Source organism: Ambystoma mexicanum, chromosome 9, assembly GCF_040938575.1.
Source record: "Ambystoma mexicanum isolate Mex_15411 chromosome 9, UKY_AmexF1_1, whole genome shotgun sequence".
Taxonomy (NCBI): Eukaryota; Metazoa; Chordata; class Amphibia; order Caudata; family Ambystomatidae; genus Ambystoma; species Ambystoma mexicanum.
This window is the reverse complement of record NC_090931.1, coordinates 284332892-284477070: the sequence shown is the minus strand read 5'-3', so window position 1 is coordinate 284477070 and position 144179 is coordinate 284332892. Positions and strand designations below refer to the sequence as shown.

Below are 144179 nucleotides of genomic sequence, written 5' to 3'. Positions count from 1 at the left end.
CTTTAAAAGATAGTTCTTTCCAGCTTTCCGGTCTATGAAAACACAGGCATATAGAAGTAAGTAGGAGAGTTTTGCATTCCTGTTTTTTGGGAAACGTTTCAACATGCACAGTACCCGGGTTCTATTGTGAGCCTGGGCAAGTGTTAAAAGCCAGAGCACTGCTGAGACAAGCAGCAAGGTGTGTCATGACATTGTGGTAGCAGTCCTTTAACACTCACAGTTCATTGCATAGGAACCCTGAGCTGTGCAGCGACTGCATACATGCCAACCCTCACGATTTAGGCGACAGACTTCCGATTTTTCAGTGAAAAATATTGCTGTTATTAACATTCTCCCACCTAAAATAATTATTTCCCCAATGCATTCCGATAGGAAAATTGTCTCCCGATTTCTCTGACAAAATCTCCCTCCCAGGTGTGTCAGAATGTTCGCATGTATGCGACTGCACACCCAGACAACACATTATCAGAAGATCAAATGATTACTCTTTCTGAGTGCCAGACTTCCAACGTGTCCTTGTATGTGTCCACAGATCCATAGCGGCTCTTCCAACCCATTTCTTCTCCAACTACATCCACCTTTCACACAGTCTATCCTTGACCGGGCCACACCTCGCCTCTCAACTTGACAATGTCGAATTACTATTCAGGAGTTTGCCCCTCTTGAATAATTTAAAAGGGAATCTCTGGTCAAAAAGCCACCAGAATATAACTGGTTGCCTGTCGAACATTTATAGCCCAACACGTAACTAAACCCTGTGTGTTGTTAACCTATTGACCCGCTAAATAACTTTATATAGTCAATCACCCCATTGCCGGTCTAATGCTTTCAGAGATTGCTATATCTTCAAGGTTCGCAGTGGCATTTTACACTGATGTCAAGCCTTCCTTTCAGTGTGTACCCCACCTGGATGTTTGATTCTCCCAAATCTTAACACAACAGTTAGCACATCGGGCGGGACTGACAGTGATGTCTGCCTATTTTATAGATTTGGACCAAAGATCTTCATTGTTCGGGAAACTACCTTTGTCAAGCTCATTGGGAATCGTCAATGTAGTATACCATGTCTGTTAGTAGCCTCAGAAGGCAGTTTCCCCATTTTTAAATGGCCGCTAAATTAATAAAAAGGTCTTCTGGGATTTAAGGTTCAACTTCCAGATTAGTAGTTCCTGGTGTGATGCAATGCTGGTTGTTTACTGGTTGGCTGGCTCTGTACGACGATGAGGGAGACTCCAAGGAGGCTGCAAGGGGATATTGGTTTCCTAGTAACTGCTTAACTGACAGGCAACTGAGCCAATAGCTGTAGGATTGGGGACAGGACAGCGAAGCAGGAGTTGTCTGTGAAGAGACTGTGTGAAGAAAGGAAAAGGAAAGACTGTTTTCAGGGGAGTGGTGTGGTAAATGGAGTCCCTGACAGAGGTGCGAGCACTTAGGAGAATCCATGCATATAATGACCAGAAAACTGTTCTCATGGGTGGGTAAGATATATTTTATTTATATCGCGTTCATACACATGTGTTTCAGAGCGTGACCAAGCAAAGGGAGGGGAACAGGTGAGAACAAAATACAATCTTGCTAGGCCCAGTGACATTAAGAACATGCAAGTGCATAGAAAAGGGAAGAGGAGATAACAGAATAAATAATAAGTGGGATAAATAAATAAGTGCAGACAAAAAGCACTAGGGTCATCATGCCTTACTATGGAGAGCCATAAACATGGTTTTCCTCCCTCACCCATCAAGGGAAAGATTTGTGCTTTGGAGGAGAGTTGGTTCCTAGTCACCTGCATTGAAAAAAAGTGTGCGACTACATGTACCAGAATCCCTAGAGAATTTAATGAGAATTAACTGGACACACCTGAAAAGAAAAAGAAACACAGCCTCACTGATGATTGATAGAGTCAAGAAAACGTTTGAAGAAGACTAACTGTTGCTTTAGCAGGTAAATCTGACTGGGAATCAGAGTGTGCCCCTCATCTCCATTTCTTCTTACAGACAAAAGGGTAGTGCAGCCATACACGTGGCAAGTGCATGATTAGTCAGGGTTTATCTGATAAGTGCAGAGGAAGAGTGGGGGACTATATGGGTACAGATCCAGATCCCACTTCCAAGGGTGGCCAGAAGCAATGCAGGAGGGAGGCAGGGTGCGCCGGTACCTGGGCCCGAAGGACAGAGGGTGGCAGGTGCATGGTGCCGAGAGAAACAGATCAGCAGGGGAGAGGGGGGGCCAAAGGCAGGAGCGAAGAGGAAGGTCTTGCGGTGCTTCCGGATCTGGAGATGGTTCTCCTCAAGTCTCAGGGTGGCCGTGAGGCTGTTTCAAAGGGAGGCCCCCAGCACGTTTCTTTGAAAAAAGCCTGACCCTGAGGGAATTACACATAGAGGAGCGAAGGGCTCGAGAAGAGAGGTATTTACAGAGGTATAGTTGAAGATATTACGGTCCCAGGCCTCAGAAAGCCTTGTGGACAATGCAGAGTGTTTTAAATTTAATCCTTGCATTCACTGGGAGCCAATGATGGGATTTCAGAGCTGGAGAGATACGATCCCTTGAGGCCAAGGACAAGTCTTGCAGTCCTGTTCTGGATTAGTTGTAAAGGGTGGAGAGTGGAGGCAGGTAGATTTAGAAAGAGGCTGTTACAATAGTCCAGCCTGGAGAGAACCAGGGCTTGGGAGACTGTGAGCTTCTGGGGAAGGAGAGGAAAGGCAGAGTACCTCTAAGGAGGTGCAGTACGGAGTTTGACTTTTTTAGAGACGTCAGAGATGTGTGCGGAGAAGGAAAGTGTGCAGTCAAGTATGACCCTGAGGTTCTTAGCCACTCAAGTAGGGGTGGGAGGAGGGCCAAGGGAGGCCGGCCAGAGAGTGAGGGGAAAGGATGGCGAAGGTGTACCGATGAGGAGGATCTCCGTTTTGTTGGCATTTAGACAAAGATTGTTGGCAGCACACCAATTTTGAATGGCAGAAAGGCAATCAGAGATGAGGGAAGGCGATGCGGTGGCTGAAGAAGCCTGAAAATGAGTTGGGTGTCGTCTGCATAGCACTGGAGGTTTGAGCAGAAAATGGAAATGCAGTAGGCGAGAGTTGCCAGATATTGGTTGAAAAGCCAGGGCGAGAGGTTAGACCCCTGGGGGACACCACAGGTAGAGCGGGCGATAGTAGATAGGAAGGACCCAATGGTTACTTGGGAGAGTCGATCAGAGAGGAAAGAGGTCAGCCAAGCCAGAGCCTGATCGGTGATACCCAGCTTGTCACGGAGACGGTTGAGCAGGATGGGATGGTTGATCGTGTCGAAAGCAGAGGAGAGATCAAGAAGGATGTAAAGACAGTAGTCCCTGGAAAGGGGTACCTCATGTATGTGTGCATGGATGATGCACCCAGGAAGGAATTTCAACATCATTATGTATTGATGGCTGACTGATTAGTAGGACATGTGCTATAAACATTCCAATATGAATTGGTGGTGAAAGGCAGTAGGACATGGCAGAAATACAGTAACCAATGTAAGTCCAGTTCCTCCGAAATGACTGGAGTATTATGGTAAATTGAAGAATAGGAAAAGCGTGTGGCAGCAGGTCACTAAGTTCAAGGTGTTCCCTTGTGAGTGTGCTGCCCCTCAGGCCTTATGTATTGACACTCACATAAGTTTAATCAGCCCCTCAACCCAACTGGTGATGGTTAGGATTAATTCTTGTTGGCATGGGAGGTCCCAGGATAAAGGTAAGGAAAGTGAGCTATTGGCAGCCTTATCGATATGGGCGGCCACTGCTTTGTTTGAAGGAAGTGGTATGCCGGGTTGGGCTAAATTCTGAAAATTGTGATTTCAAGGTGTTAAGGGTCAGGTCAGTGTGTGATCTAATTATATCATCATTAAGGTAAAGGACTCACATCCTTAGAGTACCTTACCATTATTCTATCACTGCACTATTATTGTATGGATCCATCATTTATGCTTAAGTGAGTTGCCAGCATTAGGTCTAAATGTTCATCGGTGGAAAATATATGTGAAAGAAATTAGATATCATACACACAGACTTGGAGGTCTTTATTAGGTTGTGAGGAGTTCCTAGTTTATTGAAGCCATCAATCAGGGTCTTCTAGCCCTTGAAGGCACTTTTAAATGATATCAACATGTGTGGAGGACAGGTTCTGAGCATCAGGGGGACTGGATCAGTTCTCACCCGTAACCCCAATCTCCTTTAGTTATCAGGTAGCAGCAACATAAGGGGTATGCTTCAGTACGGCGTATGTTGACATCCTTGAGATTAGAGCACCAGGAAATGTTTACCATTCACAATCAATAATATGCTGTGTTTGAAAAAAGCAAGAAAAAACCTGCAAAGTGATAGTCGCATAACATACTTTAGCTACAAAAACACACATGCACAGCACCACCTATCAGCCATCTCTGGAAGTTCACCTCCCGAGCAGAGCCACACAACAATGCACCATGGGTATGCAAGTTAGCTAAAAAGCTTGATGTGTGCCCTGTATGAGGAAATTGGCATTATACTACTTTATAGCTATCTAAAGCAACCCAAGACTGACCGCTTTCAAGGATGCAACAACCAACCACATACACTGTTTATTTTTGTTGGGGATCATCAGTGTCATGTAGATTGACCTTCTTGAGAATGGATCAATAGGGCATGTTTACCATTCACCAACAAAGCTATGGTGGGTTTTTTTAAAAAAAGAAAGAAAATACCCCTTTTACCTGCAATGCCTAATAAAAAGGGCAATTTCAGCTAAAAAACCACACATATACAACATCGCCTAGTAGCCATCACTGGCAGTTCACCCCCACACGCAATGCCCAATTCGTCAGTATAGTGGCAGTGAACATTCTTGTTTGGGTTGCGATGTAGTAGGCAGGACAGGCGTTTTCCATTCAACAGGATGATGTACGCCTACCAACACCTTTAGTTACGTAAAAAGCGTCACTTTTCTTCACCAGTCCACCAAAAGCAATAGTCACCAGCAGGGCTAATCACAACATGCAACACTGAATAAAAAACTCTACACCACCCTCCAAGTAAACCACAAAACCAACACAACTACCACAGTGATCACACATACCCCCTACTCAACGCCTCATTCAAATTATCTCTGGTAAAGGCAACAAAGCGCAGGATCTTATCTGCTGCCTTAGTAATGATCTGCTCTTGTGTGTGTTGCTTGGGGCCTGAGTTGGTCAATTAACCTCAATCGTAAAACAAAAAGAAAGACTCTTTCCTAAGGTCCAGCACATCCTTGTTCACTCTTTGTGGGGCTGACTCCACTACAGAAACTCTCCAAGTAGACAGCACTCCACTTGGCTCCTGCTGTCCGTGGTTCGCGCACAGCTTATCTATTTCCTGAGCTTCAGCCATGTCCAGGACATTTTACCGCAAATGTATCTCGAGGGCAGACCCTCCACAGCCTCTCCCATTCCTCCCTACCTTTATTACCCTAACCCAGCCACCCACAAACATTTGCGGTAAAATGTGGTAGAAAAAATGTGACTAATTCTCTCTCGATGGAATCTTTGCATCCCAAACACTTTGCCCTTAATGACTGTCCTCTGGCTTCCTGCACATACAGGGCACTTTTTAGACATAGCAGACAGACCACCACCACAGTTCCCATAGAAGGGCTGCCTCTCACTGAGACAGTTCCTTGCATCATGACCTCTCCTGTACTTTGCACAGTATTTCAACCCTCAGCAAATACCAGCTGTACGCCCATATTTCTGACATTCGAAACAACGCAACGGCGGAGGAACATATCTTTCAAAACCAAGACGCAAATGTTACAGCAGCTCCTTGGACTTCAAGGTCCTTAACAATGCAGTGGATAATACTTCCCCCTCATACGCGGCTTTCTTACTCCAATCACATTGTCGCGTTTAAGTTGATCCATCAATATTTTCAAATCTGTACTCAAAGAAACCAACCGAACCGGTATCCAGTGTTTATAACCAAAACAAATTACAACAAGCCTTTTAAACGACACCTACATAACGAAAAAATATAGAATTCTAAAGTAAAAGTATATATGGGGGTGGGTTAAGGGACTAAAAGGGGCAGGGGTTGTAGGGTGGAGGGTAGAAAGGCAGTAGAAATGGGGGCTTGGGTGGGGCCGCCAAATTAAAAAAAAAAAAAATTCGACTTGATCGTTATTTAGGTGTCATTTTTAAAGTATGTTATTATTTTGGGTGTTGTTGTAAAGACATGGAACCAAAGGAACCCACCTTGGGGGAAAAAAAGCAAGAAAAAAACCTTTTTCCTGCAAAGTGATACTTGAATAGGCATGTCAGCCTAAAAGTCAGACATTCACAGCGTCATCTAGTAGCCATCAGCGGAAGTTCGCCCCTGGATCAGAGGCATCCAAGGCATGTGTTAGTAAGCCCTCTTTTGAAACTCTCCACCCTTTGCTTTGCAATTATATTTTGAGAGCTTGTGTGATTCCGAGGGAGCTCACCCTTACCTACATCAAAAGAAAAAGAAGGTGAAGGAACCCCGAAGACTTCGTAATAAGAAGGATTCCGAAGCCCTTGACAGCTCTGTGGAAGACACAGGTGAGGAGGAATATCGGGAGGGATTTGGAAATCTTGACAGTGCCACACACAATGTTGGAAAGGCAGAAGGAGCACCAAGGGGCCATTTTAGTCCCCCAGATTTCCCATTTGAAACAATAAAAATGGACTTTATAGAGTTACCTCCTTGTCAGAAGTAAAAGTATGTTTTGGTAATTGTCTATATGTTCAGTAAAAGGGTAGAGGCCTTTCCTTTGAGAGATAACACTGCATGGAGTACAGCCAAATCCCTTGTTATGGAATATATTCCAAGATATGGTCTGCCCCGCTCAACATGGAGCGATAATGGGGTTCATTCTGTGAATAAAACAATGGACCTGGTATGTCAGGCATTGGGCATAAGGAAATGTTTAATGCAATATATCATCCCCAGGCGGCAGGTTTAGTGGAACGCTGTAATGCCACGCTTAATACATTATCCAAAATGTGCGCGACTAGCAACTGAAGCTGGGTGAACGCCTTGCCTTTAACTTTATTCTCTCTGAGAACTATTTCACATTCTGGAGTGGGTTTACCCTCCTATGAGGTTGTTATGGGCCACCCAGCCAATGTGTGGGGCTTGCCTCACCCAAAGAAACTGTCCAATTTGCCCTATGCTATGCTGATTGACTATTGTAAGGAGTTTATTGAAGCATTGTCCATTATTCATAAACAGGTCAAGGACTGCCTACCCCAGCCCCTGGAGGGGCCAGGACACTATTTTGACTAGACACTAGATTTTCAATAAGGACTCAACGCACTTCTGATCTGCAACCCAGGTGCAAAGGGCCGGTGCAGGTGCTCCAGGCAACACAAACAGCAGTCAAGTGTGACAGACATAGAAACTGGATTCATGCTACCCCTCATGCCACACAAACAGCCTAAGGACTGTGTTGGGAAAAAGGAACTTGGATTGCTTTATCCAGCTACAGTGTGCCCCAAAGACATTGTACGACCAACAGTGGGGCCACACTATAGTCTGAGACCAAGAAAACTCCAATGAAAGCGTCAATGAAAAATTGATTATTTGGGAAAACTCTCCGGAGAGAGCAGCTACCCCGGTGGTCAAGACCTCCAACTTTAAAGGACTATCAGGGGGTGAGGTATTTTGGACACCGCAAAAATATATTTGCTGTCTCCACGGATATAGTGACCATGCCTCTCCATTCTTTTTTTTCATAACAAAAGACAATTGCCCTACAAAAATGAAGTATTACGCACTGACAGAACATGGTATCGCTCGAGATTGTGCCTTTTTTCTTGTTTTTTGGATCCTGCTTGGTGCTTTTGTATTATGCGATATGTATTTACCCCTTCCGGATAAAACCTACACCCGTACCCTTTCCTAAAGTTACTATGGTAACTTTAACCCCCCCAACCCGCGAGATCAGCATTATCATTAATTAATTTGCAGAAATGTGTTTGTTACACTTATGCTTCATCATACACACAAGATGATTCAATGCAGCAATTGCGATGTATACTTAGTTTCCTGCCGTTGTAGAGGAAGGACTCCCGCTGCAACAGTTGCCCCTCACGTTCTTTGCTTCATGTTATGCTTTACATGTGGCTATATTACGTATAGAAACTAGAACTATATTTAACGGAATAGCCCAGCGAATAGCTAATATCTGCTATGCCTCCCATTCTTCCTCCTCCTCTTTGTATGCTCAATTACAACAGCAGGTGCTGTGCAAAGGAGCATTTGAATTTGTCATTCTCCCAAATGCTACTTTCCCTTTGTCAGATGTGTTTACTCCTTTTTTCTCCTGGGTTGGCCTCATGACTGCAGCAGCCCTAGTTCTACTTACTACACAGCTATTGGATAACCCTCATTTATTTTCCATCACTTCCCTGCATCTCTGGGCCACCACCATAATAGGGGCAATTTGCATTAAGAACCATGTTCCTAGGATAGAGCACCAACTGCAACATGACATTCACCATTGTCAGAGACAACACAGATGTTCCCTTTTATGTTGGCGCCTCAGTGCATTTAATTTGTGGGATTAACGCTTATACTTTGCTACCTTCACATTGGAGTGGACGTTGCCATTTAGGCTTTGTATATCCAGCTGTATCTATTAGACCCTCTGTTGTGGACAATCCTACCAGGCATCGCAAAACTTATTCAGGACGATACTGGTGCACAGGTATTTGGCGATCTGATTGAAGCAATTATCCCCCAGTATGGCCCTTCAATAAAATCTAGGGATATCCGCTGCCTGGCTAGATTGTTAGAAGCAACCATTAATGACAACACTGAAATATTAAGTAATATCACTGTAGAATTATAGGCGGTACGCCTTGTGGCTCTGTAACATAGGTTTGTTTTAGATATACTTGCCGAAAAGAGGTGTATGCAAATTTCTAGGGGCAGATTCCTGTGTTCAGTGCCCGACACCTCCACTTCTGTTTGTGAAACAATAAATAAATTGCAGGGTATTGCTGAACAGGTCCACATGCCTACTGGCACATGGGATCTTACAAGCTCCTTTTGGTCCATCATCAGCTCTTTTGGCTGGAAAATTGGTGTGTTCCTAAGGATTGTCCTCTTATTTTTCTAAGGGGCCTATTTTCTTCTACATTGTCTGTTTGTTGTCAGGCATTTGCCTAGTTGCTTAAACCTCCTGTTTCATCTGTACTGGTTAGAAATGCATTAATAATGCAAGATGTAGCAATACAAGAAATAATGGTGTCCAGTCATTTTATCACGAACATTACAAAGTGGTACATAACAGAGCGGAACAGAATAGCGAAAAACACTGAACAGATTAAATTAATATATAAAGGGTAGTGGGGTGAGGGGTTAAAATGGGTTGGGTTGGCGCTATAAGGGTGGAAAATCAGGGGGTTGGTGGGGAGCCCCCTCCCCAAATTAATAAAATGTACCAAATGTAATTGTGGTCAGTAAAATCACATATAACCGAAATAATGGCTATTGACATTAGTACCTGGTCTCTTTTCTCTTCCCAACCTGTATATCAGAACTCACACTTAAGATACCACATATAGTAGAACTGATGTTCAAAGAGCCGCTTGTGGAAATATACTTTAAATCAACACCAGTTCTATTTCCCTTTTCTTTGTCAAAATGTCACACAACAGTTTTGCTGTGGTCCGCAACCAGCATTCCAAACAATCTGTGTGTGTGTTGCAGGCACTGCTCTCAATCTAGGAAATGGCTTACAGTGAAAATAGCATGCACAAATACCAGCAGGTGGTGACCCTCCCCCTGTGACCTCAGGCTGAGGATAGAAAAGGAACACATGTTGAGCCTCCTCCTGCATGTCTATTTATTATTCATTAGAATTACTCACCAAACTTGATGTGATCCCTGCCAGCGAGTTACCTCATGGACCCTGTGTTATTTACGCGTCATGCTAACGCAGCTGAAAAAACAGTATATAAAGAGCAAAAGATTTTAAGTCATAAAGCACTAGTGACACATATGTTGTTGCCTCTCTCCACTCGAGTGCTTGGTTGATGCCCAATACATTTATGTATGAGACTATCTTATTTTGTGGACTATCTTTGTCTCATTCTTGGTTTATATTCCAGGCAGGAGAACCGAGGGGCTCACTGCTTTGCTCTAATTTGCCCCTTTTAGCAACGCCACTGGCAGCAATCTGCCAAACACATTGGGTTAAGTATGTTTATATATGCTGAAGAAGCTTATTGTCCACCGCATCTGTTAGTCGTATTATAAAAATTCTGGTTTTATATAGCCCCAAACCAGCATGCCAATAAATAGCAACTTCAGGGTTCTCAAGATTCCATAATGTCTTTTTTAGTTTGTATTTTGGATAGTTGGGTCCAAAGACAGGTGTGCCTCCTCCCAATCAAGCAACAGGAGATGCAGAGCATAATTGGAATGCACAAAGTGAAGGAAGCCTCCGACATGGCCTCTTGCATGGCGAAGAGGATCTGCCCCCTCTAAAGAAGGGTGCTTAGTAGACTTCTAAAGGGCTCATGGTACTGCTTCTAAGGTGTAAGGGGACCAGATGTGTTTGGCACCTGATCATTACATTCACATGGCTCTTAAGTGAACCTAAACTGGAAAGACTGGTCCTCATCTGAACAACAACCACTTACAAATGGTTTATACTGGATCCATTTGATGAGGTGGGTGTTTGGCCTCCTTCAGCACTACCATGGAGACACAAAGGGGAGATTCCAGTTCCAGCTAGGAACTAGTTATTGGTGTCGGGTGCTGATTACTGGTTGACATTTCTATGCAACTAGTAGCCTTGATTATGGGCAAAATCTGGGGAGAGGGTTTAACAAGGGATGGAGGGTAAAATCGATTAAAGTGCTATGTGTGGTGTAAAGACTGGCTCGATTCCCCAAATAGAACCAACGTGGCCCCTGATGGCTTTGCATAAAATCCTAGAGCATTTGGGGTGAACATAAGGACGACCACAGATTTCTATATTTGTCAAATATATCTCACAGTGAGTCAAGCATGAAACTCTTCTGCACACTGGGCTTAGTGCTCATTTAATTTGTCATACCACTTACCCAAACAATAAAATGCCATGAACCATACTCTAATAGAAGCCTCTGTTTTTGGATGTGATGATTTGACTGTTCTGCTCCAGCAGAGAGCTTCTGATTGAAATCTTTTCAGAGCATGAGAATAGATTGATGGTTTCTCAAATTCTTTTTTTTTTAAAAACTCTTTTTTTATTCGTGGTCACAGAGAGAACTGCATTGCCATTCCAACTCGCAAATCAATAATTCAACAATACATTATGTGTTTCATACATACAATGAATATTACAAGGATTCTTCGTCATTCGAAATCATGCTGCATAAATATCCCCTGAGCGGGCCCCATATGTCTTTTGGTCTACATGTTGTTGGTCGTGTCAGTACATATTGTTCTTCTGTTTCATTGATATATGTTAATTCTCAAAGAAATTGTTCCATGCTGGGTGGCCCCTTGTCTTTCCATTTCAGTAATATGCATTTTTTGGCCACCGCACATGAAATGTTAAACAGTCTTCTAACCTTCTCTGAGCACTTTCCAATATCACCAAACAAGTATTTCTGCAGAGTCAACACAGGGGGGTTCTTTGCTATCTCTTCCAGCATTGCAGCCACCTCACTCCAAAATGTGGCTACCACCGGGCACTCCCAATACATATGGCGGGCTCCGGCGCGTGGCGCATTGCACTTGGGGCAGGCATTCGAGCTTTCAGATGCAAATTTAGCAATTTCTGCCGGCGTGTTATGTAGCCTATTTAGGATTTTAAATTGAATTAGCCGAAGCCCAGCGTTGAGCGAAATGTTCTTGGTAAGGGAGCAGTACCTGGCCCATTTCCCATCTTCTATGGATATCTGTAGGTCCCTTTCCCATTTTTCTTTGATACGATTTACCGTAGGGGTATTAGCCTGTACTGCCTCATACAGCCTGGAGATTCCCAGGCCCCCTTCAGCAGTTATTAACTGTGTGCATGGGTGTGGGGGGGTTTGTGGGGGGCCATCTCTTTTGAAACGCAGCTCTCATGCGGTAATATTGCAGTGTTTTTAGCGGCCCCCCTCCCAGTGCTTGCACCAGCTCCTCCAAGGTTGCAAACCTCCCATCAATGAACATATCGCCCAATTTCATCTCATGATGTGGATCCCAGGATTCGTGTATGCTGCTGTCATGAGGGGGCGAGATGCCTGGGAAATTCCAGAGGGGGATTTCTGGGTTATAGGGCGTCTTGAGTTTAAGTTTCCTGCATATGGCCTGCCATGCCCTGACAGTGCAACTCACCGGGTTATAGTCACAGATATCCCTGTGTTGTGAATGTGTGGTGTATTCCTCTATCCATGTATGGGGTGTTCTGGATGTGACATTGTACCAATACTTTGCAAGTTGAGCCTGGGAAACGTAATAGTAAAGCTCGAAGTCGGGGGCAGCCAATCCACCTGAGGCGTATGGCTCCATCATTTTCTCCCACCCTATCCTTGCTGTTTTTCCATTCCAAAGGAATGTCACCGCCATGGAACGAAGCCTGGCGAAGAAGGACCTACCCGGCCATATGGGGATGTTGACAAAAAGGTAGAGTAACTTGGGCAAGACGACCATCTTGAGGACGGCCACTCTGCCATAGAGTGAGATAGGGAGGTGCCCCCACATCTGTAATTTCGTTTGCAATACGTTTTCATGATTGTCTGCATATAGTGTGTTCTTTTCTCTGGATACAAGGACTCCTAAGTATCTGATGTGTTGTTACGACCACTAAAGACCTTGCGTATCGTCGGGGCATTTGGTAGTGGGTGTGAGTGGGAATATTTCTGATTTAGCCATGTTAACAGTGTACTCTGAATATTCTGCAAATTCCTGTATTTCAGCCATGATGGGTACCAGGTTTATTTCCGGTTGCCGGACATATAATAACGTGTCATCAGCGTATAATGATATCAGCTGAGTAAAACCCTTTCATGCTAATCCCCCTGTCTGAGTGTCGCAGCCGTACCGCAGCCATCATCGGTTCTATAGTTAATGCGAATAATAGGGGGGGAAAAAGGGCAGCCCTACCTAGTGCCCCTACCTAGCAGGAAGAATTCAGAAATGGATCTGTTGGTCAACACCTGTGCCCCTGGGTCCGTATACAATAGTTTAACATATCTGATAAAATTGGGGCCCACCCCAAATGCCTTCAGTACGGCAAGGAGATATATCCATGACACTGAGTCAAAGGCCTTTTCGGCATCTAGGGATATGGCCACCGCATTCCTGCCTGGGTCTATTTGTGCCATTATGCCGAAGAGCCTGCAGAGATTTAGGGATGTGGATCTTGTGGGAATAAACCCGTTCTGATCGGGGTGTACTAGTGTGGGGACTACAGGCAAGAGACGATTAGCCAGCACCTTTGCGAAAATCTTGGCGCCTGTAGGAGGAGACATCCTGTGGTGGTCGACACGGCTTAGGCAGTACTGTAATTAAAGCCTCTCATAGTGGGGGGTAGTATGCCACTTCCTAGGGATTCTTCCCACACTTGCATTAGTACTGGGACCAGTTCCGTGTGGAACTCTTTATAAAATTCGGCCCCCAGCCCATCTGACCCTGGTGCTTTACCTGATGATAGAGCTTTGATTGCTTCCGTTATTTCTTCCGTCGTTACTGGCTGGTCCATTCGCAATCGCTCTTCTTCGGGGAGTTTTGGGAGGACGAGAGCCTCAAGATGATTCAATTTCTGTTTGTGACTTCTTGTCCTTATTTGTATACAGGTTTTTCTAAAATTCAGCAAATTCCCCATTAATATCTTTGTCTTTCAGGAGTACTTCCCCTTGTGTAGTTTGTATACTGGCAATATGGCGGGCCGTTTATCGTGTTTAAATAAATTAGACAACGTTCTGCCCGCCTTGTTGCCCTCCCCATACCTGCGCGCCCGCATGGGGGCCGTAATGTAGCATACTTCTCTGATGGCCAGCTTATCAAACTCCTGAAGATTAGTGTGTATGTCAGCCAGTATTTCACTATTCTGCGTACGGGTGTATTTTTTTCCAGTGTATCCAGTTTGTTTTCTACGGTCATTAGTTCAGCCCGGATCCCTTTCAACATACCAACTGATTTGGACATCAGAACCCCTCTGACCCACACTTTGAAGGATTCCCATACTGTGGAGTACCTCTCTACCGATCCCATATTATTGGTAAAAAATTCCGCTATTTCAGCATGAAGAGGTTCCGCCACCCCAGGGTCAGCAAGGATCTCACCTGGCATTCTCCACTTTTTTAAAGGGCTCGGACCGTCCTGGAGTGTCAACTCCAGCGTCACTGGGGAATGGTCAGAAAGTGTGCAGGGAAGAATCTCGCATGTTTTCATTGCTGTGGATACTAGCCAATAATCGATTCTAGACTCGGAGTCGTGAACTGATGAGTAATATGTGTATTTTCTGTTGCCCGGGTGTGTTTCCTGCCAGGCATCTACCAATAACAGTTGCGAGAGAATGTGATTCAACGCTAGGGCTGTCTTGCTCGGATTTCTGATGGTTTTCGAGGACCTATCAAGTACCGGATCTAGAGCAACATTAAAGTCACCCCACCCCCCCAGATCACATTGGAAATATCGAGTGAGGTGATTACCTGATAAACATCCATGTAGAAAGTAGGGTCATCTATGTTGGGACCGTATGTGTTAACCAAAGCAATTGATGGCCCGCCAACTTTCCCCAAACCATGACATATCTACCAGCTTGGTCAACCCTATGGCCCTCCAATCCGAATCCCAGACTTGGATGTATAATAGTAATCAATCCCCTGAATTGTGAAGAGTATTCAGTATGGAACCTTAAATTCCCCCATTTAGGAAGGATATGTAGGTTGCTCGTTCCCGTTGCGTGGGTTTCTTGTAGCATTAGGATGTTGGGGCCATGCCTAGTGACATAGTTACCAATTTTTCTGACCTTCATCCGGTTATTCACTCCTCGTACGTTCCACGTTAAGTTTTATCTTTCGCCCATCACCCATGAGTCGGACAAGGAAATCATGACTCTATTTCGTCCATTAGAGCAATAACATCTATGCGATTCGGTCAGCATCAGTCTCCAAGTAACCACATTTTTAACATTAACCCAACAATCAACCTTCATAAACCGTCCAACGAACCTCAATACTTTGTGGTGGGAGCAATCCGTTCCGTTGTCTCGCAAGTGGCCAGCACCACTACAAGGCCACCAACTCCCGTCCCCTCTCCCCTGCCTCCCACCCACATCATCACCCACAACTTGATGATATACCCCCCATTAACTGATGGAGCATTCCAGGAGTGGACATGTTGCTCCACATGACTGCCAATTTGGCCCCAACACTCCAGTAATAATCTTAGATGGAGCCGCCCAGTTTGAATTCCAGGTGGCACAGCGGCCTTACAAATATGCGAACATCGAGTGTGTCCTAATCCTCTGGCCTTGGCCTGTTATTTTGTGCCGGTCCTCTGGGAGGAAGAGGTATAGAAGTCTCAATGTACTGTGTGGCCTCGGCCGGGGACTCAAAGAAGTGCGCCCTTCCTGCGTGCTGGATTCTCATCTTGGCCGGAAACCTCAAGGTGTATGAAATTTGGCGTTCTCTGAGGATTCTTTTTACCAGTTCATAGGATCTTCTACTAGCTTGAACCCCGGCGGAGAAATCCGGGTATATATGTATACGGTTCCCTTCGTATTGAAGTGTTCCAGCCTCCTTCACCATCTGTAGGATTGTGTCGCTGTCCCTATAATTGAGGAGTCTTGCAATTATCGTGCGCGGCGGCACACCTGGTTTAGCGGCCGGGGTCAAAGTGCGATGCGCTCTCTCAACTAGGAAATGCTCTGAGAACGCCTCCGTCCCAAATATGGATTTAAGTAGTGCTTCGAGCTGCTTCTCCATTTGGCCCTTACCGAATGATGCTGTCACTTCCACTACCCGGATGTTTCGCCTCGATCGCGATTCCAGGTCCTCGCACTTATTTTGCATTTCTGACATGGCCTTCTTGAGCTGGGTGATGTCTCGGCTATGGTGTGCTATGACATCTTCTTTAGTGCTTATTCTGCTCTCCGTTTCCGTGACACGTGCACTCTCTTTCTCGACCCTTGCCTTAAGACAGCCTATAGTGGAAACTATGTCGTCTAGTTTTATGTTCACTGCACGGAAACCATTTTGTACTATTGATGTTAGCCGGTCCTCCTGCTCCTCGCCCTCCATGCCCAGGACCTCTTTAGCGTTGGTGTGTACATCTACAGGGGTAGTCTGCATTTGGCCACCTGTGTAAGCATCCAATTGGCCTTTTTTCTTGTTGCTGGGAGTCTTGCCTTCCTTCCCAGTTTTCTGTGGTTCGCTCAAGATGTTCTCGGATAATATGCTGCTCTTTAGTCTTATTCTTCCCCCCTTCCTTCCCCTGTAATACAAGTTGTGGGGTGCTCCGCAATCTCGTGGAGGGAGCTTGAAGAAGGTTCCAGGGAATCAGGGGGTGTCCACCGCCAGTGGACTGTGTTCTCCCACGTATTATGTAGAAAGGATACGAATGTGGAGTAGCTTAGTAGCGTTATCATCCAGGAGTTTCCACGGAGCTTCCTGCGCACTGATTACACTGGACGGACAATATGGGCTCTTTACAGGTTTGAGTCCGGGGCTTGCTTACAATCAGCTGCCCATCAGAGCACTTGAGAAATGAAGGCCGCGTGTGCACAGTAGGGTGAGTAGGCCCGAAGACCCACGCAGTAGCCGTCAGAGTTGTAAGGGGGAGGAGGCCACGCCAGCCGCGGTAAATAGATAGTTTCCTGATGGGCTCTCACCCCTCCTTGGCCCACATATTCAGTTACAGGCGGATATCGCCACTCCACGTAGTGCTGCGATGCGGCGCCGCTGCACACTCTATGGGGGGAAATCTTGGGGCCTGGTGTGAAAGGATTTCCAGGATGGGTGCCTCAGGCAAAGCTCGATACAGCTTGTCCCCAATGAATTCGGGCAAGTCGCTGCCACGAGGGTTCAAGGCGGGCGTCCACAATCCGTAGTTTGATGTCTGTTGGGATCAGGAGATATGCAATCCTAATTATGCCGGGACCAACAGAAGTGTTGGACCGAACCCGATCGCCCGTTAAACAGTGGGGGGCTAGGGGGAGCCCAGGTAGGCTTCAAGAATAAATGTCTGGGTAGATGGGCTCCTTCCCCCCCACCGCCGTTCCCCCCGACCTCCTTACTTGTAAGAGAGTGTGTTGTTTCCCGGTCGGGTCCAAGCGCACTGCGGCGGTGTGCCGGCCACACACGATCCCCACGCTGGGGCTCCAAAAAAACACAGGGCGGCACCAAGCCCAGCTGCAGGCAGGCGCCCAGACTGCCGATGCATCTCCGCCTCCTCGGTCCGTATGGGTCCCACGTCCCAGTCTCCAGCTACGCGTGAGGGCTCAGGCTCTGCCCCTCCGCGGCCTCACGCCTCCTCGAATCCACGGCCGCTGGTGGTTTCCCCACAGAGCCCTCAGGCGGATCGCGCCTGCAACATGGGCCGGCCCAGGCTCGGACGGGCAGAACTTCGGCTCACACGAACGCTGCTTCCCAGGATTTTTAGGAGTTGCGGTCGGGTGCTCAGGCCATCTGTGCCTTGATTTATAGCACTTCAGGCGGCTCCTAACAGGATGTCTGGTCTCAGGATTTCTAGCTGGAGCAGGAGCTCACAAATCAGGTGGCCATCTTTGCTGTGTGCAACAGCGCCCCCTTTGATGGTTTCTCAAATTCTAAACTAGCATAAATCACCTGCAGCAAGCTTTCAGGTACATGACATGCAGGGTTACGTGGGATATGGCTAGCCAGGCCGAGCCCCGGCAGTCTCCAAAAACTGTCCCTGAGCCGGTGCGTTCCTGGGGTTCCCTCATTGCCCCACGAGTAAGCACCCAGCCCAATTTTACCTCAGGGGTTTGGGTGTCAGCACACACTGGTGAAGTACAGTAGGAAGTGAGAATTTTACATTCTGTAAAAGAAACAAGTGCAGGAAAGCAGACTCAAACTAGAGAACAGCCAACACCTCACTGTCAAAGGCTAATCATGCCGCAGTACACATTATCTCAAATGTGTATGTTTTCTTGGGTAGAGGGTGTAGGGTGCGCAACTATTTTTTTAAACCGAGAATTCATCAAAGAACGCCCAATTGATTGTTTTCAGATATACGACCGAACATGTACAATTTAATGGACTTCAGTCGTTTCGTCCAACTAATTTAAACTACCATGGGCGTCTTGGCACTATGTTATTGTAGATCACTGTTTGCCCCTTTTAAATTAGCATCTTTAAAAAATACTCTATCATTAATCCGCTGCGACTTAAAATGAGCCAGTGTGGCGTCACAGCATATTAAACCATCATTCCATTTATCACTGCTGTCCTTGTTGCATGGAATCATATTTGAATCCCACATTTACATTAATTGATTCATTCTTTAATGTTATTTACGTCTGTAACAATTTAAATCATCTGATTACTTAACATGCTTTAATCACCAACCTGCTCAACTACCTTTACATTTTTTTTAAACTGTAATGAGGAGAAATATGGTTAATGCAGCATCCTACCAGCAGCAACTAATTTAAATCGCTTCACCGCCTTTTGCAAGTGATACCGAATTATACCAGCCCCGCTTGCCGATAGGAAATGGCTGAGCTCCACGTTTCTTGCCTGCATTTTCCATGGCGTGATATGAGTTACGGGCTGCACAGACTAGACCGGCCTGTGGGCAAGAGCAGGGGAAATGGGGAAGCCCCTATGTTGGAAACTGAAAGCAGCCTCAAGATTTTCAGAATTGCAAAAATGTGTTTATATTGCTCCCTCCAAAATCCCCCCCCATGCCCTGTGGAAAAAAACAGATTGATAATTAGGAGTGACAAGTTTGTTTGGGTAATAGCGGGGAAAAGATTCTTTTAGAAAAGGGGCAAGCATGTATGGGGAAGAAGGAACACAAACAGGGAACTGAACACATAACTCGAAGAAAACAAACTTTGTTGGGTAAAAGGAGAGAAGAGTTTTTTTTACTTATATTCGAAGAAAACAACACACACTCTTAGACCTCTTAGAGCCCTGTTGCTGGCCAGCAAATGCACATTTATAGCAACCGCATTTAGTTGAAGGTGCCTTCCTAGGCAAGGCATAAAATAAGCGGTGTTGCATAGCAATTTGCTATGCAATTCTGTAGGTTTGCTAATCAAAAGGACTCTTGTGTAGCAAAGTTAGCTATTTAAGATGCCCTCTTCAATGAAAACACAGCTCGCCCTGCATTCCTATCTTACCCTCATTACCTTTTCACCCTCTTTTCTCTGTTCACTTCAAGTGCTTATGCAGAGAAGGTGCAGCAGTAATCGTCTCCTCCACTCGTGAGTGACAAAAAAATGTATGGGAGTGCTAGGCAGGAATTTTTTTCTTTTTCAAATAATTGCAATACAGAAGTAAACAGGATGATACTTTTATTAAGCTTTCTATATCCGGTCTGGCAAAAAGATGTGTCAACTTTATATATGTTTTAAAGATAGTTAAGCAATTCCAGTCCTAATATTTAAGATGTTACATAATGCATAAGTACAGTATTGATACTGTTAAACACTGCATCATCTGCATGCTTTATAGTAATGGTTAGGTTAGTGTATCTAAATGTCATAGTGTCAACTATATTTCATTTTGTTGGGAAAGATGCACCATATTGACGAATGAACACTTTTGAAAATACACATGATCACATAATCAAATGCTTTTGATGACAAACCTTGTTCTGTAACCTGCAGGTTGCATACATCTTGCAACTGGTGCTCAACCCATGAGCGAACCCATACTCCTTGATAGTCTATATTATCACCATGTTGTTTTATACCAGGTACTCTGAAAGTGAGAAAACCACAAACTACAATATTCCACCTAGTTTTCCCAGTTCTCCATCTACTACGCAATCCACTCTGCTTAGTCTCTTTCTTGCCTCTTCCATAATGAATACACAAAGCGAACTAGATGCTTATGCAAAGTAGTGATAAGTAGTTCCAATATCAAACACTGTAATTGGCCTCCAGAGCCTTGCTTTGCTTTATGCTTATGATTGTATTATTTGATTGGATTATATATTACCACCTGTGGGAAACAACTGGCCAAACTGTTTTTTTTAAAAACATATCTTTATTATTTTTAGTGAACAGCGTACAACCAACTTTGTACCAACATTTCACCCCAAACTCCCCCTCCCCCCACCCCCCGGGAACACATGATATTTAATTCGGAGGGATTATTCTATGCGTTGAAAACGTCCGTAACCTTAATATTGTGGGGGCACCATTGTTCCATAAAGTCCGACTGTAGGTGTTCCGTGACACTACCCCATTCTTTGACGAACCTGTCCTTTGTGCCTTGGATTGTGTGGGTGACTTTTTCCATTGCTAACTGTGCCCAGACTTTTTGGAGCCATGTAAATACTAGCGGTGTTTCCCTCTTTTTCCAATTCTGTGCTATTGTTGTCCATGCCGCTATGAGGAGTCCCACAAAGCTTCTCCGTTGTGCTTTCGTGTATCTTTTTGTAGTGTCGTCTCTCATTCCGCACATCCATACACCGTCACTTATTTGCTCCACATCTGGGAACATTTTGCCCATTTCTCCCTTAACTTCTTCCCAGAACGGCACTATTCCTTTACAGTCCCACCAGATGTGTTTCCACGTCCCCACCTCTCCGCATTCCCTCCAACAGAGGTTAGACGTATTTGGGAACATGGAGTGCAGTCTCTCTGGCGTGTAGTGCCACTGAGTCACTATTTTAGTCCACATTTCTCTCATCTGTACCGATCTTGTCAATTTGGGGATCTGGGCCCATATGTCCTCCCACTGGTTTCTCGTTAGTTCCATTCCCAGCGTTCTGTCCCATTTGCTCATGTATGACCATTTGATCTCTTCATCTTGCTTATTTATAAAGGTGTATAGTGTCGAGATCCATTTCTTTGCCCCTGAGTTGGATGTTATGTAATTCTCAAATGGGGTTAGGGTTCTCGTTGCCGCCTTCGCGATTTCGGGGGATTTTAACCAGTGCTTTAGTTGTTGATACCTGTATCTGTTCCTTGTGTTTCTATTTGGGAGTGTGAGGCATGATTCGTATGGTCTAATTTCTTTGTTGTAAAACATTTCCCCAATTTTCGTTATGCCCGCCTCCTCCCAATCGTCAGGTGTACCCTGCTCCATCCCTGGCGGGAATTGCGGGTTCCTCCATATGGGGGTGAATGGGCCTAGTGTGGTGGACATTGCGCCTTTTCGTGTTTGGGTGTCCCAAGCCTCCATGGTCGTGCTCAGTATTTCGCTGATCCCTATGTTAGAAACAGCATAGACATCCCGTTTCCAGAGTAGTTCCACTAGTGGGGTTCTAGCCACCGCCCTATCTTGAGCTGCCCATAGTTGTTGTGGGTCTTCTCCCAGCCACTCCCGAAGCACCCTTAGTTGGGCCGCTTGGTAATATTTTTGAAAATGGGGAAGTGCCATCCCTCCCTCCCTTGTTGTCGATGTTAAGACTGCCCTGGACAGTCTTGGAGTTTTCCCCTTCCATACAAAGGTTGAGATCACCCTCAGGAGTGATCTGAAAAATGAGCGGGGAATCCCTACCGGTAGGGCTTGGAAGTAGTAAAGGAGCTTTGGGAGAATGGTCATCTTTACCGCCTGAATCCTACCCCACCATGAGATCAGCAGGGGATTCCATTTACCTATGTCACTTCGAACGCTAGATAGTAGCTGCGGGTAGTTTTTGCAGTATAGCTGTTCCACCTTATGTGTAAGGGTGATTCCTAGGTATTTAATACCCCCCTCTGCTATTTTGAGGTTGAGTGCCCTTGCTTCTCTTTTAATCTCTTCCCCGTCACCTGCTAGTATTAGTATTTCTGACTTGTTTCTATTGATTTTTAGCCCCGAGATGGCCCTGAAAATTTCTAGCTCTCCCACTGCTGCAGTCGGCGTGCGGTCCGGCTCTTCTAGTACCAGCAGCAAATCGTCCGCATATGCGGTTACCTTATGTTGCGTGCCTGCCATCTCGATCCCCTTAATTTGCGTGGCTTCCCTGATTTTCATCAGTAGGGGCTCTAGGAAAATGGCGTATAATAGTGGAGATAGTGGACACCCCTGTTTTGTTCCCCGTGAAATGTTTACCCTTTCGGTTACCTCCCCATTGATGGCCACTCTGCAGGTTGGGGTGTTGTAGTTCGCTCTTATTCTAGCTGTAAAGTGTTCCCCAAATCCCATACATTGTAGTGTCTTAAATAACATGGACCATTCAACTCGGTCGAATGCTTTTTCGGCATCAAGTGCCAAGAGAATTGCTGGGGTTTGCTTTACTCCTATCTTTTCCACTACGTGGATGATCCTTCTAAGGTTGTCATGTGTTTGTCTTCCTGGGATGAAGCCTGATTGATCTAAATGAATTAACTTTTAGAGAAGCGGGGACAGCCTAGCTGCTAATATCTTCGTATATATTTTGGCATCTATATTAATCAGTGAAATTGGTCTATATGAAGCTGGGCATGATGGGTCCTTCCCTGGTTTGTGAAAAACCAGGACCTTTGCTTCGTTCATTGTGGGGGTCACATTGCCGCATTCTTTGAAGGAGTTTAAGAGTCTGGTTAGAACCGGGGTTAGCTGATCCGCGTATTTTTTATAAAATGGGGCTGTGAAGCCGTCCGGGCCTGGGGCTTTATTCTTTGGGAGTTAATTTATTGCTTTTCTAACCTCATCTTCCCTTATGGGATCTTCTAAGGCTTGCCTGTCTGCCGTTGTGATTTGCTGGAATGTGAGGGATGCCAGATATGTGTCTTGTGCGTCTGGTTCCGGGTGGTCCGTGTTATACAGTTTCTGGTAGTATTCTCTGAAGACTTCCCCTATGTCTTGTGTACTTGTCAGGCGTTCCCCTTTTGTGTCTGTGATATTTTTAATTGTTATGTCTTTCTGTTTGGCGCGGAGTTGTCTCGCTAGTAACCTATCTGCTTTGTTTGCTTTTATGTAATATCTTTGTCTTAGGTACAGGGGGCTCTTTTCCGCTCCCTTTGTGCGTAGCATCTCTAGTTGGCCCTGAGTGTGTTTGAGAGTCCTCCTAAGTTCCCTTGTGGGTTGTGTCAGTATTTTCCCTTGCAGCTCCGAAATTGATCTTTCCAGTTCTTTTTCCCACGCATACCTCTGTTTTTCCCTCGTTATTTTCAGTGCAATTAGTTTTCCTCGGATCACTGCTTTAAACGCCTCCCATACTGTGGAGACTGATACTTCCCCTGTGTCATTTTCGGTGAAGTATTCTTCTATCGTTTCCCTTATGGTCTCCCCCATTACCGTGTCCTGGATTATGTCTTCCGGCAATCTCCACCTCCAGTTTTCCCCTGTAGTTTCAAGTCGAGCCACAAGGGTGCGTGGTCCGAGAGTGCAATTGTCCCCTTTTCTACCTCCTGGATTTTGCCCATGAGGCTAACAGAAGCCCACAAGTAGTCGATTCGTGACATAGAGCTGTGCACATGTGAGAAGTATGTGAACCCGCTTTGGTCCCCCCTAGGTTCCCTCCAAACATCGCCCAGGGCCAGCTGGTCCATTTGTTGCTTGAGCCGTTTTGAAGGTGCCCCATGGCTATATGTCCCTCCGGCACTTCTGTCCCTCTGTGGGTCCCAAGCTATATTCAGATCTCCACCCAAGATCACCTCCCCCCTTGCAAAGGATTCTAGTTTGTCCAGGGTGTCTCTTAGAAAGCCGTCCTGTCCCACATCGGGCGCATATACTGACGCAAGGGTGATCCTCTGTCCCTCCAGCACCGCATTGACAAACGCATACCTTCCCTCCTTATCTGTGAGGGAGTCCTCCAAAATGGCGTCCCTTCCGGTCTTCATTGCAATGAGGACCCCCGCCCTTTTTTCCGTGGCATTCGCCTGGGCCCATATTGTATATCCCCTTACCCGTGCCTTTAGTTTGTCTTTTTTCCTGATATGTGTTTCTTGGAGGAGGAGGAGGTCCACCCCTTCCCTTTTAAGCAATTTCTCCAGTTTCACCCTTTTTGTTGGATGGTTCATCCCCCTTATGTTATAGGTCACTATGCGTATCTTTCCCATTTATTAAGGCACAAGTTCAAAGTACGTGCAATCCCTTCCTTCGGTGTTGCCCTCTGACTGTGGTCCTGGTCCCTCCTTACCAGCCCTCTGAACTCCCCCCCCCCAACTGGTAACAATAACAAAACCAAACTTGTTGCCCCCGAGTAGGGCAAGGGTTCCTACTGATGCCTGGGCGTTGCGCCCGAAGCTCCCTGCCCTCCTTCCTCTCGGGGGAGATGTGCATGGGGGATCCTAAACCCCACATTACTGTCTTATCTTACCCGATTCCAAGCCGGATGATCCATCCCGGACCGCCTGCTCCGGTTCCAGCGCGGCTGTTTGTGTTCTCTCCAGCACGATGTCGCACGGTTGACCTCATCTCTCTCTGTAATTTATCCTCCTTTCATACTTGCTTCCTACGGCCTTCTCTTCCCAGGGCCGGCCTTTTTTGCTTGGTCTTTTCCTAACCTTGCGGTCTTCTCCTGTGTTCTCCGCTGGCTGCTTTTTGATCCCCTTCCTCCATTTCACCCTGAAGACCCATTATGCTGAGGCCCTCTTCCCAAGTGGTTGCCCTCCTCTGTTGCCCTTCCCATGTAAACGTCAGCCCGAATGGGAATGTCCATTTGTATCGGATTTCTTTCGCCCGTAGGGCCTTGACTAGTGGGGCCATCGCTCTTCTCTTTTGCAGTGTAGTTAGTGCCAAATCTTGGTACAGTTGAATTTCTTGGCCATTCATTCTTATGTGGACCAATTCTCTGGCTTTCCTCAGGATTTGTTCTTTTTGCGGGTAGGAAGAAAGCGCCACCAGAACGTCCCTTGGCCTCTCCCCAGGTGCTCCTGATCTTTTAGGGCCGACCCGCTGGGCTCTGTCGACTCCGATTGTATCCGGCTCTGCTGCATCCAGGATGTCTCTAAACACCTCCTTAACTGCCGACATCAAGTCTCTGTCCAGTACTGTTTACGCCATATTTTTGATGCGAATGTTGGAGCGCCTGGAACGATTCTCCAAATCCTCACACTGTATCTCAAGGTTATGGGTGAGTCTCACCAGACGCTCCTGGATTTCGCTAGCCTGCTGCGTTTCTTCATCAATCCCTTGGACTGTTCTTTCCAATGTGTCGGTTCTTTCCTCCAGTTTCGCCACGTCGACCCGTAGGTCTTGGACCGCCTGTTTCATGTCATTTTTCATCGTCGTGAACTCTTCCTGTACTGTGGACATGAACTTTTCCTGGAGTTCGTGGAACCATGTTCGCATGTCCTCCTTAGAGGGTGAATGCTGGGGGTTCGCCTGTGCCATTCCCCCAGCCTGTTGGTTGTCCTGTGGCTTCCCTTTGGCTTGTTGCGCTGCGTCCGTGGACCACAGTTGAAGGATGTTTGCTTCTTGCCTCGTGGGTTGTGGGATCTGTTGGGCTACTGTGTTTTTGTTTTTTGCTCTTGACATGGTACGGTTGTATCCTGGAGTTCTCAGGGGCCGCTGTGTTTCCCTCTTGAGCTTTGTGCTTTGCCCCCCTTGCGTCCGCGGGGCTGTCCTCTTGGGTCTCCTGTGGGGTCTGATTGGTGTAGTCTGTTAGAGGGGATTATTTCCTTTTCCCAGTCGGATTTTCTTGTCTAGGGCTCTGTAGGGAAGCTCCCACCAGACCGTTCCCCCCGCCGGGCCCCCCGGTCTCTCTGTGTTTGTGTCCGTTGCCCTTCTTATTGTGCACCGTTGGGCGTCTTGTTGCCGCCTTCAAAGACGTATCCCTTGCTCCGCCACCCTTGGCTCAGCCCACCATGCATTTGGAAGCGCTTCTTTCTGGCGGCGTATGGGGGGGGCGTCGGGGGTGTCCTCTTTGTTTGGGATATGGGTTTCGTCTTTTCCCCGCCGCGCCCCTCGACGCTCTCCCCGTCGTTGGGCGGTCCGGTGCCGCGACCGCCTCTGGATCTCCGCAGCTGGGGGGCCGGCACGGCGGGCCCTCAATGTAGGCGGGGCTGGGGGCCGGGATGACCCTAGTCGCTGCGTAAGCGAGCCGGTCCCCCCTGGGGGGTCGCGTGTCCCTGCTTGGCTCCCGTGGGGGGGGGGGGGGGAGGGTCCGCCCCCACTTCTCCGCCGCCGGGGCTCCGCCGCAGCAGTAGTTCTTGTTCCCGCTCCGCACCGGGGAGCCTCTGGGTCCGAGGCGGGAAACGCTCGACGGGGGAGGGCGGTCGCCGCGGAGTGGCGTACCCTGCTCTCCTGGCGCCCCACCGCAGTGCACCCGGTGCCTCGGGTCTGCGGGTAACTCCGGGGGGGGGGGGGGAGTATCTGCTCTCTGGCGCTCCGGATTAGCTTCGATTTGTGCTGTTTTTCGGCGGCCCGGGGCGAGCGCGGCTTAGTCGCGACTCGTCTCCACGGCGGCCATCTTGGAATCCGCCAAACTGTTTTTAAAGCCTTTTTGATCATATCTATTTATTTGTGTCCATCCATGCAGCTAACCTTTTAAATTTTACAGACTCATCTATGGCTCGGAAAGTCTTTTCGCCCACTCGCATAGTCGAGTAGATTTTATGAAGGGTGAGTAACATTTACAAGAGAAGTTTGAAACTTTTATTTAACATCTTCTTTGTTTGCAGTAAATATCAAATACGTTTCCCTGTGCATGGCTGGCCTCTGGGAGGCAAAAGTGTGCCAAACATAAAGTGGGTTTGTAGTAACATGCACCACTTGACAGAAATCACATTTTAAATTTGTTGTCCTCCATTCCTATGGGTCGAGTGCTGAATAGGTAAACTAAGTCACCCGACCTGTAGGTCTAGCTGAAATTTAAAGAATTGGCAAGGCCTGACTCCTCTCACTAATATTTCAGCGGTATGCATAACTGCTATATTGTTGCTCATGTCATGGGTACAAATAATGTCTTGTGACATTAACAATATCAGTACAAAATTGCTAATCAAATGTGTGTTTGCTAATCAAAAAACATTTAAATAGCAAACTCTGCTAATCAATTTTTGAAAACTAATTTATACCTTGCTAGGAAATATGTGCGTACTAGCAGCCCTTCTTTGCAGGGGGTAAATAGCTACAGATTATAATGGGACATGTGGACGGCAGGGGAACTGAAATCCTCAATGACCACTTCAGAGCTATTAAGCACACTGGGCCTTGGTAATTTATTTTCTGAATCAACGTGATTTATTCTGACTGCTTATATGCAGTCAGGAAAGGATTAATTTATAGACAGCAGTTTAGAAACTGAACCAGAGAGAGTTTTACCGTATACAGTTATGATGACCACCTGAGCAGTGCTGTGTGACCCAAAATGCATGTTTGCAGGTTCATGTGATGTATTTCTAGGGGCAGGTGGCCCTTGCCTAAGCCAACTGCTAATTATTTAGGTTACGGGCAGCAGTTTGGCCAAGTCCCTTTCCAACCCCACCCTCAATTTATTATCACAAGTAAAGCACTGCTGACACTCGAACAGATAAACCCTGTTGGATGCTTACTGTGGGGTACAGTGTTGAGTCACACCTGCGTCCCTCCACAGGAACATGTTCCTTTTTTTGCAGAGCACAGCCCCACTGCCTCAGTGTCGCCAAATATTCCGCCTCGGCTCTACAAAACCCTGTGACACTCCTGGTTGCCGGGAAATCCATTCTCATTACTTGTTAGTGCCATCAATACATTCCTTATTTCAGGACTCCCCTTTAGAAAGACCCACGTTCCCAAGCCCCTTCAAAGACTTCAGCCATCCTGAAATCCCTCTTTCTGCACAGATTCCCAATCCTCCAAAAGTAAGTTGCTCTATGGCACATCCAGCTTACACGTAAACAGGGAAACAGCTGTGTCCCTCTCGGCATTGAGCCAATTTTTATGCACAAGCGTCAGTTCACAAGTATGAGATTAGATCCAGCGCCTGCAGTTCTGTTCACAAAACATTGTCGGCTGGCCTGTAGCATAAAGAAACATGGATTTACACAGTACTTTCGGACTTATAACTCCAGAAATCTGGAGCCAGAGGTTTCCATCTGCATAGATGTTGCTCGTCTTAAGATGCACCAATCAGCCAAGCAGAGCCTCTAAATCTCTGCCCACTTCCCAGTCTCTCGTACATACTGAAGAAGGAACCTGCACTGTTTATCCTGAAACGCTTTTTTCATAAGGAGCAAATTGAACAGCCCCTGCACTACTACGCCAATGTCATACATCCTGGCTTTAAGCAATTCCCTCTGCAGACCATACTATACACAGTCCAACATATAGTTAGCCACCATCTCCAGGCAACTGCAAGCGTCAAAATCTGCAGCGGCAACTCTACCCATCATAAACCTCCACCCTGACAGAACCGCATGACCCAATCTGTGGCAATTCAAGATTGTCACATCACTCCGTGCCAACTCTACACCACACAAACCACTGAACCTGCACCTTCCTGTGCACTGCATACAACTGCCTCTCCTTCCTGCTCAAATCCCAACGACTTTGCTACACTCTCTTAATGCTGCCTCACACCACGATCTACCTGCACCTCAGCCACAGTCAAGGGGACCTCTACATCCACCACCCCACTTTTTGTGGCCTCGTATGATGCCCTGTCCACCAATGTGTTACCCAAAACCCCACAATGACTGGGAACCCAAGCCAACTCGACCACCGTTCCCCCCACAATACAAGTCTCCAACCGATGTCTTATAATCACTACTATATCCCCCTATCACCATTCCAATCCTTGATAGCTAACAACGCACTCGACTCGACAAACACCACCATCCTAGCCAACTGATTCTCCATAACCCTTTTATAGGCATGCAGCCAATTAGCAGCCAGGCACTTCTTCACAGGGTGCCACACACCGAGTGGTTTACATGTCAACCAATATTTAGCACTCAGTTCTTCCCTTCTCAAATCCAAAGGCACCATCCCTGCCAGCACCTGCACAGCTTCAGTAGGTGACGACATAACCGTGCCCGTCACAATCCTCAATACCCTCACCTGGACATAACAAGCAGAGACTGTAACTATTCTGTAGTTGAACCCCAAACTCCAACACACTCCTGACCATACATACATATAACATTCTCACACTCTGCAGTCTTCCTCCCCACAACAGGTTAAGCCTCCTTTTACACTTCACCACCATCCTCGCCACCTGTAACCAGAAACATACTGAGATACCAAAATTCTGTCACTCACGCCAACACATCCCCTCTCAACTTGAGATCCAAACTGACACAGATATATCTGCTGTTAAACATACAAACTGCTTTGGAGAGCGACGACGTAAACCCCCATGTCCGACACCAGACTTCCATAACATCCAAAGTCTTCTGCAATTTCCTGTGAATCAGTCGGTCCAGCTTGCTTCCCACTCATAACACCCCATCATCTGCATAGAACCCAACCTTACCATCCACGCTCCTGTATCTTCTCTATAAGACCATCCTCCACAACATTAAACAGGATAGGGCTGACAACACTGCCCTGAGGCGTCCCCTTCTCCATCAGAAACTCCTGGGATAACGCACGCTTCCCTAACTCACACTTGAAATATCCTATTCTCCAGAAAACCCTTAACCCAAGAAAACAATTTCCCTTCACACCTTTCGCCCGCAGCATATAGAGAAACCCCCCACTCTCCAAACCATATTGTATGGCTTCTCCAGGTCTACAAAAATTGCACCCACCATGTCCCGGCAAGACCAGGCCTCCTCAATGTCCATCGCCAAAGCAACCACAGCGTCCCTTACAAACCTACGTTTGCGAAACCCATGCTGAAACATACTCAGCTGTTGCTCCGCCTCCAAAAAGTGCACCGAGTGAACACACACCATTTTCTCCATAATTGTACACAAATCGGATGTCAAAGCTCTGGGCCCCACAAGAGCCAGCCGGCTTCCACAATTTTAGTATTGGTAGGATGACAGCCCTCTTCCACTCACTGGGCAGCATACCATCATCCCACACCATATTGAACAGCTGCAACACCACCACCAAACAGACATCCGGCAAATGTAAATATACATAGCGCACCCGATCCTCACCGGGACTGGAATCCCTACTCCCCCCTCAAAGCGTCCCGCAACTCACTCTAGTAAAGGACATGTCCATACAGGGTGTCCAACCTTCCACATTGTCCAACACGCACCGATTAGTAGACATGAAATCGGACATCGCCTGTCTAGCTTCCAGGGAATAATTATAAGTACTGTGTATACCTGCAAAATGCGCACCCAATGCTTCTGCTTTACTACCGTCATCCACCAAGTCACTCACCAATACAGTAATAAATGGAATATGAAATCCACCACTCGCCTGACCCATCATGCGCCGAAACCTCACCCCCACCTGCGACATACACATGTCACCAGAAAGCAATATTCCCTCTTATGAAACCGGATCACCCGCACTAGCGCCATGGCCTTTTTATAAGCCACAATTTTAGATCACATGGCCTTTTGCTGTTTCCTCTTCCTATCCAGACAGCCACTGAGCAGTCCGATGTCCACCACGGAACCTCTGGTTTCCTAAAGAGTTTACCACGTACTGGAGCCATTCCCACCACAACACTCAGAAAAATGCCACCCAGTGCCAAATTCAACTCATTGCGTGCCACCCACTGCTAAGCCACCCATCAACCTTCTACATCCCTCCCCAAACTTCACCCAATCCACGTTTCTAGTTTTACAGCCCTGTGAGGCAGAACTCGTCAGCTCCACCATCCTGACATTAAACTCCAAAGAGATAGACCCATGGTTGCTCCCCATCTGGCCTCAACTTCTACTCACACTTCGAGACGAAAGAAGCTGACACCCTGGTCAAATCAACGCAACACCCCATACCAGTATGTATATCAATCCTTGTGTATTCTGGAGAGTTCAGAAACATGAGCCTGCAGTCTTCAGCCAACCCCTCAAGCTTAACCCCATTCACGTCAGTCACAGGACTGTTCCAAAGTGTATTTTGACAAGCGAAGTCACCACAGAGAATATACCTGCCTCCACTCCCCAGGGCATGCTGCAATGCCCCTACATGGGTTATAAAAGTTCAACACAACTAACATACCATCAACAATTTCACACCCATGATCTCCAACCCCCATCAAAGTCAAGTACAGAACATTGTATACCATTATTTACCAAAATACTGAGCCCCCCTACCTACCGCTCTATCCTTCCTATTGAGCACATACCCTGGAAAGCAGAAGTTGAGACCATCTCTCAGCCAAGTCTCCTGCACTCACAATATCAACATCACCCTCCCTCAGCAACTCCTTCAGCTCCTGACCTTTCCCCAAAAGACACCTCGCATTCCATTGCCACAATCTCAAACCCCTGAACTGTCATGGGAGATGTCACTGCCACTCATTAACCTATGAACATCCCGATCTATGATATTCCCAATCTTCAAATACATTTTTGAGGCCCTCACTCCCACCCGCAATCTGTCATGTTTTGATTGACACTCAGCTGTCATATTGATGGTCACAATTTATTTAGTTTTTATAGCACGCTACACGTCCATTGGCTGCAGAGCGCACTCAAATGGACAGAGAAGTTGAGTCAGGCAGGATGAAAGTGCACATAACAGAGAGATAGATCTAATCCAGAGAGTTGAAGAAAAGATTCTTGATCGCGTTCTTAAAAATGGTCAGTGATGCAGATGATTTAATGAGGGGCAAAGAATTCCATTCCAGGGGTGCCCTGACTTCAAATCAAGTACCTCCAAAGTCTCCAAGCAGTAGCAAGGTTGGGTTAAGAGGTGGGAATTACTGGAAGGCAATTTCTCGAAGGCTTTAAGCTAGAGAATTTTTCCAGATATGAGTGTGGCTGAATGTAGACATTTAAAGGCAAGAGACAGTCTTATATCTCACTCTCTTCCCGACAGGCAACCAATGAAGTTCTTTCCTAAAATCGGAAACATGGTCACCCATAACCAGATCAAAGACAGCTCTGAAGGCACCATTCTGTGTAGTCTGCAGACGCTTTATTGGCTTTGGAGATGCCAGTAAGCAGGCTGTCACAATAATCCAGACAGGAGTTGATTTGTGTTGTGGCAAGAAGAGAGCGATTTTTTATATTAAGATAGGGACTCATCTGATAGAGGAGTTTGATAACCAGTCTGCAAGAAGAGCCAACATTGGAAACATGCTTTCTCATGAATAACTCAAGAGTGACACCCAAAGTTTTTACAGTTTCAGTGACTGGGATTATATTATTCATGACGGTAAACTGAGAATATTTAGCTATCCGAGTGAAATATGATAAGCTGAGTTGTACTGTTATTCAGGACCAGTGAGTCGTAGGCCATCCAGTTCTGTATCTCTTGGTAAATATTATTCACAGTTTTAGAGTCAGTCTCACAGATGCCAGTCAATTGAAAAAGGACCTGGGTGCCATCAGCATATTTAGCACAAGGGACACACATGCTGTCAAGAACATCCAGAAGTGGGTTAATGTAAATGCTAAATAGAATAGGAGACAGGCAACCACAAGAACAAAGAAAAGGCGGGGCTTCACATTTCGTAGCTGTCACCCTGGATGTTTTAGGGCCTAGGAAGGAGGTGATCCAGTTGTCAACTGACGATGTTAAGTAATCTTTTGTGTAACAAGTCATGATCGATCATGTCAAAAGCTGCAGAGAGGTAAAGCAGCATAAGTAATGCAGTGTGACCTGCCTCAACGATCCCAGTAATATTAGACTTGAGGTTCAGTAGGCAATAATAAAAGCACAGCAAGTCTTCCAGGTTGATAGTGACCCACTCACCGATCACCCCCTCTATCCCCCAAAGCCTGTCTCTTCCCCACCTGCCTCACCAATACTGCAGGGCAACCTGTCACATCCACCCGCTCCTCCTGCACCCTCTTAACTTAAGCAGCATAGCTGATGTATGGCTAACCTTCATATTCACAACCTTGCAAGCCTCTACTTGTTAAGCACAAACCCTAAAGGATGCCATGTCGTCACCACCAGATAGAACACTTTGTTGTACCCTCCGAAATGCAATCTTTAGTGTCATGGGGACCACAAAACCACCTCCCTACAAGATCGCACCACATGTCCATACTCTTGACATTTATAACACTGAGGAGGGGCCGGAACATTCAGCTTAACCCTGAAGTGCTGATACCACAAATTCACATACTCGGGCACTTTACTTCCCCAAAACCGTATAGATACAGTCACAAGTAACACCACCATCAGGATTTTTCCTACCCAACCGCCACACTACCAAAATCCCCGATTCCTGCAAGGAATTCACAATATCCTTATCATGCACACAGAGAGGTATATACATTATATGCTTACACCTATAACCACCCTATTCTGACAGAAACGGGGCCACCCAAATCCAGAGCTTTATTTCTGGATTCCTCACCGACCCCGTTAACCAACAATCTCCCTTCACTGATAATCTGAACAGAGTGCACCACACCAATCCCCTTCCGTACCTACTCCAAAATAACAAAAGGGCTAATTCCACCAAGATCCTTATCTGGCTTTGCCGATTTAATAACCACCTACCAACCCAGTCCTGCATGTACTCCACCCCAGGCTCACACCTACCAACACAGTTCTGCCAACCACCACAATACCCACTGTCCTAAACCCTTCTATCCACTGGGGATCTACTACGGATCAGTACCTCACGTGAGTCTCCTTTCAACTCTACCCTCCTCATCCCACCAACATCATGCGACCACCACCCTCACCCAAATAACCTTTTCCGCCATCACCCTTCAGCCCCCCCCCCCTCCCCTCAATTTGCTTCGCATAGTAGCCTTCTCTGAAGCGTCCTCCCCTCATACTTATGACGGCGGCAGAACACCTACGCCATAGGAACTGAATAACAACTGACAGAGAGGGAGCCCGCCAAGCGGCCACGGCTGACACTGTCACTGTTAGCTTCCCAACTGAGCTCACAACCGATCACCCCGTGTGCAAAATCGCCAGCGGCCGTTACAGCTGTCTCCGTCTATCTGCAATCCGGTGGCGAGCCTCCAACCGAAGCACTATAGTCATGCAGCTACTCAGTTCTGCAAGCCCATGCTTCGCATCCTCCACCTGTCTAACACAGAGGCCAGGCCAGGTCAGTCACAAGTAACAGCCGCTTTCCGACGTCCATTAGACGAAACGTCAAGAGAAAGTCACATGACTGACTGATACTGCTGGGTCCCTTCCTTTAATAGGAACTCGTTCTTACCCTTGCCCATCTGCTCTCCTGACACCATGGCTGGCAGTAGACTGGAGAAGTTGGGCACCGTCTTCAGCAGGTAGGCAAAAGGTGGAATTTGTGACACGATATCTTTTGTGAAGTGACCGCCTGCAGATTACCGTAGGAATTGCTTCGCTTCAAAATCCTTCATTCTCCCGAATGCTAGAAGTCATCGGCATATCTCTATCGTTTCCCTAATAACAGCACCCAGGCAACTAATATTAATTACAATTCCAACCCTAATTCTAATCTCAAGAACTGCCCTCCTAGGCACGCACGTGCCCTAAAATGTAGGCAATTATTTTCTTTGTTACTGGTCCTCCCTTGAATGATCTAGCACTTGTCCAGTTACATCATCACCGCGATCCGATTTTTAGAAAAAAATAGAACTCGTGTTATACTATGCTTTAAAAAAAGTTACTCTTAATACGGTGTTTTATTCAAAGTTTTTATTTGGCAGTAGTGACAAACAACACATTTGGAATTGAAAACAAAAACAGACCAGAGCAATATCCAAAATCTTAAATAAAAGATATGGGGCCTGATTCATGGAACGTTTTCCTATGGGATTGCACCATTATAAAACACTTCATAAATCAGGGCCGTGGTGTTTTCATCCCTACCTACATGGCATTCCTACAACATGGATAACAGTTCAATATACATTTTTAATATGATTTAAAAATACAGAATTTGTGCACATTATGCATCAACCCACCCACCATCCCCTCTTCTGACAGTCGCTCAAAGTCTGGGTACAGTTTTTAATGCCATGTCTGTACTTTGCAAAAAAGGCAGATAAATGCATTGTATAGCCAACAGTATCTCAAAATTGTCTGGTTTGATTTTTGTCACACGGCTAGTTAGGCCTTAGTCTGAAGTAGTGTATGCACTGAACAATCCTGCAACTGGATCAGCCAAATTGGCTATATATACTTTGTTAAGACCAAAAGCAGGTATTGTTGTTGAAGGCAAAGTAAATGAAAAATATACCGCAAAACGCTTAAAATCATCTGCAGTCCCTGACACTCAATCCCTTCCCCTGTTCAGACATGCACACTAGGAACAAAACGAAATGATAAACGTTCCACAAACCAACTGAAGCACCCAATGCACAAACTTTTGCACGCACATATATAAACCAGAGTTGTTGGAACCTTAACTCTTCCTCACAAATTACTAATAAATAAGTAACATCAGCACATAGGTCACAACATACGCCAACAACACCACCGTGAGCCTGACACATTCACGACTAGTCGTTCCACTCAGCACCACCACCCCCCCGCACACAAGACCCTTTTCGACCAATGCCATCACCCTCCCACCTCCGTGCCACCTGCTCGCACCATAGCTCCCACGACCAGACAAACATGCCCTCACTTCAGCGGATTGCAGCATGCAATCTGTTGTTTTCTTGTGCTACCATCATTCCCACTCTTCCACCCACACATTTCCTCCCCCGTCCTCCCCACCACTACCGCCTTCCTCTTCTCCAAGGCATCACAAACTCCCAACACTGACATACTCATTGTGTTCAAATACCATCAAAGACACCCCACTCCTGTACCTGCCCCCCACCTAATTGCCACACCTCCCATTCCTAGGAACTAATTTTCCTTCTGCTGCCGACTTCCACCACCCCCACTGCACCCAAAAACCCACCTACTTCCTGCCTCCAGCTACCTCCACACCTCCCTTAACGTTTCATCATGCAGCTTTCTCTCACACAACCACCAAATGTACACCTACCATGCCTCAACTCACTCAGCCTCACCCGTCTACGCAACTGCACTTTCCCTGTAATGTCCGTTCTGTTCCCTTATCCCCCTCCTTACTCCCGTATCCTTGGACTACAGATGGACTACAGCAAAAAGACAGACTGTCTCATTGCACCACATCACCTCCCATTGCACCACTTATACCTCAGCCCTCTCTCACCACCAATTCTCCTCTTCTTAATTCCACTACCTCCCAACCTTCTGAACGCACTACCAGCCTTTGCACCCATGCCACAGACCTCCAGGTCCTTATTGAAGAAAAAAACCTGGACATCCTAGCAACGTTGCTGCATAACACGGCTGCCCCTGCCCTCTCCCTTGAAATCCCCAATGGATTACTGAGAAATTAACGAATGTGAGAAATTACTGAATGTTTTTATTTTAACTTAATGCGGCGGAGGCCCTCACAGCCCCTCCTCTTCTCCCTACCTTAACTATTACCCTTACCCCACCCCACACCTATATTTTACTAAAATGTCCCCAAAATTCGAAATTAATCCAAAGAATTCGGTCATTTCTCACATTCGTTATTTTGTAGTCTATCATTTCTTTGATTCCACCCCCAATGGCTATACCATCCTAATATCAGACCGGCTCAACAAACCCAAGTGGTGGAGTAGCTCTCATTTTTAAATCTACCTCGCCCTTCAGAGAACTTCCATCATCCACGACGCAAGGATACAAACTCCTTACTACTAAACTCTCTTAACCCACAAACCACTCTCATCCTCATTCTCCTCTACAGACACCCCAACAATATTAGCTCTCCTGAATCCGATATTCCCCTTCTCTTGACCCTTTTAATTCAACCCACCACTAAACTCATCTTGCTCTGGGATTTCAACCTCGGTTTCAATGACCCTGCTAACAATAAGTCCACCACCCTTAGCACCATCCTTTGAGAAATGAACCTTTGTCAAATGGTTACTGCACCTACCCACACTAAAGGCTACATTCATTGGATTGTCAACCTTAACGCCAATCTCACCATCTCTGCCATCAACTCTATCCCTTGGTCTGACCATTCCATAATCGAATATATAATTTTGCACAACCACATCCCCCTCTCCCCGTAGCCTTACCACCACCCCATCCCCATAACTGCTCACAACACTCGTAAACTCACCAACGCATACTAGCACCCACCATCCTAAGTTTACTTGCATCTCAATCCAACCAAAGCGACCCATAATCCATCATTCACAGTGTTAACTCCACCTTACTAAAAGCACTGGCCCTACATGCTCTTATAAAAACTGCCATCCATTAAAAAAGGCACACAGTAGCAATAAATGGTTCTCTGATGAATGACTCTTTTTTCCCCTGCGGCTACCACATGGGTAAAGTCTTTTCTGATTGATCGCTCATCAAGAGTTTTCATTGGTGATAAAGGCACTGATCCCATCCCTGTCCCCTTTGATATACCACAGGGCTCATGCATATGTCCCACACGTTCCAATATTTACACTAAATCCCTGTTCGACCACTTAGACAACCTTGGCATCCCTTGTTACAAATTTCACAGGGAACCACTCCAAAGACTCTATAAACCATGCCTACAGCATTATCCACAACTGGATGGCTAATCACCATCTCTGCCTCAATGATGACAAAATGGATCTGCTTATCCTTAGATTCCCCTCACCGACTGAAGAACCTTCATCCTGCATTTTCATCATTTACCATAGATGGCCACCCGGTCTTGAGCCATGTAAACGCCCTCAGGGTTTTCCTGGATGCTGAATTGAACATGCATAAACACGTCAACCCGCTTGCATCCTCCACCGCTTATACTACTAAACTTATTAAGCATAACAGTCATATCTCCAGACAACTGTCTAAAGCTCGCCAGGGCTAACATAGGTAGCAAATTTGATGATGCAACACCTTACTCATTGGCACCCTTTCCAAGAATCTCTCAAAACTACAGCTGCTACAAAACAATGTGCTCCGAGCTGCCTGGGGCTTAAGACGCACCCATCACATTTCACATGCCAGACTTGATGCCCACTGGCTTGAATTTAATTCAAAATCCTGTCGATTGTGCACTGGTGCATCCACCATGCTGCTCCCGCCTACCTTAACCACCTCCTCTCGGGAAAGTCTAGCACTCGCTGGTTACATTCTTCTTCCTCCTCCATTTCTCTTCTCACCCCCAGATTCAACAAGAAGCGAGCTAGCAGGTCCAGCTTCGTGGTGTACACTCCCTCCCCTCATCATAGATGAAGTCTAACTTTCAGAAAACGCCTAAAAACATGGATGTTTTTTAGATCGCCACCATCCGCTCTTCCTGCTTTGGTCTCTTCTCTTTACCATGACTATGTACTAACGCTGTGATACCTTTTGGGTCTCGGGGCTGGTAAAAATGTAATACATAAACATACAACCCATTCCAAAATACATAAAATTAACCATTTTCAATATTTAGGCATAATAAACACCTTATATTATGCAAACTCAAAACATACATCCATAGTTACTAAAATAACTACCTCATAACAGCAAATACGCTGATCTACATCTTGAAACTACATTTTGTAACAGACAACTAATATTCATAAGCAAAGTATAAACAAACACATGCATAACCATACAAACAAGATGTTAACCCCAGTAAAGAAGTGGTTACAACAACCTCCGTTGAGACAGTTGACAACACCGCAGCAGGGTTCCATGTGTTAATATCCCCATGAAAATATTGTGATACAAAAATATCGCCATATTTTTGCAGCGATATTGTCCCATGGACCCTGCAGGGGACACCCCCGCAACCCCAGCATTATTTTAAAATGTGCGGGGGAAACCCCCGCAACTCCCGCTCCCACAAATTATCCCCCTCAAAAATATCGCCTATGGCGAGACAAAACGGCTGTATGTACAGCGATATTTTTGGTGGGGATATTTTGTAGGTGTAGTATAAATGAGGAACAACTATGTTATAAATAATAAGGGATTTATTAATACACTCAAGTCTTATGAATATGTATATAAGAGTGGATATGAAAGGAGTCTCTGAAGGAGGATGCTTCAGTCTCTCCAATGGCAGCCTCAGTGTCTCCTCCACCATTCCACGTTCTCCTTCCAGAAACCCTGTAGGTTCCACACCAGTGCAGCAGCAGATGTTGCCATGCTACACATCCCTCTTCTTTCTAGAAACATCTTCACTCTCCATAGTCCATTAAGTTCTTTGGTCTTTGATACTTTCTCCCAAACCTTGATACAGAAGTTTGATTCCCAGTTGGTGCATATATTGAATTTACTGTTAAGGAACATTTTTGGCTCACTCTATTTTCATCAACCTCAATTTTGTCAACACTCCCACCATTAGCTTTACCATTCATTCCCATAATTATCTCATTGTTCCATACCCTTCGGTCACTGTTCTTACAGCATGTTTAAACACCTCAATAACTTGGATAGGATCTGACCACTTAATGCCTTTCACTCTCAAAGCTTCTGGTAGATTTACTCTCACAAAACATCCTACTTACAATTTCTTGTTACACCTAAATCTTCTCTTGTCATGCCATGCTTTATTACTATTTTGTCTCTGTCTAATCATATTCACCGCATTACTGGTTATTACTCCCATATTTAGCACTTCAGTCATCCATCCAGGGCATAGCTTAGTGGTTGCTTTTCTACACCTGCTTAATTCAAATGGTGATATACCCGTAGTACTGTGTGGAGTAAACCTGTGTGCTATAAACACCTTTCTGACTGCTTATTTCCAACTCATTCCATTGGCCCATGCCCATCTAATAGCATCTTTGAGAATTCTGTTGTATCTTTCTACTACACCATTAGTTTGTGGGTGATAAACCACACTAGTTATATATGCTTAATTGATTTCTTTTAAAAAACTCTTCCATCTCCCTGGAAATAAATTGGGGCCCATTGTCTGATAAAATAACCTCTGGATAACCTTCACGACCACATAACTCTTCCATGAAATTGATAATATTCTTGGTCATGACACCCGGCATCATTTTTACTTCTGCCCACCTTGTTAATATATCAATCATTACCACACAAAATGTTTGACTTCCTTCACTTCATACTGGACCCATTATATCAATACCTACTTTCATCCATGGTCTACTTGGTATATCAGTCATAACCCTGGGGTACTCATTACTCACACAATTATTGTCTGACTTATTACAAAGGATACAGTCTCTTACGCTCCTTCCGATTTCTGCATCGCATCCTGGCCACCAATAAGTATTCCTTATTCTACTCTTCGTTTTGGAAATGCCTTGGTGCCCTTCATGTCCCAGTTCAATTATTTTCTTCCTGATGTCTTCTGGTGGAATTAGTCTGTCTCCTCTAAGTAAATATCCATCTTGTACACTTAGATCATCTCTGACACTCCATAATCCTTGTACTTCTGCCTCTTTAATTTTATTGATGGGGAATATGTTTACTGTTGATATTTTCTATCATAAACCTCATTTTCGTGTCTTTATTCATCCCTTCCAACCATTCATCTTTGGCAATAGCTGTGTCCTGCAATATACATATAATTTCTTGTTGACTTTCTTCACTTTCACTTTCCTCTTGAACATTCGTAAGCCTAGATAGGCAGTCTGCAGCATAATTCCTTACTCCCGGGATGTATTTAACCACTACATTGAATTCTTGCATTCTATGAACCCATCTCCTTATTCTTGCCGACACCTTATCCAATCCTTTATTCATGAATAGTTCTACAAGTGGTTTGTGATCCGTGTGTATCTCAAATTGTGTTCCCCCACACAAAACTCCTGAATTTGTTTACTGCCCATAAAATAGCTAAGGCCTCCTTTTCAATCGTTGCATATGTCTTTTCTGCTCCCTTTAACAACCGTGAAGCAAACGCAGTTATTTTCTCTTCTCCATCATGCAGTTGTGCTAAAACTGCACCTAGACCTACGTTACTGGTGTCCCTTGTAATCATTGTACGTCGTCCTCTTACGCAGTTTTTCAGTGCTGGCGCAGTTGTCAAGGCATTCTTTATGTAATTGAATTCTTTCTCACAATTTTCATTCCATTCATATTTCACATTCATCTTGGTGAGATCCCTTAGTACGGCTGTGTGATCAGCAAATTACCTAACATATTTAGAATAGTATTCAGCCATTCCTAGAAATTTTCTCAGTTGTTATTTATTGCTGGGGGTTGCCATAGTATTGATTGCAGACATCAAATCTGGTTTTGGTGCAATCCCTTCTTCTGATATAACATGGCCTAGATATTCAATTGTTGTCCGGTCAAAGTTTCGACTCAAAAGGGTCGAATGACAAACGGGTCGGGTCAATTTGACCGAAAACAAAAGGATCACATTTTTTTTTGCTTTAGTATATGTAAAAAAAGGTGTTTTTACACCAAAAACTGGGCTTTGGGGGGGAGACTCCCACTGCCCCAAAAAAATGCAACCCTTTTTTTGGGTCGAATTGGCTCGACCCTTTTGTCATTCGACCCTTTTGAGTCGAAACTTTGACCTATAACCTATTCAATTTGCTTCCTATGTATTTTTGACTTTTCCTTGCTTAATGTCATACCCATTTTGTGCAATTTCCTCAATGCTTTTTCCAGTCTACTATCATGCTCAGATTGATCCTTGGCATATATAAGAATGTCATCCTGAAAGAAGACTATACCTTCATCACCATCAAAAATGTGATGCATGGTCTTCTGAAACACAGAAGCTGCTGATATAAGATCAAACGTCATTCTCCTATATCGATATAAACCCTCCGGGGTTATGAACGCAGTCAAATGCCTTGAGTCCTTATGCAACAGAATTTGATGATATGCCGAAGTGAGATCTAGGGTCTAAAATACTCTTGCTGACCCCATAGTTGATAATAACTCTTGAATGTTGGGTAGTGGGTGTCTTTCAGGAATGATGTATTTGTTCAGTTCTCTAAGATCAATACATACTCTAACTTTTCCTGAGCTCTTCCTCACTACTACCAATGGTGACACTCATTCTGCAGCATCAATTCTTTCAATTATGCCTTGCTCCTCCAGTTTCATCAATTCTTTCTTAAGTTCTTCTCTCATGGCTAGAGGAACATTCCTCAGCTTCTGTGTGACTGGTTTGCAATTTTCTTTGAGTTGTATTCTGTGTGTAATACCTTTCACACATCCTATGCCATCCTTGAATACCTCCTTCTGTATTGTTTCTGCAGTCATTTCATCTGATTCAATTGCATAAACAGATTCTTCCGCACTTGCGTTCAATCTAACCTTGGTGTGTCCAGCTGAGTAAAGGTGAGGCTCCCTTTTTTGATACATACACTTTCCCATTGGTGGTTCTATCCTTGAACGCCAACTTTGCCTCAAACCACAATAATGTCTATTTTCACACCACCATAAGCACTGGGATTTATGTCCGGTTCATTTAACCATTTCGGACCAATCTTTTTCCATATTTCTTCCGGCAATAGTGTATTTCGCCCCCGAATCCGTCATCATCTTTACTGGAGATCCATTTATCCTGATGATGGTCTTGGGACTTTCCAATTCAGTTTTATTTGCACCATCACTAACAACAAAAACACATTCTTCCTCTTCATCTTCTTCTGCACCACCAATCCAATTCATGCTTCCTTTATCTGTCCTACAGCATTTGGCCAGATGACCCTTTCCGTTGCAGTTCTTGCAGATTATATGGATAGCTGGACATTCAGGACTGTTAGCCCAGTGCATGGGACTGTCACATCTAAAACACATTTGAATTCTTCCTCTACCTCTCTGGCTCATTTGAGGTCGATGACTATTAATGAAACGCCCTCGGTTATATCCTGCATATCCAAACCCACTGCTCTTCACATCACCACTGTACTTATACGTAATTTGCATCTTGGGTTCTTCTCTCCGTTTCATCACAGAACTTTGACTGTTCCCATTATCAGCTTTCGTCACTTGAATTGCATTGATACTAGTATCTGGTTTCACAGACATACTTTTTACTCTATCTTCCAAAGTCTTTACACACTTTTCCATATGTTCAACATCCTTGGCGATGCGTAGTACCACATCCAAATCGGGGTCATCTTCGGCCCACAGTCTTTCCCTAATCTTGGCACTATTACACTCTAGCATGAATTGATCTCTGAGTCTCATCTAGTTGTGGTCCAAATGTGCAGTTCTTTGCAAGTTTCCTCAAAGCAGTTATATATTGTTCCACACTTTCCCCGTTTTCTTGTGATCTCTTGCCAAACTTATATCTTTCCAATATTGTGCTTAACTTTTTTTCATAGTGTTTATTTAATTTGGCAATACATTTCTCATATTCATTCATATCACCATCTTCTGGTAAATCCGGTAAATCCTCATACTTTTCCTGCCCTGCTGGTCCCAAACAATGGAGCAACAATGACTTCTTCCTCTCCACACTGTAATTTGTTTCACAAACCACTGATGCGTAATGTTCAAAGGATTTTAACCACCTTTTCCATGGCAAGTTTGGTTCTTCAGCTTCAAGCAAAAACATGGCTGGTGGTGGAACTGTGTGCATTGTCATGTTTCTGGCAACAGGTTGATCACCTGCCCCTCTGTTGTCAATGATTACTGCAGACACAACTTGTATTGACAATGGATAGTTCCTTTTATGACGACAAAATGATTCCTTATATAGGATTGTATATTGCTTGTACAATATCTCAGGGTTGGTATTAGAATAAATTTCACACTCTATTCCACTTTTTTTTTTACAGGTACTGGGACGAGTAGGAGCGGGAGCAGATCAGTTGATCTTTATTATCTCCTCAGAATTTATATATATATTTTTTATTTGGATGCCGCGTACAATTACACGCACATCAATTGGTTGCAATCTTTCACTGTCTTGTGAGGCGCATTTGCATACTTTTGATTAAATATGTGGTCCCAAACCGATTGGCAGCGCTGCTATGGCGACCGTTGTATTCGCAATGGCCTTGTTTTGCCCTTGCCACGGTTACCCACCCAAAATAGCTGCATGCATATAACGCACATAACGACGTCGCAGGTCCTTTTTTTCAAAGCGTTTAGTTTCCCTTTGCAATGCGAGCCCGCGATAAGCTCGAGGCAGTGTTTACTTTCAATACGCGGTTCAAGGGGTTCACGCGTATTATTAACGGCAGCCGTGAGTAACCGTTAGAGCATCAATACACATGGCGGGTGCCCAGTTTTACTTAAACTTGCTTGTGCAGGCACAAATAAATGGGTGCCCTTATGAATCATGCACACCAACAGGGTTCCTTGCCGCTCACCTGTAACCTTTGATTTCTTTGCCAGCCGTTCTGCTGATCAGGTGACTGCTGAGTTAAACTGTCTGCAGACGGACTTCCTCGTCACCAAGTGTAGTATAAATAAGTAACAACTATGTTATAAATAATAAGGGATTTATTAATACACTTAAGTCTTATGAATATGTATATAAGAGGGGATATGAAAGGAGTCTCTGAAGGAGGATGCTTCAATCTCTCCAACTGGCAGCCTCAGTGTCTCCTCCACCATTCCACGTTCTCCTTCCAGAATCCCTGTAGATTCCACACCAGTGCAGCAGCAGATGTTGCCATGCTACAGTAGAGATACCCTCAGCAGGAGGGGACACCTCTCGCAGGCATAACTATATTTCTTTTTATCTGTTCCCTAGAAACGAACAACAAAACACCAACTAAAAATGAGGCAACAAACATTATCATCATGATAAGAAGTGTGGTAATGGGTGCGACTCTTTGTAAGCCATTAAGATGCCACAAAGCAATTAAACAAATAGTACAAGGTTGGGGGCAACGATTAATCGGACCAACGGAGCCACCCGAAAGGCCTCTTGAAAGGTAACAGCACAACATTTTTTAAGCGAGGTCTGGTTATGTCAGCGCTCTCCCTATTATTAGGTAGATGCAAGATATATTCATTCAATCACTAATCCATTTGTTTAGTACAAATTGTATTTAATAAGAGTAAAAGACAGCCGACATGTGTTTCGACCAACACCTGGTCGTCTTCAAGGCTGTTAGTTAACATTTCATACAGTAAAAGACAAAATATGAGTCACATTGCCAAATATAATAAATTGTTAACACATGTAATATTCAGACAAATTGAAACGAAGATAGCATAATGTCACAAAACAGTTGTCATGATTACATGGTATTGTAAAAACCATTAAGTGTTTGAAGAATTACATACCCCAGTGATGGTAAAATGAGGAGGTTGCCAAATACAAGGCGGGGAAAAACAAGAACAAGACATAATGTTGCAAGATCGATTTCGAAATTACGGCGAAATGTATTGTCCCTTGAACTACTTTGAAATATGCACCATCCATTTTGTTACCAGGCAAACGTTATCAAGGCAGGCTGCGAGCACACCTTGTTTTTTTTGGCACAAACCTCCTTTTTATTTCCCCTCATTCCATAGCCATAGTTTTCTTTTTTACTTGGCGACATAGCCCCTTAAACACCTCACTGCCCATAAGACTTTAAAAGCAACTATTGGAGTTGCAGTCCTGGGGAAGGGCGTCTGTTTCTGTGATTTTCATGGAAGAGGGGTTGATGTGAGTTATCCAAAGACACTCTCATCCTCGAGGGAACTTGTATTGATCTATTTAATAGGCATGCTACACCTTGTTTCTTTCTTTATGGTTGTCATATAAAATAATAAGAAAAGGTTTTGAACCATCATTCGGTGTAAGCATATTTGTGAGTTGCAGATTTACGGTGCCTTTCCCACCGGTTATTTGTAGAGTCCCAACATGCTTCAAGTGGAGGCATGCCATACACTCGCCTTGGGGTTTCTGATATACAAAAGGATTCAAATGGTATGTCACTATTGGTATTCCCTCTCCTGAACAGATGCAGCTCCTTATCACAACCCACTCACAAATTAGGAACTAAAGAAGAACCAAGAGTTGCAAAAACACAAACCACCATTCATACATTCCACCAATCCAATATAACATATTTGTTACTACACAAAAAAAGGTTGCCTACAAATGTTGGGCTTGCCAATGTACTAGGTCCCTAATCGGAACAACGCCCCACACACTATACAGCCGTACGCCACTACTTCACAACACCCAGTTGACTATTTATGCAAGCTGCCTAAGATTTAAAGTAAGTGTTGCAAAGTCGTGGTGTAGTGCGAGTTAAGATTCAATTTATATTGTGTGAAACTTTGTTTAGATTAGAGAATTAGTACATTTGGGCTGAGTGTTGGTGTCTTAACGCAGGCATGCTCAACCTTTGTAGACTTGACCAACTAGGTAGTAACCAGAACAGATTGGATATTTTTATAGGTAGAAAGCTTTTATTAAAATAAACAAAAGGTTCCACTGATTCCTCCTCCTCCTTTAAAACAATAAATTCAATAATACTCATATTCACGTTCATTCTGTGCGTATGGCGTGTTCTTGTTTTGTCATTTGTGTCCTTTTATTCCGCACAGAATGTGTCTGAGCGTGTTGGTCCTGTCCCACCCTATAGAGTTTGTGTATATACGTTTGTTCCACGTACGTTGATATCGGAGTTGAGATGAAGGGACGGGTGGGTGACTTGGTGTGCACGCACGCACGCACGCACACACACACACACCACTTGTGATTGTGACAGAGACATACCACGCATGTACGATATTTGCGCACACCTTTTTTTTCTTGAGAAGTGGGTGCATTCCGTGTCAGTAGGGTTTCATGTTATATTAAAAGCAGGGCTCAAGTCAAGGGTACACGCGGGTGGTCGGTGTCCACCCACTTTTTTCAGAGGGCAGACGCCGCCTCCCTGTGTATTCTAGAGGCTGTGTATAAAATTAGACACATTGACTGTCTTTTTTGAATTTATGAATTGACACCGTCCTTTTGAATCTAACCGCAGTCGCCAAGTTCCCAGGCCATGCACTTCACCATTACACCACATAAGCTGATGAAAATAGCACAATTTAAAAGTCACGTGTCACATTTCGGGACTGCATGTACCAGGGCAAACATTCTTCTTTATTCTTGGAGTTTAAAACATGCACACCTTTTATTGTTTTGAAACGATGTTTTCTTTGTTTTGTGTGTGTGTGTTGATTATTCTTCCTGTGCAATGTGTATGGTAATGTAAAGCCAACTGAATGAAATAAGCATATTTAACCCTGATATGCTAATTTCTGGTGATGTCACATCCCATTGTCTGTTATTGAGTCCCCTCAATTTTATTTTTATTTTTCTTAGGACTTGACCCGGGTTAAAAGGCTTTTTTACTGCACCATTTTACCCCCATAGTTGTCTCATAGTGTGTACATGCGTTCATTCTGTGCTTGTAATTCCTTTTGTGTTGCTTGTAGTTTTCAATGCTTATGATGGCTCATTTATTTCAGGTGGTAGCTTTGTTTGGTCATTGCCTCTGTTTTGCACGGGCATGCCTCCTGATGGACGAGGTAAAAAAAACGTGTTTTCATTTTCTTAATTTGATTCAATTGTAGCCATCAGCATACATCACTGAGCCCGGTATTGTAGGCGATTTAAGCTAATTGATTAGTACAAGCTCTGGTCTATTTCCCACCCCCATTTTTGCAGTCTCCATCTGGTTCGTACAAGAATAAATGTAACAATGTGGTCTATATCACTATTCCAAGCCCTGGTTTTACATTAATACTCTTTGAGCTTCATTGAGTGTTAAATTCAGTGTGGTCCATAGCACTATATTGCACATACTAGGTCATACCTCGTTTTTCGGCCCACAAGTGTCCGTCCTATCGTTCATATAAAAATGCCAACCTTGTGCTTTTATAAAGCTGCTTCCCTCCATTGGTATTTTTGGGTATTCCCGGCACTGCCTGTCCTGTGGTTATCACGTCTAAAGTCCCACCTGCTGTTCTCCATTCTTCCATAGTGCGGTAATTACTCTACTGATAGGTCTTTTTATTTCCTCCTCATTAAGTTGGGGGGGGGGGGGTCCACTTCATTCATCTTCTCAACTGTGCTAGGCTTCTTGAAATTGGATGGCATTGCAGTGCATATCTAAGTGCATATCTAAGGACACCCACCAGTTGCCATGCTTTTCCCTGCTCTGCCAGGAAGATCACTTCTAATTATACATACTCATTTGAGGAGGGGAGTCAGGGATGAGTTGATGGAGTTGCTGTTAATAACTTTAGCCATTCACAAATGAACCATAAGAAACAATAGGGCACCATATGACTCAATTTCACTGGTGCACATTTTTCTAGTCCTGCATTTTCATTGAAGAAACACTATTCTCTGAGATGTTTTAAACATAACTTCAATTGATCAAATTACATTTGAGCATCTGATAGAGCAAGAGTTTGCATATGGAAGGCCCGGGACTGAAGAAATGGTTTCCTGGTGATTGTAAGTCATCTGGCCACCTCAACACCCAGGCCAGCACGTCACCACTCTCCTCCCCGGTACAGCTGTACCCCTCCTCTGTATCCTACCCCCGCTATATCTGTCATGTTGTTACCACTGAAAAGCATTCCGTTATGCATCTGTATTGGTGTATGCCTCTGTAAAGCGCTCCGTTGCTTCTTGAAGCTAGGTCCGTGCTCAATAAATAAAAAATGAAAAAAGAATGAACCTTGGATGATCCTCAAATTGATCCGCTCAATCGGCTCCTTGTGCTACTCCAAATTTCCAGTTACTTACATTTTATGCAAAGTGATGTGCTTGGGTAAGAATTTAGGGCCCAACATGTTACCTGTAACCAATAGTAAATACAGAAAAATCTGGGGACAATGAACCAAACCATCTATCCCCGAGCTCAGTTACACAGAGTGTCCGTCTTGCTTTTTAATAGAGTAGGCACCCCAAAAAGCGTGCATGTTAAAATTTCTTCGGTACAGGGAGGGCACAGGCTTGTTTGTGTTTGACCTCTTACTTTTTATATACGGGACGTATTATATGTTGTTTTATTTTTCTCTTTAATTGTATTCTCTGTCCACATCACATAATCCACTGTGTTTTTGCAATATGCCCTCGCTGCATTGTAAAATCCATAGTCCATGCGATTATAGAATTTAACCTATTAAATTGTATTCTTTGGGAACTTTTTAGGACATTGTTAATTGTTGGCTCGCGTCACTTTTCATGAACCTCAATTGTATAGCGAGTTAAATAGGAAAAAAAGAGGCTAAACATCCACTGAGATGATGTATACCTAGTGGGGTGTTGGTAAGCGCCTGTGAAGGGTCCGAGCGAAGTGAGGGCCTTTACTTGGAGCTACTGAACTGTTGTGGCTGGCCAGCCCAGCCATGGGGTAATTATTGCCATTAGAACCACAGCATAACATTCGGCGTGAAAATGAAGGTTTATGAACTGCTCGCTCCACGAGCCGAACACGCTAGAAGCACGAAGTGCTCCACGAAAAACTGGCTGAAAGATGGGCAATATGAAAATAAAGAAACGTTATTTAAATTCAGAAAGAGCCCTCTTTCCAGTTGCATGGCAAGCTGGGTGCCGGGCAGAATTGGGGCAGCAGAGGAGGGTGACAGAGGTCGGGTATGTTTTCATTTAATATAAAAAAAAGTGTGGGAGGTCAGCCGGGGTGCGAGCAGCTGTCTAACTGCTCAAAATGCAAGCTTTACTGGGAGATGCAGCCCGCGATCCGAGCAATGCAATTAGTTGGTCTAATCTGTGATTGTGGGAATAATTCTAGAGTCGTTCCTTGTGGATTTCAGCCGGTAAAATAGTTTGGCGGGTTGAGCTGCGATCTGAGCGTGATCTGCAGGTCGCAGGTTCGAATCCTGGCAAGGCCAACTCAGCCTTTCATCCTTCCGAGGTCGTTAAATGAGTACCAATTTCGTTTGGGTGATATTGTATGTAAATATGTGCTCTGTAAAGCACTTTGGATTAAGGCGCTATATAAGTAACACATCAGTATTATGAGTATCATGCTGGAATCAAAGCAGATACTGGGGTGAGGAAAATGTCGACTATAAAGGGGAAAAGGCGTCTCTTCTAATTTTGCTACTTTTATACAAGCTGTCAAGTGCCTTTTAATGCCGAACTCAGTCTTTTCTTCTTTTTAATCTTTCAGGGTGCGTGATCTAATGCGAGCGGGAGTGATGAAGCCCTCCCAGAAGCCAGTCTGGTATGATGTGTATGCTGCATTCCCCCCAAAGAAAGAACCTTTGTATCCGGAACCCAAGAAGGAAGACATTGGTAAAGTAGAAGATAACATAATGCCAATTTTCTATGAAGAAGATCTCATCAGAGCGTAAGTTTTAACTTTTTTGTAATGCCAATTGTCTTCTGCATTCTTCATTACAAGCACACGTGTCCAATCTATGTCTGCGGGCTTTGGCACATGACAAATAAATAGATTTATGTATTTATTTTAAGGGGTTAACCACGTTGATAATATCTTCAGATTACCAAATAAATATATATTTAGAGCAAGCCCTGCATAAGAATATGAATCTCTCCTCTGCACTGTTTTCACCAATATCTTAGTACATGCAACAGGGGAAAAAGATTTTGAGGTGCCAGTGTATTGTGATGGGCACAGCATAAATATTGGCTAACATAACGTGCCTGGAACTGTTAGATTAAGTTGGATTTTTCCAATGCCTGTCTTTTGATGCTACTGCCTATGACTCCCTTCTATACTTTTCATTTGAGGAGAGCATGGCAGACGTGTCCACTGGCAACTATAGGGTAATTATGAGGGTAGTTCAACCGTTTGATTTAGAAAGAGGTTTACAAAAAAAAAACAATTTGTAAACTAAAGTCGTTGCCCAGGTACTGTGGGCAGGGTTAGGGATCTTTCTTTTTCTTCCATTTTCATTTAGGAGTTCCCCTTTTTAAATCCAGTCAAAATGTGTAACTTTCAACCAGAATGCAGGAAATCGATCAACAGATACTTATCTTAATTTAAAAGGCACACACATTAAAGTTGCTGCCCCGAAAGGTATCAGAGAAAAGCAAATGATTGTCCAGCTGTTTTGACTGAATTTAGCAGGGCACAGGGATGATGAGCGGCTAGGCAAATTGAGTGGCTCAGAGCCGAGGAAGTATAAAGGACTGGCGAGTGGCAGTTGGAAATGTACACAACCACTATTGCTACAACGGAGGATCAACTGGAGCGCCTGGAGCAAAACAGGTTAGTTGGGTGTTCCAGCTGAGGAATGGCAGGAAAACTAGGGGCTTTGAGGACGGCATGGTTTCTTAATCTAAATGAGGTGTGTGAGGGGTCCCAAATGAAAGCCAGACACAAATTGTCATGTTTTTGATTAAAGACTTTTATTTAAATGATAATGGGTTGGGAAAATGTTTTCTGACCCTATGCTAAAGAAGAGTTTCCCTACCTTAAAACCAAAAACTAGTATCAGTCTGTGTCAGAATGCCAATAACTGAAAAGGCTTCCTTGTTATGTTATATTACTTGGCATTTATATAGCGCCTTGTGTCCAAAACGTCCTATACTGACCCTAACACTAATATAAACAAAATAAAGTGTGCAAGGAAATGTTTCAACCTGATATTGGCAAAAATGTTTTCACAACTGATGATCAGAATAACTCCAACTAAAATGTTCTCCAAGGTGAAAGACCTTGGACCCAGAGGGTGGTTCCCTTCCCAGGGTTCTGAGATGGATGGCTATGTCTCTTTTACTAACCGTTCCTTTTGTCTCTCCTGGATTCACAATGTTCCTGTGTCAGGGATGGCACTCTATTAAGAGTGGCACAGGACACCCAGAAAGGGTTTGGGTGGTTGTGCCAAATAAAGTGGACAGACAAGAACACACACAGCGGAAAGGAAAGAGAACGAAGAGTAGGCAAGAGTAGCAAGGGAAAGATACAGAATGAATACCCTCTTGGGGTGTATGCAGATATAGGAAAAGAGTATTCCACGAACCTTGGAAATACTCTAGCCTTCTGCACAGTTTGCTATAACAGAGGCCCACTCTGTTTGCTCATGACTTGGAACAGCAGTTATGGGTGTCTGTAATGTAGAAACGAGACAAGGGAAGGGGCAGAGGTTGACTGATGGGAACCAACAGTCAAGCTCTGTACAAAAGGGTCTACAAACAGTACAAGAGAAGATACTACAGACAAATCCAGGGAAGGAGGTGATAGCAAACTAGCAGAAGGAAATGAAGGGAAAGTCGTGTAACAGGATAGGATAGCAGAGAACAGTAAGGAACAAGGTTGAGAGCTCAGAGGAGCAGGAAAGCAATGAGTAAGCCCACAGGAGCGGGACTGTAAGGTAGAAAGCCCAGAGGACAAGGGCTGAGGCTGGAAGGCAGCAGAGCGTGATCAGCTGCAATGTAGAGAGCCCGCAGGGCAAGGGCGGAGGCTGGAAGGCAGCAGAGCGTGATCGGCTGCAATGTGGAGAGCCCGGCAGGGCAAGGGCGGAGGCTGGAAGGCAGCAGAGCGTGATCGGCTGCAATGTGGAGAGCCCGGCAGGGCAAGGGCGGAGGCTGTAAGGCAGCAGAGCGTGATCGGCTGCAATGTGGAGAGCCCGGCAGGGCAAGGGCGGAGGCTGGAAGGCAGCAGAGCGTGATCAGCTGCAGTGTGGAGAGCCCGGCAGGGCAAGGGCGAAGGCTGGAAGGCAGCAGAGCGTGATCGGCTGCAATGTGGAGAGCCCGGCAGGGCAAGGGCAGAGGCTGTAAGGCAGCAGAGCGTGATCGGCTGCAATGTGGAGAGCCCGGCAGGGCAAGGGCGGAGGCTGGAAGGCAGCAGAGCGTGATCAGCTGCAGCGTGGGGAGCCCAGAGGAGCAGGGCTGTGAGGCAGGGAGCCTGGAAGGCTATGGCTGGAGGCAGCAGGGTGGAGCAAGCAACAAGGCAGGGTCCCAGCAGGAGTGAAGGTAAACAGCATACAAGATCCGTAGGAAGACGCAAAAGGTGGAGGAAGGACTCTCAGATGCAAGAGGCTGAGCCACTGCAGGCAGCAGCCTTTATACTGCCTAGCCCAGCACAGAGGCAGGCTAATTGGTTGCACCTGGCTAAGCACACCTGCAGGCAATCGGCCACCTCCCTTTCTGTTCCTGGGCTGGTGGAAGCAGGGCAAGTCTCTAGGGCTTCTGGGGGGTGTAGTTCCTTTGATAACCAATAGGAACAGCCAGGAATCGATGCTTGTAGCCAGGCGCATTATGGTATGCGTAGTTTGTTGGAAATAATAATAAAGCACCAAAGTCTCGCAAATGGGAAATAAAGTTCCCAAAGTAAATATAGATGGATCCAAGAGTCTGTTGTAAGTAAATGATAAATATATAGTCCAAATTGAGCGTAAATGGATGCGCCCATGGCGCAGGCATGACAGTATGCCCCTCTCCAGGCCCCTCTCCAGGCTCCCTGAAGACCGACCTATAGGAAGAATGTCTGTCATACCGTAAAAGAATCTTACTCCAAAAAGGCACATCATGAAGCACCAGAAACGGGTTGCAAGGTGAGAGTCTTGAATGGCTGTAGAGAGTATCAAGGCTGTAGCAACTGGGTGTGTGGGTGTCATGAGAGAGCCAGCGGGCAGGTACGCACCTAAGACTGGTAGAGTAGAGTCTGGCAGTCTTGGTGCTATAGATACACCAGCAGGAACAACTGGGGCAGTAATCTTGACATGGAAATTGCGACAGTTCGCATGGTGGATGTAGGATCAGGAAGAGAAGGTGCTGCGGGATCAGATTGAGTAGCAGAGGATTCTGCTGCAGCGAGCACAGCTGCGAAGGAAGTAGAAATCTGGGCATCGGGAGCATCAGAATTAGCAGTAGCTTCAGGAATCGCAGTAGCTATAGCAACCTCAAGATTTGCAGCAGAGACTTGAGGAGTCTCAAATGTGGCAGGGAGTTTAGGAACCAGAGCAGCAGGAAGATCATGAATTGCAGTTGGAAGTTTGGGTGCTGTAGCAGCTACAGAGAGTTCATGTGTTGCAACTACTGGCAGATCGGGTACCACAACCACTGGCGATTCAGGGGGTATCGAAGAAACTGAAGATGTTGATTGCTCAAGAGTGTTGTCTGATAGCACAGCCACACTTTGGCAAGCCCCTCTTGCCACTTCAGCATGCTCGGTGTGAACTGCGCCAGTCTCTTCAGCTGCCATTGTCATTTCAGAAGAGGTTGTAAGTGTGAGTACTGGACAATAGGCAAGGGTGAGGGCGGAACCATCCTTTGACTCAGAGGGATTTCCAATCAGAAGACCACCCTTGTTTTGTGGTGTAATGGCTGTGTGCGTGATTTGACCCACCGGAGGAGTTAATTCTTTTCTGTTAGTACAACAACCTGAGTTTCTGTGGCTGGAAGGTGAAAGAGCTGTGTCAGTCTTTAGAAGGGATACATATTCTATATTTAGGTCTTCCATCTGCTTGGTATAAGTCTGTATACCTTTCTGTATGGCAATTCCAGGCCTTATCATGTCGATCTCTAAAGATAAGATGTCAGGTGTTGGACATAGTGTCAGATAGTCTGGTGACTTGTGTCCCTTCATAAGATTCTTATAATACAAATAAACAAAGTCATCATAGAGGTCTTCGGTCTTTCTTTTAAGGCGTAGGAGTTGTTCGTGTAGCAGGTAAGTATCATTAGTTTGATCTAAAGCTTCAGAAGCTGGTGTGGCAGAGAAATCGGTTGTAGCAATGGGAAGACTGACCTTAGGGTTATTGTGGTTAGTAGATACAGTGGAAGCATTAAGACAACCAATGGTAAGTATAGGTCTTTTGTACCCAGGACCAGATGCACAAACCTCAGTATAATGACTGCCTTGTCCTGTCAAATAAGGGTTTCCAGCATTCTGGGGAGCTTGCCAAGCCGATCTTGCGCATATCACTCTGGCAACAGCGTATTCTGGTTTAGAGTCTCCCACAATGAGTGCTATATCCTTGGCTGTTGCGGTGTTAGAAGGCTTGTCAGAAGATGCAGGAGTGTTTTTCACTGTTTGGTTTAACAAGATCTGTAAGAATTCATTATCTTGCTGTAGCTCTGCAACAGATAAGGACTGCGGGTCATAGTCGCAAATGTCATAATAATTGTACATGGAAGAAGGGTCAGCTAGCCAGTGAGTATAGTACCGTGCTTGTAAATCTTTGTTTACTGAGGCGAGACTGTCCTTTAGACTAAGGTTCTTGTTTGCTGTCTTTAGGGAAACCATAGGTTTATGCAAAGGTTTCTTAACCCGAAAGGAAAGCATCTTTGTTCTGTGTGTGCCTTTCCGGCCTATGGAACAAGACATTTTTGGCTCTTGCATTCTGTCAGGGATGGCACTCTATTAAGAGTGGCACAGGACACCCAGAAAGGGTTTGGGTGGTTGTGCCAAATAAAGTGGACAGACAAGAACACACACAGCGGAAAGGAAAGCTAACGAAGAGTAGGCAAGAGTAGCAAGGGAAAGATACAGAATGAATACTCTCTTGGGGTGTATGCAGATATAGGAAAAGAGTATTCCACGAACCTTGGAAATACTCTAGCCTTCTGCACAGTTTGCTATAACAGAGGCCCACGCTGTTTGCTCATGACTTGGAACAGCAGCTATGGGTGTCTGTAATGTAGAAACAAGACAAGGGAAGGGGCAGAGGTTGACTGATGGGAACCAACAGTCAAGCTCTGTACAAAAGGGTCTACAAACAGTACAAGAGAAGATACTACAGACAAATCCAGGGAAGGAGGTGATAGCAAACTAGCAGAAGGAAATGAAGGGAAAGTCGTGTAACAGGATAGGATAGCAGAGAACAGTAAGGAACAAGGTTGAGAGCTCAGAGGAGCAGGAAAACAATGAGTAAGCCCACAGGAGTGGGACTGTAAGGTAGAAAGCCCAGAGGACAAGGGCTGAGGCTGGAAGGCAGCAGAGCGTGATCGGCTGCAATGTAGAGAGCCCGCAGGGCAAGGGCGGAGGCTGGAAGGCAGCAGAGCGTGATCGGCTGCAATGTGGAGAGCCCGGCAGGGCAAGGGCGAGGCTGGAAGGCAGCAGAGCGTGATTGGCTGCAATGTGGAGAGCCCGGCAGGGCAAGGGCGAGGCTGGAAGGCAGCAGAGCGTGATCGGCTGCAATGTGGAGAGCCCGGCAGGGCAAGGGCGGAGGCTGGAAGGCAGCAGAGCGTGATCGGCTGCAATGTGGAGAGCCCGGCGGGGCAAGGGCGAGGCTGGAAGGCAGCAGAGCGTGATCGGCTGCAATGTGGAGAGTCCGGCAGGGCAAGGGCGGAGGCTGGAAGGCAGCAGAGCGTGATCAGCTGCAGCGTGGGGAGCCCAGAGGAGCAGGGCTGTGATGCAGGGAGCCTGGAAGGCTATGGCTGGAGGCAGCAGGGTGGAGCAAGCAACAAGGCAGGGTCCCAGCAGGAGTGAAGGTAAACGGCATACAAGATCCGTAGGAAGCCGCAAAAGGTGGAGGAAGGACTCTCAGATGCAAGAGGCTGAGCCACTGCAGGCAGCAGCCTTTATACTACCTAGCCCAGCACAGAGGCAGGCTAATTGGCTGCACCTGGCTAAGCACAGCTGCAGGCAATCGGCCACCTCCCTTTCTGTTCCTGGGCTGGTGGAAGCAGGGCAAGTCTCTAGGGCTTCTGGGGGGTGTACTTCCTTTGATAACCAATAGGAACAGCCAGGAATCGATGCTTGTAGCCAGGTGCATTATGGTATGCGTAGTTTTTTGGAAATAATAATAAAGCACCAAAGTCTCGCAAATGGGAAATAAAGTTCCCAAAGTAAATATAGATGGATCCAAGAGTCTGTTGTAAGTAAATGATAAATATATAGTCCAAATTGAGCGTAAATGGATGCGCCCATGGCGCAGGCATGACATCCTGTTAGGCAGCAAGTTCTTCTGCAACAGTTTTCCTTGAACACAAGCCTCTTTCTTGCAACTCTCCTGGTATACTCCCCAGCCACGACTCTTTGTGCAATTGCATCTGCCTGGTCTACTCTCCTACCAGGACGTCTCTTGTGGTTTCACTTGCCCCGTAATCTCCCCTTTCCAGGACTACTTGTGCATTTCAATTGCCTGATATCTTTTCCCTTTCCGGATTTGTTATGCGTTTCACTGTTCCTCTGTAGCACCAAAACTGCATATACTGCTTTTGGTTCGGTATATCTTTCTGTGGAAATATTTGTTCAAGCTTTGCCCCCACTCTTGCATCTCATGCTTCCATATCTCATTGGGGTTTGAATCTGTACTTTGCATTTTCTGCATTCAAACCAGCTTCTTGTAATTTCTGTATTAGCAGTCTCATTTCATTCAAATTGTTCTGAGCGCTGTCGCCGGAACGACCCCCAGGGACCCCACTTGCTTCAGGTTCATCCTCCGGTTCTCTACAGCTTCTCCTGTCCTGCTCGCGCTTCAGCAGGGTGGGTCTGTCCTGCTCGTGCTTCAGCAGGGTGGGTCTGATGCTTGCTTCCCACTCTGGATCATGCAGACATTCTTCCGGCTTCCTTTGTGGCTCAGCGGTCACACGCCTGCTTCCTTTCAGGTCCTGGTCTGGAGAACGCTGTCTCTTCGAGCTGCTAAGCACCCAGGAACTCTCTCGTTCCCAGTGTCTCCATGGCTCTTCCTGCTCGCACACTGTGATTCTCCTTCGGCCTCGTCATAATCCTCTTTGGTGCCACACCGGTACGTGTCTCTCACGTTCCGAAGCCTCTGTATATAAGCCGACGTCTTCTCTGCACTGCCACTCACATTTGTGCTGTTGCCACCTTTTAAATGTCCCTAGTACCAGTGATTCAGAAAAACAACGCTTGTTCACATTAAGCTTTGAGCTCTTGCTACCTTGGACCAACTCTTCATCCTCCTCGTCTCAGTACTGCAGTTATTATTGGAGATGGAGTTCATGGATGTCATCGGACATGTAGCATTTTGATAGTTTTTCTCAGTGGCTTTACACGAGAGAACACTTTCACAAAAGGTATATCGGGAGCAAAAAGGGCTTTGTGTGTCTAGACCATAAATGGGGTTTTGACTTAAAGAATTAGGGGAAGAAGTTTCTTTACTCCTTCTACAAGGGGGAACAAACAATTAACAATAGGCCATTAAGGTTTTGGGCACTAGAGGATCTTCCTCATGGGAAAGGGGGGGGGAATACTGCGTCTCGTCCAATCAAGTCATGACATCTCCCCGGTAGCTGTCTCCTCCCATTTGATCCTCCCTCATATAAGCGCCCCCAGGGTCCGGATGAGGTAGCGACTGCCGCCCCCTGGCCATATGGGAGGAGGTCACTGTCGGCGGGGAGACCGTAATGACTCCATTGGATTCATCACAAGTGGGATTTACCTGACGGACACCAGAAAAATATGTCTCAGTGATGTTGCTTTGGTAGTGTTTTGTGTCGGCTACATGGGGCAAGTTAGTGTTTCGGGATATTGGATTAAGAAATCCTGCTAGCATATAATTTACAGTGACTTCACGCATTCCAAGAATACTATCAGACAGTTGCTGGCAGACCGTGCCAGCACAATGTGATCTAGTTGTTACATTTTGGTCTTTGAACCCTGGAGAGCAGTATTATCATCCTAGCTCCCTCACGTAACCAAATCCTTGATACTACAGCAAACACATTATCTTCGCGTGCAGCAATTTCCTTATCTGTTAAAATAACCAGGGTACCCAACTGGCAGCTTTACCAGTGCAGCAAATAAAGGACAAATAGCCTGATCTTTACAAGAAAACATGGTCTCTCTTTCTCACCTATGTGTATCCCTCACTATAGGAAAAATAACCTCATAAATACTAATAACTGTATACCAAGGACACAGACAAACTAACCTTCATCTCTTCCTAACTCTGGTATGTATGGTGGGACCGAGTCTCATGTTATCTGTCTGCAGAGGGATGATTCCATAAGTGGTTCATGGCAGTGTTGCACCCAGTTAGTATGGCAGACCATCTCTGCTTAAATGCGAAGGAGGCTCCATCAGCTGACTGTTTCCCATTGATAACTTGATGCTTTCTTTCTCTGCTTCAAGCCTACTGAGTATGCCTTTTAAAGTGGAGGAGTTCCACAAACATCCAAAGCCCCCCTGGACCTGAAGAGCTAATCTGAAGCACAAAATCAGTCAGAAAACGGGGTGAACCCATGCATAAAACCGCAGCCGTTTGGTTATTTCTCAATATATCAACTTGTAAATAATTGTGTGGCACACAATGCAAACGTGACAAGTCTTTAATTGCAGACACAGGCATTTTTCCTTGTCCAGTGCATTTCGGATTTTACAGTCCGTCAGGGACATATATGAAATATTAACTAGTGTGACAAGTAGGTTACATATTTAAATTGATAATTGTTTATGTATCAAAATCAAATATAACCTAAATCAAAATCAATAAAATTCATACCTTCTCAATGTTGTTAGTATCTTGATAATACTCCAGAAATGTGTGCATCAGATTATCTCCTCATGTGCTTGAACCAAATATTATCATCAGAAAAAATGTATTGAATTGATTAGAATTGAGGTGGTGCCCGCTTTACTCCGTTATATATGGCAGTGTTTATGAAACCCGTGGAGGCGCACTAATAATGTTGTTTGGGGAAATCACCAACATTGCAAATAGAAATGCAGACACTTTGGGCTTTACTGCTGAAGAAGCAGATACAATCCTAAACTTAATTAAGGACACCCATACAATTGGTTTAGAAAATGACCAACAAAACAAATCCAGAAATTGAAATGATTAATCAAAACGGAAATGAATCGCAAATTACACGCAGTGACACTGGGGGTCATTACCTTTGAGCCGATCCGGAATCTTACCAGCACCTTTTCCGAACCGGCTCACTCTGTTTGCCAGTAGGGCTGTGAACTGCCTGACCTGCGGTAGTTCAGGCCCCTACCGGCAGATAAATCACTGAAGCACCGGCACTGTTAACAACGGTGCCGGTACTCCAGTGATCCCATTCCCATGGAGTCCTATTCATGGGGAATGGGAACGTACTGTTCTGCCACCGCCTGTAATTTCCCAGTAATACCGGGATATCGGGTGGCGGAAATGGCAACCTCTTAATGTAGCCCACTGACTAGTTACTATCAAGCTCAGAGAATTCCTAGAGGTCTTCACATCCCTTTTTGAAGCTCACTTTATGTAAAGAAAATAAAGAATTTAGATGTAAATGGATGCTAAATGCATGCTCCTTTGATCTTATTTTGTTAACTGTACAAGAACATTCCAAAAATCTGGATAATTTACATATTGAGATAGAAGAATTACAGAGATTTATTGAAAACATTCCAGTAGGGCCTGGAAGCCGATAGGTTCTCATCTTAGCTCACACTCTCACCACTGTCTCAACTAGTTCCCGAACCTCTTCTTGGCCCACTCAATCTTGCTCCTCTCACCTGTACAATGCTCACTCAAACCTTCAGGATTTTTGCTGAGCCTGGCATCTGACCCCCTGATATCGTCTGGCGTTCCACCAGATGCTCATTTCTCCCTTCCCTATTCCCAGACAACTGGTAGGTTTGTGTTTTATTTTGTCCTCTGGTGCTCTATGCTGACCTTTTATCAGGCTTTTATTTTCCCCCTTCTCTTTGCCAACTCTCTCTTTGCCCCTTCCCTACTCTACAATATCCCCCAGATCCCCTGCCTTGGTTCTTCTAACTCCTTTGAATACTTTCCCTCTGGTGTTCTCCTGCTTCACTACCTACTCCTACACCTTCAGCTCCTCCAGTCTGATGCATTTCCTCCTTCTGCATGTGAGGAGCCAGGAATGAGATGCAGACACAAGGGGGTTCATGAGTTTGGCCATAAACCTTTATTGAAACACAAAAGGGTTTGGAAAATACCTCTGTGTTCCTACTCAAAGAGGTATTTCCCTACATAACCTAAAACTAAGGGTCTGTCAATTCTCAAGATGACCGTCCTGTGTGCAAAGTGCTATTCTGGACCTCACATTCTAACAAAATGAACTCCCGATGTGAAAAGGGCAATGCCTTTGGCCTTGAGTGGTGTATAAATGTTCAAAAAGGAAATGCGTAACTTTGAAGTTCCAGAAGGGTAGAGTTCTTTGTTCCAGAGAGTGGCTCCCATCCCCTGGAATTCTCTTCACCCGTTTTTCTACTTTCAAGAATATCAGTTCCTTAGCTTTCTCTTGATCAACAACACAATTGGTGCACAAAACAACCTGGCTGTTAGTCTGTATCCTTGTAGGATGCCTGGTGTACCTTCCTGCTAGGTTTTCTCTCTTCTCTGGTATATTTTAACTCTGCTTTTTGCAATTCCTGCTGCATCCTTACCACGACTTCCTTAGCTGATGCATTTTACACACTGCTCAACTTGTCCTTGCTTGGTATGCTTCGTTACCAGGACTTTCTTATATGAATACTTTTGCAGCTTACATCTAGTTGGTATGCTCTCCTACTAGGGCTTTTCTCTATGAGCACACTTGCAACTTGCATCTGCCTGGTATACTCTCCCGCCAGGGGTTTCTTCATATGTGCACACTTACGGACTTAATAGCCTCTTATATCTTTTCTGTTCCCTCTTGACTCTGCCTTGTATAATATCCTGCCAGGGGCTTTCCTTATATGTATGCACCATACACTCACAAACTTGACAGTCTCTTAAATTTCCTTTGTCCTCTCTCTTTTAAGTAATATTCAGTTGCTTCTTCTTTCTCAGACGCTTCATTCAATGTTATTTGCTTTCGGGAGGATTGCCAATACACCCCGTTCTCCCCACTTCCGTTGGGTGGACTCGCTGGCTCTTGATGGCGTGTATAAGCTTTCCCACGACAAGGCTGCAGCTCTTTGTTCCGTTCCTTCTTGCTGCCTCTGCCTTGCAGCTTCAGTGCCTTTCGTGGTTCCCGCTCTTCTGTTCGGCGCCTCTCTGGGCTCCGGTGTTGAGGCGGCTGCTTTTCAGCATCTGCAAATGCTCTGAAGCTTCTCGTCTGCTTCTTTTGTCCTCGCAGCATCCCGTGCCTTACAGTCATCTCCCCTCAGTTCCTTCGGTGAGCCGGTTGACTCCACACACCTCGCACCAAACCCGCAGTCCATTCTTCGACACTGAAAGGACTACAGGTCTGGAACCAGTGTCTCTCAGCTGTAGCGGTACCGGTTTCAACTTCCCTCTTTCAGCTTTATTCCCCCAGTGAGGGAGCCTCCAACTTCTCTCTGGCACACTGTGGTTCCTGGTGTTCCCCCAGCAGTCCCCAGTTCCCGGCCAGCTGTTGGGATGCAAGGGTTCCCCCCCTTCATATCTCAGGGATAGCATTCCAAGGCCCCTTCCTCTGCTACAAACGAATCCTGCAGCTAGGCCTTCCAGGCAGGGCCTCTCTCATACTTCCTGAGCCTTTTCTTGCTTCTATTCTGGCTCTGGCCAATAGGATTTTGGGAAAGACTAAACTACTGGATGTCGTTCTTACATGTAAACCTCATTCTTTCATTCTCCTCCCTCTTCACAGTACTGATCTTGTGACTCCCTTTTGAGTCATTGGGAATATTCCTCATCACATAACTGGCTGGAGACAAGGGATCCAATTGTGTCTTCTTCAAAAGCGGCATCACCATTGCGTGTGTCAGTGAGGCAAGAATTAATCCACTCGTGAAAGAATGGTGAAGAGCAGCGGTGAGAGTGCAGTGGACTCGATTGGAAGAGTTTGAAGAAGAGACAGTGGAATCGGATCAGAAGTCATGCATGGTTGAGGCGATTTCTTTGTCGGAATAAACGCAGAAGCGGGATAGAGAGAATCGAGAGTGTCGGAGATAGCAGTAGAGAAAGCAGATCTCACAGAGGAGTTCATGTAAGGATGAAAGATAAGAGGAAATAGTTAAACACAAGTGTTAAAGTTACATAGATCCCGAGGAAGAAATGTGGGATGGAGGTATAGAAGGAGATGACGTTATTGGAGGGATAATAGAGAAGGATAGAAGTTCATGGTCTGAAGAGACAAAAGGAGAAGCAGAGACCAATGTCAGTGACAGGGAGGATTTAACAATTTGATCTAAACAGGAACCAGATGTATGAGGATGAGGAGAAGGTATAGGGAAAATGTAGGAGTCAAGAGGAGATAAGAGAGGAACAGAAGAGTGGGTAGGTGAAAGATGGAGGTTAAAGTCGCTAAGTATAGAAGAAATGGGGTGTTGAAAGGGCGAAGGAAGGACAGAAGGGCATTGAGATCATTATCTACTCCTGCAAGGGTGTAGCTTTGCCGGAACTCAATGCGTCTTTTACTCGTGATTGTGGTGGGCTGAGTGTTGCTTTTTTCCATCTGCCTGCTTGCTCACTGTCATTGCTGTAATAGTTATATGTGCTTAAGACTACTGAAACAACTTGAATTCCCTGCTGTTTTGCAGCACTGCTAGCCTGATTACCTCTTCTGTTCCTCTCTCCCTCCCACCCCTTCCCCAACCCCTGATTGGGCATTACTGCCCCACTTTAGCAAGCACTACAGGGAGGGAATACAGAGCTAATGGTCTTTGGCTCTCCCCAAGCAAGAGCAAACTTGACCCAGCCTATACGACATTTAAAATCAAAAGCTCTACGGTGAAGGTCTCAGACAAAGTAAAAACCCTTGGTGTCATTTACAGGCCTCCCTAGGAGCAGATGCGCATGTTGCATATCTTAAACAAACCTGCCAATACCATCAAAAACTGTTAAGACAAATCACACCTCACCTAAGTCAGCAAAATAGTTCCATCAATGCTAGAGCCATAATACCATCCAGGCCAGATTATGGGAATTCCCCTACGCTAGGGGTCAGCAATAAATGCATAAAAAAGTGCCAAATCGTCCAAAACAACACCATAAGGACAATCCCTGGCAAATCAAAAAGAGAACGTATCGCCAAGGAAAGAAAAGCCCTTCATTGGCTATCCATTGAAGATCGAATTACATTCAAGTGAATGGGCCTCATTACGAGTCCGGCGGTAACCGTGCCGGAAACACCGGCAGGTTAACGCCGGACTCGTATTACCATTCTGCCTCCGTGATTCCCAGAATTACCGGGGCATTACGACCCCGGTGACCTGGGAATTCCAGAGGCGGAATTGTGTGAAGCCCCATAGGACTCCATGGGGATGGGGACAATGGACACACCAGTTCCATCTATGACGGAGCTGGTGTTTCCATGTCTGCCTGCAGGTGGGTGGTGTTAAACCCGCCAGGTCAGACCTGGCTTAAGTGACACCTCCCGCCTGCAGGACTCTCAATCAGCCGGTCTGGAAAGAACAGTGGCGGCAGTTTTACCACCACCGTCCTTTCTGGACCGGCAGGGTCGTAATGAGGCCCAATGTCTTTGATCCACCACTGTTCAACGGAACTGCCCTGGAATACCTCAAAAAGCAAATCAGCCCTTACGTACCTGGTCGGAAATTAAGGTCCGAAAACAAAGGGCTAATTCAAACTGGGCATACAAAAAAAGCAAACGGACTGGGACGGGCGTTCCCTAGTAGAGCTACTGCCAAATGGAACAAACTCCCACCCCACCTCAGACTCAAACATAACTACCTTAAATTCAGAAAAAACCTGAAAACTGCACTCTTCAAATGAGCAAAATAACATCTAGACTCTCTCCCATTGATTGACCGACTATACTTATTATGTCCTGTTTCCCTTGCTGTTGTCCTTGTTTCTTTGTCAGCGCCCTGATGCCTGCGGGCTGCAGCGCGCTACAAATATATACATAAAAAATAAATACAGGGCAGCCCCACTGCCCATTGCAGCCCCCTGAGGCAAAGGGCATCGCCCACAGTTAGAGCTCCAGAGGGTGTTAGCCGGTGGGAGCATTCAGCGCAGCCATCAACCAACATTGACTGAAAAGGTAAGAAAGGTGCGAGCAAGGGGAACAGCTATTAATGCTTCCTATTTAACTGTCCCTCTTCTCTTATTACCTGTATTATTTAATTCTACAATCTCCTACACTTGTAGTTGTTTCTTATCCTTATCTGGCATTGGAGAATTGTCATATTTGGCCTGTGGACTCTTCCCTACTTTTTCTAGAAAAGTCTATCTAGTGTCTTCCCCTTTGTCCTGATAACTCGCTTCTAGGTGTCGTGCTTCCGCTGATTGATGTTACCTAGGACTTCTCCCTCCGTTGACACTTAATTCTAGTTCTCATTGGTGTGATCAGTGTTGCAGATAGGATTTTACTCCCTATTTTGAGATTTGAAGAGTAAATCCAAATTCAAGAGAGTAAAAAATGAGCATTCACCTTTGCAAGAGAGTAAAAGGTGTTGGCCATCTATCCAATGTGTGCATAAAATTAAACGTTTTGAAAATACTAAACACAATATAGTTGTATTTCATGTTATCTGTCTTCAAATAATTTATTAGAGTTGTGGAAAATGCTCTCTTGTGCAATAACTTGTAGGCGTGTGCTATCCAGACGCATCTTCAAGACATTGGGACATAGGGGGCATCATTATGAGTCTGGCGGTAGCCGTGCCAGTAAATACCGGCACTGCTGCTGCCGGAGTTATTTTTTTTTCCGGAGCCCGGCAATGGGGACCTACCGGGGCATTACAGCCCTGGTGGTCCCGGTAATTCCCTATTGCCGGGCGCTGGGAAAAAATTACTCCCCATTCGAGTCCCATTGGACTCTATGGGAATGGGAAGGACGGATGGACCGCACCATTCATAAATGGCGCCGGTGCATCTTTCATGGTGTGCAAACAGGTGACTTATCGCTCGTAGACCTCCGAGTGTGCCGGTCTTGTAATGAGGCCCAGGGTCTCTTAAGAATTTACTATAGCTACAGAACTATATACCAACTAGTTGGGTATTCATAAATAAAGTCCCTTTCTCTACCAGCATCACTACTATGTCTTTCCCCTCTGACAGTTGCTGCCTATTTACTTATGTTTCATGGCCTCTTCCTCATGTTTGGCTCTGCCCTTCCTGTTGCTACTTTCTTTTTCCCTGTCTCCCAATTTGTAGCTCTACCTCTTGCTATTTTGTGTTTCCATGCTTGTTGCTGTGGTCGCTTGCTCTGTATCACTCTGCATATCATGTCTCTGAATACTATTACTGCTGTTTCTCTCCTCTGTCTTGCTGACTCTATTGCTGTAACTCCAGTTCCTGTCGCTAGTATTAATTCCTCTGTTTTTTCTCACATTGTATTACTCCGGCTCTCCCTCCTTTCCATTGATTTCTCTGTTCTGTCTGCCCCAACTGCAGTCCTTTGTTGTCCTGTGTCTCCGAGGTTCGTCACGGCTCAGTTTAGTTTGAAAATTAGTGTGTGGTTCCTTTTAAATGTATGCAAACTTGCTTTTGGAAGTTAGGCTGGAAATTGCAGATTTAGAGTTTCCTATAAGCAGATGCTGAATGTTTCTATGCAAATGCTTTACCTGCACTGAATGCCAAGTGCGGGAGCACTGATGAGATGTAGGAGTTCTGAACCATCAAACATTTACCCTCCGGAAAGCTGAGTCAGTTCTGCTACAATTCAAACCTTTTATCTTCATCTTAAACACATATCACTGCATGCAGATGCATGAGCTCACTGAGCTATTGACAGGTTTGGAACTCGTAGGTGAAACACTGATCTGTGTGGCAGGTTTATCAACCAACTGAACTAAGTTTCCTGATAGGCTTAGTCGGGGAACTAAACGGTCTGAAAGGCTTGTATGGGTAGGGCATTGGCAGTCCCATGCATGGCTTACCTGACATAACTGGCTCGTCCCAAGCTCCATCCCTCTTTCAATGAACTATCCTACACATGAAGCAGATGATTTATAGAGGTACTAGAGATTTGGCAATGTCACACAATAGTCAGACATGGGAGAATCAGAAGTTCGGAAAAGAACAATACCGAGAGCAGGATGGCTTGAACCCTACCAAAGCAATGGCATTTTTCCTCACACTGTCCACCAGTGTGCATATTGACACCTCAGCAGAATGGAGCGGATAGCTAGAGACTTGTTTCTCTTCAGTGCTTTAACTACATATGGAAACTGCAAACACGTGTTGGTACTGCATCATTACAATGTCACTGTTGAAAAATGTGGGTTCTGTTCCAAAACGTAGCAGTCCTGCTAAGGAATCTGGTTATGATGCCACTAAATGTGCTTTAGCCCTAATGTGAATAGTCCATTGTCCCATATGGAAGCTCTGCTGAGCAGCCAGGGTGCTGTGCTTAAATATATAGCAGAGCTGTTAAGAAGTACTAGTACAGTGAAAGCTACTAAAAATATATACAGAAGTGTTGACCTGGTTTGATTAAAAAAAAAAATAGCTAGTCCTGATGGGGGAAGCGTTGCTACTGTCCCATTAAAATATATAAGGGCTCATCAAAGAATTGCTGGTCTTTTTTTCTTGTTTTTATTTTTTCCCCTCCCTATCTGTATGAATTATACCTGCTGAGGGGGACTGTGGGGTAGTACAAGTAATATTCAGACCACTCGTCCAGCCATTCCTTGCTTGCTCTGCTGTGACTAACAAGTGAATGAGTCTTCATGTATACACTTGCACACAGACACACACATGCAAACACTTTTAAAACTATACTAAACAGGTCTACTAATTTAACATAAAGCCTTTCGTAATGAGAAATGCCAAACAGCTCCTTGCTCAGAGGCTCTCATAAAACTAAAACACATCAAAAACCTCAAGCCATTAAATGCCACTGATGTGCTTGTGAGATAGAGAAAAGCTATTATGGAAATGCCTATGCAAATAACTAGTAAACTTGAAAAAAGCATACTTCAGCACAGCAGCCTCTATTAAAATCAATGAAAACAGTGGCGATGAACACAAAAAGGCAACCCTTGCTAGAACACACTTTTACGTGGTACTACGCAAATCTTCAAAATCAGACTCCATAAGAATGCCAATTTTAATGGAACTTCCTAAAGTGTCAAAGCAATTTGCAATGCACATTAATGATGCAACATTTTGAAATATCATTGTAACACAGAAAATCAAATCATTTGAACAAAGTGAAACGCACACTAATTTATTTCCAAGTGTTCCACTTTACAGACTCTATTCGCTAGTTGAAATAACCAACACTGGAAAGTGTTTAAATAAACAGATCATGACTCAACCAGTTGGATGTCAGCAGTGAACTCATTTATGGGGTGCTGCCAAAAATAGCCTTGTAGCCTCGTAATGGATACAAATAGGAAAAAGAAAGGTGCCATATTTATAAGAATTAAGTGTGTAAAAAGGCTAGATACACATCTTATCTGGGTGTGGTTGTAGTTGGTCGCATGCTCTGCCTTTCCTCCCTTTCTTCCCCCCCTTCCTCCTCTCTGAACTCTCCCTCAATGGTGCTCTCTATCTCCCCTATCTTCTCCAATTGCTATTCTAGCACCTATCCTATCTCTCTGACAAGTCTGGAATGGAAAGGGTTGAATCTCCTGGTCTCCAATCCAGGCCTACCCATTGCTGACACCTATGTCAATGTTTCTTCCAGACAGACTCTCATTGACATCCTCTTAGCCGTTCCTTTGCCGGACCTATGGATTCCCCTTATGGTCTCTGTGCTCTCCCCTTTCTCTTCCTCTCTCATTAATGGTGACACCCTTCCTATCCTCTAGGGTTATCATTAATGTCTACTTAAATGGCACTGTCATGGTCCAAGGCTCTCAGCCCAACTTCCTCCTTCTTGATAGGCGTCTTCTGTCTCTCATCAACACCCCCCCTCCCCCAAAATCCCCTCTCCTGCCTCTCCTCCTCCTGCCAGCCCTCTGGCCCCTCTGCCACCCCGACAGGTGTAACATACTCCTGTAACCCTCCTCGGGAAAACCTTAAAGTGGCAACCTGCTCCACTTAGCTACTCTCGCTCTGCCGTCAAACACTCGTCTGACATCTGCCACCTCCTTGAAGACCTCAACCTAAACGTCCTCACTCTCACCAAGATGTGGTTCAATGCCAGCTCTGTCACATGTTTTGACACTCTCCTCCCTGAGGGATTCAAGATCCTCTCTAAACCCAGGTCTGACCGGCCTGGGCGCGGAGTTGCTCTGACCTTCCCTGAGTGGGTCCCTGCTACTATCATACCTACTCGGGCCTACTTCTCTTTCAAATGCATTGTCTGCAGACTTGGTGCCTCTCCTGGCCTCTCTCTGCCTCTGGCCACCATCTACAGGCCCCTTGGCCAGGTCTTCTACTTCCTCTCTGAATGGGCTGACCTCACCTCTTCTCTCCTTGCCTCCTCCTCCAAGCTTCTCTTCCTCAGAGACTTCAATATCCACCTCAACTATCCTGATGTGGCATCTGGGCTCTCCCGCAGCCTATGTGACTCTTTCCCTCTCCATCCTTCCCTCCAGTCCGACGCACTCAGCCGAACACACATTGGATGCTCTATCTCTTGAGACATCCCCTTCTCCAACCCGCTCATTACTCCTCTTTCCTGATCTGACCATGCTCTCCTTTCCTCTCACCTGGACCTCCTGGGTCCCCCGGCTAAACCCCCACCCACACTGCCAGCCTCCTTCTCTGTCATTTGACCTATGAAGCGAGTGTCAGTTGCCGCTTTTGCTGCCACCTTCACCTCCACCCTCCACTCTTACTACTGACTCTCTCACTCTGACACAGCCCTTACTAACTCTAAACTCTCCATCTCCAACACGCTGGATAACCTTGCCCCTGTCACGAGGATCCGCATGAAACATGCCTCCAAGTGCAATTCCTGGTTTGACTTTGACCTGGCCGTTCTAAAACGCAAGTGCAGTGCAGCTGAGTGGAAGTGGTAGGCCTCAAGCACATCCTCTGACAAACTGGCCTGCTGCCTGATCCAAAGGCAATACAGACTCTCCATCCGCTCTAAGAAGAGGGCCTATATATCCAAGCCTGCACATCTGCGACCACTAACAACACGGCTGAACTTGTCAAAATCTGCAAGAAACTCGCTAACCCTACTGCAGTCTCCAACTCTCCTCTGATTTCCCTGGCACTCTGCACTTCTCTGGCCTCTCACTTCATTTCTAAAACTCAGGACATCTTGTCCTCACTCTCCTCTACTTCTCATCCGCTTTCAGGCCTCCCTTGGCCACCTCAACTCTCTTACTCTTCTCTTTTTCTCCCATAACACCTGATGAGGTGTCTAGACAAGTCTTCTCCAGGAAGGTCTCATCCAAACAGGTGCTCCCCTGCTCCTCCAGAACTATCATGGACAACATTGTCTCCCTTGCTCCAGCCTTGGCCGATTTCTGCAATCACTCCTTTGCCACTGGATCCTTCCCCTAACTCCTCAATTATTCCCTTGTGCAACCACTCATCAAAAAGCCGCCTTCTGACCCTTCCGGTCTGCCAACTTACCAACCTATCTCCATTACCCCTTTCCTGGGCAAACTCTTGGAGAAGCTGGCCATCTCACAGCTTATCCACCACACGGAATCTGTTGGCTGTCTCCACGACCACCAGTATGGCTTCAGAGCTGCCAGAGGCACGGAAACTGCTCTCCTGAACACGTGTGAAGACCTGCTCTCTAATCTCGATTTCAGCTCTCCTTCTGTTCTCATCCTTCTTGACCTTTCCTCTCCCTTTTGATTGGTCAATCATGCCACCTTGATAAATCGGCTGTGTGATACTCTTGGCATCACAGACCTGGCTCTGGTCTTGTTGACCTCCTTCCTCTCGGCCCGACCTTCCCAGGTTCAATTGGGCCCTTTTGTCTCCACCATCTCACTTCACCTGCGGAGTCCCTCAGGGCTTTCTCTTCTCACCTTGGCTATTCAAAATCTTACCTTACTTCGCACTTAGCTTGTGGAACTTCCTTCCCCTGCACTCTGCTTTCCCCCTGCTCTGGCCTCCCCTGGCACTCGCCTTTCCTCACGGGCCCTTCCGCCCTGACCGGCACACCCCCTCCCACTGACCTCCCCAACCCACCCCCCTGAATGTCACAAGGCCTAGTAAGATCGTTTTGTTTTGTCCTCCCTGTTCACCCACCCTCTTGTCTTGTTGCACCTTGAAACACATTATAAATATGCAATAAATAAAATAAAGAAGAAGGTGAGAGGGCGGGGAAGGTGGTAGTGGTAGGGGATAGATCAAATGAAAGGAAATAGGTTTCGAAAAGAGAGAATACTTATTCTGGAATGTAGAGCACTTTGGGATATTAACCAGAGAAGGAGAGAGGAAACATGAAGATTGGTACAGGATGCCAATGTCGCCGCCCCATGCAGCAAGCGGAGGTGGCGGGGTGGTGAGAAAAAGCTGGGGTTGAAGTGGTCCAGGCATCTGGTGTGAAAGGATTACTAGAAGATAACCAGGTGTCTGTGATCCAAAGAAAGTGTAACTTTAGATGAAAGAAAGTATCAAGAGCGGAATGGGCCTTATTTCAGATGGAGCACGGTTAACGTGAGTAGGATGATCAGAGACAGGAGGTGTCCAGTTATAATTTTGAATGCAAAAATGTCGGAAAAAAAGTCAACAAAAAAATTCTAATTTTTTTTTTATTTGTATGTTTTTTTAGGGTCTAGCTAGTAAAAATAAACAGGGGTTTTTGGGGGGAACCCCCCAATAAAAAAAAACATTCAAAATGGGTTTTTTTCCGTCATTTTTTTTTTTTCGACATTTTTGCAGTCGTCATTTTCACTATAAACCGAGACAGGAGGATAGATTAGATTAAGCGCTTTGCGATGTGAGAAAGGATGAGAGGTATCACACAAAGGGATGCGAAGAGATCTAACTAATAAGCAACACTGTAATAGACAATGTCGAGTAAGTAATACGGAAGAGAGATCCGATAATCAGCGCCAGGATGGAAGAAAGATAATAAAGATCCTGCAGAGAGGAGAGTGTAGGCGCAGGCAGAGGCAGAAGTCGAGGGATGTGTCCAGTTTGGAATGGTGCAGAGGAAGCAGCAAGGATGTATTCGATAAGATAACATAATAGTAAGAGAAAGGAGTAGCTAGAGCCAGTAGTAGAGGACAGAAAGGACCGCTGCAGATAGCAAGGGACTTTACCAGACTTCGCCCCAAAGTGATGAAATGGTCTTCCAGGGGGTGGCGGGTGGGTCGGGGGCATGTCCTACTACGCTGGCGACAAACAGGATGGCAAAGTCCACCGAGGCAGAAGCAGCTGCAGCTGGGGCGATGAAAGGGCCAGGCACAGAGTATTCTGACCGCACAGGAGAGGCAGACGGAGAGCAGATGGTAGATTGCTCGTGTGTAGTGTCTCAGGGCTATGGACGTCCAGTACAGGGCCTCCCTGAGGGTGCGCCACACAGTCTCTGCAGACAGCAAGTGACTTTGCCAGAATTCGCCCAGATCATCGACCTGGAAGCGATGGAATGGTCTTTCAGGGGGTGGAGGGCGGGTCAGGTGGCCTGCCCAACTATGATGGCAACAAACAAGGATGGCAAAGTCTGCGGTAGCAGCTGGGGTGATGAAGCTAATCAGCGTTGAGGATTCCGCCAGCACAAGAGAGGCAGACAGAGCACAGATGGTAGGTTGGTCGTGTGCAGAGTGGTGTCTCCTGGGTCTGGAAGTCCAGTACAAAGCCTTTCTGGGGGTGCGACGCACTGTCCCTGCAGACAGAAAGGGAGTTTGCCAGACTTTGCAGAGATTGCCTAGGCTACAAGGGTCTCATGTTTTCAGGTGTATTCAAGACCATTGTCGGTGTGTTTTGCAGTGCGGACTGGAGCTGGAAGTCCGGCACTTTTGCAGTATACTGCTGTCCTGTTGCCGCATCTGTCATAGATAAACTCTTCAGTGCCTTTTCAATGGAGTGTGAAAATCCTGTAGTGGGTGGTGGGGTGTGGTCCCCTGAGTTGCCCCCTATCTAACCTTAAGGGCCATGGAAGAAACACACTTGTCACACTTGCCTTTTTGAGCAAATAGCATTTTGAAAGCTAGACTAATCATGTAAGAGATTTTTTGATAGGTTATTATTCAGAGATGGAGAGTTCCATCCCACTCCTAGTTTCAAAATACCCCTACGAGAAATGATTAGGGGACACATGGCACCATGGGGGTTGCTGTCTCCTTTGAAGTAAATCAAAGAGCATTTTGGGAACTGGAGGATGACCACAGATAATTATGTTTGACAAATATGCCTATGATAAAAGGATCGCATGCTTGAATCACTAAATACAGTGTACAATGGGATTGTTGCTTATTTCATTTTTCACAACCCTGGGCCTACCATTAAAGTGATTTTACCAATGAACCGTATATATTCAATCAGACATCCTCCAAATTTGGATGTAAGGATAAAATGGCTGCATCGCCTGTCGCTACATATGCAGCTGCCTGTCCTGCCCTGTTTCTAGTTTCAAACTTTGCAGAGCTTTAGGAGAGGAGGGGCTGAGAGAGGAAGCTGCATGTCGGGGTAAGGATGGCTATGTGTCTGTCCAGTCCCCAATGTACAGCCATGCTTGGAAAATGAGATATGTTAGGATAATGTCATGAAGACTGAGGTCTGGCTGAATTGTTTTCAGAAAAAAAGACTAAAGTAGCTCTAGCATGCCAGAAGCAGTGACCTGATACTAGCAGAAGGTCAACCGGCTTTGATTGGTTGATCTGTGTGTACTCTTCCATGAAAGAGACCATCTGAGAAGGTGGGCGGGGGGCAGTAAGATGAAGCCCACTATTGCTCTCTGCAGTGGCTAGCGACTTCCTCATGCCGTTTCTGAATGGCTCAAGTTTTCTGCAGCCATCACACCCCAACCCACCCTACATTCAACAACCAAAGCGTGTGTGGGAGGGTGGGTTTATGTGAAGGACTAGGAGGGCTGGAAGGGTCACTGTTGTTCAACCTCGCCACTCAGCCAGGTGTCTACTGAGGCCAACCTGAATTATGAGATAAGTAGGCATGTGTGTTGGGATCTGTTTCTGTGGCCAGCAGAGTGCGAATAGAGCGGTTGCTTGGGATTAGAAAGTTGAGGTTATTTGACCTAAGTTGCCTTCATTAATGAATCTGTTTTATTTAACATACTTAAGATAAAAACCCACTTCAGTTCTGCAACTGGGATATACAATTTTCAGCACTTCGTTTGCCATAATGCACCATTGCTCTCCTGGAAGCCCCAAAATAAGAAGTTGCACGTTTTGACCTTTCTGAGACATTGACACTGACTATACTATTCAGCACCAAAGTACATTTCCTACATTGTATTGTACTGTCCTCTGTATTGCCTTGAACATATATGTGAACTTTTCAGCATCACTGAGCGGGAATATCTGGCTCATTTCTAAAACCTCTAGGAGGAAACCTTTATAGTTAATTTCAGCACATACACTGCTTTATGATGAGGCCTTTATTTAATTTCACTTTCGTCTTCCACTTACTTGTACCGTTCCACATCTGCCCACCCTCCGTATTATCAATATGGCCTAAGTTGGGAAAATCACCTAGTTCTTTTGAAAGACCCATGAGGGACCTTTGGAGAGAAGCTAAGTAGGTAAGTTAATTTAGCGATAACACCTGGCAGGGGGCCAGATCGAGCTCGGGTATGACCATGGGCCCCGTCGCTGTCATCACCCGATCCGGCACGTCGGTTCGGGTGTTATTGCAATTAGCACCCTGGGTTTTCAGTTCGAAAATCCTAGGTGCTGACAGCGATGTATTGTGTTTGAATTAATGGAACACGCTTGCAGCGCCCTGTTCGTTCAAACAGCATAGCTGAAATGGCCACCATGGAGATTGAAGCGGGAGGCTCCATGCAGAGCCCCTCTTCCATTTCCACAGCGTCACAGGATGCTGCAGTGGCTGCAGCGCAGGCAGTGGCGCAGCTGCCAAAGGAATCGGGTAAGTAGGGTGGGGTGGGAAGGGATCTAAACCAGAGGAAGGGGAGGGGAAAAACGGCAGGGCGGGTGGGTGTAATTCAGGCAACGATCCAAGCAACCTGATTGGCTGGCTCCCCCACCCTGGGGGCCAATTCAAAAGTGTGTATGCGTGTGCGTGAGACCGACCGTCCTCCATCAAATCTGAGGAGTGCATACTTTACATTTAATCATCTTGCGCGCAATATATGTTTAGTGACATTTAGTTTAAGAGCTGGTTATTTACACTACAGTCACATTCCAAAATGTGCAGAGAACTTTAGTGAGATATGGGACATGTAAAGGTGTGAGTGGTCTTCTACAGTGAGGCAGATTTGCCCAGAACATCGGTACCTCCCACAGCCTTGATTGGGGGCCTGCCAGTGGCGTCGCTAGAGGGGGCCTGGGCGGGCCAGGGCCCCCCCTGTGAAACCATGTGCCCCCCCCATATCCCCTCCCTACCTAAAACGAGCAGTGACCATGTCATACATGCCAACATTCAGACGCACCTAAGAGGGAGTTTTGAGAGAGAAAATCGGGAGACATAGTTTTTCCCATAGGTATGTTTTGGTGCTGGAATTATTTTAGGAGGGCGAACGTGAGAAAAATCTATAGTTCTCACTGAAAAGTCGGTAGTCTCACCCCTAAATCGGGAGGGTTGACATGTATGCGTGTTCTCCCCTTACTTTTGTCTGTGCCCCCCTACTTATGTCTTTGGCCCCCTCTGTGCCCCTCCTAAATTTGATTTCTGGCGACGCCACTGGGCCTGCACCCCCATAGCACTCATTACTCCCATTCTTGCCCCACCCACCTGAATTCCGCCCCGTCCCACCTACCTGAATCCATGCCTGCTGGTTTCCAGGCCCATTATTTTACAAGTTTCCATGTCACGCTTTCTGGTGTAGTGAGCAGGTATTTGGTGGCTTGGGCGGGTACAATTTTTCCATATCCTCTCCATACCCAGTTATGGAACACCTTACATCAGATGGGGAGGCAACCCATAGAACATTGGAACATGGGCCTGAGATAGAACATGGGCCTCTAGGCTGCATTATTGCAACAGCCTCTTTCTAAATCTTCCTGCTGCTACTCTCCGCCCTTTGCAACTTATCCAGAACAGGGCTGCGAGACTTGTGTCCTTGGCCTCAAACCCTGGGATCGTATCTCTCCAGCCCTGAAATCCCTCCATTGCCTCCCAGTGGCTGCTAGGATTAAATTCAAAACCCTTTGCATTGTTCACGCGGCTTCCTGGGTCTAAAATACCTTCCCTCCCGAGCTCTTCGCTCCTCCACCTCTAACTCCCTCAGGGTCAGTCGTTTTTCAAAGAAACAAGCTGGGGGTAGATCTCTGTCTTTGGCCGGGGCCTCCCTCTGGAACAGCCTCCCTGCCACTCTGAAGTTTGAGGAGAAGACCTTCCTCTTTGCTTCTGCCTTATCTCTTCATCTCTCTTGTTGATCTGTTCTGTCCTGGCATCATGCACCTGGTCACCCTCTGACTTCGGGCCCAGGTACTTGTTCACCCTGCCACCCAGCCGCACTGCCTCCTTGGCAATCCCTTGCACTGGGGTCTGTATCTGTTACCCAACAGTACCCCACCCCTTTGTTTTTTCTGCACTTATCAGGCACACCCTGTGCCCTCAACCTAGCACATGCATCTTGTTGGCTGCACATCCACTATCTGCTGCTTTTATTATTTATTTATTCTTGTTTTATTTATTTTTATTTCCTTTTGTCCAGCACTTTCTACCTCCTCCCCCTTCCCTTGAACTTTCCCTTTTTTCCTCTCCCATGCACTTGCGCATTCTCAATGTAACTTGGCCTAGTAAGATCGTTGTTTTTGTTCTCCCTTGTTCCCCACCCTTGCCTCGTCCCGTTCTGAAAAACTTGTGTACGAGTGCGATATAAAATATCAATATCAATAGTGGTGTCCCTGAAATAGAGGTTTTTCACATCATGAATGTTTGTGTTGGAATGCTGGGTTTGGAAGGGAGGCATTTTTAACATGCTGTTTATTAAATGAAGAGACGCGCACCATTTTCTATAAATGAATGACACATTGATATATAAAATAGTTTTATGAAAAGGGGAGTGACTTTTGGACGAGCTGCTGGGAAGTCGGCAGGAAATTAAATCTATATTATGGGTTAGGGGTGTGAGAGTCGGTGAATCTCGCATATTTGAGTTTTGAAAAATATTTTTGTTATTTTGAGTAGGGGACATTTTAACTTTGCATGCCTATATGTTGTGGAATCAAGCAAGAGGTTGAACTTGATCCCGAGTATTAAAGTAACATCCAAAATTAATAAGAATGTTTGTAGATTTGGCCTGGAAAAAGGTTTTCTTTATTTTTTGATGTGTATAAACTTTGATGACATACAGTAAGTATCTGCCGACGACTGGAAGGACATTAACCCACCTTGCTATGTCATCCATGTATGTCACGTTTGCACTTTGTCCTGAGCTGTTGGTATAATGATTATGACCACATCCATTTTTTGTATGGCTCTGAACTTTATGGTGTGTCCCATAGGTGTCTTGCAGTACGAGTGGTTTCTCTCGTACTGTTGCTTAATTGCAATGAAGACTAGCCAGATATAATCGAAGACCCTCTTTCTTTCGTGTGGTTAAGGTCCTTGATAATCGCAACAAAATAAAGGTTGTGTTCCCATGCTCTCACGCAGATGGAGCTTATATGTTCCCCTCATCAAATCTCAGCCAAACTAAGTGGTTAATTAGTACACACGTATATTTAATTTGTTTAATCCAGAGCGTTTTGATGTTCAATAGGAAATTGGTGAACAATTGTTGATAAAATGGGATTTTTAATGGGTTGTTCAGCATGGTGGACACGGTTTACATTTTCTGAATGGATGGTTCGCTATGCTGCTAAGCAGTGTAATTTCTGTTTTGACACACAAGGGTGATGTAACAAGGCAATCCTGAAATGGGCTTTCTAGAGAAGATGTTGGGTTCCTAGATTTTGCTTCGGCAATCTGACATGTCTTTGTTATGTATGTCATTTTCTGTGGGCCTACAGCATTATGTAAATGTTTAATTAGCAATATATATTTTTAATACTTTTTTACAAGAAACGAATTAAATATTTTTGTACTAATTAACCACTTAGTGTGGCTGAGATTTGTTGAGCGAGCACATAAACGCAGTCTGCGAGAGGGCATGGGAACAAAACCTTTATTTTGTTGCGATTGTAACTGAGTCTGACGACGGTACTATCCCGGGGTTACCTAACTGTAGAAGGTCCTTGACATTCACACACTAAAGCAATAGAACCTGATGAGGAGGGGCAAAACCGGTCTGGTCGCGCCCCGGGTCATCGGCTCTGGGGCATGATCAGACCGGTAAGACCCTCTCCGCCACCCCCATGAGAGTTCTATTGCTATTAGTATCCCGCCATGTTGTACCGGCTTACTAATAGTAATTTTTCTTGAGTCGCAAACAACATGTAGTCCCTTCTCCCTTTTCATGGCGGCTTCTCACGCACCATAAATACACCGGGAACAATACTGATCCTGGTGCCAGCGAGGGATAGAGCAGTGTAGGAAAGTGGGGTTGGGATAGGGTGGAGAACAGATATGTGGAAAAGGGGTTTGAGGCAGGGGATGCGGGGAGCACACCTACCTTCGTTCCCAGCGAGGGAAGATGGCGGCATCCCCCTCTGAGGAGGCTCAAAGTGGGGTCTTTCCCTGTGTGGTAAAGACCCCGTTCTGAGCCTCCTCATTACCCGGGAGGCTGCCACAACCGCCTCACTGGGTACTCATTTAAAAAAATTCTACATGTTGTTTGGAGACTACTTGTTATCTGATATCCAGAGGATTGTTGAGTAGTGATCTCATCCTGTAGAAAGGGTAATTGGGAGGCTAATTGAGTAGTATGAGAGACTTGCAAGTACATGATCTCTAAAGGGTACACCAGTAAGAAGCAAGTACAACTAACATTTGTAAATATATAATTTAGGAATGCCCTGCTTACTGCTAATGTAGACCTGATTGACAACCAAACAGAGGTGCAACCTATAAGGCTGCAGAAGGAGGAGACTGACACACAGGTGGCATAGTGGTTGCTATAAACCTTTATTGTTTAGTAAAATAAAGAGAAAACCTAACTTTCCCTAACTTTAAGAGGGGTTTCCCTGCCTCAACTAAAAGACTAATGGTTCTGTCAGAATGTCTGTGTAAATCAATAGTCCACTGTCCTGTGTCAAAACCCTACTTCTGTCCCAATACTAAACTAAAGATAAAGTAGACCTTCTTGGTCCAGAAGAATGACTCCCTTCTTCTGGACCAGGGTTAGATGTTTGTTTCCAAGTATTTGCTTCTTCTTAGGGGAATGGCTCCCTACCCCCAGGTCAGAGGGCAAACCTCAAGCAGTTCTCCTTGGCAGATAACACTGCCTATCTTCTAACAGTCTGTATCAGAAAGTCTTGATAAGTTTGCATACTAGGAGGTTGACCTCAGTATCTTGACTCAACAGTTCAACACAAGCAGGGGGCATGACTCCCTTCTCCTGGTCTTGGTTGCCAGGAGAATGACTACATTCTCCTGGTATCTTTTCCACTTGCTAGCACAATTTCAGTTCACCAGGGTATCACTCCCTTCCCCATGTCTCTCTGTCACTTTGGTTTCACAGTTCACTACCACCAGGGGGAATCCCTCCCCTTCCTTGGTGTACGTCTTATGTAGCTTCAAATACACAGTTGTCAAATGTTATAAGGGTCCATGACCCTGGCTTCTCCTCTTCTTTGATTGGACTTGCTTGGTATCTCTCTCTTTACCAAGTATTGCAACAAGGAAGATGACTTGTGCTATGACTTCAGGTCCCAGACCCTGGTTTCTCTCCCTCTTCGGTTTGGCACACTTTTTTCAGTCTCCTGCCAAGTATGACCATGAGGAAGATACCTTGCTTCCTGGTTAGGGTCCCAGACCTCTGTTTCACTCTTCGGTTCAGCTCCTTTGGCTAACTCTCTCGCCATGTACTGATACAAGGAAGATGTATTGCTTCTTAATATGGGTCCCAGACCCCTCTCTGGTGGTCAGTGGTTTTCGTTAGGTCACTGGGCCGAGGAAGCGTTCCTCTAATGCAAGATCCTCTTGCCTCCTGCACAGGGTCCCTACCAGGCCTTCCAAACTTTCCTGTATGTGCCACTGGTATCGGGTAGCTCTCCGGTTCTTCCTGGGATCGGATGTCTTGATGGTAGCACTGTGTTCCTTCTCCATCTGTCCATCGGCTTCTTGGGTCTGCGGTCTGCTTCTCTGCACCACCACACGGTTCCTCAGGACTGGTGGGGAGGTTGCTTCTTGCTCAACCTCCTCTGGACTCCCACGGCTGCTCGCCTGCATCCGCTGCTCCGCTTGGTTCTTCTTTGGACGCGATTCGAAATTCCCGGGTTCATCACGGGCTGAAGACAGATGGACCTTTTTCTGTTTTCCTTTTTGTTATGCAGGCTACACCCTGGTGCAATGTCAACACCTGCAATTGTGGTGTTCATATCCTTATTCCTCCTACGGGCCACCTCGTCCCACTAATTGGGTCAGGCAAACCCTCAGGGCTCTCAAGGATCTTCTTCGTGCCAGTACCTGTGGTAACACCTTTGGGAGACAAGTGCCTATTCCGTGACTCTTCCCGTTCTCCTCTCACTATCAATCATTCATAGTCTCAATCCAGTGAGGTTATTCCACCCTCACCGAAGCGTGCCCAAAGACGTGTAGACAAGTAAATATGTCTCGCTTTATTATTGCAATACACACAAAATATATTTTTTTCTTAAAAGCTTAAATACAGAACGATAAGTCTCTGGTACACCACTCTTCTCAACAGATAAATTGTGATAGGGTTAGTAAAGGGGAATTGTACCAAAATGTTGCCACGATTGCTAACACTGCTCCTGAGCGTGGTACAAAAATCCCGAACCCCTCCGCCCCACAATTACTGCGCCCAAGTGCAGCAGGGGTGTCCGCGCTTACCATTACGGTAAGAACAGAGATGATAAAAAAGAAGAAAATAAAAGACACCTCCAGCGTCGGCACGTAAGTGGGAGTAACTGACGCGGCAGGGTTACAAGGACGTCGGTGGCGCACACAGAAGTGCGCTGCAGTAAAGGTAAGTGCGGGCTTGGAGGGGTGCGGGTTTGAGGATTGCGGGCGTGGGCAGGTGGGCAACAGTGATCTATCAGATCCCAGCGCCGTAATTGGCGTCAACATTATAGTCGGTGCCGTGATCACATAGAATAAAGGTGTGCCTAAAAGTTCTCACAGAAATATTACAAGACAATCATGGCAGAATTTTCCTTCTATGTTACACAGAAATCAGCCTGGACCTAAAGCCTAATCTCATTGTATCGGGCCGTACTGATTAATCATGATCATCTCAAACATTTCATACTGGCCAAGTGACATCGGCAAACACAAAAGCAGATGATAAACTTAGTCTGCTCTATCACAGACACGCGTTTGTTCACTAATGCACTGGGTATGTGTTAAAAAATATGTTGACAAATGTGTTTTTTGGCCTTTATGAAGTGGGGTCTGCTCTAAACTTGAGCGCCCCTCAGTTTATCTTAGGCCTTCCTCAGGACAAAGAGAGAAAGTTAAATCCCATGTGGAAACTGTAGTATCTGACTTTTCTTGAAAAGTGCGATGAGCTCCTGTTTTCTTAATCAGCCGCTATTCGGACTCTTGAGAGATTAAAAAAAATATATATATATTTTTATTAGCATTTTGCATAGCTTACAGACTTATCTTATAATACATGCAAACATTGACAGGTATTTATGTCTGTTTCTTCCCCAACTCCCGCTTCCTCTCCGAAGCCAATCCCACACTGTTCTCACTACTATATTCTCTGTGACAGTACCTCCTGATGACATTTGTGTCCGGTTACCGGGTTTAGTTTCCGATGGCTGGGTTTCTTTTGACCCTGCAAGGTCTGATTGTGCTGAGGCGAACAGCTCAGTAGCTTCCAAGCTTCCATGTCTGTGTTGCCTTCTTGTCTCCCCTGTCGGGTCGCCTCCTGCCACACCGCAGTCTCGGCGTGTGACCATTTCTGGAGGTCCTTCCACCATGTCTGTGCCTCTGGGCATTTGCGCACCTTCCAGCTTATCGCTATCCTCCACTTTCTTTTAGTTTATTCAGATGTCTCACCTGTTTTAGATGGGGGAAGGTTCCAAATAGGCCTGCCGTGGGAGATTGTATGTCCAATGTTATGCCTGCTTTTGACAACTTACATGCTATGTCCTCCCAATAGTGTTGAATCTCTCTACAAGCACAGAACATATGCACCATGTCAGCGTCTTTCAGGCCACATTTAGGACAATGTTGTTCTGTTGGTTTGTTAAATCTTGCTATTTTACGGGGGGGGATCAGGTACTCCATGTGGGTCACATATAATTGTACCTGTTGTAGTTTAGCATTCCTACATACTTTTTTTATTTTATCAGTGCTTTCTTCCATGCAGCATGTGTAATTGGCATGCCTAGGTCCCTTTCCAAGTTGCTTCGGGTATGCTCTAGTTTCTCTTTGCTCTGAGTGATTAATATCTCATATAGTCTTGACACCACGTGGCCTCCTTCTGAGGTGTCATACAGTGTTACTATAGCCTCTTGCTGTTCTAGCCCCCCCGCTGTGCCTGGCCACTTCTGTGTTATTGCTTTGCAGGCTGTAGTATACACTATGTATTGGCCATCATGTAAACCGGTCTCCTCAATGACTGTGTTAAAGGTCACCAGTTCCCCTTCCCTAACCAAGTCCCCGACCATCGCCACCCCTTGTGGCTCCCAATAAATCTGTACACTAAGTCGGAATTGTGGGTTGTTGGCTTTCAGTGCCACTAGTGGGATCTCTTGCCCACAGCTTGCAGGAGTGTGGATTTGGGCCTGCTCGACTCCCGTATCCATACATCTTCCTTCAGGAAGAACGGGATGCACGTGGATTGCAGTATGTGAGTGTCTTGTGTGGGCTTATCCGACAACCATCTTGTTACAAACTGCAACTGACTAGCTATAAAGTACATCTCGAAGTTCGGGCCCTTATACCGCCTTGATCATATGGTCTCTGCAACTTCTGGAGTGCTACCCTGCTTCTTATGTTATGACACAGGAACCTTCGGTATATTGTATCCAGCCTCTGAAAAAGCTAGTCGCCTTCAGAATGCTGTTTTTAAACGTACTTTGTATAATTGAGGGTGCTTCAAGAATTCTTGCTGAAGCTGGGTAGTTTCACGGACCTTGTGTGCAGTCATGCCTGTTGCATGGTCTGTCTTATAGCGAAGCCTCCTCTCTAGAGAACCATGGCGACCACTCTAATGACTACCTTGAAGGCCTCCCATAATGTCCCAGCTGACGCATGCTCTGCTGGGCGTGGGGAGGCCCTGCATGTGATTAGTATCAGCGCATGCTCTGATAATATGTGGGCTTTGTAATCTGCCGCCATGAATTTGCCAACAGTTTCTGCTCCTATAAATACATAATCTAGTCTTGTGTATAGATTGAACAGGGCTGTGTAGTGTGAGTACCCCCGGACCTATGGCTGCAGGGTTCTCCAGATATCTGTGAGGGCAAAAGCTTGCAACAAGGTGTCCAAACCTTGGCTAGAAGGGCTGGGTGCGTGTATTTTCTATCCGACCTGTCGAAGCCGCGGTTCAGCGTGCAGCTAAAATTACTCCCCCACCGCCCCCCACCCCCATATTAGTGTGCTGTTCCTGTAAGGTCCGATTTCGGTATACAATGTTCGGAAGTAGTCTGCTGCGTCATGATTAGGGGCATAAGTGTTAACTATACACACTTCCCTTCTTTCTAGCAAACCATGTACTATAATCGACCTACCTTCCTTATCTACTACCATTTTCAGCACTCTGAAGGGTACCATTGGTGCGATCCACACCACTACTCCTCTGGCATATGCTGAATACGGTGTGCCCAATGTGGTCCCCCTCCATCTATCGGTTAGGGCGATTTGTTTCTCCTCGGTGAGATGTATTTCCTGTAGGAGCGCTATAATCTTTCCTTTGCCTACGCAAATATGTCATCATCCTGTTCCTTTTGATGTAACTACTGAGCCCCCTCGCATTCCATGTGACCTTTAAGTGCCCGGGCCATGATCACTGTTTACTCCAATCCCTTCCGGTCCTGCTCCCCGTTGTGTGTCATGTGAGTGTATAGGCTATTTCTCAACTGTCTTATTTAACTCCTCCCGCCCCTCCCCACTTCCCTTCCACTCCCCCTCTCCAAACCACTGACAATTGTACAGCTCAGTACCTCGTTCTTGGGTGTTCCCGCTTATCGCCCCCGTCCCAGTTCCCTCCATTTACTTGTTCCAGGTGTGCAGCGGGCGGATCCATAACCCCTAGTATACGAGGGTATAAGCTGTGTTCGGTGAAGGATGTCTCCCTCAACGTGAGTTCCTCTTCCGGAGTCCACATTGTTTCGTCTCCTGCGATTCGCTAAAGTCTGTAGCCAAGCATGGTCCAAGCAAGAAACCGGTTGTTTGGGTAGAAAAGAAAAAGTTCTGTTGTATCAAGCAGCACAATTGCCCTCGTCTGTCTCTTGTTGCTGGATTTCTTGGGGTGCACTCTTCATGTTTTCAGTGGGCTATTTCTTTGACTACCTGTCCCGCTGGCAGGTTCTCGGAGTCCATCCATTTGTGTGCCTCTTCTGGCGTGTCTAAAAACATTGATCGGCCATTTCGTATGACCTTAAGTCTCGCCGGGTACAACAGCATGTATCGAAGTTCAGATTTACTGAGCCTCCTCTCTTTTTGCACCTGTATGGTGTAGTGTAGGCATGCAGTGATGTGTGCCGACGCTCGGTGGATCTTGCCACTGTTTCTGAAGTATTCTAAGATTTTCTCTCTGTCCTTATAGTTCCGTTTGCAGGCAATAATGTGCCGCAGTGGGCCTCCTAGCGGCGGCTTGCGGATCAGAGACCTGTGCGCCAGCTCCACTGTAAATCCCTGGGTTAGGGCCCCTGGCCCAAATTCCTGCAGCAGCATATTTTCGACAAATTTGGTGGGGTTTGTCCCTTCTTCTCCCTTCAGAAGACCGACAATCCTGACGTTATTTCTTCTAGCTCGACCTATGGCGTCTTCAACTCGTCCTTCTAGGTTTCTTACTTGATGTTATAGCGTTGTAATGTCTTTGCTATGGCTTTTAAAGCCACCTGTTTTCTCCTCCACCTGCTTCTCTAAGGTCAATGTTCTTTCGGCTAATGCTCTGACGTCCTGACTCAACGGGTTCACGTCTATACTGATTGCGTCCATCTTAGTGTCAAACAATGTTTTCAAGGGTGCTATTGCCGCCAGGACCTGCTGGTTTCGTCTGCTCTGTTCCATTGCTGCTTGTTGCTCTACTTCGGGCTTCGTCTTCCCTTCTGCTGTGTGTGCCGTTTTCGCGTATGCATCCAGTGCCCCTTACTTAGTTCTGCCTTTGGATGTCTTAGAAGGCATGTGTGGAACTTCCCCCTGTCCGCTTGTTAACTCAGGGTAATCCTATTCCCGTTGCACTCGGATGTACTTAAGTGCGTGCAGTGGGCTCCAGCTGCACTATTCACTGCAGGGCCAGGCTCTAGGGATGCCTCGCGGCTGGGGTGCGCCACAGCAGCTATGGCTGCCCTGTGTGCTGTGATGGGCTATTGATAACCTGACTTGGCCTGTAGGGTGTTTGGGCCTTTGGTGTCGTCCCTCACGTGTACGGGCTGCCGTACCTGCTGCCTCTTCCTGCCCCGTTTGTTAATAGGCTGCTCTATTCGTAGCATATGTGCTTCTTGGCAGCCCTGCGATTGAATGGGCCGAGGGCTCTGGACGTTCCACCTCCACCCCAATCGTGCTTGCTTCCCTCTGGTGGCAGCCTGTTATCTGTCCCTGGCTGCTCACCTGGGTTCTCTGTGTTGCCCTTCCGCAGTACCGTCTCTGCACCCTGGGCACAGTCCTTGCCTCAGTATATTATGGCTCTGCAGGGATCTCAGCTTGCCAGGCTAGCCCCTTCCAGTCGGTCCACTGCGTTACCGCCTGCTACTGGTGGTTTGTTATGGGGCTCCGCTTCCTATTGGGCTATTGTAAATACCCTGGTGCTGAATGTACCTGTCCTTCACTGGCGCTCAGGCCCTTAGCCAGACATTTGTACTGCACGTGGGGCGATTGGTCTACGTCACCTCGCTGCTTCTAGGGCTGTTTGGGGCTCTGTGTTCTTGTACAGCTACTGCACAGGCTGGGGTGTGCTGATCTAATTTACAGTGTCTTCAGTCCCAGCATGGGCCCAATGGTCTATGGCTTATTTACATGTATTAGCGAAGCACTAGTGCCGTAGTCCACTCTCACTTGCACACACTCAATTCTTCGGCTTGCACATATATCTTGCAGCTGCTTTCACTTGCAGCTCCATGTTTGCTTTGCGTGCTGAGATGGTGCCACTGTATTGCGCCTGCCCATATTCACCTCCAGAGCTAGTTATTCAGTCCCTCTCGCCGCCCGTGCCTCTTGGCTTTGTGCACCCTCAGGGTCTGGGCAGTGCACTGCCTATAGGGTCTCTGATCCGCCACATGCACTCTGCGCGTGCCTTGGGTCCCCTGTCGTGCCGTCCCTTTGTACGTTGCCGCCAGTCTAACAGTGCCGGCCCTCCTTTCTTCTTCTACGGACTGTGTTATCTGTGGCACTACTCGGGCCTCCGTCACTCCGCGCTTTGTGCCCAGCCTCAGAGTATTTCTGCTTCAGCCTTCTCCTCGCTGGCCCGTCAGGGTTCCTGGCAGTTTTGCATCTGTCAGCACAGCAGGATAGACTCCTGTCTCAAAGGCCGCCGCCATGATGGGCCTCAGTTCCTTCCTTGCAATGTGTATTTCAGCAGTCCCTTTATGCCAACGCTGCCTCCAATTTCCTCCAGGATTTCACCCACATGTGCCTCCAGTGTTCAGGGGACCCTCAGTCCAAGTTTCTTATATTTAGTTCAACTGATCTGACAGCTTGGAAAGGATCTTTGCGGATCATGCAGGAGCTCCAAGGAAAACCTCCTACTCTCTGACTCTTGATAGATGACCCTCTTAATTGCAGTCAATGCTGTTCTAGATATATTGAATATCTTGTCTCTAAAGTTATGTTTAACTCCTAAATGTTTTTTTTTTTAGCTTCGTTGTAGTTTGCACATGCAAAAATCCACCTGCAGGGTTCTAGTGCAGATGTAATTGCTGCAACCTTCCAGTGGTGCATGTTACTTCGAAATAGTCTGTCAAGCGGTTCTTTACTCGCGCTGCGTCATCTAGCAAATGCCACAGATGTTACAGAAGTATATGGGCCTACTCTCACTAGGGGAGTTATTGTTGGAAGTGGGGTCTAAGGGCTGAAGGGGTGTATAGGGCAGGAGTGAAGGGTGGGTATACCTCGGTCTCCCGAAATGTTCTCCCTTGTTCCCAGAGGGAAGGTCTCCTTCCATGAGATCATCCAGCTGAGTAGCAACCCCAGGGGGACTATTGGGTAGCAGCCTCACCATCCTGGCCTCATGGGAAGTGGCTCCTCCAGATTCGTCACAAACCTATCTAATGAACCCAATACAATCCCTGCTACACCCCCCCCCCCCCAATACCCACCTGTGCCCATCAATCAAACAAACTGAAAAGGTGGTTTCAATCAATCACTCAATCATGGTTCTTATATGATGCAAAATTCACCATAGGCTCTGTTCGCCTACAGGTTGCTACCAAATAGTAGTTTCTTACACAAAATATAGATAAAGTTTTTCTATGTAGACCTTTGCGCGTTCATCTATACGTTAATCGTATAATTCGATTTTTGCAATAACTTGCTACTGCACACTGTGTAGTGACTAACAGGTAACTGTTTTTAATTCAAGTATTAACAGTTTTTACATATCAGTGAAATTTTTTTTTTTATATTTAATTGAACTTGTGCCTCTTACACAAAATACTATTTGGTCATGGACTCTAATACGATGTAAGTTATCACTAGAGGCTTTTACTGCTGAATTAATGGATCTGCACACTGACTTGTGAGAAACTTTGGAAATGCAGTTTTGTTTCTGTTGCCTAGTAATAAAGATGTAATTATATATAATCCACGACGTTATGGATACAGAGAATGTGGATAGTGTGGTAGTATGATGCTATCTTGTACAATATATGTGTATATCAGATTAATAAACGAAATTAATAAAAGAATAGGCAAATGCATCTAAAGAATTCAGTGATTAGGAAGGTGAATTAATTGCGTGGCTGGGCGAGTAGATATAGAACGGACAAGATAATCAAGTAATATCTGGAGTAGTGTTTATGGGGCTATGAGAAAAGTAAAGTTAACAAAAGGTAGGAGAAATACTTTTCCTGTGCCAAATTGCTGTCATATATGTATGATATTTAGGTGTTAACCTAGCTGGAAAGCAATGGAGTGTTGTAACTAGGAAAGCATCTAGGGAGTTAAAAGTAGGGATCAGTTAGCAGAGAACCCGGGATCGGTAGGGTGAGCTCCGGTGTCAGCGAAGTAGGGTTGAGTCGAGCGATCAGCAATTGGCAAGGTGTTATTTAAATGGTAGGGTCTTCAGGTCCTTCCTGAAATTTAGGATGGAGGGACAGTCTTTTTTTCTATTGGTTACTTGTTTCAGAGACCTGGTGCATAGCAGAAAAAGGCCAGTGTTTCCAGTTTATTCCCTCTCTCAGTTCTTGGTAACCATTCTGGTGATGTTTTCTTGTGGTGCACTGTGCTCCGGACATGTCACTTTCTTGACAAGGTACAGTCTGTGTGCAAAATGTGCACTCTCCACTAGCCATTGGCTAGTGATAATGGACTCTTGGCGAGTAGGAAACGGTGTGCTGTCTATATGTAAAGCATTGAGTTGATGAGTGACTTTTTAATGGCTGTCTAGTAGCTTGCCATTTTAAATGTTGTACCCTAGTGATTGTATCTGCATTGCAGATGTAGGATGTCTTAAAGATGATGCATACTTGAATGGGTTGCCACTGCAGCTTCTTAAGGATTGGTGTGATTTTATCGCATTTTCTGTGATACAGTCTGCAGCAGATTGCTATACCGTTTTCAGTGGGGCAAAGATGGCATCTGGGAGGAGCTCCAGCTGATACCATGCTGCTTGAGCCTTCTTGGCAAGTGGTGTTTTGAATGAGAGGTCACACCATAGTAAAGCTGAGCGAGTTTGCACTGGGTGATAGTTGGGGCATGAATCCTTCGAATTTCATTACAGTGAGCCGATTTTGAACTTTGGCATGCTTGGCCCAATCTCCATCCTAGAAGAATTAATTCTGTCTTTGCTGGCTTCAGCATCAGGCAGGTGCTGGATATACAGCAATTGGCTGGTACCCATTTAGTTTTAAGGAATCAATCGATTGTTATGCCATTAGTGCATGAAAACACAAACAATATAGTGAGGGATTCTGCCTGACTTTTTGGAAAGCCTGGGTGCTGCACATGAAGAGTCTCAACAGAAGGAAAATAGTGACTGCGCTTTATGAATGCTCAACAGTTGCTTATTCTTACTTGTGATGATAGAACAGATGATTTGATAAAGGGAATGCGTTCAAGGATAAATTAAGCTTGGCACAAATCCAGGAAACATTGAGCCATTTAACTTTTTTAAACGAAAGAGCATGAGTAGTGACCATCAACAATGAGTCAACATAGTAAAGTGCAGAGTTCTAAGCAAGTGCGTACAATGCTCCATCACACTCCCTAAATTGGCTTTTAGGATTTTCCATTGAAGCAGTGCTGGAAAGTGTAGAGGATTATTCAAGTTTCGCATGCATAAAATGTTACTTTCCCCAGGGTGTAGCTGGTTCAGGTTAGGTGTCTAGTGCACTTGCATTAATTGACAAAATGTGTAACCATAATACAGCATGTAATGGTGACCCACATTAGGTGGAGGAGTTGAGAGCAATGGGGACTGTACGTTTCATTGTAGAGGGAGATGTATTTTATATATGTATATGATCTGCCTGGTTCAGTATTAGTGGGAGCTATTTAGCCCCTGGTTATAGCCTATGTGAGCCTGGTTGGCTTGCCACCAACAGCTACCAGAACTGCATTTGATTCCCCAGACCAACTCGTGCCATACACTATGCCACAGTAACGCAGTGGGTGTGGGTATGTGTATAAATGAGGATTAGGACACAGCTAGAAGAGTTAAAAATAACTGGGTCATACATAATGAACAACATTGTATTGTTTGCATGTCATGGGAGGTACATGTGCGGGACGCTAAAGGCTGTCTTCAGGTTCCCCACAGGTAGTTTCTTTTACTGGGTGATGCCAGATGGCCTGGGGCTGTAGGGCCTGCTAATCAAATCCTTATGTCAGTCTGTGTATGTGTGTTATGTTCTGTTGTATTGCTGGGATTTGTACTGTGAACTGGTGACATTTGCATGGTCTCCATGTGCTCTAGTGGATTTGAAAGAGAGTCGGCTAGGTTAAGTTAGCGGAAAGAGAGGAAAAATGCAAGATTCCTTTGCTGTTGTGTTGGTGCATGGAGATAGTAAATACCCTGAGCTCTTGTGTGCTGGTCTGTTTCTAGGTGTTAGTACAACAAAGTGCTGGAAATAGGTGTTTCGTGCTCTGCTTCTCGCACTTTCCGTTAACAACCATTGCTGCCTCCAATTCGCACTTTGGAGGCAGCAATGGTATGCATATCAGTTTTGGAATAAGACTAGCGTTGAGGACGACAAAGGTCGTAAACACATGTCGGCTGACCTTCCTTGCGAATAAACTGTCTTATTGAAGACTTGAGGATACAAAGAGCTCATTATTTTAACAAATATTTGTTTATGGAAAGTGCGAGAGGCAGAGCGTGAAACGCCTATTCCCACCACTTTTTTGTACTATTATCTGCTCAAGGAATTGTGTGGGTTCACCTTGGGGGATGGGCAATGTAGCTTGCCATTTCACATTAACTCGGAGTGGTTATAGCGCACTATCAAGGATACAAACCCATACCTATTTTATCTGTTTCTAGGTGGTCTGTGTCAAGCGAATAGTGGCATTTGTGTCTAGCTAGTAGCCTTATGGGCTTAGGTTGCTTTGATCAAAATAGTGCGATTGCTAAGGTAAACGTAAACTATACTTTTTGGGTCTGGCTGAAGACGGATTCACCTCTCGTGAATATGCATCTCTTGCAGTAGTAAATGGAGTGTGTTTACTTAAGCCGTAGAATGGCTTTTGGTTGGTGTTTCATGAGGTAATGGAGTTGGCTCATTCTTCAATAGATCTACACCATGACAATGTTCTGTTGGTTGTTCATTGCCTAAGGAGATTTGGTTGTGTGTGTTCATTGCCAGAAAAGAGCAACACAAGCATTTTCCACCACTGTAGCCATCCACGCTTACTCTCCCCATTACAGAAAGTAATGCATCCATAAAACCGTACACTAAAGCACCCATATATAAACAAACGAGCCCCTTAATTAAAAAAAAAAATCAAGTTCTGTTGGCTTTGTTAATGCTTGTTTTATAGAAACCGGATTCAGAAGACTCTGCTGTGGTTGCCGTGGCTTATTGCAAAGAGCCTGGGCATTTACCCAGACTGCTATTGCGCAATGCGATGCTTTGTGTTTCTTGTGGCTCATGACTGATGTGGTCTTGCAATGTATTCACAGCATCTTCCCCCTTCTTCCAACAGGAGGTTTTATGACGTTTACGGGAGTGGTCCGAAAGCGTTCGAACTGTCTCGGCTTAATTTCAAATCCACAAGTCAGAGGTAAATGAAATCTTAAACATCGTTTTGCAACTTGTTTGATTAATTTTCTTTGCTTGTCTAAACGTGCGTGCGTGCGTGCGTGCGTGCGTGCGTGCAGGCAAACACTTAAGGTAACATCATTCAAGCAAAGGAATGATAACAGACGCAACGCTTAGCATTTGCCATGTAGTCTTTGCTTTCAGTGTATGTTGGATTTGCCATGTAGTCTTTGCTTTCAGTGTATGTTGGATTTTCAACTAGCTTAATGGCAGTGCCATTGGAGGTTCGGCCGGTCTCTGACAAGTTTCTAGTCATAATTGTGTTCACCATTCTCCTGATGAAGCCCTAGTCCTTGGTGATAAATGGCCTGGTGGAACTCCTATGCCACTTGTATTGTACAGACCAGAGCGCCGTGGATATATGGTCCCAATGTTTGAAATCTAGAGATGATCGCACTGCATCAGATTTCATTCATTAGACTCCACCAGGGAAGCTCCTAGCGTCAGCTATACTAACTTGTGAGCACTCCTTGCTAGCCGACAGAGCGATTGTGTTTGTGGTTAAAGCAATGCAAAGTGTATCATTAAAACTAACCTGAAAGGGTTAAACAACCACAGGCTGTTTATCGCGAGTGAAAGCAAAACCGTTTCTTTTCTGCTTTATACCTTTTTGTTGTGGTAGTTTTGTGGACGAGCAGGGTCTCTGCTCAGCAAATACGTTCTGGTTTCGTGGAGCTCCTATCCTATCCAGGATCTGATCCTTAATTGCACAATATTACTTATTGCAGAAATGTTGCACCTGTGCAAATACAACTTTGAATGGTATTTGCACTAGGGTAACACATTTTCTTTCCATGCATTTTGGCACCATGGCAAGGTTTGTTCTAGTGTTTATATAATTCCGTATTGGCTCTATGTAAAAGATCGCTGTATTGCATGAATACACTGAAAGGATGTTTTTTGCACTAGTGCAGTGTTTGCCCTTGTGCTAATGCCATGCAAAACTGTACTTGCACTGCTGCAAAGTTTCTGTAATGAAGCTCCTGATTACTAGAGCTGCTCCTAAGCATTGTCCTGCCAGCACCTTCCCTCCTACCTTAAAGGGAGAGGCGGACTGCTGCCAGGCGAAGCCGTGTGGCGAAGGCCTAAGGACAAGGCCTCCACTGCTCTCTGCAGCTTCCACTGCTCGCCGTGGCTGCCCGGGATCACTCCCTCAGGTAAGACTCAATGGTCTGGCCCTAGAGCCCTCCTGGAGCAGGCCATCGGTCCACACCGCTCCCCTCTGCCCCCCCTGCATCTGCCCTCCTCTCACGTTCTTCTCCTGACCCAGAGCTGTCCCTCGCTGCACAGCAGGCATGAGCGCCTTCGTGCACGCACCTTCACAGTGCCTTACCCCGCCTGTGCAGCCCGCGTTCAATTGCGCAATATGCAGCTAGGTTGTAGAATCCCTACCACCCAGCGGTTCCCGCCAAAGAAGCCTCTATTGGTCTCTCCAGGCCACCCCTGGCTATTGCAATCCACCCCCTCCAAAGCCCGCCCTCTATCTTTCTGCCGAAATACAGATCGACCTAAGCTGAGAACGCCTCTCTAAATACCACTGTAGAGGCTGTGAGGGTCACACCGCCTAATGCTACCATCTCTCTGAATGCCGTGACCAATGATGTATCTGATATGCTTAACTCTACCTCCAATGCCATCACCATGTCTGTGATTGATGCGCCACCTGACGCCGCCATCTCTCTGAATGCCACTGCTAATGAGTGCCTGATGTGTTCAATGCTACCTCCCTGAATGCCATTACCATGTCTGATGCTCCTCACCTTGATACTGCCTCTCCAACCTCCACTGCAGAAGTTGTGTTTGTTGCCCGCCCTAACGCTACCACAACTCTGGATGACATTGTCAAAGACCTCATTGATGCTCATATTCACCTAGGTCTACCACCTTCTCAAACGCCCCACCTATAGATGTTACCGCTGGTCCACACCCTGACACCACCACACCAAAGACGATGTATAGCTACTCTAGGGACGCTCCCCTCCCTACCACTACCACCCTCTTCGCTCCACTCTGTGCCAGTACGGTTGACCCTACCACGCCTACCAGCACTCGTGCACCACCTAAAAAGAACAGCCCCTCATCCAGGCCCCCAAGCCACTCCCCATGACATCCATAACCAGTCAAACCAACCCTACGCTCGCGGCGGCTGCTCCCCTTAGATGCACACTTTTCAATGCTTGCTTCATCAGCGCGCATGCCCTAGACATCCACGATCTCATCTCCACCCACAACCTAGACCTACTCTTCATGAAGCATCCGGCCCTGCCCTATCCCTTGCTCTGCCATCAGGATACACCATCATCAGACAGGACTGTGCCGCTAAAGGAGGCGGAGTAGCCCTCATAGCTAAAGACACACTATCCATTAGGAAGACAGACAAAACCATGGATGACAGCAGTGACTTCCTCCTCACTAAAATTAACATCTCCCATAACTGCACCATAGCTTTGCACCTTGTCTACCGCCCCCTGGCCCAATAGGTGACTTCCAGACATCCTTGACCCACCTACTATCGGACAATCTAAAGAATTCTACCCAAGCTATCCTTCTAGTAGACCTTAAACTTGGACTTAAGGACACCAAAGACCCTGCAGCCAAGTCTCTCAATACTGCGCTTGAAACACTAGGGTTCAGCAATACCATTGGCAAGCCTACTCACACGCAGGCCGAACCCTAGACTGGGTAGCTCAGCACATCTGTCCACTCGTCATCACAGCTAACTCACCTACCCTCTGTTCGGACCACAACGTCATCCAGTTCAACATCTCTACATCCAAGAACTCACAGCCCACTGACCCCACCCCTCCCACCAACCATATCCAGAAGCTTCCGCCAGCTCACTGCTGAAAGGATATTACCCCACCTGCAAGTGCCTGCCTTCAAATGCCCTTTCTCCAATGACCCTGATGCTCTTGCACATACCTATAACACAGCTATTAAATCAGCAGTTGACTCCATGGCCCCTCTCACCTCCCTTAAAGCCAAACCAAGCAGCCACTCCAATGCCTGATTCACCACAGACCTTCTAGAACTCTGTTCTAAAAAAACGCACTGCCCTGTCTCTATGGCAAGCAAACCAATTGGACTCGGCCAAGCTAGAATTTAAGAACCTATCCAAAAAATACAAAAAATCTGTCATCTTAGCCAAAGCAACATCATTCAAATCCAGGATTGCTGAGGCTAAATCCAACACCAAAGAGATTTTCTCCATCTTTAGGGACCTAGAGACGCCGCCAGGTCCCCCCACCCACTCAGAATTTCACCAAAGACAAAGCTTGGTGCAACGGGATTCAATTAGCCATGCTCAACAAATTGGACACCCTACACACCAAAATCAAAGCGATCCAACAAACCCTGACCAACTCATCCCCCCCTCACTCAGCCACCTAAGATAGACCCACCCAAGAAGTTCTCTTTCAAGGAAATGCAAGAACATGAGATCATCGACATCATGAAAACCATCAAACCATCGCAGCTGGGGAGCAGGTGTAAGTGGATCTAGGTCACCTGGCCTAAGCCCCGCCCACCTGGTACCTTCCTGGTTGCCGCTCTTTTCTCTACTTCAGGAGCCCTCCAGCCTCTTTTATTTTGCAGCTGGGGAGCAGGTGTAAGTGGATCTAGGTCACCTGGCCTAAACTCTGCCCACCTGGTGCCTTCCTGGTTGCTGCCCTTTTTCACCACTTAGCAAGCCCCACCCACCTGGTGCCTTCCTGCTTGCCTCCCTTTTTCACCACTTAGTAAGCCCCGCCCACCTGGTGCCTTCCTGCTTGCATCCCTTTTTCACCACCTAGCAAGCCCCGCCCACCTGGTGCCTTCCTGCTTGCCGCCCTTTTTCACCACTTAGTAAGCCCCTCCCACCTGGTGCCTTCCTGCTTGCTGCCCTTTTCCACCACTTAGCAAGCCCCGCCCACCTGGTGCCTTCCTGCTTGCCGCCCTTTTTCACCACCTAGCAAGCCCCATCCACCTGGTTCATTCATCCTTGCCGCCCTTTTTCAGCACTTAGCAAGCCCCTCCCACCTGGTGCCTTCCTGCTTGCCGCCCTTTTTCACCACTTAGGAAGCCCCGCCCACCTGGTCCCTTCCTGCTTGCCGCCTTTTTTCACCACTTAGCAAGCCCCGCCCACCTGGTGCCTTCCTACTTGCCGCCCTTTTTCACCACTTAGCAAGCCCCTCCCACCTGGTGCCTTCCACCTTGCCGCTCTTTTCCCTACTTAAGGAGCCCTCCAGGCTCTTTTCCTTTGCAGCTGGGGAGCAGGTGCAAGTGGATCTAGGTCACCTGGCCTAAGCACCACTCACCTTCTAGGCCTGCCTCTTCCTTCCTGCTCTTAACTCTTAGATCAAGGGCGTCTCTCGCCCGGGCGTCTAAAGGGAAGGGCAATTCCTGTTTGGACCAGGAGGATCCAGGGCCCGAACCCCTGCTAAATCAGCAGGTAAGCATGCACCAACAAGTGTTTACACCCTCTGTCCCCACAGGTCATCCCCACCCTATTTGGTTCCCCTGTGATGTTCCCTTGTGCCCCCCCACCTCCCACACACAGGAGTCTCTCCTGCTACATTCTGGTTTAACCATCACTGTCTTGTGGCCAATGCTGGATTTTACTTTTATGGACTTCATTGATTCACGGTGCGTTACCCTTTCTCAACTCTCATGCTGGACTTCCTTTGCATCTTGTACTCATGCTGACCCTGAATCATGCTGTTCCCATCTTCATCTAGTATCCTGGCTTGCAACATTATGTGTTATTACTGACTTCTGCAGTTGTATTCGCTCTCCCCTCTTCTCTTGCTTCTCCACTCTTTGACTGCTTACTATCTGTTCTCTCCTCTTCCTTTCTCCCTTTTCCTATCTCCTCCCCTTATTTTCTTCTCTGCACTTACTCTATCAGAATTTTCCCTGGACCTAGTATGATAGCAACCTCGTCTGTCGCTCCCCCATCCCCTTACTGCCCCCCCTCCCTCCAGCACTATCTGAAACGTTGTCAGGCCTAGCACGATATTCGCTTGTTTTGTTCCTCCCCTCCCTTTCTGCACCCCTCTCCCTCACCTTTTGTTTTTCTCCGGCTCTACCAAAAATGTCGTCAGGCCTAGTACAGTAGTCGCCTGTCTGTTTCCATTTCCTTCCCACTCTCCCCCTCCCTTCCTTATCTATGTTTTAGCTCTTGCACTATCTGAAATTTCGTCAGGCTGAGTACGATAGTTAATTTCACATCCTTACTGTTCATGGCCTGTAAGAATGTCATTGTATTTTCCCTTGTTCCCTCCCTTGCCTTGAAGCGCTTTGAAACAATTTGTTTATAGGCGCTATATAAATAATCATATCATAACTGCAAAGGTGACATCTGCCCCGTAGCTATCAAGGACTGTGCTGACACTCTCGCCCCCTTCCTGACAGCCTGTGTTAACCCCTACCTCTACACAGGTAAGGTAACCTCCTGCCTCAAAGATGCCTGGGTCTGCCCCCTGCTAAAAAAGCCCACCCTTGACCCCACGTCACCCAACAACTTCAGGCCCATAACCACCTTCCCGTTCTTGCTCAAAATATTAGACAAAGCTGCCTACATTAAAGTGAAACATTTAATCGAGGAGAACAAACTCCTAGGGCTGTGCCAATGTAGGTTCCGCCCAGGGCATGGTACAGAAACTACCTTACTTGATCTGAAAAATCAAATTGACGATGTCACAGACACAGGGAAACCTGCCCTACTCCTACTCCTAGACCTCTGCGGCATTTGATCTTGTCGATCACAACAACCTATGCCACCACCTCACATCGACAGCCAACTTCTCTTCCAAAGCCACTGCTTGGATCGAATGATTCATAAAAGGCAGGACTATGCAAGTCTTAACAGACCTAGCCTCTGCTTCACCCTCCACTATTCTTTGTGGAGTGCTACAAGGATCCTGCATTTCGCCCACCCTGTACAATATTTTTACTGGACTCCTCTTCCACATCCTCGACATCTCCTGTACCAACTACGCGGACGATACGCAAATCCTCCTCCCCCTGACAGGTGACTATGAATCAGACTCCAGAGCCCTCAACTCCATTTACACCACCATCCAAGCCTGGGTGGCCGTGCACAGACTTTGCCTCAACAATGACAAGACTGAGCTTCTCCTGATTGGATCCACTGAAACCCTAAAGAAACTCAACACTCATTCAGCCACTTCATCATAGACAACATAAAAATCCAGGTCTCAGAATCAGTAAAAACCCTAGGAGTATGCCTAGACTCGAACCTGTCCATGACTAGGCAAGTCAATGCCATCGCCTCTACCGCTGCCTACCACGCCAAACTCCTGAACACAGCCAGACCTTTCTTATCCAAAGAAAACTGCCTCACCATCGTCAGAGCTATATAGGGTCAAGACCTGATTACTGCAATGCCCTATTCTTGGGCAAGTCAGTAAAAAACATGGAGAAGCTGCAGATTATTCAAAACAGTGTCCTCCGTGCAGCCACGGGCATCCGGGAAAAGGGAACACATCACTGCTGTTAGTTAGAACAGGAAACTAGTTAGACATTTTTTCTTATGATTTGAATATTTCTACTAAATTCAATGAACACATTTTGACCAAAAAAAGAAGAGTAAAACTGCCAACAAAAAAAGAACTATAATATTAAATGTGAACCCAGGCCCGGGCACCAAACAATGGGGCTCATTCCAAGTCGGGCGGTCCGGTAAGAAAGGGCCGGTATCCAAGGATAACAGTACTTTTACAAACCGCCTAACTACGGGAGTGCCGGTGGGGCACCTGGGTCACCTCCAGCTAAATGCTGAAGGAAAGCCAGGCGCCCTACCGGCCCCAGTGGCGGAAACAACAACAAATCCCCTCATGGAGTCCTGTAGGACTCCATGAATGGGGATTTACACTGCTCCGCCGGCACCCATAATCCAGCGGCAATGCCGCCGAACCAGGTGTCGGAAACGGTAACAGCCTTTGCCGGTATCCTGGCGGCTTTACTGCCAGGATACCGGCGAAGTTGTAATGAAGCCCAATATTCAGAAATAGCTCACTGTGATTGCACATCCCAATGGAGATGGCTGGGGTCAAACATTCAGTAGGAGCTCATGGGCATCAGACACTACTCGGGAGTAGATTCTGGGGATCAGTTACTACTAAGGAATATCTCTCTGGGGTCAGATATTCAGGAGTAGCCCCCAATAACAGGGGGGGGGAGTCGGGAACAGCCATGAAGACTGCAGATATTTGTAGGGGCTCTGCAAAACATTGGGTCCGGGTGTCCTCTTAGCAATACACTCAAACTCTGCGGGCAGCTTGTTTTCAGTGGTTGTGACGAGAAGGATTTTAGATCAGCAAGGCATATGGTATCCCCTCGAGGAAGATGAAATCTTTCGGAGAAGGTACTGGGGGCACTGTACTGTTGGCGTTTGGTACTCCCAACCCTCAGGAACAATTACACAGAAGGCATGGATGAGGACAATGAAGCTTAGAAGGACCAGAATATGTCTTTTACAAAACGTGAGGGTTGGGCTGGTTGCAACTAGTAAAGGTATGATCTTTGGCTGTGCTTGTAAGTTGTTGCACTCTTTGGGAGGTAGCAGGTTTAATAGGGACATATTTGAATGGGAAATGTTGCTACTGATGCAGAGGATAATATTCTGGTCTCCCAGTTTAGGATTTTCGTTAAAGTTTTGAAAATAATTTCACGCAAAGTTTGAATTTTGATAGCTTTTATTAGACTAACTGGAAATATTATGCTGAGATCACATAATGCATGAGCTTGGTGCTCACTCTTGTCTCTCAATCTCGAGCGTTGGCACACTTGTGACGTGATCCTTTTTGCATGGGCCACTGCTGTTGGGTCGCAAGCCCATTTTGTGCTTTATCTAGCAGCTTTCTAAACATTTTGCTGTTTTCTTTCTAGTTTTTGGTCTGTTTTTTTCTCTCAGCCAGGCTTAATCCAGAATCTGACAGAGTGGCTGTTTTTGGTGCTCTTCCTAAAAGAGTTCTAAAGGTTCTGAAGTACCACTAAGGTGTCCCAGAGAGGTTACCCCCTTTCTCTTAGTCATGTGGTTAGGCTGGTGGCAATGTTTTCTTTGTGTAATGTCTTCAACCTAGTGAAACCTATTTTACCGGGCTTGGGGCCAATTTGACTCGCCTTCCATTCCCAAAATGGGGGGTAGTCTTTGTTTTGCACCGAAGACCTGGGGGAGGGGGCGGGATCACATGACTATCTTTTGACCCACTCTGTGTGTATGAGACAGTGACCATATTCGATCACTGGCTGCCTGTATCCTACCCTAAATCCAGTTCTGCTGGGCTTTGAGATGCCTGCCTCACACAGTGTGGTTTTCCTTTCTTTGTGGGTGAGCCCTTCCTTAGTGCCTGGGTGTGCTTAGAGGGATGGTCCGTGGCTGACCACCCATCTGTTTGAATGATATGTGATTGGGCACAGTGTTCACTCAGTCTCCCGAGGGGCACAAAGCTCAACTTGTCTGCCTGCTGGAACTCTGAACCTGAACCCTAGAGGTTCCTCCGTTACGAGGGAGGACTGCAGCTCTGCAGCAGCAGGTCAATCGGACAGCAAAGCTCTGTCTCTTCAGACGACCAGAAGGAGCTACTGCTCCTACACCCAATCTCGTGGGGCCAACTCAATCACACTTTTGCTCGAGGGCCAGTCCCCCATAAAGCTCCTGACCATGCCTGCATCATTGGATCTAGAAGTGGGTGCTGCTTTGCTGTCGGAGCCCTGAGGCCTCTCCCTGCTATCTGGACTGGACATTCTTAATCCCCGGACATCGGCAAGCACCCTGGTCCCGTTTCCCTTATCTGAGAAGCTCTGGGGCCTGTGCTGCCCTTTGTTCTTCAATCGCACCAACAAACATGCCTCCCATCCAGTCTTCCATGGCATGCTCCTCTCAGCGGGCAAATCTCAAACTGTCTTCTTGTCTTGGGTTCTTCTCCAGAGGACCCCATCATCAGAATCCCTATCCTCAATGTGAGGATGACTGAGAGACCCGGCATCTCTGCCTACTGCTGACCACAGCTGCTTTGCGTTTCTTCTTCTCTGGGTTGGACTCTCAACCCAGGTGGTCCACAGTCTTCAATAATTGTTCTTCAAAAGGGCCTTGCGTGTCTTTCCTGTACAACTGTGTCATCACTGGAACCTTTATGGTCACCATACAACATGCACAGTGACTGCTTCCCGGCAACCACAAAGCTGTCTGCTGTAGAACTGCTTCTTGTACCCAAGGTATTGTTCTCCCAATTCTCTGGCACTGCAGGTGAGTCCTTTCTCTTCAGCTGGATCTCCATTTGGGAGTGGCCCTCTTCCATGCCAACAGTCTTCTGTGACTTCAACTCTACCGGAACTCCCAAAACTGCTCCTTTGGACACTTTTTTGCAAAAGCCTGCCCTAAATCCACACAACTGGTTGCTCTTGGCCTCCTTTTTAAAACTCTTTAATGCCCTAGATTGGAAAACCCCTTTACTTGGCTGTAACTGAATGTTCTCTAACTTTTGGGAACTTTCTACATAGCTGATAGTGTTGCATATTTGATTTGTAAACTGTACTTATCTCTTGCTGTTGGGATTTTTCTTGCCATTTATATATGAAGAATATATTTGTATTACAAGTGTGTGGATACGGTTCCATTGGGTATTTGTGAAGAGTGCACTGTACCTGCTAAACACCCTTCCTACCTCCAAGAGATAATCCGGGATGCTCTGGCCACTACTACTTAGAGAGCCTGGTGAAATATTGGGGAGGCCTAGTACCTTAAGGAAGACATAACTAAAGAACCTGCTACCTTATGGGGCCCACAAGGAGTTCTGGGAAATGTAATCCCTGCAAGAGAAACCAATCGGGTACATATTATGGCCCTCTGCATAGGACCTGTCAGTTTGTATATGGTGCCAGTCGCGAGGACATGGCTTAGTCCATCCTGTGCTTGTATGTGGCCCTAAAGGTGTAATGTACCACACCATACATCCGCTGTGTAAGCTCCCTAGATTGCTGATGGCAAGTACCTGGACACCTACTGTGGGTGCCGGGGCCATCTGTACTGCTCATTGATGGCTCAGACCTGACAGTACTCCTCTTCAAGCCAGGTCCATTGGGCGCAGCGTCTGATGGTGTGCTTGATGCAAAGCCCTCCTCAGCTGTTTTGTGTTGCGCCTCATCCTCAGGAACCCACATACACTTTTCTGGGCCATGTTCTGTCCAGTCAACAACCTTGACAGATGTTAATCCAGAATGTCATTTAGTGCATAGTCTAACTCATCGGGAAACATTACAGGTGGTGGGCTCCTTGGCCAAAGGTTCTGAGGCACAGGCTTTAAGGTGGCCACACTGGTTAGCTTTTCATAGTGGCATGATGATGATTCTGCGCTTAGAAACGTCTGGGTATTAAGCGCATCATATCATTCAACTGCACTGTGATGGGGTTTCTGCTCTGAGACACAGAAAACAGCCATTGAATCTTGGGCAGATTGTCTGCTGGTCTTGAGTGGGAAGGAACTTGGAAATTAACCCCCTGATAATTCTGGACATGTTTTCAATGCCTGTCTGCGTATGTCTTGTAAGTAACCCTGGCTTTTTGCAAACCTATGATGACTGTCCTCTGATACCATCTTTGAGAGATCTATTCAGGTTTTCACGCAACAAGGATAAATATTGGTCTTTCTCCTCTACCTACTCGGGGGTCCCAAATAAAATCTGTACTGGTATTAGGCCATTGATTTGGGCTCATGGATTATGTTTTCTGTTTGTCTTCTGTTCCCTCTCCTTCTCCTTTGAAGAAATGAGGCATCTGCTTTCCCTTTGGCTATTTCTGCCTAATATGTGATTATAAAGTTGAAGAAAAAAATATAGACCAATGCAGCTGCAGCGTTAAGGGCTTGGGCTGTATTTAAGTATTGCAGGTTTTTATTGCCTCGAAAGACAGTTATGGGGTGATGAGCAGATAACCAATGGTGCTATTCCATTAAGGTTTCCTTGATGGCCAGCAGCTCCTTATCAACTACCATAACATTTTGTTCAGGTTTTTAGAATAAAAGGAGGCCAATAGGTGAAGTATGTTTGTGTCAGTGTGCCATTGCGATAACACAGCCCCAATAGCATAGTGGAAGGCGTTGGTGCACCATGAAAGGTTTGGTGACACCAAGGTGTTTCAGATCTGGTGCGGGTGTAAACCCCTTTTATACACATTTGAAAAACCATGGAAAGACTGCACTTCTTTAATGAACTTTGGTGATGGCCAATCAAGCCCCGTTTGCACTTTTGTATGGTCCATCTGTACACCTTCAGGCAAATTAATCTAAAAAATTTCACTGTAGAGGTATGGAAAACCTACTTTGCTAACTCTGCATTAAGATAGTAATCGCAAAGCCTCTGAAGAACCTTACTAACCTGTTGCTTATGGTCCTATTTGTTACTAGAGCAGATCTAGATATTTGAAATCTAGACTATGGCAAAAATGTCAAGATAATCGGAGGACTTCATCTATTAAACGTTGAAATGCTGCAAAGGCATCACAAAAGCTGTATGTTATGATACCCGTATAACAAAAACATGGGGCAGAATGCGGTTTTCTGTTAATCTCCTACCCTCAGATACATCAAGTGAGAAACCTGAAGCTACTCTCGCATCTACTCCCCAGGAATCTTCTGTTCAGGTGGCCAGGAAGGGGCCATCGCTTTTGGATCCCAACCCTGGGGGTGGACAAGCGAGGGAGGATTGCCTGAGTGGAGGGTCCTTGGGGATTGGAGAGCGGGTGCCCAAAGGCGAGACCTGGTATCCCCCCCTTTGCTGATATTGACCTACCCTCTCCTCCGTTAGCCTTTATGGGCTATTGCCAATCTCATTCCATCCACCCCTGTAGTTTTCCTTTAAGTACTGAGAAGAAGAAGAAAAAACTAAGAGTAGTGCAGAGTTCCTATTATAAACACCACTCTGGTACTGGGTTGAAGAAGAGTGGTTTGGAGGCATGTATTAATAAAGATCAGGCATGCCACACTAATAGGCTTAAACTGGGTCTGAAGAAAAAGTGGCAGAAAAGGCCAGCAGGATACAGCGCATAGAACGGTAACTTATGTGGCTGTGATAGGGCTGCGGCTGAGAGCTTGAGTAGGAGCCTGCCAAATTCCCACTGGAAATTGGAATTAGAGAAAGAAAGGGTTTGCTCTCAAACTGCGCGCACACATAGAATAATAAGCAATTGCAAATTAAATGAGTGGTTTTAATCAGAATTGGTGCAGCCTGACACGTGTTTCGAGCTTCCCGCTCTTCTACTGAGGCTTAATCTTGGCTAGTGTGTATTTTGAATACAAAGGTAGAAGTTGAGTAATCTGACAAAGTTAGGCGTGGGCTCCCATTATTTTGCAGTTGCACGAATGAATTTTCAGTAAATTATTATCTTGCAGTACTTTCACTGCTATGTGGGGAACTGGAGCCTAAACTGGGTCAGGCAATTGAGTATACCTCGTTTCACCTGCAGCTTGTTAGTAGTAGAGAACAGTATAAAAGGTGGAAATCAGAAACACATGACCATTGCAGTCGCAAATGGAACAGAGAACTGAGGTGTTGCTGTGCTGAGAAGCAAGAAGCCGAAACACGCACGGATATCCCGAGAGTCTTGCTGAGTTGACTGTGCAGGACTGGGAACCCTTGTGAGGGAAGGCGTACAGCAGACACTGCAAGGGAGCTGAGGCTGAGGCAGAGACGAGCACGAAGGCCGGCGTATGCGGAGTGAAGCACCCAGCGAACCGGCGAGTTGGTTTTCCCGCTTGGGGAGAACCCGCCGAACGGAGCTGCAGAGACCCGGTAAGTGTCAGGAGATACTAGGAACGCCGGGGCACTCCAAAGGACCATGGAAATGGTAACGGTCCACGGATTAAATGTTAAATAGCACTTATTGAATACCGTACAACATGAAAGGTGTTATTTGACACACACAACTTAAAACTGCATTTACTGAATGCTGAACTGTATAAAAACCAATTTAATGCTGCAATTATGAAGAATTGAATGAAACGAAAGTTGTTACTTGAACCGACTATGAAATGCTAAAGACTGCATAAACATTCTGGGACAATGAAGTGCATCATGTAACCCACTGCCAGAATAACACCGTAAGAATAATGTGCCAGACATATAAGGACATTTAGTTGTCTTGAATATTACTAAACCGTGGCCTTTGGGGAAATGTATGGTTGCGTGACCTGTGATGGGTGGATTGTGTGGTTTTACAACTGCGCCTATAACAGGAGGGTTCCTAAACACTGACATTGCCAATATCAAGAGTCAAATTGCACAAGGCATGTGGTTGCGTGAAATGTAGTGGGTGGACTGTGTGGTCTGACTACTGCGCCTATACCTGAAATCACAAAATATTGGAAAAGAAGCAAATAAGGGTGTGCCCTTGATGAAGCTAACCAAAGTGGACTGTGTATTCTCTTGTAAACCTGTGAACAGAGGAAACAAGTCAGTTGCTCAGTATAAGTCTTGGGGGGGGGGGGAAGGAACCCTGAGAACCAAAGAACTGGAGAGTGTTGAACTTGGGATGGGAGTCCCAAGATCGCAGTGTTGTATGAACTTGGTTACATTTGAACCTAGGACAGGGAAACACAAGACCCTCTTTTGATGGAAACTCTGATACCTGTGAATATACAGAAGGTAACTTCCGAACGTGACCAAACCTCTTTGAAACGAAGTTACATTGGAACTGTATTGAACACTTATATTTGGTTGAGAACATTTCCCCACTAGATCTTGTTGTAGTTGTGAGGACAAGCATAGATTTTGACAGACATTTTTGATTTGGACTTGTGGGCACAGACTTTCCTTAGATTTCTTTAGGTAGGCAACATCCCACCATACTATAGGCTTAGTTAGGCGTTACAACATCCAGATCATTAATAAAGTTTTGTTTAGAAATATATACCTGTTGTCTGTGTCATCTCTCTTGATACAATGCCTGTGTCACATAAGCCAAACAATGGTCAAATTTAGTGTATGTCTTAATGTCTTTGTCCTGATCCAACAGGACCAAGATCAATGCTAAGGGGTCACAGTTTTTCAGTGTGATGTAGTTTAATGCTCTGTGATCAAAACAAGTCTGGGGTTCACAAGACTTGTTGGACACTAATGAGGCAGCAGGGGACTTTTGAATGGTGATTAAATCAATTTGTCTCGTGTGCTTTGATTCTATTCCTTTGTATGATTCCCTTTTTCAGTTAGCACATATAAGCGGCTACATGTTGCCACTAGCTCTAAGTGAATGTTAGTCAAATAATTAGTGTGACAGAAAGGTTTCTTTTTTTCTTATCAAATAAATCCCTAAACTCTTCATATTGGGGAGAAAATACCCTTTGAGTTATGAACAGCACCTGATGGCAATACAGGTTTTTAGACCAAAAGGAGGCTTATTTCTGTTTAGGACTGGCTTTGCATGTACAGTGTTCTACACAATAGATAGAGGTAAATTGAGCTGTTTGGTTGGCCCAGTCTCCCCTGTAGAGTGTGGGTGGTGAGCCGTGGCCTGCCCAGAATAAATCCAAATTGTGGGGCAGTAACAGTGTCAAAGGTGATTGGATCTACGTGATCCGGTGTGCATATTATGAGGCCATTTTCCAGACTGCTTAACCAACCTATCAAAAATCAAGACGCGTCTTCTGAGTGTGTAAACTCTGCATGTGGGTGGACACAATCACTAGGCCATTTCCATGAACTTACCTATGGTTCCCGACACAAGTTACAGAGGTACATTAATAAATCTTCCCTGAAAGTGAAGTGAGACTGCATCTGTCATATCTGGCATCGCATGCTGCAATGTGGTTGCTATTCTGGCTGTATTCTCAAATTCTGATGATTTACAGGACCTTTGAGGTCCTTAACTACTGATGAATTTGTTCCTTTTGGCCACTGATATTTTATGCTTAGCCATGCATTCCTGTTCATGGAGCCCTCTTTGACCACAACATATGATATGATATGATATGGTATTTGTAACGCGCCTATACACAAGTGTTTCAAGGCGCGACGAGGCAGGGAGGCAGGGAGGGGGGGACAAGGGGAGACAGACAACGATCCTACTAGGCCAGGTGTCATTCAGATTGCGCAAGTGCAGGGGTAGGGGAGTGGGAAAAAGTGCAGGGGGAAGGGGAGGGGGAAAAGTGCAGTACAAGGTAAGTGGCGTACGTAATAAATAAATAAATAGGACCAGCTGGTGGCAAGTGTGAGGTAAGTGCAGAACAAGTGCTGGGGGAGGGGGTGGCTGTAGGGATACAGAGACAGTCCCGCAGTGCAAAGGGGTTCCAGGGCATCAGTGCAAGTGGAGAGTGGCAGGGCCCAGGACCGAGGCCGTTTAGAGTGGTCCAGTTGCAGGATCAGTGCAGTTTCAGTGAAAATTAATTAGCAGTTCAGCAGGGGAGAGGGAGAGGGAAAGCAGAAGCAAAGAGGAAGGTTTTGAGGTGCTTCCGGAACCGGAGATGGTTCTCCTCAAGTTTCAGGGAGGCAGGAAGGCTGTTCCAGAGGGAGGCCCCTGCCGCGGAGAGAGATCTACCCCCAGCTCGTTGCTTCGAGAAGCGGCTAACCCTGAGGGAGTTGGAGGCGGATGAGCGAAGGGCTCGGGAAGGAAGATATTTGGGAAGAGAGAGTTGAAGGTATTTAGGACCCAGGCCCCAGAAGGCCTTGTGGACAATGCAGAGGGTTTTGAACTTTATCCTCGCAGCCACTGGGAGCCAGTGTAGAGATTTCAGTCCTGGAGAGATACGGTCCCCGGGCTTGAGGCCAAGGACAAGTCTCGCAGTTCTGTTCTGGATGAGTTGCAGAGGGCGGAGAGTGGAGGCAGGCAGATTAAGATAGAGGCTGTTACAGTAGTCCAGCTTCGAGAGAACCAGGGCTCGGGAGACAGTGAGCTTCTGGGGGAAGGAGAGGAAGGGAAGAATACCTCTGAGGAGGTGCAGCTGGTAGTGTGACCTCTTGGCGACGTCAGAAATATGAGGAGAGAAGGACAGTGAATGGTTACATCTGTTTGTCCTTTTCTTCTTTACTATGCAAATCCCCTGATTCCTCCTAATTATGTTGGTCCCTCCTCTGAAGGCTCTCCTCCTCTCTTGGCCCTGAAGGGATTTGAGTGATTAGACGAAGGAAGAGAGAACCAAACAACTGCTTCCTTTCCTCTTTTCCGTGTACTGTTCCATTTGTCTATATTCAAGGCTTGGGGTCAGAGCAACTATCGTTGAAAATGTGGTGCCTTGTGGCCCCTCTTTTGCAATTTTATTTTTTAAATTTTTCACATAGTCCTTGATAGAATAAAGTTAGCATTTCCTCTCTGGGGCAATCTTCCTCAATGACCAATCGATTAAACTATACGATACACATCAGCAGATGTGTATTCCCCTGCTTCAGAGTCAAAAGCTTGGGTTCTGCCGACAGCAAAACTGCCTATTAAATATTTGGTGAATTCTGCCTCAGAGATACAGTTGGGTGGCTTTATTCATCAACAGGATTGAGCAAGATGACGCATCTCGGGTTAAGTATGAGATCACAAATGCAGTTTGTGTTTGGACTTCCTGGAAGGCGGATGGACGATTAAGAAATTGCAATTAATGGTGTGTGAAGAAAACATTAAGTCTATTGGGAGTCTCCCCATAGTGTTCTGTGGTGATAAAGGAATTCTTGGGGCTGGAAATGCAGATATGATTGAAGGTATTGCTGCAGCTACTACCCCCTGCCAAGTCCGAGGGGAATGTTGCCGCTCTGACGTAATGGGTTGGGGTAAATGGCTAACACTCCAGGTTAGGGTTTGTACTTGGTCAGTTTTCATCTCTTTGATTGTGGCCAGGATAGCAGTCAAATGTGTAGTTAGGTTTTAGATTGTGCAAACCCAGTTAGGGAGCAACTGAGCATGCTACATGTTGTTGAGGATAACATATGAGGATAGAGGGGTTACAATATGTGGCACAGGATGCTCTGGCCACAGGGTTGGGATGTTATGCGGAGAGGCAAGGAGCTTAGGCGGTCAGATCCATGCTGCGAGGTGGAAAATAAACATGTGCTCGAGTGTCTGTCAGTGGTCTTGTCCTTCCACAGGTGCAGCATGTCCGGGGACCACCATTCGTTTGGCTCCACCTGATACTGGATGCATTGCCACAGGACCCTGAGAAACCCCAGAAGAGAGAAGGTTTAAGAAGCAGAAGTGAATGGACAGGTGGAGTTAGGAATGTCCAGAGAGTTTTAGGCAGCCGTAGTGGGTAGCCAAGGGGTTTTCTGGAGAAGGTGTTGGCTTGTTTTGTTTTAATTCCAATATGTCAATTGCATGCACACTTGTTGATTTTACTCTTGTATACTTCACATTAGATCATGCATACATGCACATACATTCTTGCTAATATAGTGTGCTAGTTTTGGTAAGGCAAGGTTGTTTTGTCCTGATCATCACCATATGTTCACTGTCACATCAACAATGCACTTTTAACATATGTGGAGAATGTGTACTTTCATACTGCATTAACACATTATCTTGATGTGCGGTGTCAATTCACAGAACTCATTAATGGCATGTGCAGTTTCCATTCATGGTTAGTTCACACTTATCTCTTGGCTTTTCCTACAGTTCCACAAACTTCGTCTTGGAAGTAAATACTTTTATCAAGGATTTCCAGACAATTGTGGGTTAGTGCAAACCTTCCCTTTAATGAGGGCAGGCCGCTTTAGCATGCACTGTTAGTAGGGAAGTGTACACATCATGGCTCATGGAGCAGCAGACCTCCTAGGCCTTTTCACCCTGTAGTTGGTTCTCCAGATGCTCTTAGACGGCTGAGTGCTGCGGCATAAGACTGTGATGTCGCGAGCTGCAGGGGCCAGCAAGGCACTTGAGGTAATTCTGGGAGGGAATGCAGAGGGTGTGCTGGTGCTCTCTTGGTGTGATCATACTTGTGATGCTTCTTGTTTTGTGTGTCCACTGCCCAGGATGGTGGCCTTTAAGGTGTTCTCAGAAATGTAGTAATTACGAGAGGGACTGTCGCAAAACAGACAAGAGATCCATTAAGAGCAGCACACCAATATGGTCTATTGTTGGGTCTTTTCAAGGCTTGGTTATATTTTCTGGCCAAAAATAAGGAACAGAATAGTGGAAAATAAATTAACTCCACTTCTCCTCCTAACCCGAAATGGTCAGGATAACCTTTCCTTGGTTCAGTAAACCAAATTCTCTGTATGCCAACAAAAGGTCTCCCTCTTACCTGGGTGGTTGATGGGATAATCGGCTCACATGTAACTGGCAAAGGGCGATCCCTGGTCAGACTTTGGTACTACAAAAATGAAGTCACTGGGGTGAAAGCGACCTGTTCCTCTTTCTTTATCATATGTCTTCCTTGGATAGCACTGATGTTGCTTACTTGGCTGGTGAGGCCGTTCCACACAGTTTCATGTCAGAGTTGCAGTTACTAGTTGGATCACTGTTGCAGCAGGAACCGGGACAAAGCTCTGCAAAGGCCCCACTGTATTAACCACACAGGAGACACGCTCAGTAGTATTCCACTGGCTTTCTGCTTGCTGTCTGACACATTCCCTATTGTGGGTCCTGGACGTGTAGCCCACCAGCACATGCTGAATTTCCGCTTTGACGTTTCCCCCATGCTTTGACCTATGGAATATTTTCATTTTCTCCCTCTCTCCTTTACTTCTCAATCCAGCAGTTCTCTGCGTCTGTCTCTTACTCCAGTGATACTGTCTCTCCTCTTCGCTTACAATCCACATTTCTCTTTTCCATCTCTATACTTTTCTCAGCCTGCTTTTCCTCCTCTATCCACCACCTATTCTCTCTCTCTCTCGAGCCTCCTGCTCCTTTTTCCTCTAGCTGCATCCAGAAGTGCTGCTTCTCCAAACTTGCACAACATTCTGCAAAAGCCTTTCTTTTGTGGGACGCTGCTCTCCACCACAGAGGCTCACTCCAGCCTGCTTTGACTTACTTTTGTGCCTCCTTTGGGTTTAGGCCACGTGATTGGTGGGTCAGGTTTGGCCTTTCCTCTTGCACATGCATAAGAGGAGCTGAGCGGGCAGTAGATCTGCGTTCCTCGGACCAGCTAACATTCGTGCATGCAAATGGTATGTAAGTGATTACAACTGCATGATGGTATATGCCTTCAAATGTGGCTAAAGGATTTCGGCCTTGTACTACCTTTATGTCTGCATTACATTTACATGGCAGCTCCTCCTGTACATAATGGTTGAAGTGGACATGGGCTTTGTGCTTATGGAGTGGAAGACTGCATATTTGCGACTGTGTCCAAGCAAGGTACCTCAAACTGGCCACAGTGGATCTTCCCTATGCCACCAATGGACTTGACATCACACTACAGGTGGTGGCACCAGGCCCCCTTGGCTACCCAACCCCGGCGGTAATAATTTCAAGTTGTGAGCCGCTGCCTCAATTTGATACCTAGACGCAACACAACATTTATCACCATCCAATGGCTAGTGGTGAGTACACATTTTGCACCCTGCCCCACCTATAGCTCTTTGGGGCCTGGCAACACGCTGCAGATGGTGGCACTAGGTCACCTTGGCCATCCCACCCAACACCCAAGGCACAATCGGGGGACTTCTAGGTCCTCTAAGCAGGCCCTCTGTACATGGGGCCTGGCATTTAGTACATAGTGCCAGTGGTTAGGGCATGATTTCACCCATCTTGTGATGAGCTACCTGATCACCAACCACTATGCACCCTCTAGGTTGTTGATTGCAAGCACATGGACGTCTACAAGGTTACTGGTTTTTTACAGACTAACCAGTTTGCAAAATGTGTCCTTTAACCAGGGTGGGTCTTGATGGTAAAATGACAGAGCCAAAGTCCAATGACTCAGAAAAGTACACTCCGCTATGGCAATGACTACAGCAGCCAAATGGAAGTCACCCAGTATAAGGTGACCACTGCACTTCACTGGAGCAAGCAAATGTCCAGTGGGAGTGGAGGCATGTCGCAACTCTTGGCGACTGCCCATACTTTTTCCTCTGACCAGGAAGACCAAAAGCACAGGAACATTTGTGCGTTCCCAGCTGTTCCCTCACTTCTATCACTCTGTATCCTGCTCTAATGAGATGTTCCAATGTGGAACAGAATGTTGTGGCATAGTCCAACCCCACTTCCCTAACTTGTCTCCCCAATCTAGTGTCCTGCTGCCCTGGTAGCCAGACACAGGTCGGAGTCGCTATACCATGACACACATCTTGCCACAGTGCCCGCCCAGTTTCTATCTCTGCATCGCTCCATTTAACCCAATGGCAGACAGTCTTCTGCCCCAGCCAACCTCCTCACTGTTGCCTTTTCCCACAGGAAGCAGTGCACATACCTTATAGAGTTCCAGGTTTTAATGGTGACTCTGGGTCTAATCTTGCTACCTGAACCTCTTTAGGACGAACACATTGAAGATTTTCCTTCATGATGCCTTCAAAAGACCAAACAATCCAAGAGCCTTTTCTCTGAGAGCTTATGTACACTCTGGAACGGAGAAGAAGTACAGTTTTCATGACTATAAAAGAATGTGTTTTGATTGGGAAAATGTTGTCTTGTCCTACTGCCCATCCATGCATGCAAATGCATGTAAAAGCAGAAGTATGATTGGCAGCTCAGGGGAATGTTGTCGAGTGTTGTGTGCTTGACTGTTCTGAATGTGCCAGTTGGGGAGGGAGGGGGGCTGAGCTTGAGAGCATGAGCATGTGGTCGCTTTCTGAAGTACATACTATATTTGCACCCAGGGAATGACGCTCAGCCATTCAGGCAGCTGGAACAGTGGCCGAGAATACACATTCTCCACACGTTGTTTCCAGCCACCCAAGGCCCTTCCCCAGGTGGCACCATCTTTTTTGTTTTTTGATTTGAATGTGGGGAGGCAACAGAGAGCTCCTCCCTGTTGCCTCCCCAACCCCCCCCAAAATAAACCAAACCCCTTGCCCACCTCCTCCCTCTCTCCCTACTTACCTGCTGGACCAGAGCTTCCCCGTCACCAAAGAAATAGAAAAGGGACTTAGTCCTTTTTCCCTATGGTGGTGGCCATTTTATGTTTATTTTATTATAGTTTTTCTCGGGTGTTGGCATCGCACAGTAATTGCAGCCAATCTCCTTAGAAAAAAAAGAAACCATTCACACTCTGGATAAATCCTGGGGTTCAATAGGCTTTCACTCCTGCGTCGTGCAGACGGACATGGCAGGTAACAGCCCCCAGGCCTCACTGAGGCCCTCGCTTCTCTCAAGCCTACCTAGCCTGGGGTTGCCACGCCATTACCCGCCATGTCTGTCCCCCGCTGAGGGAGTGAAAGCCATATGAATAACTTGGACCCTGATGGAACTGTACGTATGTATAAAAAAGCTTCCTGGAGTTTTCTACAAAAAGGTCCATGGTTCGTCTGTATGTGGTTAGGTGGCCGCCCATGCCTATTTAGAGCACTGGTGATTACCGGAAAAGGACATTAACTGGGGAGGTGGTACTACCCAAAAAACATTCTGTTATAAACAGTAAAGTTTTAATTCAAATAATGTATTTGGCACACAACATCTAGCTGCATGTGGAGTTTGCCGCAACAATGACAAATGAGAAAAAGGGACCAAGGAGACAATCCTTGGTACTTTCTGCTCCCTGGTTGTACCCTGCTTTGTTTAAATGTCCATGTTCATAAATGAGTGATGCGGATATTTGTTTAAATAATCCTTTTTACTCTCCATATATTTGTAAAGCAGACAATCTGTTAGTTTGTTACTTATACAATTCCACACCGTTCCACCAATCTGCACCAAATTTTGCATAGCTACCTGTTAGGACCCTCTGGAAATTACTGGATATGTGACATCTGGACACCCCACCCCTTTCACAGGCTTTCAGCCCCTTCACACATGAGACTTGCCATTGACAAAACATCAATGTTGTCGATGAAGGACCGGACAAAGCTCATTTTAAGTGTCTCGACACAAGGAACAAAACTTGAAGTTCTCTGTCTGACCTCGACAACCACATTTCAAGGCCCTAGGATGCACTGTTACTGAGATCTTTGTAGCGCACTCTACCACGCCATGGTGATACGGCCGGTGGGGAGAGTGCACAGAAGGTCCCAGTTTGCTGCAGCACGCCAACTCTCACCTCCCCTCCACGTCTGCTCCAGGGTATGTCAGCCAGCCACATGCGCCCATTCTCAATGCAGTTCACTGCAGAATGCAAAGCACATAGAGTAATAAGCGACTCTGAACAGCGACCTACAGGATCATTGATTTACAACAATTATTGACTGTGTTATGTCGGTCTACAGAACCCATGCAATGTACGGGTACTTTTTGTTAGTATATGATAAAGATCAGGAATTCAATTGAAGACAAAGAAACAAACATCCAGAGCATTTCGGAACTTCCCAGTCCATCCTCTTGGCTAACATCATACCCGTCTCCAATCTAGACAAACTTTCTCACTTATTTACAACAGCAACTGGAATACAGGGTCCGAACTCAGAATTCAGACACACTCCAATAGCAATCTTGTGTGTAGCTTTTCAGACAGCTCGAAACAAACTTGAAAAAATGCAGTGCCTGTGCAGACATGGGTGTTCTATGGTTGGGTCGTGGGTTTATGATCTGCGAGGCTTGAGCAGCGAGTGGAAACAATTCTCAGTGTTATGGGTTGTTGGGTAGTTTTGAGTGCCGTTGTATGGCAGGGTTACTCTCCTCCATGGTTGCAGAGTTGGAGTTTTTCTGTAGGAAAGTGGAAGGCTGTTCTTGGAATCGCGCCTTGCATTTCACTGGAGGCTAAGTTGCAACACCCTTCTGGGGATGGGTAGTATTGTTTTGGCGTATGGCACCCAAGGTTGGTTTGCCCAAGCTCTGCACCTCACAGACAATTGCAGCCTAGCCCTGATGCAGTGGCAACCTATGGTTCCCTGCCGGTAGTAGCCTGAAATGTTTTGAGCGTACTTCTGCAGTGAGTGCTCGTGTGCAGTATCTCTGTCCCCCCTGTGTGGGCATTGGTGTGTGCGAGATTATTGTCCCTGAGCTGAGTGATTATCCATGTATGATAGTGGAATGTTGATGCATGAGTATGAGTATGACTGACCGCTTAGGAGACTGTTATGTTAGGGAGTATTCTGAATTTGTCTGTAGAGGGACAAGAGCATAATTGGTGGTTGTCCTCTGTGTTATGTACTTGGTACAAGAGTAACTCGAAACCTGATGAACTGTACCTATGTATAATAAAGATTCCTGGCGTGTATGGGGACTCCTTATCCTTTTTAGAACTGGATGTCACAATTTCCTCTCTACCCTGCGTGGGTCAAATGCATTATTGATATCATAGATGGCTGTGGATTTCTATTATTATTTTTAATATAATGTGTTTAGCTCACAAATAACTTTTCACATAGTATTACTATTAAAACAAGAAAGACATACAAATAAAACAATAATATAATATTAATAATGAACTACAAATAAAATAGCAAGGAATAAAAGATAAATAATATGGACCAACAAATGCTTCAGCTCAACATAGCTCAGGAATCAGACATCTTTCAACTATTGTCCAGATACAAAATGAGGCAATCTGAAGATGTGCTAATCCAGAATTCAAACCATAAAACCAGAAACATTTACTCTTCATTTCATTATAATCACACACAAATGTTCCCAAATTAGACATATACAGATTTGCTAATTGTATATACCGAGGCATCACATGTCTAGGAGTGTCTGGTATATCATAGAATTTGCAGATCCTACAAGATCTCTTATCGGCATAAGGCCCAATCTAGGGCCTGTAATTGAAAAGACCGGAAGCTGATTTGTGCGTATTTTGACTTTTAAGTCTGGGCATTCCATCAGGTATTTTTGCAGAGATAGATATAGATACGTGAGTCGGCTCACCCTCGAAAATGCAGTCAGATTTTCTAAGTGGGAAAAGTTAAGGTTCCAATCCCACAGTAACATTTTGTTACTGAAGGATTTATTAAGCTTATGATCCTCCTTTTCTGCTCTGCACTGATTCAAGTTTCTGGGGACCCGTTGATCACTTCAAACAAAGCAACATTGATCGAAGCAACATTAGCCCCTCTTATTTTAACTTTGTTTTCCTGGTAACTTGCCAAGGTATTCAACACAGGACTCAAAGGAAAAAGCTGCAATCTTTTATATAAGCACCTCTACGTTTCGCATTGAGCGAAGTCAAGCCCAACTGCAATCTTAGTACTTCCATTGTGGTTGACAGGGGAAGATTAAATATTTGCTTCCAGAAGCGTCCCTCAAGTACATTAAGCCAATCATTATCTGGGAGTACTAATGTTTCCAAGCCATATAGGATAACCGGGCAGATGTATTGCATATACAGCTTCCTGATACCAGCCTAGCTGTAGCCTGCCATCTGCTGAGCAAAGCTAGACAACAGGCTTGTCAGCTGCTCCGCTCTCCTAGACTTAATGGAGAGTAATTCACTATAACAACCAGTGCAGCCCAAATCCAGCCCCAAATAGCAGTAGCTAGGGACATACTGGATGACTTGTTAATCTAACCCCAATGGAAGCATTCATGTTTTCCTAGAAGTATAAAGCATTGCTTTAGATTTGGAATAATTTATCACTAGATGGTTCTCGCTGGCATATATGCTAAGAGCTTTAAGGGAGCTGAGCATACCTGCATAGGTATGATCAAATATGACAAGTCATCCTCATATATAATGGAAGATACATGACCTTCCCCACACCAGGAGGATGATGGGCAGCTGCCCTCAGTCTTTGGGGGAGGTCGGCCAAGTACAGATTGAACAGAAGTGGGGGGCCAACAGGCAACCCTGTTTTACCACTGCGTGGTCTGAATCCAATCTGTAAAATGGCCGCCACCAGCCAATCTAACCTGCACCTTAGTATCAGAGTGGGGCAGTTTGATGTTCTGGAGAAAATGGGGAGGACAGCCCAACAGATTTAACTTATGCCAGAATCTGGAATGGTGAACACTGTGCAAAGCCACATGGAAATCAATGTAGCTAGCGTAGAAATCCATGCCACCCGCTATTAGTTCTTCTAATTAAACAATCAACTAGCCTCAAATTATAAGATGTAGAGCTACAAGTACGGAACCCATTTTGAGAATCGTCCAATATATGGGCCAAATCTACCCACTGCTGAAGGGTATGCAGAACAAAAGAGGCAAAACAAATCTTCCCAGTCACATCCAGCATGGACAGGAGGCAATATTTCGAGGGAAGGACCCGCAGACCCCTCTTATAGACTGGGATCAGGATTGCATTACACCAAGATTTCGGAATGGCACAGGAACAGACCTTGGCAAAAAAGGATCTCCAAAATAAAAGCCCATGTTTCAGGGTCCTTCTTTAACACAATATTAGCTAGGTCATTGGGTCCCAGGGCTTGGCAACATTTTAGCTTTCCAATAGCTACAAAAATATCATCACAATCCCAATCAAGCTTCCAGTCTGCACTAGATGCAACTGAACTGCCAAATGGATCATCCACGCTCGTATAAGTGGTACGGCTATGGTCTAACCAATAAGCTGAACTAATCCGATTAAGCATCTGCAGGTCCTCTGGGTCTTTGCCGCCCTGAGGACCTGCCAAATAGACTTGAGGAATCAGACTTCAGATGTTATACATGTTTTGCCATTGCCTATTCTTTTCAGAGTGGCCCCACCTCCTCTCCCAGTTTCTGTAATTTAATTTAATCTTTCTAATGGGAGCGGCCACTTAAATCTTATTTAGATTACTACATACCGCCTTGCGTAGTTCACTGCGCTTCCGTCTCTTACCGTCCCGTATAGCTTTGTCAAAGGCTTTGCCCTTGGCATTTAATAAGGGGACCGTGTAGAAGCCCGCAACCAAATCAAACCTAGCAGACAGTGAGTGGAGCCACTTCTCTACTTCATCAGCCATGGGAGGGAGCACCTCAGAAGGCAATGTAATTTGGACATTGCACCAAAAATCTGTAATTTTAACCAAATTGACCTTTGTCCAAGAGATCCGGTTTCCTGCTTTATTGACATCAAGATCACCAATTTATGACTGGGCTGGGGAGTCAGTACACTAAAAAATAGTAAGAGATACCCTTACATGATCTGTCCAATCGATAGTGCTCACAGAAAGGGACTCTATTAGGTGTGCAGCATTGCTTGCCAAGCGAACCAATAGTCCAAAGTAGCCAAGACCTTACCATTGGACCAGGTAGTCGCCCCAGGATGTCCTACCCCTAGTTCTCCCATTCAGCACCCAAAGCTCTCAGACCTTGAAAAATTCCAGCCAACTGACACCCTGAGAATTTGAGACAGCATGGGACATTAAACATTTATCAAAAGCCTGGGTGTAGTTAGCAGAAAAACCTCTATCAACACATCTAGCGTTGAAATCTCTCCCCATAAATACCCAATCACTGTGATTTGCATCACAGCATATAATTAATAGGTTGGAAAGCTGTAGACCTTCATAATGAGGGCATGTTTTAGTGGGCAAGGTGGATAGAACAACATCAATGACCAGGATAGAGTCACTATCAGTCTATACTGGTCTAGCCAGCAGTGTGTTTTTTTATTCCCATGAGTAAGCCACTGTAGGGCCTTCCCATGAGGCATCTTTAAGCCAAGGACTGATACATTACATAGCCATCCACCTGAAAACGGACCATCAACCACATCTCTTGTTGTATAGACCGATTGTTGGCCAGAAGTTCACAGATAGAACCCGATTTTCCCAAAAGATGGCAATGACCATGTGTATTCCATGACGCTAATTTCAAAGATGAGGCATTTTTAATAGGTCTGGTCGGAAGATAACTCATCAGCCGTTCCCAGCCATGGAAAGTGTCACTATCTCCAGCAGGAATCGGAGCTTGAACCAGATTTTTAAATTTGGATTTTCTCACAGGCCTTTCCCCACAAGTACAGCAAGGTCTGTTAACAGGTTTGTCAATGCCATCTAAAATAAAACCAAGCTGGCTAAACGCATATTTCTGTTGGCGAATTAATGTGCCGGTGGCAGACATGTGGCAGTGAATACGAGCAATGGTATATTCACCTCGCTTTTAGATAGGCTCTACAAAGTTTAGTTTAGTTTATTTGTAGAGCGCACCTAACCCTGAGGTATCTGGGCGCTTGCACTTGAACCGTGGTTACAGAGACAATAAAAAGACAGAGCAATTAACTAGTGTTACATATTAGGTCAACATACAAAAAGGTAACGCGAGAATAATGTGCGAAGAGGTATCGGACATACCAAGCTTACAAAGGGCGCTCAATTGGTACAGATAAGCAGAAATTATAGTGAGTCTGATTATAATGCCCGGCAGTGGCTCAGTATACAGGTCATCAATTTACAGATAGTCAACAAAATCGGTATAGATAATCAGACCTAGAGGGGATTCAAAAGATGTAATTTTTCCGGGCGAAAAGCCATTTTTTTACTCTGTTTCTGAAAGACCAGAAGGATGGTTGGGCTCTAAGTGTATTATGGAAGGAGTTCCACAGCTTGGCAGCTAGCACCGGCAAGTTGGACCCCCCTGCCCAGCTTTTTGAAGTTTGTACTTGGGAATGTTGAGGCAGTGTGAATAATTTGTTCTGGTTGATTTGGAAGATTGGTTCCTGCTGAATTTGTTGACCAGGTATTTTGGGGCGGTGTTGGACAGACATTTGTGAGTAACTACTAGAGTTCGAAGTGAGATTCTATCACGCACTGGGAATTAGTCTGTGTCTCGTCTAAATGCTGATACATGGTTGGTTCGAGGGATATTTAAGGCTGATCTGAGTGCATTATTCTGAAGCATGTGTAATTTGTTTAGGTTTTGTACATTGGAACCTAGATATAGAGTGTTACAATAGTCCAGCTTGGATAGGATCAAAGCTCTGGCTAAAGTAATGCAGCTCTGTGTAGAGAGATAGGGTTTGCAGTCATTAATCAGCTTGGTAGTATAGGCTGTAGCTGAGGCAGATGCATTGACTTGCCTAGTGAGGGAAGGGGTGGAATCTAAATAGATACCAAAAGTTTTGACCTGGCTCAAGACTTTAATGATGTTACCATCAATGTTAAAGGATTTGTAGAGTTTACCTCACTTTTGAAGACCAGGTTGAGAGCCTATAATGAGAAGCTCAGTTGTATCGTTTAGGCATAGGCCATGGGCGGCCATCCACGCCTTGATATGCAGATAGATTTTGTTTAGCATTTTTGAATCTTTGTCATAGCGGCCCGTGAGAGGGATGAGGACTTGGGTGTCATCTGCATAGTTCGTGTAGTGACACCCAATCCGTCGAGGTGGTCAAAGAGGAGCTTTGTGAATATATTGTATAAGGTAGGCGAGATTCAACGAGATATTGGTACTAGTTTGTCAGATGGTGAGGGAGCAAAAACCCTCATGGTTCGGTTTGCTAGAAAGGATTCAATCCAGGTGGCAGCATTATGGGAAAAGTTGGCTGCTGTGGTTAGATGTTTGTAGAGGATCTGGTGGTCCACAAGCTCAAATCCTGCTGAAGCATCCAACAGCAGGAGGATGGCAAGATTTCCTTTGCCTTTTGATTCGTCCATTTGAATTTTAAGATCAAGGAGGGTTGTTTCCGTGCCATGTCTTGGTCTAAAACCGGATTGACGTAAACCTAAGAGATTGTTATCTTCTAAGTGCTTTTTGTATTTGGAGGCATGCAGCTCCATCAATGATTTTCAGGAGGAACGGCACTGTGGTAATGTTGGCGTGAGTGTTTCGATCTAGATTAGGTTTTTTGAGGCGAGGCATGACCCATGCCTACTTGAGATTTGGGGCTGTGCGGGTTTCAAAGGATGCATTAATCTAAGGCTGTGATGAATGGCGCGAGATCCTTTGCTCCTTCTTTTATAGCCATAGCTGAGCAGATGTCCCCCTGGCATCTGGATGGTTTCAAACTGGTTATGATGTCTTCTTCTTTAGCCGTGACTGGAGAGAATTGGAAAGGGTGACCGTGTAGGCTGTGGGTCATGATGCTTGTTGAAGTTCATCCTTAGAGTTAGACTTTGCTTTTTTTGCCTCAATTATAGATTGTAAAAGAGCTATTCTGTCCACTAGGGCTTTTTGGATATTAGTGCACCACATGGCGTCTTTGGTGTATGATTCGGTAGGTGGAACAGGGGTTATTGCCAGGAAGTAGAGTTGGTTATCTGAGATGAAACCGTAAACGTCCAGGGCATGAGCAGTGAGAGACCTTGCATTAATGAGAGCTCCTTTGATAGTTGGTACATCATGGGTAGGTGATGCAGTAGCTGGTGTTCTAGTTGCCTGAGGTGAGAGGTTTTTAGTGGAGTGGCTAGACTCCAGGTAGGCTTTGGAAACTGTGGTGCTGATGTGTTTGCGTTTAGTAAGGGATAAGCATGGCCGGTTGCTCATCTTAATAAGGTGAGGCACGATCCTAGTCTGGTGTTCCTGATGCTAAGTGGGCAGGGTAAGGTAAGTGTGGGTGAGGATGCGTAAAGGTGGATCCATTGTGCAGGAGTGAGAGGACAATAGGCAGGGGCATAGTCAGCAGTAATGGTATAGGTGCTGGGCCACGGTAGGTTTTGCTTGTGTAAGGGCAAGAACCTAGTAGGTTTTATGGTGTTGAAAAGTGGGAGGAGAGTAGCCATAGTCAGGGTTACTTTGCGTAGGGTGACCATGTGTATCAGAGGACTGGTAGCGCAGGCTAGGGTCCGGTTAGGAAGAGTACAAGAGGTAGTGGTAGATGAATCAGTCAGATAGTCAATGCTATCTAAAATGTGTGCCACATGTGCTATATGGGATAGGTTGTAACCACACTACAACAGACCCGTTCTGTTGAAGACGGTGGTGGTCCCCATGTGGCACAAATTAGGGTAAGCAAGAGGAAAGACTTGAGTGGTGCTGCGGGTGTTGGGTATTGTCAGAGGAAAGACATCTGGAAGTATCTCACAGATGTGCAGTATAGGGGCAGGGCCAGCCCCAACAGAGTGTACAGGCAGTCAGAAGCTAGAACCCTTGCTGGTAATATTTGATGAATAAGCTGAAGTTAATCAGAACAGTTGAACCACGTAGACTTCTTAAACGATTTACATGCAATTGTAAAATTCTTTGTTGCCGAGGGACCCACACTCTTATGAACAGACCCAGCAGATAAACCAGGTTAAATCATAGGACCCGAGCAGCTAATAGAATTACTGAATGATCTTCAGAAGAAAGTGATACGTCCTGATCAAGGTCAGTAATTAAGTGGGCACTATAGTTTTGATGTTTGCTCGCAAGATCAGTAATGAGCTGTTCTGTTGTATTGCTATCCTTTATGAGCCAGCTGGTAAGTGTTCCTTTTGCCTTTTGAGCAAGTAACTTACCGTGCTTTTGACGTTGTCTACTCTTGTTAGAGGTTTTAATCGTTTCTGAGATCCCAGTGAAATTTGAAGGATCGACTGGGGGCACCAATACAACTTTCTTTTTCTTGGTCTCCAGAATTCTTTTCCCTTTTGCCAATCTCCGCTGCTTATGTGTAAGATATATAACCGAGCTATTTGACGAGTCACTCACGACTACACTCTGGCATGAGGCTACTTCTGGGACCTGAGTAGACTGTGCCTCTTGTGGGAGCATAGGGAAAGATGGCTGGGAAACTAGAGATATTGCTTGTTGCTGAAAGGGTAAGATCTTCAGTTGACTTCTCAAAACACAGCAGCATCTTCTCATGACCACGCTGAGCTTCATAAATTTCCACATAGAGTTTTAACAGTATTTCTACTGAAAATTGAAGGGTGCCAATACCTTATGGCAAGTCAACTGAGTCAGCATGTATAGATTTGAGGCCATCAGAAGGTGCTGAATTGGGGTATAAATCCGGGGTAGGTGACAAACGCTCCTTAGGGTGCTCCCCAGAGTTGGCTATTTCGTTCGACATTTGCAGAGCATGGGGGCCGCTAGTGGTTATTTGGCCACTTTCCCTGATGGTCGCCGAGCTCTGCAGTGAATAACAGTGCTCCAAAAGAGAGTTATCATCTATGGTCTGAGATTACCCTTTGCTCCCTGTGGCCACACCATCCCAATCAAAGAAGCCACCTCAGTTTGTACCAATGGAGGAGCAGAGAGTTCGACAGTTGTTTGATCCGACGTAACAAAGGAGGTGATTTTCCCTGGTGCAGTGTTCTTAAACTGGACCACTTCGGGTTGCACTGGGGGACTTTTCTCTAAGCTTTTATGTGAAATATTAAGTTCAGTTTGCGAGGAGGTTGTTTCGTTCAAGGTTTCAGCTGCATTGCCATAAGGTTTGTTTTTACAGAAATTATAATATTTATTTCTCGCCGCTGCCTTTCCTGACATGATTAAAGCAGTATGGACAACATCCTTTATGCCTGGCAATGATATTGGAATGCATTGGCTGCATCACACGTTTCCAGTGGAAAACCAAATGAAACGGGTGCATGGTAACAAGATTTTACCACTTTACTCCGCAAAAAAGACATATCAGATTTTGTTTGTGCATGAAGATTTTTTGGAATGGGAATCTTTACTGGTGTGTGTGATTTTCTTTAGTGGTTTTTTTATTTTTTTGTGTTCCTATTTTGAAATTGTAAGTATTGTAAGTACTGTACATAGTTGGGCATGATCCTTTTTTTTGAATTTGGAACACTATATGCAAATTCTAGTTTTGTCCCTGAAGGATGCAGTGTGCACCTGTTTACTAGTTTTTATATGATATGATAAGTCATTTATAACGCCACTGTACAAGTGTTGCTAGGTGTGACAAGACAAGGGAGGGAAGAAGATGGAGGACAAGACAAACGATCTTACTAGAAGCCTCTTCGATATTCTGGATTCTCTGGGTGTCATCTAAACTAACTACGCGGATGACACCCAGATACTCATACCCATTACCGGCGATCACTCGACCGACACTCTCGCCGTTAACGTCATTTACCAAGTCATCCAAGCCTGGATGGCGAAACACAAACTCTGTCTGAATGACGAAAAGACAGATATTCTCATCCTAGGCACCCAGCAAAGACTTAGCAAACTAGACCTTGCTTTCAACTCCTTCGTCATCGATGGCAACATCATCAAAGTTACTAAGGACACCAAAACCCTAGGCATTTATATAGACTCCACCGTCTCTCTCTCCAGGCAAACTAATGCAGATGCAGTTTTGTCTTCAGCGGCCTATGCATGCAAGCTTATTACAGCCTGCCGCCCGTTCTTAACCCCAGCCAATTCTATGTCAAGACCGGAGGCTCCCATTATGCTTCTCTTTCTTTATTATTAAATTATTAAAGGAAGCTCAGCAGCAAGAAATATTTCTTCAGAATGCTGAAAAATATATATGTAACAAGTAAACAAGACAGGAAAACACTCTAAATCTTGAGAGTTGGAAAAAAACACAAGAAACTCCATTTCCCAGCAGGACTGTGAAAAGTTCAACATGAGGTCACCAACATGTGACTTGAAACGTCCAATGACAAGGTAAGTCTCTGCATAAACAGTCCTGAAAATGATGCCACTTCCTCTTTCTTTGCTGCTCACAGCAAGAGATAAGTACATCATTTTCTAGATCTGTTTATCATATTTAGTATATATATGAAGTGATTATTTGTGATTGTTTCATGATTTGCGCAACGTTCGTCGCGCGCGATAATAAGAAGTAATTTCTCGACTTCGTTGCCGAGCGCACTTCGCGTGTGTCTGTGTTTTCTCTCCGACGCCGACCGCTTCCGGCCGGCGCCGGAGAGTACTTCACTTTCTCAGCCTTCGTTCGGCTGTCTATTTATGCTTATTTTTATTTTATTGCGGGCGTAACTCCCGCGGCTCTGTTCCGCTTCGCTTCCGAAGCGGCCTGTGTTCTCAGGACTCGGAGGCAACCGCGAAGTCTTCGAAATGACCGCGGTGCCTCGAGCGGCCACCACAGGGAGCGCCTGCCATCGCAGGTCCGCTCCTCAGTTTTCTGACGCTCGCGATCGCTTTCCGTTATTATTTCACAGCGGATTAGCGATCGCGAGTGCCGGGAGCTACCCTTAGCGAGCATTTCTTGATCTAACTCAAAAAAAAAAAAAAAAAAAAAAGAGGAATTTATAAGACAGCGGTTCGCTGCTTCAGGCCCTTCTGGTTAGGGCTTTCACAACTTTCCTCATCTTAATAAGTGGGCATTGAGAGAAGGCGGTCTGCCCACACACACTTATATTTAAAAAAAAAAAAAAAGGTAGGGTAAATAGAAAGGTGCTCATAATATGGCAGCACAATACTTCCCTCAGGAGGGCCAGGATTGGTCTGGTCAGGAGGAAGAAGTTTATGATATTGATGAAGTGGCTATGGCTTCCAGCCTAAAGAAGGTGCTGGGTTCCACCGTGGAGACCAGCATAAAAAAAGCGGTGACACAAATGCTTATGCCTATTCAGCTGCGCCTGGATGACATGGAGGAGCATTTGCAAGACAAATCCCTACCAAAGAAGAAGACCCAAAAAAGAAAGCACCTTTCAGAAGGGGGATGTACACCGGCTCGCCTGAGTAAGAACTCTACGACCCCCCCCGAGCCAGACAGAACCAGCCACTGCTGCCTTATCAGACGCCTTCTCCAGGCTTAAGAAAGCCTTCTTAGACAGGAAGGGGCTCCCTTCCACAGATGAACCCTCCTATCCGGAGGAAGAATTCAGGGATATTACATCTTACAGCCCAGAAGAATATCAACAGGGCCTGGATCAAGAGGAGCTCGACTTTCACAGTCAGTCTCCAGCTTCCTCTGAAGAAGATGCGCACTCAATTGGGTCGCGACCCTCTACCTCAGGGATTGTGGCAGCCCCCATCCCTAAGAAGTCTAGCACAGATTCCCTTTCCTCTAAAGGGATGTTTGTGCCGGAGGATCTGGTACACCCCAGATCTTCGCATTGGGAGTCATCTTCCAGGACAACAGATTATATCAAGAACAGGCTTCGTAAGCCATTGGACAAAGAGGTCCGAGCAAAGCTTAGGGCGGAATGTCCACGCCCCGAAATACCAGATAAAGGGGCCCTGACACCGGAGCTAGACTCCAGAATGATTACTTTCCTAGGAAAGAATATTAAAGATCCACGAAAAGGTATAGATCGTGCCTGGAGGTCGTGCCAAGACCGGGTGCTGGACATTACAGGCCCTCTAGCCAAGATAATGGATCTAGCCGAAGCGGCTTTTAGCACAGGAGAACCCATCGATCCTGTGATACTTTCAAGTTGGGCTCAAAGAGCCATTTGTCTGCTGGGCAATGCCAACTGTACCATTTCAGCGGAGCGCCGCAAAGGTATCTTGCACAAAATAGATGCTAAACTATGCGAATTAGCAGATACGGAATTTGGAGCAACTGCCCAAGGCCTACTTTTTGGAGACTCCTTCATGAAGGAAATGTCCAAATTCGTAGGCACCTTTACTGCGCTAGACAAAGCGCAAGCATCCATTAAAAGAGTGTTTTCTTCAAGAATTTTTGCCAGGGCCGGACGAGGCAGAGGTCGCTCTTCCGGCCGATATTCCTTCGACAGAAGACCTCAACAATCTAGAGAACAACACGCCTGGCAAGATCGCTCAGAGACCTTCTTCCCCTCGAGAGGGAGAGGCAGAGGTCGCGGCTGGAGGAGAGCCGCCCGGTACCCAGCTCAACAACAACAAACCACAGGTCAGTCTACCCTTCACAGCGCCTGCGCCCCATATGCCTATAGGGGGGAGGCTAGCTCATTTTGCGCATGCTTGGGATTGCTTATCCGGGGACGCATGGGTCAGAAATACAGTACGCGGCATGCGCCTAGAATTCTTCGCGCATCCTTTCCAAACAAATCGTCCTGCTCCCTTTCCAATGTCCAAGGAAGACCATGTCGCTTTGGACAAAGAAATTCGCAGCTTAGCAATGAAGCAAGCGATTCGCCCCTGCACGAGCCAAGGCGGGTTTTTCAGTCCTATATTTCTGGTACGCAGAAAAGAGAAAGTACGTCCAGTAATAAACCTGAAGGCCCTCAACGATTTTATCCTCTACCGCCATTTCAAAATGGAGGGTATTCACATGCTGAGAGATCTTCTGAGACCCAACGACTGGCTAACGTGCCTAGATCTGAAAGACGTGTACCTAGCGGTTCCCATACACCAGGACCACACGAGTTACCTCAGATTCTCTTGGAATCTTCACAACTGGGAGTTCACGAGCTTGCCTTTCGGCCTCTCTTCCGCTCCTGGGTTTTCTCCAAACTCCTCCGGCCGGTAGTGGCACATCTCAGAGAACAGGGTGTTCGCCTAATCATATACTTGGACGATATGATCTTCTTGGCTCAGTCTCAAGCTCTAGCGGAGCAACAGACCAATCTAGCCATAGACCTACTACACAGTCTCGGTTTCCTCATAAATTGGGAAAAATCAATCCTTCTCCCTTCCAGAAACTTAGAATTTCTAGGGTTCGTCGTAGACACCAAGTTAACTCAACTTCGCCTTCCCACAACCAAGATTCATTCTACCAAACGAGAGATCCGCAGGCTCCTTCAGAGGGAGGATTTCTCTCTTCGGGACTTAGCGAGAGTGATAGGACTTCTCTCCTCCTACATTTAAGCGATCTTTCCCGGACCTTTACATTACCGGGAATTACAGAGACTCAAGGGGCAACACCTAAGACGCAGTCTCTCCTACTCACAGCGGCTAACTCTGTCGCCGGAAGCAAGGACAGAGCTCAACTGGTGGCTTACTCACATGGAAGCCTGGAACGGCCGAGCAATATTCGGTTCCGCACCAGACCTCGTGATAGAGTCAGATGCCAGCCGTTCCGGCTGGGGAGCGAGATGCGGTTCAGTAGCCACAGGAGGAACGTGGTCTCCTTTGGAACTCGAGATGCACATAAACTGCCTAGAGCTCTTAGCGGGTTCCTTCGCAGTACGCTCATTCGCCAAAGACAGAGTGAGTTGTTGTATCTTATTAAAAATGGACAACATCTCGGCAGTGAGATACATCAATCATCTGGGAGGCACCAGATCTCGACCCCTAGCGGAATTAGCCAAAGATTTTTGGCATTTCTGTCTGCAACACCAGATTTCAGTCACAGCGGAATACCTACCAGGTCTCACGAATGTAGTAGCAGACTGGTACTCCCGGAACACGACCGATTACAGCGATTGGAGACTCGACAGAGAAGTCTTCCTCAGAATTCAACGAATTTGGGGTCCCATGTCCAAGGACCTGTTTGCCTCGCGCCTCAACGCTCAACTTCCAGTGTTCTTCAGCTGGAACCCCGATCCAGCAGCGACGGCGACAGATGCTTTCCTCCAACCCTGGTCAGAAGGGGTTCACTATGCCTTTCCCCCCTTCAACATGATTGCGAGGACCCTGGCGAAGGCACGTCAGGAGCAATCAGAATTGGTTCTGATAACACCGGTCTGGACCTCTCAGACCTGGTATCCAGTTCTTCTGGAACTTTCTTCGGATTTTCCAATCCTTATACCCCGATTTCCAGATCTCCTACTAGATCCGGCGGGCAGTCGCCACCCCCTACTCCTCCACGGCTCTCTGTCGTTAGCAGCCTGGAGGATTTCAGGGCAAGATGGAGAGTCCCAGGCATGTCCTTCAAAGCAGTTAGCCTCATCGAAGAGAGTTGGGGCCCCTGCCACTCTCAGAAGATATTCTAACTCTTGGAACGCCTGGAGAAACTGGTGCCAACAGAAAGGCTTACATCCAGTTTCGGCACCTGTAGAGGAGATCCTCAATTTCCTCGCATCTTTAGTGGAAAGAGGTTTAGCATATAGGTCAGTTAATGTGTACCGTTCTGCAATTTCAGCAGGCCACGACCCTATAGAAGGAGTTCCGGCAGGGGAACATCATCTAGTTTGCAGACTACTCAAGGGCATCAGACTTACGATACCTCCTCCGTCCCGCTACAACAAGCTTTGGGACGTTAACTTAGTGCTCAACCTGTTTCTTTCCTGGCCAGATAACAAGGAATTATCCCGCACTGCCCTGTCCGGCAAACTAGTTACGCTGCTCTGTCTCGTCTCCTGCAGGAGAGTTTCCGATGTTAAGGCCCTAGACATAGCAGGCAGAACCTTCTCTCCAGATGGCATTGTATTCCACATACATAGAAGGACCAAATGCAACTCTAGAGTGATCTCTTATCCTGCCTTCACGGATCAACCCAAGCTCTGCTTAGTCAGATGTCTAAAGGCTTACGAGGAGGTTACGGCACCTCTCAGGAACTCACCAGACGGGCAACTGTTGATAGCCTTACGTAAACCACATAAAGCAGTTTCCTCCCCAACTTTAGCGCGCTGGGTGCGGTGGACCCTAACCCAGGCAGGGATTGATACCTTGCATTTTAGAGCGCACTCCGTCAGAGGAGCCATGGCCTCCAAAGCTTTTCAAGTTGGGATTCGCCTGGATGACATCATGAGAATGGCAGACTGGGCAAGTGAATCGGTATTCAAGGAATTTTATCTGAAACCAGTAGAACAGCCGGCGGCCATTGTGGTAGGTAAGCTTTAAACTAGCATAATGGGAGCCTCCGGTCTTGACATAGAATAAAGATTTTCCATAATGTCTTACTAGAAAGTCTTAATTCTATTAAAGACACAGAGGCGAACATTATCCCACCCGGCGAGAAATTGAAATATGTTTACGGATTATTATATATAATATATGGCAAATGATGGTTTATTTTAAACAGTACTGTCGATTGAGTAACAATGTATTTCTCTCCCACCCCTATACGGGAACTAGGGTTGTAATATATATGAACTGACTGTGTTTCGTTCTATCTTCCTGACGGGGTCAGCAGACAAATCAGCCTAATACAGGACACCAGTATTACGCCACATGATGACCTTAGCTTAGGGCCCTCTTGGACACGTTTGCAGCTTCGAAAGAGGAAGTGGCATCATTTTCAGGACTGTTTATGCAGAGACTTACCTTGTCATTGGACGTTTCAAGTCACATGTTGGTGACCTCATGTTGAACTTTTCACAGTCCTCCTGGGAAATGGAGTTTCTTGTGTTTTTTTCCAACTCTCAAGATTTAGAGTGTTTTCCTGTCTTGTTTACTTGTTACATATATATTTTTCAGCATTCTGAAGAAATATTTCTTGCTGCTGAGCTTCCTTTAATAATTTAATAATAAAGAAAGAGAAGCATAATGTTCGCCTCCGTGTCTTTAATAGAATTAAGACTTTCTAGTAAGACATTATGGAAAATCTTTATTGTACTACATTAGCCAGAACCCTGGTAATGTCGACACTTGACTATTGTAACGCGCTCTATCTTGGTACCAACCAGGGGAACCTTAATAAGTTACAGATTATACAGAACAATGTGAATGTGTATTTTTCCATTTGCTTTATGGACTTTTTTGAGGAAGGTATTACTGATGCAGATATATGCTTGTTTTCAAGTAGGTGCATATATGTAATGCATATTTAATGCTATAAAATATGGTTTTAACTTTTGATTTTAGGTTTGTAGAAAAGTATAACGAGCTACAACAAGCAGGAGAAACGGATGAAGAAAAATTGTTTGAAAATACCGGGAAGGCACTTTTGGCCGAAGGAATAATTTTAAGAAGGAAAGGAGCGCCTCCAGTGAGTATTGTTTGTGTCCTGTATGCCGTGTGATGTGTAGCTAATGTTTTAAGGCTAACGTTGACACCCGCAGTCGGTGTGGGTATAGATTTCTCAAATTGCTGGGCACGCGGTTAAAGGTTTCTTTCTCTGCGTGTGCATATTGTGAGTCTGCTCAGTATAGACTTGCTTTCCTAACCTGCCCAGGTATTTTTATAGCGATAGTGAGGTTTTCTTCATCCTGGTATCTTTAGGAAATCTGTGCTTCGGATGTGCACATCTGAGCATACACAGACCCTTGTTGTATCGCGATGTTCATTACAACATGTTGGAGTATATAACTTGTATACACGGTGTCTCTGGTACTATCATGTCTCTCTTTCTTTCTTGTCCTCTTTCTTCTTGTGCGTCGCTATCCTGCCATCTCGTTTACATGCTGGCTGTTTCCCTTATCTGCATTCTGAGTTCTGATGTAACATGTAGGGTGGGTGGAATGCTCCAGCCCTGGTTTCCACATGGGACCGCAGAGTCTAATCTAGGCAGCAGGGTTATCCTGGGGCTGAGTGCAGTTGCTTAATATGATTTACTTCAATTAAATAGGCTTGGTGCATCGATCGATCCTTCTCCTGTTGCCACCAAAGCTCCTACTGTTTTTATTTAGGAAGATCGCTGCATCTGTGCAATATCATATCATACCTCCAAGATAACGGTGATGCGGACCCTTTTATTGTTCAAAAGCATGCTGCAATAACAGTGCCCGCTGCTATGGTGTGGGAAAGCCGAAGGTGTCTCCCTAGCTATTCCCTGGGGATCTGTCATCCAGGTGGCAAGGACACAGCCATCGCTATTGGATCCAGTTCCTGGGGGTGGACCAGTGAGGGGAGGATCACCTGGATGAGGTGGGTGGTCCTTGGGGAGTGGAAATGGGACACTGACAGGTGAGACGCGGTATCCACCCTTCTTTCAACACCTTCCCCCCTCCTACCACGTAGGATATTCCAAAACGCTGCCCCCCCTTTTTCCGACACGTTTACTTTCGCACACCAAAAGAAAAAGACTAACACCCGAGCCGTTTACCTAACATATCCCAATACTAGGGTCCGGTATGGTCAGGCAATCGACCAGGATCACGCACACCTGACAGCCCTTTCCCTTCCCCACAGGGATAAAACGTAGAGCCCTGAAGCACACCTGCGAGCAAGGCAGACCGCATGATGAGACAGCTGTCCAGGCGTGGCAGTTCAAGAGGAGGAAAAAAGTGGTGAATATCGAGAGGCTGATGAGGAGAGACACAACCTTGCCCTTTTTGACCCAGACCTGCGAAGCCTCCACAGAAGGAATCATAACATTGCGGACAATAGCTCAAGTGTGTTGCTCCTATGCTGATGAGCAGGACCGAGGGAGGTGCCTGCTATCGTGGTCTGGCCTTGACACCAGATATGCTGAAAATCCAAGCGGTTCATCACAGCCGGTGAATCGAGGGGAGATCCAATGAAAGCCGCAAAGTAGCAACTTAAGGGAAGTTCAAAGAACTGTTAAGAATAAAGGGGAGACCAGCTGCAGAGGGATCCTGCACCATGTGGATGCTTACTCGAGAGACTCTGGTCAAACCTGTGTTTGTTGAAACTGCTAATACCAGAAGGCCTTGGGAAGGCCTCAAAGGAACGGTCAAAGGGGTCATTGTGATGCTGGAAATGCATCGGAGGGACACGGCCTCCGTATCCTTGTCCTTTTATTGTTTTAAATCATGTGTTCTGTCGTGTTTTCCGTGCAGGAGTTCATGTGGGACTCATGGCGGTGCAGCGCTCTTTTGGTTTGGTGTACAGACCCATGGAATACCTTTATGGCACCCATGGGTGGGGGTACAACCCTGTGCCCCTATTGTGTGTTTTTGGGCAGCTATGTGTGGCCCACAGAGCAGGGTATGGGCTGGTGGCAGCTCCATGCTGAATATGACAGGTGCTCCGGGTATCCTCCATTTTGGGATACCCGGGCCCGGTCATTGGAATCAGTAGATTCCTGATGGAAATGAGATGGCCCCTGTGGCCTCTTGCCTTCCATCGCCTGTTACCTTGGTTTTCCCGAAGTCCCAGGAAGCCCCTACTCTGTCCCTTCCCCCTGACTAGCTGTTGGGTGGAAGTTCCATATATGCTAGTGTGGGGAAGTGGCGACCAGACTGGCTGGAGCCTTCACAACGACCGTATGTTGTGGGTACGCCTGTGGGTGAGACCTGGGTGAATGGAGTGTGACGAATACGCGTTCTGTGTTGTGGATGTCTAGTATCTGGTGTTTGACACAATGACTGAGACAGCCCTGCCCGAAACTGGTATGAATGCAGTGTGTAGTGTTGAATGGCATGGTACTTGTCTGAATCCACATTCTTTGTTGTGAGTGTCTGGATGGAGAAGAATGGCCTGAATGCACTGTGCGCCTGATTGGCTAACTGAGTGCCTGAATGCACTTCTGAGTGATTGGTTGCCTAAGTGTGACCCAGCAGAATGAATGCGAGATCGACAGTATATCTGGGGGCCTCTCACTGCTAGAAATCGTTCAGAAGCTGGGGTTGAAACTGACATTGAAACTGAAGCTTAACCTTGATGCCCTGCTGGAAGAGAAGTAGTGCTGCTGCTCCACTTTGTCGATCTGAAAGCTGCTGTCTTTAAGGACTGACACAGGGAGGACCTAGTTAGGCGCCCTCTTCCCGAGCTACCAGGGACCATCGTGCACTGCTAACCTTCGCCGAATCGCCCTAGAAGTCCGCCTACGAAAGTCTGTCAGCCGGAGGCAGGGACTGCCGACGAGAAACAAAGAGAAGCATCGGACAGCCGTCCACCGTCGTCGACCTGGATTCGCATGTTTGCTATAACCGCTGGAGGCCCGTCGAAGTTAGTTGCCCAGAAGCGGGGACAGCTTGATGCTGTGCCATCTACGACTGGAGCTGCAACGCTCCATTGATTAAGACATTTGATTCCCGGACGCGCTCGTCCGCACCGCCGACTCCCTTATCCCACCGGAGAAGGCCAGGCCATCGACGCACCGAGGAGCATTCGCCGGTGGGTTACCCGCCACCCAAAGACCGTAGAAATGCCGGACGACTTCATGCCCTTGCTGGGCCACAGTAATTCACAAACTCTTTGCGGGCCTGAACTATCGACGGTGAGGTGCCCTGCACGCCTCATCCATGCAGGACGTCGTCGACGAGCACCATCAGGACCGAAGCGGCTGCCTCGTCAAGTTCACCTTCTTCGATGCCCATCGACGATCCATGGCTCCATCCTTTAAAGGGAGTCACTCAAGAAGGATCCATCGATGTCTCTTCGAGGAACACTGCTATTCCAGGTACATTGGGGATGGTAGAAACACTTTAGAAGGAAATAAGACTCATTGAACAATATATCGACTGGGCTTGTAGTATATCTTTATTTTACAGTTTGGCCAGGTTGGGGGGGGGGATCTCCACACAGAACTGTGTCTAGTGGTAGGGGCCAGTATTCTGCCAATTGTTCTAGCCAACTGCTTTACTCCTATGTCTGTTGTTGGTTACCTTTATTAATTGATTTGTGTGACATTTGACCAGAGTAAAGTTGATGCACTTTAATGAAATCTGATAATATTTGTGGTACCACTTAGAAATGTATATATTTGCCATTGTAGATTAACTGAGCACAAAGTGAGTTATTGCGATTGTGTATATAACCTTGAACCTTACTTATATAAAGACTGTTTTCACTAATACAGTTTGCCGACATTCCTTTGTGGGTGCTTGGGGACTACACTGTACTTAAGAACCAGCCTGCATCACCTCCTGAGAAGCTAGGCCTTGATCGCTCGACTAAGTTACCAATAATAGAGAATCTTGGCTGGGGTCCTCTGTGCCTCTCCTCTGCCATACAGAGAGCAGGAGTACAGAGACCTCCCTCCAGTCTTTACAGTCATACAGGGGTCTTGCAAATTCCTCTGTACAGTCGAAAGTCTTTGACCGACAGATGATTGATAAAAGCACAATTGATAACATTGGCAACAGTGAACCCGGCAACGGGATGCTGACAAAAGGGACGAAACCTGAAGTCACTATGAACAGTGTGGTGACGAGAGTGAACCTGATCAAGGGATGTCCACAGTGAACTGTTTAGCAAATGTTGGCAAGAGTGAACCCGGCAGAGGGATGCTGACTGAAGGGGGTGAATCCTGAAGAATTGTTTAAAAAGACTTTTTTTTTTTAGTTCTTAAACAAGGATGCAATTTTGCAGCGTTTCTGTTTAACATCTATTTATGTGACTTGGAGAGTAATACGTTTCCTGCTTGGTTGTGTGCGTTAAGGCTTCATTGGTTAGCCTTCGCAGACGACCTAATCTTATTTGATCTTACTCCTGCTGGTCTAAATACAAAGTTGCAGATTTTTTCCAAATTTGCTTACAAACATAACTTAACACCCAATCTAGCTAAGACAAACATGATTTGGGATGCTAGGAGAAAGCTCAGAAAGTTTGAGTGGAAAATAGATGGAGCAACAATTGCGAAAGTATTGGGAATCACATATTTGGGTTACCATCTTAGTACTATGTCATCTATTAAAGCCTGGAATGAATACCTAAATAATAAGGTGAGACCTCTTGCTAGTCAGTTTTAAAATAATATTTGCTAAATATGGCAAATTTTCTGCTGTTCCATTGCAAGAAATTATGACATTAAAAGTGGAGCTGGTTATTTTATATGCTTTGGATATTTGCACTATCGATTTAAAATTACATCTTGACATATTACAAGGTCGACTACTAAAATCAGCTCTTACACTGCCCTTTCCATACCTAATTGCATTATACGCCACAAATTAGGTGTTATTTCCCTGTCATGTTGAAAAGATTGGAGAGATCTTTTGAATTATGTTAGGATTTTGTGTCCTGTGGAGAATTCGATTTATTGTGACCTTAACGATATGACAAAGGGATGTAGCTCAAGCTCATTTATAGCTTATAAATCAAGAATGTGTGCGTTACTGAAAGATCTTGGCGTTGAACACTGGGACCTGATAATAAGTCTGGGATTTGTGAAAAAGAAACTTTTTGATAGAGATTGGATTATTACTATTACTGAATTATCCAAATATAGTACTTATTGTGAATACGCCAAATATCCTAGAAAACGAGATGGTTGTTTTTCATACCTGGCAATTTTTCCATGTAATATTGCTTGTCGTTATTACATGCGATTTAAATGAAATCAAATGAAAACATTGGAACGGACTAGATTCTGGGGTTCCAATAAGGATAATTATCCTTCAAGATCATGTAGGTTCCCTAAATGTGAAGAAGTTAACGAGACATTAAAACATCTTATTTTAGAATGTACTTATTTTAGAGAAGCACGGTCTAAGTTTTTTAATGAAATTTGTTAATATTGGTTTCGACGACTGTATGGACTCAATATGGAATAGACTAATGCTGGGACAATGCAATGTACTGATTTTTACACTAGTAGCATTTCTAAAAATGATTGAACAAGAAATTGAGCTTCTTCATAACCCTGATTGTCTATGCTAAGAAATTGTAATCATGATTTTGATCTTTAAAGCTTGTATGGGGACTTATTTGTAATATTGTAACCTTGAGAATAACCTCGAATGTTGATTATGGATGTTGTTTTTTAATTGTTTGTAAATAATATAAGGTTTTACTCTGGATCTATATGATGCTTTCTTCCTTATGTTTTGCACATCTTTGCTGTATTTCCACATTTGCAGTTTGATACTCTTAAGTATGGTTGCTGTATTTGTGAACTTGCAGTTTTGCTCTTTAGGTAACTTCGTATTTATGCTGTTGCCCATTTGCTGCTTAGCACATACCATTGTATATGTATACGTTTTATGTTTGGTTTATTAGTGAATCTTGTGTTTTTATCAATGTATGTATTTGTGATGAGAATTAATTATTATATGTTTGAGGAAGTATATATAAAAGCAATAATGTGATATGTATTGTGTAAAGGTTGTTTATACCAAAAACAAATAAAAAAAAAAAGACATTAAGATTTTTGAACCAAGCAAAAGGCACAGTGAACCCGAAAGCAGGAGGCTGAAAATTGAGAGGGCTCTGCGCTGGAAGACGGTGTCCCAGGGGTGTCCCATTATCACCCTAACTACTGCATAAAAGGAACTTTTTGGTTTATGATGTTCTGATCCTCGAAGGCAAGAGTCTTTTTGCAGGAAAAGAGAATTGGCCATCAAGGTTCTTGAAGGTTGAGAGCGGAACTGTCGTCTCGTGCTGGGGAAGCCCGAGTAGTGTGCTGTGCTCAGAGCTTCCACCTTATTCCGTGCTCAAAATGTGGGGAAGGGAGACCCCAACTACGGTATCCTGACCCATTATTTGTGAACACTTTTTCTTTCTTATGAATCCTATCCCACACTCTTTTTGTAATTCTCGTAAGGATTGGCAATAGGTTTTTCTTAGTATAGGCCCTTTTATTTGACACAACGCCACTAGGACTGCCTTATTTTTATTTGATGGTCATAGCTTGCTCCCATCTTAGATTTAGATTAGGCATTTATCTCACCCACATTTGCAGTTTAAGAAACCCCCTTGAACTGTGATCACTTGTGGTTGTCTTTACTGTTGCCACCATGAGTTCCTTACAATGGGCAGCATGCTATCCTTGGCTTTATCTAAATCTGGGGTAGAGGGGGTAGGGGGCACCAGAAAGATTAATGGGGTTTCAGTATATAAACAATCTCTCAATCTTAACAATGTGAGTGCTCGCATTTAAAAAAGGAAATTGCCCATGGATTTCTGAGAGTTGGAGGGTGGCATAAGCTTTACTCCCTCAACCCTAATTAGGATGTATGTATATGCCTTTGGCAAAATTAGACCACATTTTAGGGCCAATGTATGCTTCCAAGATACTGTAAGTGCTTTTGGAGTTGCACTGCTCTGTGATTTGTCAGAGGCATTCCATTTAAATTGATGGGCGCAGTTCTGTCCAGTGAAAGATCAGTATTTTCCCAATTAATCCCCACCAATAATGGTTACCAGGAACACACAATGGGCCTCATTACGAGCCAGTAGGTCCGGAAATAGCGGTGGCGGTAAACCCGCCGCCACCGTTGTTTCCGGACTGACTGATCTCGAGTCCTGCAGGCGGACGTGGAAACACTGGCACCATCACGTGATGGTGCCGGTGTTTCCATGTTCCCCATTCCCATTGAGTCCTATGGGGCTATGTGGGAATGGGGATTTACCGAATTCCGCCTCCGGAATTCCTGGGACACCGGGGTAGTAATGCCCTGGTAATTCCGGGAATCACGGAGGCGGAATGGTAATACGAGTCTGGCGGTAACCGAGCCGGAAAAACCAGCAGGTTACCGCCGAACTCGTAATGAGGCCCAATGTGTATTTTATTGCAATGTATGCAACAGTCACCAGTTCTTTGTTTTGCTGTTTTAGTTTTGCCATTTGGTAGCACCAACAATTTCAGATGTTAATATGAACCAACTAATAATGCTAATCATTGTATTAGGTCATGAGGGTGAAAAGCTAAATCTGCTCTGCCAGATTCCAAAACTGCGATCCAAAGGCTACACTTGGATCTGAGCAGCAACCGCTTAACTCGCCGAGCATTCTTACGAACTCTTAGAGAGGATTGCCATTCAGACTTTATTTCCCCAAAACGCCCTCTTGCATGCTGGCAGAGATACACATCTGATTCACAAGCACTGTGACAAAGTCCTGTGCTTTACTCTGGGGACATCTAGCGGGGTGGCCAAACGGGCTGGGCAGCTCCCCGAGCCAGAGAATAATGGCTTTGGGGGCAGTATGGGGAGGATCTCCATGCCACCCTTCCTGTGCCCCCATCATTAGGCAGAGGACCGTCACAGGACGCTGCATGCCCTTTAAGGGCATGGCAAAGGGAACTAATTTCACTCCAAAATACCTCTTGGAAATGTATAGTAGAGGCTGAATAACTCATGACAGTGTTCTATGAATTGTGATTTTATTTTTAGTGGGCCTTTAATCTGGCACCATGGCTAGTAGTGTACATTTCATCAGCAGATAATCAACAGGTGTACTCTAAGCTTACAGGGTCTTTTCTTTCTTGTTAAACTTTAGGTGCGACAGCAGTGGTCTGCGGAGATGGGAAACGATCATCCGTCATTTAAAATCAACCTGAAAGATATCTTTGAGGAGACGCAAGCCCAGCAGCATCCACTTGCATCAGCAGAGAAGGACCCAAAAGATCCAAAAGATCCATCGCTCCAGTGACCGTGCTGGCCTTTTCAGCCCCTGTGGACCAAACATCTGTTTTTTACGAACAGGTTACTGGCCCATCACGCTTATGTACTGGGTTTCTGGTTCCTCAGTGAACCTGTAGTGTGTACTCCGGGCCAAAACGCATATTCAAAAACAGGCATGGGGCAGTTGACTGAAGTTTTGCTCGCGTTTCCCCCAACCGTGCAGCCGCTTGATCACCTTTCTATGTACGCCGGAGCAGGAACATGATTACCTAGTCCCTGCAGTCTGTCCTGCAAGCCTTGACATGCGAAACCTGGAGGTCTATCCTTTTTAGCAGACTGCAGGGCAAATGTAAGTGGACATTGTTGTGAAAATGTACGTGCCTCACCAAATATTGGTCATCTCAAAGTTTCAAACGCAGTGCTTGCTTGGAAAATAGCAGGCTGTAACAGCATATAACCGACCGAGAGCTAGCACTGCAAAACACGAGTCTCTGAAAGTTCTAATTTCACCTGCAACCATTTATGGGGATGGTTTTGTACATGTGTGACGTGCCTGGAACAAAACATTTGTCACAGTGAAAAGCTGCACTAAACCAATATGTGTTGGTAAAAGTTCAGAGTGGCGACTGATCTCTAAAACTCTGCAAGAGCTCAAAAAGACGATTGTGTCAGATGGTGGTTTAGACTTTGTGTTTGCAATTGCTGATAAATCAAAGGAACAGCAGTCGAAGGACTAGCAAGCTAGTATACCTCGGTGAGTTTTTGCAGTTACTGAGTATGTGGCCTGGAGGTCGAAACGTTGAAATCTGGCGTGTTCTCCATTGGCTTTTTGCGGACTGTGAAAATGCTTAAAACCTATTACCCGACCCAAGGTACAACTCACTTGGTTAAGGTGTTCTACATAAGTGTACAGTTCAATCTCTCTACATGAAATCTGACATGGCACCATTGCAAGTTATAATAAAGGTTCCTTAAATGCTTTACACCTGGTCCCTTGGGTTTGGTCTTTGGAAAGATGGGAGGCTTTGGGGATGTTAGACTTACAGGTGTATTTCTTGCTGCCCCATCCTTTGCGAAACAGTAAGTCTGATGCCATCATATTCTGAGGAGTATGGTAATTTATGGGACTCGTCTGATGCTGGCAGGGTCTGCAGACACTGGTAATGCATGGTCAAGGGCCTAATGATTCAGGTTTTCCTTTCCATTGATGCTTCAGGAGCACCACGAGAGAGCAATCTTCTGTAATCGGATGGTTCTGGGGGGATTGTAGGGGGAAAAGGATGAATAAATAATGGTTAACTACCACCCTGTTCAAGAATAAGATGTACCAGCTATTTTCTTTTTGTTGCCTTTAGTTTCCACAAAGTAGAAGGAGACAATAGAGAGTGTGACCTCATGAGCATGGGTGTGAAAAGATTGTGCAATAGGAGATTCTGCTCCTTGGCCATTAATCCATAAGAGATCGTTGAATGCACACATTAGGGCGAGGGGCTTTAATTTCTCCGTTGCATGCTCTAATAACGTGTAACTTCTTGGTGGGCTATATCATTCCATGCCGGCCAGCACATTTCTAAGGGGGGTGTGGTCTTCACTTTAGTCTATTCCTTTCATGCCTGCTTACATCCTCCTGCCTGTCCCATACCAGGGCTGCCTCTTTTGCCTGTCCACAAGTTAAGCACGAGTTTCAACAAACGATACCAATTCATCTTTTGTAGTGTTAGGTAGGAACGCTTATATTCAAGAAGGGAAAGCTTGCTATGAAAATCTCCCTACTCTGCCTCAGAACAAGGTGTGCGGTGAACGTGTACATTCATTTTGACCTTGTGTTTTTAGTGACCAGGCACTCAAAATTCCAGCAACTAACCGTTTTTTGGAAGAAACTCCCATAGGAAGGGAATACACCGGCAAAGGTCATGCCTTCATTACAAATTAAGGAAAATGGGATGGCATGTAGACACTAGAATTAATGAGAGGGGAAAAATAACCAGTTTCCAGATAACCGTCCCAATAGTGAGACCTCATGCAGTCTCAAGTCTTCTAAGTTTGCCGGGGCACGAGACGGACTGTAATCATCAAATACGGTATCCAGTTATAATATCGAAAAAAAAAGTCAAATGCAAAAATGTCGAAAAAAATAATGTTGAAAAAAAATTCGAATGTGTTCTTTTTTTTAAAAAAAATGTATGTTGTTTTTGGGTTTAGCTAGTAAAAATAAACGAGGGTTGCGGGAAACCCCCCATTAAAAATGTTTTTTTTTAAAAAACATTTGAATTCTTTTTTTTTCTACATTATTTTTTTCGACATTCTTGCAGTCAACATTTTCACTATAAACCATCAAATACATCAAGTAAGTCTCTTTATCATCGCATGTCCAAAGTATAATTAAACAATGTTTGTATATAGTTTTGTTAACTGGATGGTGAATTGTTTAAGTGGCTGACTACATATTGATAAGTAAATATGCTACATTGGAAGACTATGTACAGTGACAGATTTATGATTTTGGGTTGTTTTACTGTAATTAAAAAAACAACAACCGAAAAGACTGTAGCGGTTTTGGCCGAAAATATGTTTTTTTACAATACAGTAAAACAACGCAAAACCAATAGTTTAGCTGCTCCCAAGCAACCACCCACCTCCCTTACTCACCTTACGGTAGTCCACTTCGCTGTGCGCTACCGACTTTGTGTCCCTGCGACGCTTGTTACCACTCACTTCTGTGATCGGGAACAGGTACCGCAGGGTCCTTTTTTCTTATTTTTTCTTTATGCAAACAGCTGCAGGGGCCACCCGCACAACCCCTGCTGACATTATAGTGAATAAGGGTGCGGTGGATACTCCCGCAGCCCCCGCTACCCTTGTTCACTATAATGCCACCGAATGGGGGATTTGGTCAAACTTTTCAGCCATACACATTTTTTGTATGGCCGAAATTTGACCAAATCTCCCATTTGGTCTTTCATATTCTGTCTTTTTGGGTATTACCCACATTTATTTATTTATTGTGCATTGGTAAGGCGCTTTTACATCAAGTAAATTATGTTTCAAAGCACCCACAGGGCAACAGGGAAGGAACATTGGAATGAAATGCAAATATAACAATGAAAGATAGAGACGGTCCTACTAGGCCTTGTGAGCATTCAGAACATGCAACTACAGAGAGAGAGAGATGTAAGTTATATGTAGCCGGGATGGCATTATTTGAAAAGATTGTATGAAGGGTGGCATGGTTTTACAAGCTTTGAAAAATGGCGTCACACGATGTGATAAGTAGGACGCACGACGCCCGTAGCCTCTGTTCCGTTTTTCCGCGAACGTGTTCGCATCGTGAATCTCGGTACGCCTCGACTCTTTGGAGTTTGTTGTATTCTTCTTGGTTCTTTGAACCTGTTCGGTTTTTGTGAAAACCTGTTTGTGACGATGTCTACTTCGTCTTCAACCCCGCGTCGGGGCTTCAAGAAATGCAGGGACTGTGGGTCCAAGATGTCGGTAACGGACTCGCACAATGCCTGCCTCTGGTGCCTCGGGGAGGCCCACGACACGGACAACTGTGTCGACTGCCAGTCGCTCATGGCCAAGGCCTTGCGGGAGCGCAAGAAGAAGTTGTCAGTAAGTAGGGTGTCTAAGCCCAGGAAGTCGAGGTCTGCGGGGCTTTCGACGGATGATTCTAGAGGCAACTCTCCACGTCATCGTCGGAGGTCCGGTGGGTCTCCTTCCAGGAGTCAGTCTCTCCACTCCTCTCCCTCTTCGAGGCATTCCCGGAAGCGCCGGCATCGGTCCCTTCCCCGTCCTCTTCTGAGGACTCCGCCCGTCGGCGGGTCGCTTATCCCACCATGCAAGCGACACCGGAGGAATGGGCTTCCTTCGGGAAGAAGATGTTGGCGATTCTTGAATCGCAGGGCACTGGTCCGTCTGCGCCTCCTAGTGGGGTCAGTCGTGATCGGTCGAGAGACACCGCTTGCACGCCTTCGGGCTCGAGTGTTCGGCACGGTTCGCGGGAGAGGTCCCGCTTGTGTCAGCCGGTCCATGGCGGCGAGCACCGTAATATGCAGGTTTGCGTGGTTGCGGAAGTCGGGGTTCGCTCCTGATGTGTAGTCCCGGCTCCTCAACATGCCCTTTGACAGTGAACATCTTTTTGGCAGCAAGGCTGACGAGGGCCTTGAGAGGTTGCAGACCTCCAAAGCTGCAGCGAAGTCGTTGGGCGCTGCAGTTCGACAACCTCTGCCTTTTCGTCCTAGGGGACAACAATGGAGGGGAGGTTCCTTTTGCTATTACTCGTCCTTCAATAAAGCGATAAAGCGAGAGGAGCTGTCAGTCAAAGAGGCCACCGTAAGAGTGCCAGAGGTGGAAAACAGGGTACTTGAGGTGCCAAGGCCGCTCGGGCAGTTGCCTCTTTGCCCTCAGGCGACGCCGCAGCCGCTACCACTCAGTCATGAGGCCAGGTCCCATGGTTCGCCGGTTGGTGGAAGGATGGCGCAGCATCTTGTAGAGTGGCGTGCCATTTCTTCAGATGTGTGGGTTCTGGAGATCATAACCCACGACTACTGTCGTCCATTTCGGCAGAGGCCACACGACAATCCACCAGGGAGCCTCTCTTTGAAGAGTCCGGATCTGCTCCTTGCGCAGGAAATTCAAGCCCTGCTGGAGAAAGGCGCCATAGAACTGGTGCCTGTAGCGGAGAGGAACAAGGGATGGTATTCCCCTTATTTTTTGATTTCGAAGAAAGACGGGGGATTGAGACCCATCATGGACTTGCGCGGTTTGAACAAACTCCTCAGGGAAGGACAAGTTCAAGATGGTTACTCTCTCTCAAGTCCTCCAGGCCCTTCAACTTCAGGACTGGTTGGTGTCTCTCCACCTCAAGGACGCTTACTTCCATGTGCCGATCCATCCCAAGCACAAGAAGTACCTGAGGTTCGCGGTTGGCGACTCGCACTTTCAGTTTCGGGTCCTGCCGTTCGGATTGACCTCCACCCGAGGGTTTTCACCAAGCTCATGGTGGTGGTGGCAGCGCATCTCAGGAAAGAGGGGGATTCACGTCTACCCCTACCTGGACGATTGGTTGATCAGGGGGAGCTCTCCCGAGCAAGTCCGGGATCATCTGTCTGTCACCTGCCACTCCCTTCACAAGCTGGGCTTCTCCCTCAATTTAAAGAAGTCCCATTTGATGCCAACACAGCGGCTCCAGTATATCGGAGCAGTGCTAGACACATCCCTGGGGCTGTGTTTTCCTCCCCAGGTGAGGGCTCTTCACATTCAGCAGATGGTGCACAAGTTTCAACTTGCCCAGACTCTCCCAGCGTCCGAGTTCTTGAGACTGCTCGGCCTCATGGCATCCTGCATTCTTCTGGTGCCAGAGGCCAGGTTGCAGATGAGATCTTTGCAATGGGCACTCAAGCTCCAGTCGTCTCAGTCCTCCGCCAGGATGTCGGACCCTGTTCAGGTGCCGCCCTCGGTCGCCCAGGACCTTCTGTGGCGGGCCGTCAAAGGAAATCTGATGAAGGGGGCCCCATTTTGGCTGCCCTGGCTGGAGGTGACGATTGTGACGGACGCATCCCTCACGGGATGGGGAGCTCATGCCAACGAGTTGACAGTCAGCGGTCATTGGTCTCCGTCGGAGTCCAGACTCCACATCAATCTGTTGGAGCTGAGGGCCATCAGGCTAGCCCTGTAGGCTTTTCTGCCGACTGTGCGAGGAAAGAGTGTCCTGATTCTAACTGACAACATGGTGGCCATGCACTACCTCAACAAAAAGTGGGGGGCAGGGTCACTTCCTCTGTGCAGGGAGGCGATGCAGCTCGAGTTCTGGGCCATCAAGCAGGAAGTTTCGATCTCGGCTGTTCATCTGGCGACAACGAGACGGCGGACGCTCTGAGCAGGCAGAGCACAATCACTCACGAGTGGGAGCTGGCTCAGGAGATTCTCTTGGAGATCTTTGTCCTTTGGGGGACCCCTCAAGTGGATCTCTTCACCTCCAGTGTCAACCGGAAGTGCGAAAGGTTCTGCTCACGGGAATTTCCCCCAAAAGGAGCCTTAGGAGACGCGTTAGTGGTGGAGTGGTCATTCCCACTGCTGTACGCGTTTCCTCCAGTCCCCGTCATCTCGCAAGTACTGCGGAGGTTACGGAGGTTCGGTTCCTGGATGATCCTCATTACTCCGGCGTGGGCCCGGAGGACA

General features: G+C 45.9%; 1 protein-coding gene across 2 annotated transcripts; it reads left to right on the top strand.

The window, feature by feature from the left end:
* The first annotated feature begins 34168 nt into the window (after positions 1 to 34168).
* MRPS23 (mitochondrial ribosomal protein S23) lies at positions 34169 to 138985 on the top strand. Of its 2 annotated transcripts, XM_069614645.1 has the most exons (6): positions 34208 to 34292; positions 47353 to 47412; positions 50031 to 50210; positions 91180 to 91257; positions 129676 to 129799; positions 137878 to 138985. In XM_069614645.1, exons 3-6 carry the CDS (start codon positions 50044 to 50046, stop codon positions 138028 to 138030), a joined length of 522 nt encoding a protein of 173 aa, XP_069470746.1. In that variant the 5' UTR covers positions 34208 to 34292; positions 47353 to 47412; positions 50031 to 50043; the 3' UTR covers positions 138031 to 138985. The 2 variants fall into 2 exon arrangements, with proteins under 2 accessions (XP_069470745.1, XP_069470746.1); XM_069614644.1 differs by lacking the exon at positions 47353 to 47412 and having other exon boundaries at positions 34169 to 34292.
* Positions 138986 to 144179: the final 5194 nt, after the last annotated feature.

What these genes read in the sequence shown, in the direction of transcription:
- MRPS23 (XM_069614644.1), top strand. Translation starts at nt 34,249, where the DNA reads ATGGCTGGCAGTAGACTGGAGAAGTTGGGCACCGTCTTCAGCAG. An exon ending in GAAGAAGATCTCATCAGAGC is followed by an intron (nt 50,211 to 91,179) that starts GTAAGTTTTAAC and finishes TTCTTCCAACAG; the next exon opens with GAGGTTTTATGACGTTTACG. An exon ending in GAAGGAAAGGAGCGCCTCCA is followed by an intron (nt 129,800 to 137,877) that starts GTGAGTATTGTT and finishes GTTAAACTTTAG; the next exon opens with GTGCGACAGCAGTGGTCTGC.